Source organism: Mirounga leonina, unplaced genomic scaffold (genome assembly GCF_011800145.1).
Source record: "Mirounga leonina isolate KUSES-001 unplaced genomic scaffold, KU_Mleo_1.0 Mir_173, whole genome shotgun sequence".
Lineage (NCBI taxonomy): Eukaryota > Metazoa > Chordata > Mammalia > Carnivora > Phocidae > Mirounga > Mirounga leonina.
Genome location: NW_023270447.1, coordinates 68162179 through 68306357, shown reverse-complemented (window position 1 = coordinate 68306357; position 144179 = coordinate 68162179).

Below are 144179 nucleotides of genomic sequence, written 5' to 3'. Positions count from 1 at the left end.
TGGGCACACTGTCCTTGAGATGCAAGTGGACATATTACTGTCAGGTGGGGGAACCTGATGGCCCAACTCAGGGGTCAGCAAACTACAGCCCAAAGGCCAAATCTAGCCTACTGCCTGTTTTTGTAAGTGAAGCTTTATTGGCACCCATTCATTTACAGATTGTCTGTGACTCATTTCGAACCACAACAGCAGAGTTGAGTCATTGTAACAGTCTATTTGGCCCCCAAAGCTGAAATATTTACTCAATGGCCCTTTCAGAAGTTTGCTGACTCCTGACCCAAAAAATTAGTCCCGGAAGCTTACCCGAAGAACTTGGTGGTCACTTCCCTCCATTGTTGCTTTGGCATCCCTGTCCTAGACCAGCTCCCTGAGCAGAGCTTCTTGTCCCTCCAACAGACCCCAGGTTATAGGAACATCTCTAGGAAAAATCTCCAAACAAGGTATCCTAGGACCAGCTGCACAGTCTCACAAATTTGGGATTGGAAGATAGTGTGGGTACTGGAAAATCCTCCAGGATCCAACACTAATTAATGACACCAGGTAATTTAGTATGGCTCATTTTCCCCAGAAGCAAGAGTGTGTCCAATGCTCTGCTGTGATGGTGACTAGAGCATGTTCTCATCTCAGCTTCTCCCTGTGTTTCTGCCCACTTCCATTGCTGTTATCTATTGCCCAGTCTCCTTCTGGTGTTAACTACCCCCATTAGAGAGAGTTGAGTTGGCCTTGTGGGAGGACATTGTCCTTTGAGTAGAGCTCTCTGGCTAGACCAAGTCAAGCCTGTATCTTGTCTTCCCCTTGGCTCAGGGGCTCCCCTGTGGTAGCGTCAGCTGGGGTGTTGGTGAAGATGATCACATAGCACCAGCATGACAGCTTTTGTGGAAGGCTCCATTATAAGGGAATGATGGGCATTGCCTGTTTGGAGGCTGCATCTGCACTTTTGATGAATACTGACCCGAGTATCATTTCCTTCGGAGGGAGGGGGTAAAACAGTCTTCAGAGCTTCCCATATTCAGTGGTTGGGGTCTGTAGGGCCTGTCCAGACAGCACTCACAAACTCTAACACTGTCACCAGCTAAAGGTTCACTTCCCAGTGACCACGTTTCTCATTAGGACCTGAGGTAGAGGTGGCTGAATAGAGAAACATCTTTCATCTGATTTGCTTGGGAGACTCTCTGCTTCCTCCTATACTTTTTCTCAGTGGGGTATTGCTGTCCGCAGCATTTCTACCTAAGTCAGTTTCTCCATGAAGCTCACCAGCTATTCAGAGAGATCTGTCCTCCCCCCCACCCACTCCCCAAAATCTTCAGTGAAGCATGAAAAATTCAGTCATTTGGCTCATTCAGACTTTCCAGATGTCTGATGTTGGGCAAGAGATGCATGATGCTGACGTATGGCACTTTTTACCTTCCACCCACGTGTTTGACATTGTGCAGATGTAGACATTTGAAAAAGATTGATTTGTTTTATTAATGAAACAATGATGAAATAACACTGGAGAAACTTTTGACAAGTCACACATAATCCCATTGTTCTAAAATAACAACCATTTCCACTTTTGCATATTTCCTTCCTGGTTTGGCTCACTTCAAATATATAAATCATGTAGTGGTTCCACCGTTTGGTAATCTGCTTATTCCATCTCTTATTTCATCATACATATCCTTTCTCTGTTTCCACATTATCTTTAAAATTATTGATCTTAATGATTTCATAATAGTCCTTTGGAGTGGATATAGCATTTCCTTAGTGTAGTGAGTAAGAACATGGTCTTAATCATGGAGGCTCAGCTTCTACATCTATAAAATGGAATCAATATTAACCACTCAGGGTTGTTGTTAAAATGACATAATATTTTATATTATAAATATAGCATATTATATATATCAGTCAACATAGGCTGTTATTTTGTGGTAATAAGCAACCCCCAAGTCTCAGTTGAATAAAGCAAATTTTATTCTTTCCTCATGTTACATATGCATCATGGATTAATTGGTGGTGGGAGGGGGTTGGTGGTACTGTGGTTCTGTTCACTGCAGTTACTTAGGGACTCAGGCTGTTGAAGAATGTGATACATATATCACGTGTTTACAACTATCTTAACAGAATAACCTGACCCCACCCACTAACAATGGGAACCAGAAGTAAATCTTACCTTGTGTCTTAGGGACAACTAGAAAACTGGTAATTTTCACAACATATAATTAAAATGGAATGACATATGTAAAGTTCTTACTTAGCACAGTGTCCCAGGAACATGAGAGCACTCAGTAAGGACAGATACTACCATTATTGTTATTAATTTTCTGTTATTGTGTTTTTTTCTTTTTTTGTTGTTGTTGCAATTATAGGTAGTGTTTCAATGAACATCCTTATGCAGAAGTTTGTTCCCTAATGATTAATCCTCAAGAACAGTATTGAGTGCCTGAGCTTTGGGATCAGGCGAAGGAGGAGTCAGTTTCTAGCTCTGAAACTTACTCGTTGAAGAACCAAGGCCAGAAGGTGTGTGAAATCAGCAAAGAGGAAATCACTGTTTTGGTTTTGTTTCCTAATCTGATTTCGATTTCTCACCTGTAACATCATATCTTCCATTTGTGGTGCTTAAAGATTTCTAATTTATATTCTTAGGTACTAGCCAGACATGATGAATTTTTCATGTTTCATATACTATACCACCCCCTCTATATCTACACTTTAATTTCCATCTTGTGTTGTCAGTGTAGACAAATGACTCCGACTGGTGCGTGGTCTGGACCTTGCTGAGTCTTCACTGATTGCGTGGATGGGAAGTCTGTCAGCCGGTCATGTCCTTCACAAGAGCTGAGGCACTTTAAGGAACTGCCGTGCTCGAGATAGAAGTGGTGCACTCCTTTGACTCTGCTTGTGGTCTGGTCTAGCCAGAGGCCCTGGGTTACGACGTAGATCGTTTGCCTTATGGAGGCTTTGCTTCTGACTTTGGACAAGCTACTTAACAAATACATGCCTTCCTTTATGCCTTGGTAAAATAGACACAGTACCATCTTGGCATCCAATAGATGCAGCACAAACTTGATTTCTTGGCATGAAGGCAAACTGTCTTTACAGGTTTTACTAAGCACAGTTATATTAAAAAGAGGATGATTGTGGATTGCCTATTAAATATTTAGATCAGTGGTTCACAGCCCTCAACATAGATCACCTGGAGGAACCTAAAAACACTGATGTCTGAATCCCACCCTGAGGGAGTCTGATTTAATTGGGCTGGAGTGCGGCCTGGCCGCTGGGATTTTTAAAAGCTCCCCAGGTGATTCTAATATTCAGCAAAGTTTGAGAACTATTGACGAGACCAGTGGTTCTCAAACTTGAACGTGCTGCAGAATTCCCTAGAGGGCTTGTTAAAACCCAGATTACAAGGATCCACCTCCAGAGTTTGTGATTCAGTGTTTCGAAGATGTGGGGTGGAGCCCCGGAATTTGGATTTCTAACAAGTTCCCAGGTGGTACTGATGCTGCTGGTCCACGCTCACACCCTGAGAGCCACTGATGGATGCTTCCACGTGCTCTCTGTGCATTTCCCTGCGGTGAGGGGCTCTGAAGGGGAAACCCGGGGGGGTAGGCATTTTAGAGGCAGGAGAATGGACAGAGTGTCTAGGCCTGAGAATTGCGGGACTCCTTCCTGAAATGCAGTTGCTATAGGCAGCCTGGTCCACAGCGTTTTCCTTAGCAGCTGGCTTGAGGGCTCTGGCCAGGCTTGGCTCAACGAGCTCAGGCCACCAGCCCTCCTGGGAAACGGAGACATCAGTCTCCCTCCTTCCATTACCTACATTAGCACAGTTAGTTGTGGCAATCCCTCTTTTTGGCTGCTCAGGATATAAAGTGCTGACTGTGGAGCCACACTTGATGTCTGAAACTTCCAGGGCAGAAAGGAGGGATATGATGGTCTGTGACCCAGGACACCAGAGCAGCACAAGGCAAGGGTGGGGGAACATGGCATATTAGCAGCCCAGGGTGGGGGCGGTGGTGGAGGCAGAAGAAGAATCTGGCCAGAGTCGGTCACTCTGGGCCACAGCATCCCCAAATGAACTGGCCTTGAGGTACCTGAGCAATTTGAGGACGGAACAGTGGGCTTATTTCTCCATTATTACCCAGAGAATTGTAGTGATGAAGAGGTGGTATAGATGGTGGTGGGTAGGGTGAGGTGGGGCGAAATGGGAGAGAATGATAGGGATAGAAATATAATCTTTTTGCATATTATCTGAGTGGTGTGGGAATAATTTAATCATCTTGAATTTATGGAGGGAAACGCTCAGTCCTGTAGACCTTCTGCTTTGGCAGACAAAAGCGTCTCAGGATGAATAGTAATAGCTAACACACAGCACTGACTCTGTGCCAGGCGCTGTGCTAAGCGCCTCACGTATATTCACTCATTCCATCCACACATCAGCCCTAGGAGGTGGGACTACTATTATTCCTGTTGTATGGGTAAGGAAACTGAGGCATGGCGAAGTCAAGTGACTTGCTCAAGGTTAGCCAGCTGAAGCCAGCCACTTTGGCCCCAGAGTTCATGTGTTTAGTCCTGGAGGAGCTTCTTGTGCGGGGTCCTGGCGCCGGCTCAGCACATGCATTCTGAGTTCTCTTGAAGTCTGTGGTCAGGTTCTGTGGGCTAAGAGCAGAGACGTGGCTCCCTCCTGGCCCAACCATTATATGATCACATGTGTTGTCTGAATCTTACTCCCTCCTAGGACTCTTTTCCTGAAGTTCCTCATATAAAGTGATGCCTGGTCTGTTTTAGGCAACAGAGCAGAAGAACTTTGGCACAAGTAGGCGGAGTTCACTTCATTGCCTGCCCTTTCTGTGTCCAGTCCCTCCACTCACTGGGTGTCCATGATGCCTGTAGCCCCCTGTCATCATGCTTCCCCCTACATGCCTCCCTCAGCCCTTCCCAAAGCAGCCTCTCCTCTCAGTTCCAGACACCTCACAGCACCCTCAAATAAATCCAGTGGATGCATCACTAGAGGGAGAAAACATTACAATCATTTTTTCCCCAAGCTTCCAACTCCCTCAAGCACAAATCCACTCTCCTTCCACCTATCATGTTCACTTTCTCCTTCTGTCCTGCAGTCATTTCTACTTGGAGGATAAAGAAAAAAAAAAAGGACCAGGAGTTGGTCAAGCCAAGAGCTGGTCCAGCTCTGACATTGACCCTGAAACTTTTGACAAATTACACAGTATTGTTAGCGTTACAAGCAATGACTGTGGCGTCAGGCAGACCCGGGTTCAAATCCTGGCTCTGCCATTTTTGGACATGGGGCAAGTGACCACATCTCTGGTCCCTGTTCTGTACAATGGGGACAATAATTCTGATTTTGCAGGGTTACTAGGAGGACCGAGTGGCCACATGCCTGTGAAGTGGTCAGTACCGTGCCTGGCACAGAGAACAAGATTTCAATTATGGTAATTATGATAGCTTTTATTGTGATTACTTTCCTCCCTGGCCTTGGTTTCCTCGGGGTTGGACTGCTTTCTTTCCCGTGGCCCTCCCAGCTCTGAATCCTCTGACTCATTGGCATCCTTCTTGTTTCATGTTTTTTATTAGATTTCTACGATTGGCTCATCTTTCTCCATCTCTCTCCCTTATCATCACCCTCCATGAAAAATGAAACTTCCTTTCCTTTGTACTCAGACCACTGCCCCATCATCTCTGCCCGGGATGTGGCGGGGGGGGGGGGAGGGTCGAATAACCCAAGCCAGCCAGCCCCCCTGAGTACCACCACCGCTTTGAGTCAGATTCTGTTGGATTTATAAGGCACCGGAGGAGTAGGTAGTTGATATGAATAACCATTACATTGGGGAGGGCTTTTTCTTCTCCCTCTGACTGATGACAGCTAAATTACTGCTAAATATAGGCCCTGAATTTGCATGAATCTGCAGCTTGCCACAGCCAGGCTGGGGGTTTTATTGACAGCCAAGGCACTGGAGGCAGGCAGGCACCTGCTCTAATACACCTTTTCCAGAGGAAGAACAGAGTCAGGCAGAGCATACCCCTCCCTCACCTCCTCTCCAAGGCATGCACTTTTCTCTCCAAGCCTCCAGGCCTATAGGTTCTAAGGGAGGAGCCTGGCCTTTGGGTTAGAATCCCAGATCCGCCATCTAGCTGATCCTGAACAAATTACTTAACCACTCCCCAGCCCTCCCTCTGCCTGTTTCCTCACTGGTACAGTGGGATAATAATAGCACAATTGTGATGAGCATAACATAACATAGACCTGTTGAATCAGCATGTTGTGCACCTGAAATTAGTGTAACATTGTGTGTCAACTATACTCAAAAAAATTTTAAAAATCGCGTAGTACGGCTAATCATTATCTCAAAGAAAGAAAAGTTTGGAAATAGGCTGTTCCAAGTTTCGATCTTGCTATACCAGCATGTTTGCTTTTTTGTCCTTAGGTTATGGATTCAATATCCCAAGATGGCAGCTCCAGGCATCAAATCATATCACAATCAAATTCAAGGCAGAAAGAAGGGGGCAGTCTTTTTTGTCACCTCCGTTTCTATCAAGGAGCATAATATTGCATAGAAGCACCCAGGAGACTTCCCCATTACAGCTCATGGGAACAGCAACAACAATAATAATAGTGACATTTATGGAGTATTTAGTTCATGACAGATACCTTCTAAATACCTACATGGGGGGCGCCAAGGTGGCTCAGTTTGTTAAGCATCTGCCTTCGGCTCAGGTCATGATCCTGGAGTCCTGGGATAGAGCCCCATGTCGGGCTCCCTGTTCAGCAGGGAGTCTGCTTCTCCCTTTCCCTCTGCCCCTCCCTGCTTGTGTTTCTCTCTCACTCACTCTCTCTCTCTCAAATAAATAAATAAAATCTTCTAAAAAAAATAATAATACCTACAGGGGCTAACTTAATACTCAAAACAATCCCGATAAATAGGTGCCATTTTTAAGGTGCAAAAGGCTTAAAAAAAAAAAAAAATGCCCAAAGCTACTCAACAGATAATTGTCAGAGGTGAGATGTGAACCCAGGGAATTTGTCTATAAAGTCCAGGCTCTGTGAAATGAAGGCCATGTTCACTTGTTTAGCCTTAGACTCTGGTGAAATTTGAGAAGCTGGAGCTGGGGAAGGGACTTACCTTCCCAAATGCATTAGACTTGCCTAATACACAAGCCAAATTGGGGTTTTATAAACTAAGGAAGAAGGGGGATTGGCTTGAGATAGAAACCAGAGATGCCTACCTTGATCCCTCATACAGTTGTTAGACAGGTAAAAGATGGAATGTCCCTGTCCTAATCTGCTTGGAATGCCATAATAAAATACCATACACCTGGAGGCTTCCACAACAGACATTTATTTCCCACAGTTCTGGAGGCTGGGAAATCCAAGGTCAAAGTGCCAGCAAGGTAGGTTTCATTCTGAGGCCTCTTCTCTTAAGTGCTGGGCAGCTGCCATCGTGCTGTGTGCTCACGTGACCTCTCCTTCATGTGTATGTGAGAGAAAGAGAGAGGGAAAGGGAAACAGAAGTGGTGGGATAGGAGAGGGGGAGCGCTCTGGTGTCTCTTCAAATATGGGCACTAATCCCATCATGGAGACCCCACCCTCATGACCTCACCTAACCCTAATAACTTCCCAAAGTCCTCATCTCCAAATACCATCACACTGGGCTTTAGGGCTTCAACATAGGGCTTTGGAAGGGGACACTGTTTAGTCCATAGAAGTCCCTTAGTGCCTTATCCAAAGTAGGCATCCAGTAAATGAGAGTTCCCTCTCCTCCTCATCCAATCATTGATTTAATTAGCTATTTTGAGCATGTTGTATGAGACTAACCTTAAGATAATATAATCTAGGTGGGGAAAGAAGACAGGAAACAGTTAAGTCATGACTCACAATGGCATTAGTTTAAGGTCCAAGTGCCTGGGCTCGTTCAGAAATGTGCCAGATGGAGCAGTGGGTCCATCTCCTCCTATGGATCCTGATGGCCAATATGCAGAACTTCCAGATCTACCCTGGGCTGAGATGCAACAGAGCAGACCTCACTTAACTTAGAGACAGATTTTTGGACATCCTAGACTAGACCATTTGAGGATAGAAAATCTCAGCTGGCAGGACGAGTTTTGGAAAAAAGATGATCCACTAAATGTGGATGAGGCTCAGGCTTAAAGCCTGTGACATCATCAGAGGATATTTAGGGAGGGATTACTGTGAGGGGGAGACAAAGTGGATGGCATCAGGTCCAGCCAGCCGGCCTCCAGTGTCTCAGCTGGCAGAGCTGTAGGTGGGCTGATACTCAAGTGAGAATTAGGCAGAGTGATAGCACTGTTGTAAAGTTTGGAGAAAATATTACCAAAAGAAGAACACTGACATTAAGGATCTGTGGCATGGAGGTGTCAGTTGCCATGTGGAGGAAGCCAGGAGTGAGGGTGGAGATGGAGGTGGGCCAGCCGCCTGGAGCTCATGCTGCCATCTGAGGGAGAAAGCCAGAGAGGTGACCAACCAGAAACTGAGTCCAGATCCTCACCAAGAAGGAGGGTGGTTGTTGTGGTCATCAAATGCCAATGTAGGAAAAGCCATGAAGCAAGGTTCCCCTGTGGCATCGCTGGAGGAGCCGGGTCCCAACAAGTGACAAGGGGGCAGGGTTGCCCAGGCAGCTGCCAGACTGACTGGGTCTGAGTCCCAGCCCTACTCTTACTAACTTGTGATCTTAGACAATTTCTGAAGCTCTCCACATCTCAGGCTTTTTTTCCCCCACCTGGCTAATAAAGACAATAATGGTCATTGAGAATTGTAGGAGATGTGTAAGCAAAGTGGCCAGAAGTGTCTGGCATACAGTAGGAGGGAGGTTGCGGGCTCTGTGTTTTGAAAGTTGATGGTGAGGTGGATAGAGACAGGCTGCCGCTGTGCTATAGGCTTTCCTGCTGATGAGAGCAGCTACCCCCGGCTTTCATGATGAAAGACCAGTGCTGGGAACGACGTCACCCTGACAGAAGCTCTTTGAATCCCTTCTTGATGGAAGATGAATCAATGGTCAGCTTCGTCTCCGAGGCAGGTCCTCTAATCCCAACTTTTATCTAGTTTTCTGCTGTCTCTAAGGCCCGTTCAGGAGAGGTCCTGGGCCCTCCATTCTCCAGGGCGGCCCCTGAGAAGGCTGCTTGGAAGCCCTGGCTCGCTCCCCCTCCCCTCATGACCTGGACTGACCCTGGGCCTGGAATCTAGTGGCATTTCTGTGGGTTCTTGGCAGCCTTCACCCATTCAATTCTACCCCTCTGGGCACCCCTGGTCTGTGGCCAGCCCCATCCTCCACTGAACCCAATGGAAAGAGACTTTGTCCTGGAAACAGCAATGGAATAGAAATAGCTTTGACTGCTTTCTGCAGAGAAAAAGCAGAGAAATCCCTGTGGGAGATAGGGCTAGCTGCCTGCACTTCTTTGACCAGACCTCTCCATCTAATCCTTCAAGGGACTGAAGGGGCCCTGTTTTTTGTCTGGGACTTCAACTCCCACCACCCCAGAATGAGCCTAGTTTGGTTTTCCTCCTGAAATTCCAGGAAATACCTGCCCCTGAGTCTCTCTCCTCTAGTCCCTACCCTGCACTTTAGAAACATCCTTCCCTGTTCATCCTACCATAAACATTACTTTCTCTTGGACCCTAAACTAATGGAATAGGTCTGTCCATGCCATTTTAGAGTTTGGGTTCTGTTACCGTGGCCAACATCCTGTGACATTAGTTCAGTCCACAGTTGCCCTGCATCCCTTCCAACTCCTTACTCTTGTGCCTGGACTTGTCTGCCATCTTCCTCACATGGCCAGCCAAAAGCCAGTCCCTGCTCAGCTGTGCAGGCACAGGAGCTAATAGGTTGGAAGCATTGGCTCTATGGCACCATCTTTCATTCCTCTGTGGACTTCAAATTTGGATATAAAATATTGTGTGGGTCCAAAGCTTTCTTCAAGTGGGTGCATGATTCACCAAAAGGTTACAACTCAGTGACTGAGAGTCCTTTTTAATACCCCTGATACCACAGTATACATTTGTGGTCAGAGGTATGACTGAAGCTTGTTCATCTTTATATCAATTGCTCTTAACCCAGTGTCTGACACAAAATAGATGCTCATTAAGTATTCACTGGGTGAGTAAATGATTAGTAAATGAATGGACTAAGATATAGTACATCCTAAATCCACTGGGGAAGGAAAGAACTTCCTCTCCAAGGCCCCTGTAGATGTACGTGCATCTCTGCATGATAATTTCAGTGATGCGGAGCTCGCTTTTTCATAAGATAACTCATTACACTGATATTCCTGTTCAGAGATGAGTTCTGTCCTTCTTCAGCTTCTACATTCTGCTCACACCTTTACCTGGGAGCTGCCCAGGATCATTGGGCCCTTTGAGGGACCACTCACATCAGAGGTGCAGGCATTGCCTTCTTAGCCAATGCTAAATAGATTTGCTGTACCCAGCCGGGCCCCTCCCAAGACAAATAGAGGGATAATCCCCACCCTCTGGGAGATGTCAGCTTCAGGTGGATCAACCCATGACAAGTCTCTGTCCCCAGAATGGGCCATAATTCTCTTGCCATAAAAGAGTGGCAGAACAAAAGAGAACTGATCACCTTAATTCACAAACAAGAGAACTAATGCTTAGAGGGGAGAAATGAGGCTCTGTGGGTCAAACATGTCGAACCAGAACCCAGTTCCCCAGATCCCCAGCCCCTTGCTCTGCAGCCTCCTCTCTGCTGGTCTTACTGCAACACAAGGGGGTCACTGGAGTCCTGCACCTCCTGACAAGTTCCAAATATATGCTCCCGTTGGATTGTCGGATTTTCCTGGATCTCTCAGGCTCTGGTCTTCTTGCTTTGATGAAGTATAGGAGGTCCTGGGAGACCAACCCTTAACTCTCTGGGGATGTGCTCTATCTAGGCTGCCAACTTCAGATGCAGTTTGGGATAGTGTTTAAAACATGACCCCAGACTGTCTGGGGTTCCGTCCTGGTTCTGTCACTTCCTAGCTGTGTGATCTTATAGATTTCTTGTTTGTATCTCAGCTTCATCATCTATAAAATGCTATTAAAATATATCTAATTCATAGGGCTACTTGAAGTTTAAATGAGGAGGAAGTGTTTAACTCAGTGCTGGATAAATGCTACTGGTATGAGTCCAGACGCCTGTCCTGATTTCCCTGCACTCGCTGGAGCCAATTCACTGATACCAAGAACTACTCTTGCAGTGACCTCAGCCAGGTAACCTTCTGTGCCACGAGGAAGGAGTGGCATACCAGAAGGGGAACTCTGCAGGACTGCCTGTCTCTGAAGAAACCTGGTGTCCAGAGATGCTTCTAACAAACCCATCTGAGGAGGCTGCTTTGCTGGGCCATATAGTACAGTGGTTAGAGTCGAAATGGGCTCTAGGACCAACTCCCTTGGTTCCCATGTCAGCCCCACCGTTTTCTAGTCATCAGGACTTAGACAAGTTACTTTGCTTCTCTGAGACTCAATTTTCTAATCAACAAAGGGGGATGATAATACCTGCCTCTGAACACCGTGTGAGCATCTAGTAAGATGGTGTATGCGAAGGACAGTGTCTGACAGGTAGCATACCACTGAGTAGTGACATTAGCTAATATTCATTGAGCACTCAGTGTGTGATGGCATCATTTTAAATGCTTTTCAATATGTTAATCCATTTAATCTTCACAACAACCCTATGAATTAGATACAAGTTTCATCCTTTTTTGCCAGGAAAAAAACTAAGGCATGGAGAAGTTAAGCAACTTGCTGTGACTACAATTTGCAGCCAGTTGCTCCAGTTTCAGTGCTCACATGCTTAGTTACAACTGGACACCAGGAGGGGTGTCACATGTGGTAGTCATGGCTGCAGAACTTTCTGGTTGATATTACAACCCATGATGTATCTCAAGCAGGTGTGAGACTGCCTGGAAGGATCTTTCTCCAGAAAGCCTGGGTCAGCACAGGGGATACAGATCAGCATGGGGAAAGAGTAGGAGAGAAAGTGACCTCCAGCAGAGATTGACTACTAAATTTACCAGGTATTAACCACTGACCATGTGCCCAGGTTGGCATCCCAGAGGCAAGCCAGCTGCTGATGCCACCTACTAGGGAGCACCTGGCAAAATCTGCCATCATGACTTGGAGTGGTTTAATTATAACTCTAGTCTGAATTGTTGCTGGGGGAAGGAGTGGGCAGTGCAGAGGCCAAGACAAGAGAAAGACAGGGTCTTGGGTACTGTGGCATAACCTGGACACCCTATGGTCTAGCCTATGACCCATAGGACGTGCATGGGTTTCCCTAATCCACACTGAGACTAAACTGGCACATCTTGGGCTCCAATCTATCAGCATTCACAACTAATCTAAGATCTTCTGGCCTCTCCTGAAATGAAGTCAATCCATCTTTCTAGTCCTCAGCTTTCTGGGAGCTTGGCCAGCCAAGATCTATACCCTGGCTGCTAAACTCACTCTGAGCAACTCAGAAAACTGCCAGACCACCCTGCATGCATTTGAGCAAGACCTGGGTCAAGGAAGTGGGTCCCATCTTCTGTTATTACTACCAATCCTGTGAGATTTCCATGTGCTGTGTGCCCAGCACACAGTATGTGTTCAGTAAATACGTGACTGTGTTGTGGGGTAGAGCTATCCTAGGGAAGATGCTGAAGAGCAGGTCAGACGGCAGGAAGAAAGAAACCTGGTCTGAAACAGTGGTCATTCACGATGAAGTGGTGGTGCTAGGTGGAGGTCTTTTCCAGTCTTCCAGGTACAATGATCCTGTCTCCAAGAGACAGCACTCAAAACCCTCACCACACTCAACCCCGTGGCCCATGCATGTAGTGTTCAGTAGTACTTGGGGGCCCTGCTCAGGTCCCCAGCTGCAAGGGCTCAGGACTGAAATGTTCTGAACTCCAGGCAAGCAGGGCTCTGTGCTCCAGACAGCCAGCCCTCAGCAGTCAAAGCAGAGCACTCAGGACCCCAGGGAACAGCACTGACGACTGCAGGCGGTGTTTGTCAGGCTGTTGACTCTAGCAGGTAGTATCTGGTTTTCCTGAGGGCAGAGCTCAGCACTCTAGGAAGTGGTGCCTGATACTCCAGATGCCAGTTGTAAATACTCCAAGAGGCAACGTTCATGCAGGAGGTATGACTCAGGACTCCAGGACATGGTGCTGGGTATTCCCTGCAGACTATACTTCACACGTCAAGCGTAGCTGGTAATGGAGACATGTGTCCCAGGAATGGGTTTCTGCCTCCAGGTTGTATGTTAGAGGTCTGGCTAGAGCAGAGCAGCCCCACCCTCTCCTTGCGGGGAGCCCAGTTGCTGAAGCACATTTTGGATGATGAACCTAAATAAGAGCCCAATTTTATGCTCTAGACTGTTGGGTTGAGAGAACAGGCGTACCTGAAGGCATGCCTCACTTTTCAGGGAATAGATCTCCCTTCCCTTAGAGTTAAGGTGGGGTTGACCTGCAGTAAAACAGGATGGGCCTTTTTATTGTATACTTTTTGTATTGACAAAGGGGTACAAGATTCCTTTATGGAAGCAAGAGTGGAAATGTTCAAAGAAAACATGGTGGATATTTTGGTACAGCCTACAGAAAGTTAAAGGTGACCCAGCAATGCAAATGCACTGCACTGGGAAGCCACCCTCATGGCTATAAGGAAACCTGGAGCTTAGCTCCCACTGTCACTGTCTCTCAGGATGTGCTTGTCGAAAAGATACTGCACTATGCCAGACTCCTGGGCCACCTCTTATGGAAGTTAGTTCCATGGTGGAGAAGTTGGTTCAATGGTCACCCCATTCTTTGATGGATCACATCTATTCAGCAGGTGAGGGTCTCAGAGAATTCACAATGTGGGGATCATTTGGTCTACAGCCAAGTTGTGCAATTTCTGTTAATAACAAATTCACACTCTTGTTCAAATGTAAATGCACATTGTGCAGCATTCCCATTGGCTATAGGCTCCTTTCTTGGTGCTCTGAAGAAAGTTCAGCCACATTGCAGGTTCTTCAGTTCCTGTGATTTCTCAGTGTGTTCTCTCTTTTAATGGGATCTGAGAAGAAAAGATATGGCAGAGTTCTCCAAAGCCACTCCACTTCTGGTGGGGGTGGGGAGGGTGCTGAGACAAGGACAGTAGATGCAGGAGGCACAGAACCCCAGGTTGATCTGGGCTAGAGGGAGGTCTCCAGTGCTGGTGATAGTTCAGGGAGTATGTGGATCCTAGCAGGTGGCAGAGGAGAGGTGGCCTTGGGACACCAGAGAGGCTGGCCAGGGCTTAGCCAAGCACTGCTGAAGCAGGAATCTGTATCCACTGAGCATCTGGCTCACCCTTGTCATTTTGAAAAATGTCGCCAAATTCCCCAGTAAAGAGCCTGCACCAATTTATGTTCCACCAACAGGACTTACGGTACCTATTTCCCTACCCCTGTTGCCACGAGTCTTATCGCATTTCTGAAGTGTGCTCACCTGATAGATAAAAAAATAACTTCTCATTTTATTTTATTTATTTTTTTAAGATTATTTATTTATTTATTTGACACAGAGAGAGACAGCGAGAGAAAGAACACAAGCATGGGGAGTAGGAGAGGGAGAAGCAGGCTCCCCGCGGAGCAGGGAGCCTGATGCGGGGCTCGATCCCAGGACCCTGGGATCATGACCTGAGCCGAAGGCAGACGCTTAACAACTGAGCCACCCAGGCACCCCTAACTTCTCATTTTAAACGTGCATTCTTTAATTACAAAAGGTGCTTTGAATATCTTTATATTATTAGCCATCTGCAGGTCTTTCTCTCTGAGTTGTCTGTATTTTTTGTTTTGGTTTGGATTTTGTCCATTTCTTTTCCCCGTAAGGTTGTCATTTTCTTATTGATCTATAAGACCTTCTGATATATTGAGTAAACCAGGCCTTTGTCAGATATTTTTTTCCCTAGTTTATTGGTTGACTTCTGAGTTTACTTATAGTACTTTTCGAAGTTCTAAAATTTTAATTTTTCTACTCAAATGAACCAATTCTTTACTTTTTCAGTTAAGAGGTTGTGTCTTGCTTAGAAAGGCTGTCTCTACTCTATAGTCACAAAAATTTTTTTTTCCATATTCCTTTCTAGTATTTTTATGGGTTTATTTTTTATGTTGGAATTTTTGCTCCATCTGGAATTTGCTTTGACATGAGAAGTGAAGACAAGATCCAGCTTTACTTTTCTCCAGATGGCAAGTTGGTTGTCTTCGCACTCCTCAGTGAAGAATCCTTTTGCCTCATTTGAAACACCATATTCATTATATACTAAATTCCTGTGTGTTCTTGGATTTCTGTCTGGATTCTATTTTCCTTTACTCACCTTGCTTATCTTAGTGCCAAACAGTTTTAAGTATTGTAGATTTCTATTATGTCTTAATATCTGGCAAGACTTGTCATTTTTATTTATTCTTTCTTTTAAATTTCAGAATGTTCCTGGCTAGTATCATGTTTGTTTTTCACTATAGACTTTAAATTGCCTTGTCTGTTCCTTCTCACCCTGCAAATCCCTTACGTCTTATCACTGGATTTCATTGACTTATGAGTGTGTTTCTTTCCCAAGGAGAGAGCAGATTCTCCTTGGTCCAAGAGACCCTTTGGCTGGAGAGGTTTGCACTCATGCCTGCCTCAGGGGAAAACAGTGTCATCAACCCAACTTGCTGGCAGAAACCCCCACCTTTCCCCAAATCTGATGTTCTCAGGTGCTATAGGGAGACAGATTTAATGGTTAAGTAAGTTTGGAAAAACCTTAGGTCAAGTAAAGTTAAACAATTTTTTCTTGATCATCCCTTTAGCAGATATTAATGGGCACATGCCCTGTACCAAGTGTTGGGCCGAGAACTAGGAGCACCATGGGGAAGAAACTGGACACAGTCCTGTTTCTCACGGAGCTTGTGGAATGGTTGGGGAGGAAGACATTAGACAAAAACAAGTTCCAAATATGCATTTACTCAGGCTTGTGATTGTAAGTGCAAAGAAGGGAAGCCCAGGGAAGGTACTATGAGAAGGAATAGCCAAAGTGAGGTCTTAACCTTCTGTAGCGTGAGGGCAGGTCTTGCTGAGGAGGTGATGGGTCAGCAGGTTTCTGAGAGCTTTTACCACACACACTAGCAGAGAGAATTTTCAAAACAGAGTGGTCCCCAACTTTTTGACTATGGAAGTGTATTCAGGTGGTCTTTCTAGACTTATTTCTGCAGGTGTTGTTCCTCTACTCCAAAGTCTGTAACCCAGAACCATCCCGTTGGAGCCAGGTGTCTTTAGAGATGTTGCTCACCCTCTCTGAGCCTTGTTTTTCTCCTCTATGAAGTAATATAGTGATATAATATGGCTGCTATATAAATGACCACAAACCTACTTATTCTCTTATCGTTCTGGAGGCCAGAAACATGAAATCGAGGAGTGAGCAGGGCTGCAATCCCCCCTGAAGCCTCTAGGAGAGGATTCTCCCTTGCCTCTGCCAGCTTTTGGAGGCCCCAGTTCCTTGACTTATGGCTGCATGCTTCAACCTCTGCCTCCATCTTTGTACAGCCTTCCCCACTGTGTTGGTGTCTTCTACCCTGTCTCTTATACGGACACGTGACATTGGATTTAGGGCCCCCACCTGACAATCCGAGATGATCTCATCTCAAGACCCTTAACTTGATTCCATCTACAAGGACCCTTTTCCAAAAAACATCACAACGTCATATTCTGGGGGGGGACCACAGTTCAAGAAACCATAGATGGGAGTCACAGGACTTGTTTCAGAGGATTGTGGTAAGGGTTTGGCAAGACAAGGTCTGTGAAGCTGCTTGACTCAGAGTGGGGTGGATGTGGAATGCTGGTTTTCTCCCCACTTCTTCTCCTCCAGGTGTCTGTGTCCTCGAGAGGGGTTAGCTAATTCACAATGAAGTGGGAGGGGCTGAGGGATTTCTTCTTTCCCCCCACCTCCACTGGAGGGAATTTCCTTCTCAGTGAGGAGGAGTCAGGGGAGGGAGATCACTCCTCTTTTTCTCAGGGCTTCCACTTTCTGAGTTCTGGGCCCTCACAGAAGTCCTTTACTATCTCTCCTCTGGGAAGGTCCTAGTCAGCTGCTGCTCTGCAGTCCTGGTCATCTCCGCCCTGGACCTGTCCTTATCCAGACATCCATACTCACCAGGTCCTCTCTCCTTGTCCATCATCAGTGCAGGCGTTTCTGGGAGCTGAGGATGGGGGAGGGTGCAAACTCTGCCTGAGCCTTTTCCCGCCCCTCTGACAGCTCCCAGGGGACTCTCATCTCAGAGTGCCTCGATGCTTTTCCTCATCATCTCCTGGGTTTTCGCTGCAAAACAAAGACGGCTTCTCCGACCTCTTCCCTTTTCTGTCTTGCCTTGTTGAAATGTGCTTGTCAAGCATATGTTGAGGTAATGAGTTAGATACTGATCAGGGGGAAAGAAACAAGTATGCCAAGAAACAGCTTAAAGGCTCCCGTGCCTCTGGGGTGTGTTAATGGCCTTGTCCAGCATTTTGGCACTTCCAGGGACACTGACTTCTCCAAGTTCCCTGCCTCCACAAATGCAGTCCCTGTGTTTCTCAACCGCTGGGTCCTTCTGTCCCTGGCTCTCATCTCCATGCCCTTCTTCCCATGGCTCCCATACCTCCCTCATGATGACAAATCAATGGTAATTGCTTAAGTGCAGCTGTTCAATCCTTGGACTGTTGAGAGAGAACTTAATGTCCAAGAAGTCCCCAAGGAACCACATGCTGCTTGAATTATGTAAAGGTGAACAGAGAAGGGTGAATTTCATATGCAGAAATCCTTTTTGGCATTAAAGTTTCATGGGAAAAACTGAACCCTTGGGCTCATATTTCTGGTCAAAGCTTACTTTCTTTCATTCAGCACACACTTATTGGACTCTTATTATGTATAAGGCCACAGTCTAGGTGCCATAGGAGAAAAAGATTAATCAGTCTCAGATCTTTCCTGCAGGCTTCCTTACCCCACAGGCTTACACTTTGGAACCAACAAACTAGTCTGAGATAAAACTATACCCCAGTGGGCATCATCTTATCTGTCCATCCATCCATCCATCCACCCATCCATCCACCACTCAGCAAGTATTTACTGAGTGCTATGAGCTAGGTTCTGTGATAGGCACTGGAAGCTCTGGTACCAGGTGAGACACCTGTTGGAAGGCAGAAGTGATAAAGATTTCTAAGAATGGTCCTGTAAAGGAGATGATTTTTAAGCTCGATCTTGAAGGACAAGCACAACTTGGCAGAATGCTTGTGTACATGTATGCAAATACAAGCAACATCAAGCTTTCTGTCCCAGGTCCTTTTCTTTCCAGAATTTATGTGCATTCCCAAGGTTTATGTCCACACCCAAGGTCAATTCCAGGTCCCTCAGAAAGCTCAGCCCCACAGGCTTTTCATTATATTAACCCAAACATGGAATCAACCTCTTGTTCTTGATTTCCCCAAGAGTCACCAACACAAAACATTGGTGTGTAGGTAGTAGGTTGTCCCTCAGCACTTTCTGGCTTCACACCCAACCCAATTTGCAAATCTAAAGAGTGGGAGGCTCTGTTAAACAGTGTCATTTCACCCTCCTCCCCATGTGGATCTCATTAGGAAGAGAGCAGTATGGACACTCATGTTGCATTGATATAATCCAGGAATCTCACTACTGGATATTTACCCAAAGAAAACAAAAAAACTAATTTGAAAGAGAAATGCACACCTATGTTTATAGCAGCATTATTTACAATAGCTAAGATACAGAAGCAACTCAAGTGTCCATCAATAGATGAATGGATAAAGAAGATGTGGTACATATATACAATGGAATATTACTCAGCCATAAAATAGGAGGTCTTGCCATTTACAACAACATGGGTAGACCTAGAGGGTATTATGCTAAGTAAAATAAGTCAGACAAAGAAAAATAAATAGCATGTGATTTCACTTATATGTGGAATCTAAAAAACAAAACAAATGAACAAAGAAATAAACAAACCAAAAAAACAGACTCTTAAATACAGAGAACAAACTGGTGTTGCCAGGGAGAAGTGGGTGGGAGGATGGGTGAAATAGATAAAGGGGATTAAGAGGTACTAACTTCCAGTTATAAAATAAGTGAATCATGGAGATGGGAAGTACAACATAGGGGATATTATAATATAGTAATAACATTGGTGACAGACAATGACTACATTTATCAAGGTGAGCACTGAATAGTGGATAGAATTGTTGGATTAATATGTTGTATGCCTGAGAGTAACATCACAAACTAATATAGCATTGTATGTTAATTATACTTCAATTAAAAAAAATGTAAGTTTGCCTATCTAGCTCACTGCCAATATTCCCAGGACCTAGACAGGGGCCTGGAGAAGTACCTGGCACATGGTAGGGACTCAAGATACATACATTGAATTTGTTAAATGAATTATTCCACAGTCCAAACTCTTTAAAACATTTAAACTGGCAGGCAGTTTATGCAGGGGGCATAACAACAATGGTCATGGCACAAAACTCTTAAATATTATCCCATTGTGTTTAGAATAAAACCCAAAGTTCTCCACTTGACCCAAATGCCCCTGTTGACCCACGGTGCTCCAGACACACTGGCCTTCTTGCAGCTTTGCTGACCATGCCAAGCACACTGCTGCTCTAGGATCTGTTGCAGAGACTGTCCCTCTGGTCAAACTGCACTTCTCCACTACCACCCCACAAGGCTCACTCCCTCACCCCCTGGTTTATTTTCCTCACTATGCATATGATTGCCTGCCATTATCTTAAACATTATTTGATTGTCTCTTCCCTTTAGGAATGGTAACTCCAGAAGGGTGGGGGCTTTGTCTGTTTTTGTTCACTACTATATTCTCAGTGCCTGGAACCACGCTGGGCACACAGAGGATGCCACATAAATATTTGCTGTTGAACAAATGAAGGGTAATGAATGAACATGGATCCCACCACAAAGCTATTGATGGGGGTGGGACTTAATAGAGGCCTGGAAGAGGAGTCAAAGAGGTCATTATCTGAATGAGAAGGAGACAGTGTAAATGTAAACAAGCCTGGCAACTAGATTAAGCCTTATAACAGCAGATCAATTAGACCATGAGCCATTATCAGGGATGGTGGCAAACTGTATAAGGCCTCCACTGGTCTGCATGGTGCCCTTATGTAAATGAAAGAAATGATGCTCCTTTCTCTGTGTAGACGTAGCCTTGTGCAGGGGGCTCTGCATGGTGAGTGGAATGTGGGCTGGATTTCAGCGGACACCCACCTTCCCATGGGTGCAGAGCACACCTTGCATAACCCTACCTGACAGTCTCAGGCCTCTGGTCGATCAAGGTCTTCTTCAGGACTAATGTGAGGGCACACCATGGCACTTTTCTATTGCTGAGTCTGGGGAGAAAAAAGAACAACCACCCTGAGTTTCAGCTTGAAGAGACTGGCCTGAAGTCACAGGCAGCTAAAGGGCAGAACTGGGATTTGAGCTCTTTCCAATCAGATGATTCAGTATGTGGACTTACCTCCTCCTCCTGCTACTCAAAGTGTAGCCTGAGGACCAGCTATATTGGCATCACCTGAGAGTTTTAAAGAAATGCTGAACTTCCGGCTCTTCCCAGATCTATGGACCCAGAATCTGCATTTTGACAGGATCCCCAGCAGATTTTTGTGCACAATGAAGTTTGGGAAATACTATACTCTACTGCTCCTGGATTTCATGCTGTCCTCTCTATTACTTTTTCATTCAACTTGAGGCTGGGCCACCTCTAGTTTGTCCATCTGGCATGTCACCAAATGTTGTTCACAGGGCCAGCCAGTTTGGGGTTTTAGAAACAGCACTGGACATCCAGTTGTGTTTCAATGGCTGTGTGATGTTGGAAAACTCTTTCGTTCCTAAGAGTGTAGGCTTACTAATCTGGGGAAAAGAGAAGGAATAATGACCCAGCACTTTTGTGGGGCTCGAATAACATGATGGATATGGAAGTGCCTCGTTAATTGTAAAATTCTGTCCAAACACAAAAGATGATTGCTCTCACATAGTGTAACATGAAGGCCTCTGACAGAGACCACTTATCTCTGGAATGCTACTTAAACAAATTAGAAGGAGGGAAAAAGTGAATGGTCTGGGGTCAGTAGACTCCAATTAGCAGACTGGAAAAGACACAGGAATCTACAAGTTCATTTAGCCTACAGGCGTAATTAGCTGTCACCCTGGGGTTTCAAACAGGGTTTTGATCCAGTCTAGGGAAATTTTGAAGGAGAAAGGCAGATAAATGTTAGGTGGGGCGTTTTCCAGAGAGACCTGTAGGGGTGCAAGGTGTGGTGCATTAGGGAGGAGAGGAAGTCTCCTGCAGACAAACTACTTGCTTCCCACCACAGCTGGGAATACCTTGTCCCTTCTAGGCCCAACCACAGCTTGGCTATCAAACTTTTGCATGTTGTGACCAGATGTTCTGTGCCATGTACAAGGAGTTAGCAGCACTGAAGCCATTTTACTGGTCATAAGCTTGTGGAATGCCATTTGTTAGCAAAAAGTGCCTCAGACCACAGTGGTGTTCCTGGGAATTCAACAGAGATCTTTGAGAGAGATGATTGGCTGGGTTCTACTGACATCACTGCCCACCCCTTTCAAAAGACTGGACACAAGTAACTGTTCAGTAAATTCTGAACGAATGAATAAGTGAATGAATGAATGAATGAGTGGGAAACTTTTCCTTTAGGAAGCTTTCTCTGTAAGCTTTCTCAATAAGACCCACCCTAACCATCCTGTTTTAAATGTAAGCTCACCCATCTTTTGTTCTCAGTCCCCTTTATCCTGCTGCACCTTTTTATTTTGACCATAGCACTCAGTCTTTCTTCACATCTTTATAATTTACTTATCTATTGTTTACTCTTGGTTCCCCATCCCCCAGAATGGATTATCTCTTTTAATTCACTGGCATATCCCTAAAACAGTGCTCTGCACAATGCTCAACAAATATTTGTTGAATCAAACGGAATCAAATGAATTAGAGAGAATGACAGTGTCAGGCTTAAGTTTTTATCTGGTTCTGCCCCCAAATCATTGTGTGACCAGGGTGCATGCCTTTGCCTTTCTGTACCTCAGTTTCCCCATCTGTAAAATGAAGAGTTTGGATCTATCTCTAAGAGCACTTTCAGCTCTAATTCTGTGGCTCTGCCTCTGCAATAGTTGCCTTTTAAGTTGGCTTTGGAAGACTGTTTGCATGAAGTGGTGAAGAGAGTCCTACAAAGGAAATGAACAGACCCTGGGTGGTAACTCTCACCCTAACAATCCTTAAGTCCTGAGACTCAGGGTGAGACATTTGACTTCTATTCCATATATGACACTCCTATCACAGTTCCTGGCATGTCTTAGGAACTGACTAAATGTTAGCTTCTTCATTCTTCTCCCCATCTGGACCTGGATGCCTTGCTGCCAAATGAGCCTCAGCCCACACAATCACATAGCAAAGGGCTGAAAGAACTCTGCAAACTGTAAAGTGTTCCTCTAATGTAAAGGGTTATTATGGTTATGCATATACCCAATCCCTGGCTTCCCTCCACATAGATGAGATTGAAACCATAGCTGCTATTTATACCAAAACCATCTCATGATTCACTGTCCTCACCGCTTGTCAAAAATGTTGCACCTGACGAGACCAAATTCACATTGGGTTTATCAAAGTCTAATTAAAACTTGATCATCGTGTCTAACATGTTGCCTTATTATTTTGGCTTAATGAGGGTGATGAAAGGAGGCTGAAAGCAGCAATTCCAGCAGCGCCGTGATACAACATCTGGAGAGGAATGGGGTTTAGCCAGATGAGCAATTAAGTTGAACTATACACATAGGGAAGATCCTTGCATCTGGCAGCTGTCTGGCCAACCCTTCCTTGATCCAGAGTTTAGGAAAGTCAAACCAATGTGCTCTTCTCCACCTTCCAAAGTATCAGGAATTGGCCCCACCCTTTAGACAGCTTGGTGGCAAAGCCACCAATGTGGGGGAAAATCCTGCCGTCATGGTTTTTAGTCACTGGATGTAGGGAAAAGGGAGCCTCTGGCAGTGAGAAGAAACGAATTCTCCATTTGGTCTTAGATTTGGTCAGCTGTGGTATGATGCTGCTGTTAATCATGCCAGGAAAACTCAGTCCTCTTTGAAATGTCATCACTTATCTCTTCAGTTATGAATAATCTGAAATTGGGTATTTCTGCTTCTGCTCCCAGGAATAGGCAGGTTGCATGGGGTAAAATGTTCAAACAATCTTCAAAACTCTCACTAATACCAAAGCTGCAAATTCCTCCATTAGGCTTCTTGTAACAGTATAGGCTAGCTGCTGTAACAAATAGACCCTGTCGTAGGAAGCCTCTGAAATAGCATCCAAAGATCCCTGTCTCCTGGCTTTCATACTTTTGTGTAATTCCCTCCCTTTGAGTGTGTGCCAGACCTAGTGACCTGCTTCTAATGAGTAGAATGCAGCAAAAAAGACGGGATGTCACTTCTGAGGTTAGTTTATAAAAGATGGTGATTTCTGTCTTGCTCACTCTCTCTGGCTCTTCTTGCTTGCTTGCTGTGATGAAGCAAGCTGCCATGTTGTGAGCTGCCCCATGGAGAGGTCCACATAGCCAGGAACTGAGAGCTGCCTCTGGCCAACAGCACACAAAGAAATAAATCCTGCCAACAATCACATGGGTGAGTTTAGAAGTGGGTACTTCCTTCCCCAGTCGAGGCTGAGATCACTATAGCCCCAGCTGACATCTTGATTTCAGCCTATGAGGGACTTTGAAGTAGAGGACACAGCTAAGCTGTATCTAGATTCTTGACCCACAGAGACTGTAAGATAATAAGTGGTGTTGTTTTGAGCCACTATAATTTGGGGCAATTTTTTACACAGCAATAGATAATTAATACAGACCCTGGTATGTTTAATAGTTCAAATACAATAGAATATTTCTAGTTCTTGTAACCATGCTTATAGAGACTGTCATTTTCAATATTTTCAGTGGCTTCCAAGATTGTCCTGAAGTTGTCTCCATTTCAGCCAGTTGGAAGGAAGAGATTGATTGAGCATGCATGGGAATTTTTTCAAAACTTATTAAATTTTTTTTAAATTGTAGTAAAATATACATAATATAAACTTGACCTCTCTAACCATTTTTAAGTATACAGAACAGTGGTATTAAATACATTCACATCACTGTGCAGACATCACTAGTCATTCTCCACTTATGTACAACACATCTACATGCCAAAATAATACCAAGCCATTATTACAATATAAAAACCACTAACTCCAGGACAAACTAACCCAAAGCCCCACATGATTATACTGACTCCATAGTTCCTCATGGGTGTGTGCTTAAGTTTAGAATCTAGGACTTTTAAGAGACAGCTCTAAAAAGCTACATGGTTTAAAAGGTAGATGCTTCTCTGAGAAACTTTGCAAAATGTATTCTAGACATGTTATATCACCATATCAGTTTTTGCACCCTTTATACTTTGAAATGGTTTTTTTAATTGATTGAGACATTTGCTAGAACCCAGGATTCTGTTCTCTAAAGATTCTCCTCTCTCGAAGGCAGCTTTTTTCATCACTGTCTCATCACATCAAAGATGCCTGAAGTGGAATTGATGGCCCTATACTATATGGCATCTTCTTTTCCCAGCTTGATGACAGCAGCTTCTGAGACAGGGTCTCTGGGGAAGTCCTGGTCAGCCTAGAGAGGGTTTGCTCTTATTGTCAAAAGCAAAGTGCCCTTCTGGAGCCATTTGAATCTTGCATTGCCTGAGATATGGCCAGCATGACTTATTCCATTCCTTAAATCACTCATTTCCAGCATCTTCTAGAGTGTGCTTTCATGGGAAAGTGTCTATCGACGGAAGAAAGAAGAGCAGGAACTTCATAATCTTCTTGCAGTTTGTCTTCAAGCCATGTATTTGAGTTTGGGGTGAGTGGCTTTGTAAATTCTCTGTCTGTGAAAAGTTCAGTCTAAGACCCACTGTCTTAGAAATTGTCAAATGGACTGAAATTTCCATTTCTATATGAATAGCTGGCATTTGGAGCTGTTTTTGGTATTCCAGTTCTACTTATGTGACTTTGGGCTGTGCCAAGGTGATATCTGAGCAACTATTCTTTTAGAATATATTGGATCATGGTGTCTGGCTGGGTGAAATGAATCTGATGCCCATTGGATCCCCTCCTGGGGTGAGAATCCCTGTCTTCAAGGGGATTCAATCTAGGGAGAGAGACACAACTTCAATATGATACCATAAGAGTAGGTAGAGGTATGCAGGGGGTGCTATGGTGGCTGAGAAAGGAGTCACCTAATCCATTCTGAGGGGAAGCCAGAGAAGTTAACCAATAAGAACAGAAGGGTAAAACAGGAAGAGCAGAAGGGTAAAATACCTAAGGAAGAAAGTCAACATGAGCAAAGTGAGAGATATGAGAATGTGGTATGTCCTTGCAATGCAAGTAGTGGGGGAAGGCAATATAGTGGTGGCAGTCATCAGCTTTGGAGTCTGACAGACCTGTGTGCAAATCCTAGACCTACCAATTTATGCTGTAAGATCATGCACATGCTATTAATTTCCCTTTGCTTCTATTTTTTTTCTTCTGTGAGATGGAGTAATGAAAAAAATCCACCACAAGGGGGGTTGAGAAGATGAAGAGAAATGTGTATAGCATTGCATTGTATCTGGACCTATATAAAATTATATATATATCATACATATTATATATAAAATATATTATTATATTATAATTATATTATATACATATATATAAAGCTGGATAAATGTTATTGTCTATTAGGTAAGTATAAGTGTGAATTTGGACTTAGGAAAGTAGATCTATGTCAGAGATGTAGTCTAGGAAATTACCAACATAAAGATGACCACTGAGGCATAAAAGGGAGTGAAACTGTATCAGTTAGCTTTTGCTACATAGCAAATCACCCCAAAGCTTAGTAGCTTAAAACAACCATGTGTATCTGTTCATGAGTTTATAAGTTCTGTGATCTGGGCCAGGCTCAGCTGATCTCAGATGGGCTTGCTCATGTGTCTATGGTCAGCTGGCAGATTGGCTGAGGTTGACTGGTGTCAGATGGCCTCACTCACCAGCTGCTTGGTTGGTTATTGGCTGAGGCGACTGCGTCATAGGACTTTTAACCATTTCTTAAACCCTACTTCCCCTTCTCTCTGAGCAGATGAAGTCACTCCTACTTCACAGAGGACATACAAGCCGCCAGAATGAAGAACTGCCTCAGCCTTCTCCTATCAGGAAGATGGGAGAAGTGGGGGAAGGCAATATAGTGGTGGCAGCCCAGGTCTGCTCACGTGGAAGTGAGACCCAGGCTTGGAACCAGCACAATATTGGTTTGCCACATTCTTTTGGTCAAATAAGTCAGGGCCTGTCTAGGTTCAAGAAGTAGAGAAATAGACTCTATCTCTTCACAGGAGTTGCAAAGTTACATAACAAAGAGTATAGATATAAGGAGGGATAGAAAATTGGTACCATTTCTTGCAAATAATCTACCACAGAGTACATCCAAGATTAAGGTACAGAAGAAAAAGAGAAGAAAGCCCAGCACATAATTCTGTCATTCAAGGTCAAAAAGAGGAAGACTGAACAGTAACCTAAGAGGTCATAAGAAAACCAGGAGAGTGTGGTTCACAGAAACCAAGGGGGAAGAGAGAGTTCTAGATGGGAGATGTGGTGAACAGCATTGAGGCTGCTGAGACTCCAAGGAACATAGTGACCAGAAGGTGACCATTGGAATTCCAAATGGAAATCGTTGGTGACAATGGTGAGGGCAGGTTCATGGTGAAAACAAGACTTCCATGGTTTCTGAAGAGAGTGGGCAATAAGAATTGGAGACAAAACCAGTGTTGACAATATTTTCAGAAAGTTTTAATGAGAAGAAAGAAGAGAAATCTGGTAGTAAGGAATAGAGAGAAGAATAGATTCTTTAAAAAAATTTTTTTAAGATAGGGGAGCCCTGAGCAAGTTTCAGTGCCATTGGAAAGGAGCTGGTAAGGGAATGGTTGAACAATATAGGGAAGAGTGGGGATAAATAAAGAAGATTCCTAAAAAGTAAAAGGGAATGAGAGCCAACTGAAGTATTACTTTTAGATACAGGAAGAGACATGTAACTGGAGAGGGATAAGAAAGGATAGTTTTAGACTCAAGTAAGAATATAGGTTGATGGGAGAAGGCTGAGGCAGTTCTTCATTCTGGCGGCTTGTATGTTCTCTGTGAAGTAGGAGTGACTTCATCTGCTCAGAGAGAAGGGGAAGTAGGGTTTAAGAAATGGTTAAAATCTGAAATAGCCACTGTGAAGAATGAGAGAAAGCTGACAGGGGAAATAGAGAAGGATTGCCAGGCAGCACTGAGGGTCCGTTTGGAGTTGGAGACCATAAATTCAGAGTGGCACCAGTGATTTACAGTGATACCAGTCTGTGTGGATTTCCAGCAGTGCTTAGCAACCAGAGACGGGGAATAATTGGATTCATCCAAGTTGGTGTTTTGCCAGAAGTTGAATTGGGGAAACAGTGGGGCAAGGGTATTTGGTAAAAGAGAGGCTGAAATGACAAGAAATGGGATCTAGGCTGGATAGGGAAGGAAGGAAAGACAGGGGGGAGTTGGTATACAGAGAGAAATGAATGCTGGTGTCATGGGCTAGCAAGGTAACATCTCAAGTTCATCTCTAAGAAGTGAACTTCACAATGCCTTTCAGTTTGCTAATCAAGCACTCCACATCCCAATTACCCTAACAACTCACAACCCAAAAAGAGCTGGAAAGAGCAGGTGCTCAGTAGAGGTGGGACAGGGAGCCTCCATATCTCCCTTCCACAGGCTCTCAGTAAATGAAACCAGCACCCACTCAATTGCTCAAGCCAAACTCTTAGGAATCATCTTTGAAAACCCCATTTCCCTCACCCTCTGTCACTGAATCCATCACCAAATTCTATTGGTTCCAGTTCCCAATATATTTCAATTCTGAATACTTTTCTCCGTTTGTACTGCCAGCACTTGGGTCCAAGCCACCATGATTTCTACTCAGAAATAACCTCTCCATTGGTCTCTTTGCTTCATCCTCTGCTCCCTCAAACTCACTCTTCACACAGTAGCCAGGCTGCTCTTTCAGGAATGTAAGCCAGATCATATGTAGTCATTTCTCTGCTCAAAAATCCTTTCAAGACTTCCCATCACTATTAAAATGAAATCAAATTCCTTACCATTGAGTTGAGGCTAAAGAATCATGTGAAAATTTCTTGGGATGGGAGCAAGTGGAGCAAGCACAGAGTACTGTGAGGCCAGTGTAGGTGAGGGAGGAAGGAGTGAGGAACTAAGATATGTTCAGTGAGGCAGGAGGGTCAGGCAGAGGCTGGGCCACTGGGGCTCTGGAGGTGCTGGTGGCAAGAAGTTGGGGAGAGTCACATTTTGAAAAGACCACTCTGGCTGTAGTATGGAGAACAGACAGGAGGCAAGAGTGACCACAGTTAGACCAGTTACGAGGACATTAAAATATCCAGGCAGGAGTTAGTGACTGTTTGCACTAGCTGGTTTTGGAGATGGAGAAAAGCAACTGGTTTGAGAGACACTTTAAAAGATAAAATGAAAGGTTTAGAATACCCATTCTACCCCTGCTCCTTTGCTTGCTGGCTAATGCCTACTCATTTTTCTGAGGTCAGCTTCTACCATCTCAGGGAGTCTTTCCCTGATATTCCAGATGAGGTTATACACAATCCCAATAAAAGTCTGTGGAACTAACATGATAGAAAATATTCTTGTAAAGATAAAGAGACTTGAGCATGAATATGGATAAGAGAAAGCTCTGGTAAGAGGAGAGTGAAGATACCAAATTGAAGAGGTAATCAGCAGAGTTAGAGTCCTACCCTAAGGAGAGGGGCATGGAATCTGGAACCCAGGTTGGGGATCAGTCTTGAATCAGAGGAAACATCTAGTCCTGCACTCCCACTGGGCTGGGATTACACTGGAAACAGAGGTTCCATGCTCTGGTGATGAGACCCCTGGTTCTCAGCTCTTCCTCACTTGAAGCCCCTCTTTGAAATTCAAAATTTTTCCTGTTCTGCCAGATGTAGCTCTACTTTCAATATCCATTGATTAAAAACTACATAATGGCAAGAACCTTCATGAATTCAGAAAAGCTTTTCTTTTTGTTAATCACAACTTTATCCACTCACCTTTAACGTAGCACATATATGTGTGAAATAATTTTTTTTTCTAGAAAATGCCTGGTGTGGTAAAATTTTGTAAATCAGGATGCTCTCTGCCCCAGGATTTGGTCTACAGGTTGGAAATCGGGGTCTAGTCTAGACCATTGACAATTGGCAATTCATACCATCTGTAACCATCTGTCTTCCCCCTAGACTGGGAGATCCTCAGGCAGAGAAATTGTTCTTTTCAATATCCCCAGCTTCTAGTATAGGACAGAAGACAAAATGGATTTTTTAAAATTTTGGTTGGATGAATGAAAATAGAATTATTTACATGATGGTTTTATTATTATTTAAAGAGAGGTGCCCAGATATTCTCACATATTCAATTTCAAAAAAAGAAAGAAAAAAAAGCCCTGATTTTTTTTTCCTCCTAGTGATTAAGATAATTCAAATTCAGCCCATTTCCTTAAGGTCCTCATTTTGGATTCCTGTCTGTTTAAGCCAAGCCTGTCCTGGCTCAGGTTCATTTTTCTGTTTCTAGACAGTTTTCAGCAATGCATCATCTTAGTAAAGTGCCTGGCTCATTCCACAGAGTAAAATGTACTAAACGTGCAGGCACATCCTGTCCTTCAGATGTTCCAGCTCAAAACTCAAATTTCTGCATTTGCACATGCTTATTTGGCTAAATGTATCTTGTAGGATTAGTTTAAGCCACTGCATGCAGCTGACTTCTTATTTTGAACATTAATGTACAAATCTGAAGGGAGGAATCACCTGGCCTTACATCAATGAAATAAAGAAGCATTTCAGCCTGTAGCATTTTAATTGGATCCTTTTGATGGGAGAAGCCAACAGAGACACCAAATCCCAGGATGTGATTCTCTAACTTCAAGCTGTCCTTGGAATAATGGAGAGAAAGCTGACTGTGTGAGCTCTTGGGGGCACTACTCACCAGGAACAAATTGACAAACGGATTTGAAAGTTCAGTTGGAGAGTCAGCCGCCATTTCACAGGTGGCCCAATGTTACCATTGAGTAAGTGTGGTTCTTTCAGCCATCGATTTACAGTGGTGAAAATGTCCCACACAGGCAGTAGACAATAATAATTATTGCTTTGGAGATGGGAAAGGCTGATTGGTGGTCTTGAAATAGATGGAATGTACAAACACACATACCCATACACATATGTGTGGACACTATAGGCTGGGACTCAGACACCACTAATGTAGCCTCCTACTCTGATTGGCTAACTCCCCTGTATCCTCAGCCCCTTCTCCCAACATCCTGCCCATCTCTTGCCTTTGTAAAAACATGGCTGTTGCCTGAGGATATCCCTGCTTATGTAGCCCTCTCAGGTGGAAACTGTATTTTCAGGTTTGTATTTCCAAATGCCTCAGGACCAGTGGGAAGCCTGATTGTTCTCCTTGACTCTTTGGCTACTTCCAGACCACTTCTGTCCCTCTTCTCGAAAGTCATCCCTCCTTTGAGACTCATGCATGAGAATATACCCCGCTCCTCTCAAACACTCGCGTGCATTGCTGCCAATGCTGGCCTGGTCACTCCCCCTCATTGACTGAAGACTTAGCTCCTGGTTCTTTATGTTCCTCTGTGTCCTAGTTGCTGTGTACCCTAAGGTCCACATAAATGACTCACCTAAAACCCAGTTGTTAGGGACTAAATGTGTTCCCCCCTCCAAGTCCTAAGTCCCAGTACCTCAGAATGTGACTGTATTTAGAGATATTTTTAAAAATATTTTATTTATTTATTTATTTATTTGAGAGAGAGAAAGAGAGCGTAAGCAGGGAGAGGAGCAGGGAGGAAGGGAGAAGGAGGGGGAAAAAATCTCAAGCAGACTCCTCACTGAGCACAGAGCCTGATAATAGGGCTCAATCGCAAAACCCTGAGATCATGACCTGAGCCAAAACCAAGAGTCACTCAACTTACTGAGCCACCCTGGCACCCTAATTTGGATATTTTCTTTTTTTAAGATTTTTTTAAAAATTTATTTATTTGAGAGAGAGAGACTGAGAGAGAGAGAGCATGAAAGGGGGGAGGGTTGGAGGGAGAAGCAGACTCCCTGCCGAGCAGGGAGCCCGATGCGGGACTCGATCCAGGGACTCCGGGATCATGACCTGAGCCGAAGGCAGTCGCTTAACCAACTGAGCCACCCAGGCGCCCTGGATATTTTCAAAGAAAAAAATATATATTCTTGACACTTGTTGAAGAACACTAAGGCAGACTGTTTACAGAAGGACTATCACTAGGTATAGGGATTGCCACACTGGGGTTTCGCAGTAGGGGTGAGAGATCAAGCTCAACTTCTAAAGTGGAGATTTTACAGCCAAGGAGCTGGAGGGGGGAGTGGTCTGTGGATGGAAAGTTACTAAGGTGAGGCCACAGAGGTAAAAGGGTTGGGAGGAGATTGGGCTAAAAGACCTAATGAGATTCTCACTGGAGGCAGGCCAGTGTAATCAGACATCACCTGAGGATGATGGAGGATGAGGAATGAGATTAGATGGTGGGGTATTCTGGTTAAAGTGACCTAGCAGGATTCTTGCTAAAATTGGACAATGCAGAGATGAGCATGGAAGCCCCAAAGTAAGGACCTTTTTGATAAGAAAGTTCAGAAGAGTAGAGTTTGGTTAAAGGAGAGAATCTTTGTCAAAATAGGGTCTTTAACAAGGCAAATAAGGTAAAATAAGGTCATATGGGTGGGCCCTGGTTTAATACGCCTTGTGTCCTTACAAGAAGAGGAGATTAGGGCACACATAAATCTAGAGACTGGGGGATGATCATATGAGCACACAGTAGGAAAATAGCCATCTGCAAGCCAAGGAGAGGCTTTAGAAGATACCAAACCTGCCAACACCTTGATCTTGGACTTCTAGCCTCCAGAATCTCCAGAATGCTAAGAAAATAAATTTCTGCCAAGAAAATAAATTCCAGCCTCCCAGTCTGTAGTGTTGTGTGATGGCAGCCCTAGCAAACTAATACACTCATCTTTTGGGTTTTGGTACCTCCTCATCCTCCATGATACTTGCTTCTACTCCAAAACTGATGCCCCAGGCTTGCCCCTAGACTCTAAAATATCCAGCCCAAATAATACTGCTGCTTCCAAAATTATAATTCCAGCACCCTGCCCTCTGACTGCACCCTACCCCTATATTTATTTCTCAAATGCTCCCACTGATCATTCTGAAACCCAATGATTGATTCTCACCTCCCCCTACACATGTATCTTTTCCTTTGTCCACTAGTTCCCCTTGGTCATCACTTCCCTTCTTTTATCACTGAGACTTTGTGGTCCATTGCTATAATCACCCCCTTGTAAAGAGCCTCACCTTCTTGCTCATCTCTTCATTTAACATACTCTTCTGAAAAACTCCAGCTGCAGGTGAACTCAGCCATTTTGTTCTCCATGTCTGTGTCCAAGCACACAGCCATGCTGACCAGGTTGTCTTTGTTTCATTTTTTAATTTACCCCTTTCTTCACTGAGACTTATACTAAGAAATATCCTACTGATCCCATAGGAAGATCAGCCTGTCTTTAGGAGGACCCTCAGCAGTGGCCAGCAAGCCTATGGGTTTTCCTGGTACCTCAGTTTCCACTCTCTAAGAAGCCTACTTCATGCTCTTCCTCTTGCAAACCTCCTGTGCCCATTCTCTTGGCTTCTTCATTGCAACGGTTCTAGAAAGAGATGACTGCATTTACTTTATATTTGCTCGACTCCCTATTAGTTATTCTTTTACTCAGTGCAGTCAATACAGCTACCACCACTTCAAGTGTAATTGATTTGGGCAGGGTTACCAGCAACCTCATTGTTACTAAATCCTGCACTTTAATGCTTCTTTTTACTCTCGACCTCTTGGCTTCATTTTTTTTTTTTTAATTTTATTATGTTATGTTAGTCACCATACAATACATCATTAGTTTTTGATGTGGTGATCCACAATCCATTGTTTTCATATAACACCCATTGCTCCATGCAGTACCTGCCCTCCTTAATACCCATCATCAGGCTAACCCATCCCCCCTCCCCCCTCCCCTCTAAAACCCTGTTTGTTTGTCAGAGTCCATAGTCTCTCATGGTTCATCTCTTCCTCCGATTACCCCCCCTTCATTTTTCCCTTCATCTCTAAATGTCCTCCATGCTATTCCATATGTTCCACAAATAAGTGAAACCATATGATAATTGACTTTCTCTGCCTGACTTATTTCACTTAGCATAATCTCCTCCAGTCCCATCCATGTTGATGTAAAAGTTGGGTATTCATCCTTTCTGATGGCTGAGTAATATTCCATTGTATATATGGACCACATCTTCTTTATCCATTCATCTGTTGAAGGGCATCTCAGCTCTTTCCACAGTTTGGCTATTGCGGACATTGCTGCTATGAACGTTGGGGTGCATATGGCCCTTCTTTTCACTACATCTGTGTCTTTGGGGTAAATATCCAGGAGTGCAATTGCTGGGTCATAGGGCAGCTCTATTTTTAATTTTTTGAGGAACCCCCACACTGTTTTCCAAAGTGGCTGTACCAACTTGCATTCCCACCAACAGTGTAAGAGGGTTCCCCTTTCTCCACAACCTCTCCAACATTTGTTGTTTCTTTCCCTGTCCATTGTTTGCCATTCTAACTGGTGTAAGGTGGTATCTCAATGTGGTTTTGATTTGAATTTCCCTGATGGCTAATGATGATGAACATTTTTTCATGTGTCCATTAGCCATTTGTATGTCTTCTTCAGAGAAGTGTCTTTTCATGTCTTCTGCCCATTTTTTGACTTGATTATTTGTTTTTTGGGTGTTGAGTTTGAGAAGCTCTTTATAGATCTCGGATACCAGCTGTTTATCTGTAGTGTCATTTGCAAATATATTCTCCCATTCTATGGGTTGCCTCTTTGTTTTGTTGACTGTTTCCTTTGCTGTGCAGAAGATTTTATCTTGACGAAGTCCCAAAAGTTCATTTTTGCTTTTGTTTCACTAGCTTTTGGAGATGTATCTTGAAAGAAGTTGCTATGGCCGATGTCAAAGAGGTTATTGCCTATGTTCTCCTCTAGGATTTTGATGGATTCCTGTCTCACATTGAGGTCTTTTATCCATTTTGAGTTTATCTTTGTGTACAGTGTTAGAGAATGGTCAAGTTTCATTCTTCTGCTTGTGGCTGTCCAATTTTCCCAGCACCATTTATTGAAGAGACTGTCTTTTTTCCATTGCGTATTTTTTCCTGCTTGGTCGAAGATTATTTGACCATGGAGTTGAGGGTCCATATCTTGGCTCTCTATTCTATTCCATTGGTCTATATGTCTTTTTTTGTGCCAGTACCATGCTGTCTTGGTGATCACAGTTTTGTAATATAGCTTGAAATCGGGCAACGTGATGCCCCCAGCTTTGTTTTTCTTTTTCAAGATTTTCTTGGTGATTCGGGGTCTTTTCTGATTCCGTACAAATTTTAGGATTGTTTGTTCCAGCACTTGGAAAAATGTCATTGGAATTTTGATCGGGATGGCATTGAAGGTATAGATTGCTCTGGGTAGCATAGACATTTTTTTTTTTTTGGTAAAAATAAAATGATATGTACTTATTATAGCAAAAGGTATACTATGCATAAAATAAAGCATTAAATATGTCATTATATAAGTAAAATAATTTGTCCCAGTATTGCTGGGTATTACTATTGGTATTGCTAAATTTGTTCACTGATTAAGGTAGTGACTACTAGACCTTTCCATTATAAACATAATTTTTAACTTTTTTTATTATGTTGTATTAATCACCATACATTACATCATTAGTTTTTGATGTAGTGTTCCATGATTCATTGTTTGCATATAACACACAGTGCTCCATGCAGTACATGCCCTCTTTAATACCCATCACCAGGCTAACCCATCACCCTACTCCCCTCCCCTCTAGAACCCTCAGTTTGTTTGTCAGAGTCCATAGTCTCTCATGGTTCATCTCCCCCTCTGATTTCCCCCCATTCATTCTTCCCTTCCTGCTATCTTCTTTTTTTTCTTTTAACATATAATGTATTATTTGTTTCAGAGGTACAGGTCTGTGATTCAACAGTCTTACACAGTTCACATTGCTTACCATAGCACATACCCTCTCCAATGTCTATCACCCAGCCACCCCATACTGCCCACCCCCCACCACTCCAGCAACCCTCAGTTTGTTTCCTGAGATTAAGAATGCCTCATATTAGTGAGGTCATATGATACATGTCTTTCTCTGATTGACTTATTTTGCTCAGCATAATACCCTCCAGTTCCATCCACATCATTGCAAATGGCAAGATTTCGTGGGTTTTTTTATGGCTGTATAATATTCCATTGTATATATATATACCACATCTTCTTTATCCATTCATCTGTGGATGGACATCTTGGCTCTTTCCACAGTTTGGCTATTGTGGACATTGCTGCTATAAACATCAGGGTGCACGTACCCCTTTGGATCCCTACATTTGTGTCTTTGGGGTAAATACCCAGTAGTGCAATTGCTGGGTCATGCAGTACCTCTATTTTCAACTTTTTGAGGAACCTCCATACTCTTTTCCAGAGTGGCTGCACCCCATGGTGCATTCCCCATGGCTTGCATTCCCACCAACAGTGTAGGAGGGTTCCCCTTTCTCCACATCCCCGCCAACATCTGTCGTTTCCTGACTTGTTAATTTTAGCCATTCTGACTGGTGTGAGGTGGTATCTCATTGAGGTTTTGATTTGGAGTTTCCTGATGCCGAGCGATATTGAACACTTTTTCATGTCTCTGTTGGCCATTTGGATGTCTTCTTTGGAAAAATGTCTGTTCATGTCTTCTGCCCATTTCTTGATTGGATCATTTGTTCTTTGGGTGTTGAGTTTAAGAAGTTCTTTATAGATTTTGGATACTAGCCCTTTATCTGATATGTCATTCGCAAATATCTTCTCCCAGTCTCTCTGTTGTCTTTTGGTTTTGTTGACTGTTTCTTTTGCTGTGCAAAAGCTTTTTATCTTGATGAAGTCCCAATAGTTCATTTTTGCCCTTGCTTCCCTTGCCTATGGCAATGTTTCTAGGAAGAAGTTGATGAAGCTGAAGTTGAAGAAGTTGCTGCCTGTGTTCTCCTTTAGGATTTTGATGGACTCCTGTCTCACATTTAGGTCTTTCAACCATTTTGAGTCTATTTTTGTGTGTGATGTTAAGGAAATGGTCCAGTTTCCTTCTTCTGCATGTGGCTGTCCAATTTTCCCAACACCATTTGTTGAAGAGACTGTCTTTTTTCCATTGGACATTCTTTCCCTGCTTTGTCAAAGATGAGTTGACCATAGAGTTGAGGGTCCATTTCTGGGCCCTCTATTCTGTTCCATTGATCTATGTGTCTGTTTTTGTACCAGTACCATACTGTCTTGATGATGACAGCTTTGTAATAGAGCTGGAAGTCCGGAACTGTGATGCTGCCAGCTTTGCTTTTCTTTTTCAACATTCCTCTGGCTATTCGGGGTCTTTTCTGGTTCCATACAAATTTTAGGATTATTTGTTCCATTTCTTTGAAAAAAGTGGATGGTATTTTGATAGGGATTGCATTAAATGTGTAGATTGCTCTAGGCAGCATTGACATCTTCACAATATTTGTTCTTCCAATCCATGAGCATGGATCATTTTTCCATTTCTTTGTGTCTTCCTCAATTTCTTTCATGATACTATTTTATAGTTTTCTGAGTACAGATCCTTTGCCTCTTTGGTTAGATTTATTCCTAGGTATCTTATGGTTTTGGGTGCAATTGTAAATGGGGTCAACTCCATAATTTCTCTTTCTTCTGTCTTGTTGGTGTATAGGAATGCCACTGATTTCTGTGCATTGATTTTATATCCTGCCACTTTACTGAATTCCTGTATGAGTTCTAGCATTTTGGGGGTGGAGTCTTTTGGGTTTTCCACATAAAGTATCATACCATCTGCAAAGAGTGGGAGTTTGACTTCTTCTTTGCCGATTTGGATGCCTTTTATTTCTTTTTATTGTCTGATTGCTGTGGCTAGGACTTCTAATACTATGTTGAATAGCAGTGGTGATAGTGGACATTCCTGCCGCATTCCTGACCTTAGGGGGAAAGCTCTCAGATTTTCCCCATTGAGAATGATATTCGCTGTGGGTTTTTCATAGATGGCTTTTATGATATTGAGGTATGTACCCTCTATCCCTATACTCAAGAGTTTTGATCAAGAAAGGTTGCTGTGCTTTGTCAAATGCTTTTTTTCTGCATCTGTTGAGAGGATCATATGGCTCTTGTTCTTTCTTTTATTAATGTATTGTATCACATTGATTGATTTGAGGACGTTGAACCAGCCTTGTAGCCCAGGGATAAATCCCACTTGGTCGTGGTGAATAATCCTTTTAATGTACTGTTGGATCCTATTGGCTAGTATTTTGCTGAGAATTTTTGCATCAATATTCATCAAGGATATTGGTCTGTAATTCTCCTTTTTGATGGGGTCTTTGGTTTGGGGATCAAGATAATGGTGGCCTCATAAAATGAGTTTGGAAGTTTTCCTCCATTTCTATTTTTTGGAACAGTTTCAGAAGAATAGGTATTAATTCTTCTTGAAATGTTTGGTAGAATTCCCCTGGGAAGCCATCTGGCCCTGGGCTTGTTTGTTGGGAGATTTTTGATGACTGCTTCAATTTCCTTAGTGGTTATAGGTCTGCTCAGGTTTTCTATTTCTTCCTGGTTCAGTTTTGGTAGTTGATACATCTCTAGGAATGCATCCATTTCTTCCAGATTATCTAATTTGCTGGCATAGAGTTGCTCATAATATGTTCTTATAATTGTTTGTATTTCTTTGGTGTTGATTGTGATCTCTCCTCTTTCATTCATGATTTTGTTGATTTGGGTCATTTCTCTTTTCTTTTTGATAAGTCTGGCCACGGGTTTGTCAATCTTGTTAATTCTTTCAAAGAACCAGCTCCTAGTTTCATTGATCTGTTCTATTGTTCTTTTGGTTTCTATTTCATTGATTTCTGCTCTGATCTTTATTATTTCTCTTCTCCTGCTGGGTTTAGGCTTTATTTGCTGTTCTTTCTCCAGCTCCTTTAGGTGTAGGGTTAGGTTGTGTATTTGAGACCTTTCTTGTTTCTTGAAAAAGGCTTGTATTGCTATATACTTGCCTCTTAGGACTGCTTTTGCTGCATCCCAAAGATTTTGAATAGTTGTGTTTTCATTTTCATTGGTTTCCATGAATTTTTTTAACTCTTCTTTAATTTCCTGGTTGACCCATTCATTCTTTAGTAGGATGCTCTTTAGCCTCCATGTTTTTGAGTTCTTCCCGACTTTCCTCTTGTGACTGAGTTCTAGTTTCAAAGTATTGTGGTCTGAAAATATGCAGGGACTGATCCCAATCTTTTGGTACCAGTTGAGACCTGATTTGTAACCTAGGATGTGATCTATTCTGGAGAATGTTCCATGGGCACTAGAGAAGAATGTGTATTTCGTTGCTTTGGGATGGAATGTTCTGAATATATCTGTGAAGTTCATTTAGTCCAGTGTGTCATTTAAAGTCTTTACTTCCTTGTTGATCTTTTGCTTAGACGATCTGTCCATTTCAGTGAGGGGGTGTTAAAGTCCCCCACTATTATTGTATTGTTGTCAATGTGTTTCTTTGCTTTTGTTATTAATTGGCTTATATAATTGGTTGCTCCCATGTTAGGGGCATAGATATTTATAATTGTTAGATCTTCTTGTTGGACAGACCCTTTAAGTATGATATAGTCGCCTTCCTCATCTCTTATTATAGTCTTTGGTTTAAAATCTAATTTGTTGGGGTACCTGGGTGGCTCATTCATTAAGTGTCTGCCTTCGGCTCAGGTCATGATCCCAGGGTCCTGTGATCAAGCCCTGCATCGGGCTCCCTGCTCGGTAGGAGGCCTGCGTCTCCCTCTCCCACTCCTCCTGCTTGTGTTCCCTCTCTCACTGTCTTTCTCTGTCAAATAAATAAATCAAATCTTAAAAAAAAATCTAATTTGTCTGATATAAGGATTGCCACCCCAGCTTTCTTTTGGTGTCCATTAGCATGGTAAATGGTTTTCCACCCCCTCACTTTAAATCTGGAGGTGTCTTTGGGTCTAAAATGAGTCTCTTACAGACAGCATATCAATGGGTCTTGTTTTTTTATCCAATCTGATAGCCTATGTCTTTTGATTGGGGCATTTAGCCCATTTACATTCAGGGTAACTATTGAAAGATATGAATTTAGTGCCATTGTATTGCCTGTAAGGTGACTGTTACTGTATATTGTCTGTGTTCCTTTCTGGTCTGTGTGGCTTTTAGGCTCTTTCTTTGCTTAGAGGACTCCTTTCAATATTTCTTGTAGGGCTGGTTTCGTGTTTGCAAATTCCTTTAGTTTTTGTTTGTCCTGGAAGCTTTTTATCTCTCCTTCTATTTTCAATGACAGCCTAGCTGGATATAGTGTTCTTGGCTGCATATCTTTCTCATTTAGTGCTCTGAAGATATCATGCCTGTCCTTTCTGGCCTGCCAGGTCTCTGTGGGTAGGTCTGTTGCCAACCTAATGTTTCTGCCATTGTAGGTTACAGATCTCTTGTCCTGAGCTGCTTCCAGGATTTTCTCTTTGTCTCTGAGACTCATAAGTTTTACTAGTAGATGTCGGGGTGTTGACCTATTTTTATTGATTTTGACGGGGGTTTTCTCTGCCTCCTGGATTTTGATGCCTGTTTCCTTCCCCAAATTAGGGAAGTTCTCTGCTGTAATTTGCTCCAATATACCTTCTGCCCCTCTCTCTCTTTCTTCTTCTTCTGGGATCCCAATTATTCTAATATTGTTTCGTCTTATGGTATCACTTATCCCTCGAATTCTGCCCTCATGATCCAGTAGTTGTTTATCTCTCTTTTTCTCAGCTTCTTTATTTTCCACCATTTGGTCTTCTATATCACTAATTCTCTCTTCTGCCTCATTTATCCTAGCAGTTAGAGCCTCAATTTTTGATTGCAGCTCATTAATAGCCTTTTTGATTTCTACTTGGTTAGATTTTAGTTCTTTAATTTTCCAGAAAAGGTTTCTCTAATATCTTCCATGCTTTTTTCAAGCCCAGCTAGTATCTTTATAATCGTCATTCTGACCTCTAGTTCCGACATCTTACTAATGTCTGTACTGATTAGGCCCTTGGCAGTCGGTACTGCCTCTTGTTCTTTTTTTTGAGGTGATTTTTTCCATCTTGTCATTTTGTCCAGAGGAGAATAGATGAATGAGAGAACAAAATGCTAACAGGGTAACAATGGCCCCAGAAAAATATACACTAAACAAATCAGAAAAGACCTGAAACTGAGAGAAAAGAAAAGGAAAGAAAGAAAAAAGAAAAAAAAAAAGAAAAAGATTAAAAAAAAGAATATGATCAAATATGCTCAGGCTGGTGCATAGATCAGTGCCACACACTAGATTTTGGTCATATTTTGGTCTGTTAGCAGAAAGTGCCTCCCAAAATTTTAAAGAAAGAAAAACTTATATATGTACAAAAATAAGGGTAAATACCATGAGGGGATGGAATATGACATAAAGATGACTATTATAAAAGATTTTATAAAAGGAATTGATAAGGCATTGGTTGAAAAAAGAAAGAAGAGGAATTAAAAAAGAAAGGGAGAGAATGTGATTAGGCAGGAGACTAGAACAAAGCCATACACTAGAGATTTAGGGTATATTTTGGTCTGTTAGAAGAAACTGTATCCCAAAATTTTAAGGAGAGAACAACTTATATATATATATATATATACCAAAAATAAGGTTAACTATTATGAAGGGATAGAATATGACTCAAAGATGAAAAATAAAAAAGATTTTTTAAAAAGGGATTGATAAGATGTCGGTTGAAAAAGGGAGAAAGAAAATTTCAAAAAAAAAAGTTAAAAGAAAATTAACTTTGGAAGACTAAGAATCATGGGGGAAAAGCCATGAATTCTATGTGCTGTATTCCCCTAGCTCTGGAGTTCTGCCATTTTCATTGATCGGTAAACTTGGTCTTGGCTGGCTGTTCTTGTTGATCTTCTGGGGGAGGGACCTGTTGCCATGGTTCCCAAATGTCTTTGCTGGAGGCGGAATTGCCACGCCCTTGCCAGTCCAGGCTAAGTAATCTGCTAGGGTTTGCTCTCCAGAGCTTTTGTTCCCTCCAAGCTTTCTGTACAGCTTTGGAGGCCGAGAGTGAAAATGGTGGCCTCCCAATCTCCGCCCTGGAGGAGCCAAGAACTCGGGGCCCCGCTCCTCAGTGTGTCCCCAGAGAAAAGCAGTCAATCACTCCCATCTCCCCAGTCTCCAGCCATACTCCCTGCTCACCCGGGCTGTGACCGAGTGTTTCTATCTCTGGCACCCAACTCGGTGTGGAGTCTCACACCCAGCAGATTCCTGTGGTGTGCTCCCATGCCGCTCCTCCCAGGGGAGGAAGGGGAGTCTCCCTGGATCTGCCACTTGTTGGGTCCCTGTTGGAAGAACAGTGGCCTGACTGTGCTGCGGATCACAGTTCATGGCAACCCTGAGCTGAGAGCCCACTCCTCGGCTCTGTGTCTGCAGCCGGCTTCCCCACTCCAATACCTGGGAGCTCTGCCGCACTCAGGCACCCCCGGTCTTTCTGTGACCCTGAGGGTCCTGAGACCACACTGTCCCAGCGAGTGTTCCACCCCCCGCTTAGCCACTGGAGCAACGTCCCTCAGCAGAGGAGACTTCTAAAAGTTCCGATTTTGTGCTCCGCTGCTCTATCACTTGCTGCTAGCGGCTGACAGAGGCTCCCTCCCCTGTTGTCTACCCTCCCAAATATCACCTCGGATTCACTTCTCCACACGTCCTACCTTCCAGAAAGTGGTCACTTTTCTGTTCAGAGAGTTGCTGCTATTCTTTTCTTCGATCTCCTGTTGAGTTCATAGGTGTTCAGAATGGTTTGATCCTTATCTGGCTGAATTCCTGGGGCCAGACGACATTTAGGTCTCCTACTCCTCCACCATCTTGCCTAACTCCTCTCCCCTTAATTTTATCAATCTTTGTTTCCTGTATTTTCAAGCTCTATTATCAGGTGTATGTATTTTATTTTTCTTATGTTTTCCTAAAATAGTGATGCTTTAATCTTATGAAATGTATCTCTGGTAATACTCATCTTAAAGTCTATTATGTCTGATATTTATAATGTCATTTCACCTTTTAAATATATGTTTATGCATGGGAAATTTTTTCCCTTTAAAAAAAAACTCAAACTATTCACGCCTTTTATTTATTTTTTAAAAAAGATTTCTTTATTTATTTGAGAGAGAGAGAGAGCATGAGCAGGAGGGGCAAAGGGAGAGAGGGAGAGAGAATCTCAAGCAAACTCTGCACTGAGTGTGGAGCCCAGTGTGGAGCTTGATCTCATGACCCTGAGATCAGGGCCAGGCCTGAAACCAAGAGTTGGATGCTTAATTGACTGTACCACCCAGACACCCCTCATATCCTTATATTTAAAGTGTCTATTTTATAGACAGCATATAGCTAGGCCATGATTCTTGTGATCCATTTTGAAAATATCTGCCTTTTAACTGAAATGTTTAATCCATGTATATTTAACATAATTATTAATAAATTTGAATTTAGGTCTACTGTTTGCTAATTGATTTTCTAATATAAATTTTTATTGAGGTAATTATAGGTTCATGTGCAGTTATAAGAAATAATACAGGGAGATCCCTTGCACTTTTTGCCCAGTTTTCCCCAGTAGTAGTAATATTTTGCAAAACAGTACATTATCACAACCAGGATAGGGACATTTACAATCCATCAATCTTATTCAGATTTCCCTAGTTTTACTTGTGTGTGTGTGTGTGTATAGTATGTATTAAGTTCCATATATATTTATCATTTGTATAAGTTCCTGTATCCAGCATCATGGTCAAAATACTGAACAATTTCAACACCACAGAGTCTCTCGTGTTGCCCTTTTATACCCACTTCCCCATCCCACCCCATCTCCTCACCTCTCCTTCCTAACCTCTGGCCACCACAAATTTGTCTTCTATTTCTAAAATTTGGTCATTTCAAAATGTTATATGAATGGAATCATATAGTATGCAACATTTTATGATTGGCTTTCTTCATTCAGCATAATTATCTGCAGATTCACCCATGTATGTATTACTAGTTTGTTCCTTTTTATTGCTGAGTGGTATTGCATGGTATGCATGTAGCACAGTTGTTTAACCATTCATGTGTTGAAGAAGTTCTGGGCTGATTCCAGTTTCTGGCTATTACAAGTAAAGGTGCTATGAACATTCATGTGTATGTTTTTGTGTGAACATAAAATTTAATTTCTCTGGGATAAATGCCCAAGATTAACAATTGCTGGATTTTATGTTAATTGCATGTTTGGTTTTTAAAGAAACTGCCAGACTTTTCCAGAATGGCTGTACCATTTTACATTCCCCTAGCAATGCATCATGATTGTTTTTCTGCTTCCTTGCCAGCATTTGGTGTTGTCAATAGTATTTATTTATTTATATATTTATTTATTTATTGTGCCAATTTTAAATATAGTTTAAGACATTGCATTTTTCACTTAATACAGTGCTTATAAAATGCAATGTTTATTTCCTTTCCCTGTGCACATATTCCATATTCAAGTATCAAGAATGCCCAGTTTATTTACTATAGAAGCTTCAACGTTAAAACTGCCATGGAATTTGCTACAAATTTGGGTCCTTCAAATATTTTTCATTGAAGAGTTTGATTAAGCCAACCTGAGAATAGGTCTATCATTGTTCCACACAAAATATTTTTTTATTCTTTTTAAGATTTTATTTTTAAGTAATCTCTACACCCAACGTGGGGCTCAAACTTACAACCTTGAGATCAAGAGTCACATGCTCTACCAACTGAGTTAGCCAGGCACCCCACCATTATTTTTAATTTTAGCCATTCTGATAGATGCATAGTAATATTTCATGTGGTTTTAATTTGCATTTGCCTGATGGCTGGTGACATTCAACATCTTTGCATGTTTATTTTCCATCTGCATTTCCTTGATGGTGAAAGATTTGTTCTGTCTTTTGCTTATTTTTTAGTTTTTTTAAAAATGTTGAGTTTTGAGGGTTCTTTATATATTCCAGATACTGGTCCTTTGCTGGATATATGTTTTGCAAATATTTTCTTCCAGTCTTACATTTTTATCTTTTTCACATGGCCTCTCACAGAGCAAAAGCTTTAATTTTGGGGGGAGGGGGGATTGGTTAGCCTGGTGATGGGTATTAAGGAGGGCATGTACTGCATGGAGCACTGGGTGTTATACGAAAACAATGGATCGTGGATCACCACATGAAAAACTAATGATTGTATGGTGACTAACATAACATAATAAAGTTAAAAAAAAGATTTTATATATTTATTTGAGAGAGAGCAGCAGAGGGAGAGAGAGGGAAGTAGGCTCCCCACTGAACAGGGAGTCCGACGTGGGGCTCGATCCCATGACCCTGGGATCATGACATGAGCTGAAGGCAGATGCTTAACTGACTGAGCCACCCAGGTGCCCTGCAAATGTTTTAACTTTTGATGAGATTCAATTCATCAAGTTTTTCCTTTTAGGAATCATACTTTTGATGTCAAGTGTAGAAACTCTTTGCCTAGCCCTAGATCCTGAAAATATCCTCACATTTTTTTTCTATGCATGGATGCAATAAATTTTATTTGGCAACTTACCTACTGTGTATTTAGATTGTTTTAAAATAATCTGCTAATATTAATAGTTAAATATGAATGCAGGCAGTTTTTTCTTTATTTCCTTTGAACAAATTACTAGATATAAAATTGATAGATTAAAGATGAAAGACTTTTCCCCTAGATTTATTGAGAAGTAATTGACATACATCACTGTATAAGTTTATGGTTTGATTTACATCCTCATATATTTTTTTGCTAAAAGTTTTAGAGCTTTACATTTTCCCTTTAAATTATGATACATCTTGAGTTAATTTGTGTTTAAATATTGAAAAGACTATTTTCCTCCATTCAATTGCTTTTGCACTTTTGTCAAAAATCAGTTGGGCTTATTTGTGTGGCTTTATTTCTGGATCCTTTATTATTTTCCACAGATTCATCTGCCTGTTCATCAATTCTACCCTGTTTTGATTATTGCAGCTATATAGTAAGCCTTAATATTGGGTAATTTCTTGCAATGTATTCTTTTTTGTCAAGATTGTTTAGCTATTCTAAGACTGGTATCTTTCCATGTAAATTTTAAAATAATCTTGTTTATGTTTATGAAAATATTTGCAGGAAATTTTTATAAGAATTGCATTAAATCTATAGATCAATTTGGGGACAATTCACATCTTTATTATGTTGAAACCGAATCCATGAACATGGTAAATCTCTTTATTTATTTAGGATTTTTATTTCTTTCATTAGCATTTTGTAATTTTGAGTATGCAGATTCTGTATATGCTTTATTAGTTTTATATCTAGTTAGTTTATTTTCTTTGGAGCAAAAGTATTGTGTTTTTTCCTTTTTAAAAGGTATTGTGTTTTTAATTTTGGTGTCTTCATGTTCATAGGTGTGTATGTTGGTATGTAAAAATACAATTGCTTTTCGTGTATTGATCTTATATCCGGCAACCTATTGAACTCACTAGTTAGTTTTAGGAGGGTTTTTTTATATGAAGATTTTTTGGGAGTTTCTTTGTATTTGATCATGTTATCTGCAAACAGAGATTATTTTATGTCTTCCTTTCCATGCCTGTATTCCTTTTATTTCCTTTTTCTTGCTTTACTGCAATAGCCAGAACTTCCAGCTCTGTTTGATAAGAGTATTGAGAATGAAAATCCATGTCTTGCTCCCAATCCTAGGAAGAAAAGATTTAAACTTTCACCAATAAGTATCAATATTAACTGTAGGTTTTCTGAAGATGCTTTGTATCAAGTTGAAATAATTTCCTTCTATTCCTATTTTTCTGAGAGTACATGTCATAAATGAGTGTTGAATCTTGTCAAAAGTTTTTTTTTGCATCTGTTCATTTAATCATATGATTTTTCTTTTTTTAGCTTGTATGATGGGTTACACTGAGGTTTGAATATTGAGCCAACCTGGCATACCTAGAATAAGTCTCATTTGATCATGGCATGGCATATATTGGTAATATACAATACATATATTGGCATGTAATTATTTTTATACATTGTGGGATTCAGTTTACTAATATTTTCAGATTTTGGTGTCTAAATTCATAAGAGATATTGGCCTATTTTCTTTATTTGTACTGTGTTTGGTTTTGGTGTCTATATTGGCCTCATAAAATAAGCTAAGAAATGTTTCTTCTGTGTTAATTTTCTATTCATATTAGTCTCCTATTGCTGCTGTAACACATTAACACAAGTAATACAAGAAATTTATTATTATCTTATAGTTTAGGAGGTCAGAAGTCTGAAGGGAGATTCACTGGGCTAAACTGAAGATGTTGGCTCATGTCCTCTTCCTTTGTCTTCAAAGCCAAAGCATAGCATCCTCAAATCTCTCTCTGAATCTGACCCTACTGCCTCCCTCTTTCACTTGTAAGGTCCCCTGTGGTTACATCGGGCCTATCCGGATAATCCAAGATAATCTACCCCCTCCCAGCCTTCTTAATAAAGTCATTTTCGCCCTATAAAGTAACATTAACAGGTTCCAGCATCATTATCCTGCTTACCAATCTCCTATTTTTTGAAGAGATTGTAAAACTGGTGTTAGTTCTTCTTTAAATGTTTGCTAGAATTCTCCAGTGAAACACTTTGGGCCTGGATATTTCTTTTTCAGGAACTTTGTAATTCTGAATTCAACTTCTTTGCTAGTTTCAGGACTTACTCAGATTGCCTATTCTTTTTGGCTGAGTCTTGGTGGTTTATTGCCTTGGGGGAATTGGTTAATTTCTTCTGTGTTGTCAAATTTATGAGTACCAAATTATAATATTCTTCTATTATCTTTTTAGTGTCTGTAGGATCTGCAATGATAGTTTCTATTTTATTTCTACTATTGGTAATTCATGTATCTTTTCTGTTTTTATTTTTCTAGGTCTTGCTAGAAGTTTATCAATTTTGTTGATTTTTTTGAAGAATGAGTTTTTGCTTCATTGGTTTTTTTCTATATTTAGAGAAATATATATAATACACATGTAGAAATAAATATTATATAATACATATTTTTGTATTATATATGTATAATGGGATATTATTCAGCTATGAGAAAGGAGATCTGTGTCTAGATTCATTTTTTTGTGTGGATGTCCAATTGTTCCAGCACCATTTGTTGAAGAGACTATTCCTTTCTCCATTTTATTGCCTTTGCTCCTTTATGAAAGATCAATTGACTATATTTGTGTGTGCAGGGTCTATTTCTGGTCTCTGTTCTGTTCCATTGATCTATTTGCCTGTTCTTCAATCAACACTGTCTTGTTTTTTATAACTTTATAGCAAGTCTTAAAGTTGGTTAGTATCAGTTCTCTTTGTTCTTCTCAATACTGTGTTAGCTATTCTAGGTCATTTGCTTCTCCATATAAACTTTAGAACCAATTTGTCTATATGCACAAAATAACTAGCTGGGATTTTGATTGGCATTGCATTGAATCTATGTATCAGGTTGTGGGAAACTGACATCTTGACAATATGGAATTTTCTTACCCATGTGCATGTAATATCTCTCCATTTGTTTAGATCTTCTTTTGTTTCTTTTATCAAGTTTTTTTTTTTCATTTTCCTCATACAGATTTTGTATATATCCTGCTAGATTTGTATTTAATTTTTGTGCTAATGTAAATGATATTGTGTTTTAAATGTCAAATTCCAATTGTTCATTCCTTGTCTATATAAAAGCAATTGATTTTTTATGTTAACCTTGTATCCTGAAACCTTGACATAATCACTTATTAGTTCCAGTTTTTAGTTGTTAATGAGTCTCTGAGATAGTCTACAGAGACAATCATGTCATCTACGAACAAAGACAGTTTTATCTCTTCCTTCCCACTCTGTATACATTTTATCTTTTGTCTTATTGCATTAGATAGGACTTCCACTATGAAGTTGAAAATGAGTGGTGAGAAGGGACATCCTTGCCTTGTTCCTGGTCTTAGAAAAAAAGCATCTAGTTTCTTATCATTAAGTGTGATGTTAGCTGAAGGGATTTTTGTAGGTGTTCTATAATGAGTTGAGGAGATTCCCCTCTGTTCCTATTTTGTTAAGAGTATTTATTATGAAGCAGTGTTGGATTTTGTCAAATGCTTTTTCTGCATCTGTCGATCTGATCATATGATTTTTCTTCTTTAGGTAGCTGATGTAATGGATTGCATTAATTATTTCCCAGTTTTTAATAGCACTTATCACTAGTTATGCACACACATACACACATCTTTACTTTTTCATTCTCTGTCATTCCTACTAAACTGTAAACTCAAGTACCTACTATATTATGTACTCAATAAATATTAGTTAAATGAATAAACCATCACCCACTTATATTTATTTGTATCTACTGAGAAGCTATGGGAGGAGGACAGCAGTTTATTGTAGTCCCCACGCAAGATAGAGATGAAAGAAACAGAGGGGAGAGATGCCACGATATTTGTTCCTCCCTAGGTTTTTCCACATGCCAGGTTTAAGCATCACTGGCTAGAGGGCTAAAGCCAACAGCTGATTGAGTTGTTTTGTTGAGAGATACTGAGGATGCAGGGATAAGCAGAACTGCTTTGGGTTTAAGTAACAGAGTGTGAGGGAGTTGTAGTGAAAACTATGATCCTGTTTTATAAGTGTTGTAATCCAGCAGGTAGGAGCTTGGAGCTATGAATTTGAGCTTTAAAAGTGACCTTTGCATCTGCAGGCTGTATTTGGGGTATACACAATGAACAAAAGAATCAGAGCTCTGTTTGATATGCCTTAAAATATGTCTAGATTTTTTTTTTTTAAGTCAAACATGTTTCCTTTCATGGCAGCTTATCTTTACTCTGAGTTTTAGTCCCTGGAAACATCAGTTCCATTTGACTGGTTTTATAGTTTCAGATATATTGTCTTACAGTATCCAACCTAGGCTGGGAGATCCCTCTTCTGGATACACATCCAGAAGATCTGAAGTCCTATGACCTCAGAGCCTTCCAATCCAGAAGGAGCTCCCCAGGAAGCCTGTTTCCTTCATCTCTAGCCATAATATGTCTTATTTTACTAATATTCTTCATCTAGATTCTTGCCTGCCTGCAACAACTGTTATTCTTTGTTTTCAGAAAATCTTCAACTTTCAGGCTGTTATTTATTTATTTGAGAGAGAGAATGAGAGAGAGAGAGCATGAGAGGGGGGAGGGTCAGAGGGAGAAGCAGACTCCCCGCTGAGCAGGGAGCCCAATTCAGGACTCCATCCTGGGACTCCAAGATCATGACCTGAGCCAAAGGCAGTTGCTTAACCAACGGAGCCACCCAGGTGCCCTCTGTTCCATATTTCTATCCATAGCTGCCTGTCATGGATGCCTGTGGGTCTGAATTTCCTTTGGGGAGCTACTCTTTCTCTTGTCTAGGTTCCTGTGGTTTGGATAGGGTTGGTCCCTGCCAGGTCCCAGGGTAGGCCCTGATCAGCCTAAGCCAATCAGAGTATGACATAATTTAGGCACTGGGATTGATACAAGTATGATCATGTGGCCTAATTAGACCAACAAAGGTCAGACCCAGGACTTGGTGCACTCTGTTGAGAGAGAGAGAGAGAGACTCTCCCTTCCTGCCCAGTACAGATCATAGAGGATGAAAGATCTAGTGCAATTGTAGCCTCATTGTGCTCATGAAGTAGGAGCCTATCAATGACAACACATTGGGGAGAGCAGAGCCAAACAGAAAGACAGAGAAAACTGGGTCCTGGTAATGTTGTTTCAATGCCCGCATGAAGCCATGACTGAAAACAGTCTTTTTCCCTGACCTTTTCAGTTTTGTGATCCACTAAATTCTTTCAGATTAAGTCATTTGGGGTTGGATTTTCTGTGGTACGCAGCCAAAAAAAATGTGAAAAATCCACTATTCATCTTGTCTTTAAACACTGCCAGCACAAGGTTCCCTACTTGCTTTATCCTCTATTGTGTGCTGACATTGGCTGGCCATATTTGCATGGTCCTTGACTGGCTGGTTGCTCTCTGCTGGCCTTGATTTTGGTGTTCTCTCCAGGAATGCCTGATACTGTCCTACAACCTCACCATCCGTCTGCCATGCTATCTCCTTAGTCACTGACACTGTCTTGAGCCAGACTCCAGCTTTTGGAGTCTATGGCACTCCCTGAATACCATTTCTGGAACCAATTTTCAGTCAGATTATTAGAGCTCATTTGGAACTATCCACAGGAATAATTTTACCCCACTCAACATTTGTACTGATCTAAGTGTGGTTAGAAGCAAGCAAAGAGCTCCAAGCAACCTTCTCTTCCAATCATGGTATGCATATGTTTTTGCCTGTCCAGGATCTCTTTGGGCCTGGGAAACCAATCTCACCTCACAAATAAAGTTTTATTAACCTACAGTGGGAACCCAGGAGAAAAGAAGAGGGAGCAGGATGCATATTTCAATAGGATGCTTGCACTTCTTTCTGGAGATGTGGTGGAGACTGCCTGGGGATCACATTCATCAGTTCCATTTCAGCTTCTAATATTAGCTGAAAATCTGTGTGTTCACATATGTTGATAAAACCTAGTGAATTATGACAAAGCCAGCATCTCAGGGTGTCTGTTCCTGCTGCATAGACACTCAAATTCTTGAAAGTGTCTGGAAGCAGAGGTGCCACCAAGGAAATAACACTTCATCCTTTTGGATTATCCTGCAAGACAGAAAGAATTGTGAATTATCTTTTCTTGCTTTGCAGATGAAAGTAGCAGAGACTGAGAATCATGGGACCACAGAAAGTGTGTCAGAGTCTGGAGGCCTAAAATAAGCTAAACTTGCTCTTTCAATTTATAAAGGATTCAAGATGATGTCAAGTGACTTGCCCAAGGTCACACAGTCAGTTGGTTGCAAAGTCAGGATGAAGATTTAAATCTCCTTGTTTCCAAAGCAGTGCTCTTTGACCACATCCTATTGGGGCTTTATATTAGTAGTAGAATTTTTCAGGGTCCTACATAGACATCTGACTACTTTCAGGAATAGTTCAGATTCTACGCTTCATGTAAGGAAGTATATCTAGTTCTGTTTTAAAGTAACAAACTACCCCAAACTTTGTGACTTTAAACCCCAAACTTTGTGACTTTTAGACTTTGTGACTTTAAACCATTTATTATTACTCATAAGTCCACTGATTGGCTAGACAACTCTTCTGGTCTGAACTGGGCCAGGCCATTTACAGCAGCACTTACTCACGTGTCTGCTGTCTGATGGGGATTGACTCATCCAGAAGGGGCTCAGCTAGGATGGCTCATCTCTGCCCTTCGTGGTTTTTCATCCTCTAGCAGGAATGCCTCAATTTGTTCACATGGCAGCTGGTCAGGTTTCCAAGCAGGGGAAATGGGAGTGCCTCTTGGGATGCAGGCTTGAAAGTGGTGCAATCTCACTCCTTTCACTTTCTGTTGGCTAAAGCAATTCATGAGGTAAGCCCAGACTCAGAGGCTGAGGAAATAGACTCTCCTTCTAGATGGGAAAAGGTGCAAATTCACATTGCAGCCAGCAGGGATGGAGGGAAATAACTGCAGATTTGCAAACAATCTATCTCAGGAGATACAATGGTCCTTTGTTTTTAAAAAGGGCCTAGACCATCTGAGTTCTTGGCGTAAATACAGCAGAAGCTTAATGCACACATATCAAATGAGTCTTGCTGTCTCACTATTCATGAGAGTGCATGTGGATAAGTTTATGATGTATTTGTGTCTATAGGGTTGTGCTTGTGTGTGCACACATACACATGTAAATCTGTGTTCTTTTACATATTTTGAAATGCATGTTTTTGTGAAGACACAATGTAAAGACAAGACATTTCAGGACCAAGGAGAGCAGCCTAACCTGCCTGTGCTGTGATGTCAGGCCCCCACCAGAGCCCATTTCAAGGGGCAGACTATAAATTACACTCTGTTCTTGGTAGCAGTCGCACATTGAGTAACAATGGTTTTCATTGTCTGACATCAGTAAATGCTCTAATTCATCCGCACAGAAAAATTCCACAGATTTTGTGGAAAATCATCTCAAAAGAAACACACTAAAAGAAGGAGACCAGTTTCATGCACAGCTGCCTTCAAAAGGTCTTCACCCTTAGGAACAAAAACACTTCAGCCCCTCAATCCCATAGGTTCTTACATGAAGGTTCCTGGCCGCCACAACTTCCAACACTCTAGTAAATTTTAACCTATCCTAGCTTTTTGGCTGCAGAGTGAACAAAGTCCATACCCCTTAGCTCAGCCACCGTGAGGTTACAGATTTTCTCACAACTAATAGTCGCTAAATACCTGCTGAGTACCAGGCTCTTGACTGGGTGCTAGGGGTATAAAGTGAAAGTCATCGCCCTGCCCACATATAGCTCATAGTCTGGCAGAAAGGAGGCACTAAACAAGAAAATAGTCCAGTACATAAATACACAAAATTGTGATACATGATATGAAGGGAAACAAGGTTCCAGCTGAGGTCTAGAGGATGAAAAGGGGCCAGTCATGTAAAGGGGAGGAAGAAGGACCATTCTAAGTAGAGGAAACAGCAGGTATAAAGGACCTGAGATGAGAAGGAGTTTAGAGCTGAAGCACCCCAAAGAAGTTCAATGGAACTGAAGTCTAGTAAGTAGAAGAGAGAAGTTCAAGATGAGAGTGTAGAACTAGCAGAGGCCAAATGATTCTTGAAAGCTATGCTATGGAGTTTGGATTTTATTGTAAAAGCAATAATAAAACAGTGAAGTGTTTTCTCAGATCTTCTCAGGAAATTCAGATATGGCCACTTTCACTCTCTGTTAGAGTTCCTAGGTTAGCAAATGTTTTAGGAAACCAGGAGGCAGACACCTCCAGTCCATCCCTCTATTCCCTGAAGTGAACACATTTACAGGCCAACTTCTTTGTCATTGAGGACCAGCCTAGACATAAGCCCAACCTCTGTGGAACAAGCTAGGCAGCTCTAAACTGCATGTTGGACTCCCTTCCAGGCCTGGTCAACTCTTTTTCCCTCTTAGATTTGTCTTCTCTTTTCACACACCATGAGTCTGGGATATGCTACTCCCACTCACCCCAGGCTGTCAGTCCTTCTCTTGTTCTCAACTCTTCCTGCCTGGCTCCCAGATTACACTTCCCTTCACCAAGACTTCAAGCCCTTCAGCCAACATAAACCTGATACCCACTCCTTTACTCTCCCTTTTATCTTTCCTTGGGCCATTGATTAGCTAAATGGTTAACACTCTGCCTCTTCGGGAAATCTTTCCTTGCCATTGCTTTGAACCAATTTTAGTCTTTCTTCAACCCCTTCCACCATCCTGATATGTTGAAAAACATCTCACAAACATATGACACCCACTAACATTAGCTAACCTTTACGAGCACTTTCTATTTGCCAAGCATTGTCTTAAGTATCTTCCACGCAGTGTCTTATTTAATCTGTGTACAATTCCATAATACAAGGCTGGCAGATGATATTTTCCAAAGGTGGCCCCAATACCTCCTGTTTCACCTGCTTTTCAAGATCCTTACCACTCCCCCAATAAGAGGAAGAGTTTAATTCTCTGCCCTTGAACTTGGGTGCCCTGTGACTCATTTTAATCAGTAGAGTGCAGTGGAAATGACTGTGTGATTTCTGAGGCTCAGGCATACAAAAGAGTGTGGCTTCCCCTTGTTAGAGGAGACTCCCGTTTGGAGCTCTGAGTTGCCATGTAAGGAGTTCAACCCTGAGACTGTCAAGCTAGAGAGGCCATGTGTAAGCACTCCAAAGAGCAGCCCACCTGTGCTTGCAGCCCACAGCCAGCACTAATTGCCAGCTGTGGGTGTCCAGCTCAGTTGAGCCTTCACATGGCAGCAGCCCCAGATGACATGTGACTGCAATCATATGAGAGTCCCCAAGCAGATCTGCCCATCCTCGCCCTTCCCCAATTCCTGACCCACAAAGTTATGAGTGGCTATTCTAAACTAATAAGTTTTGGGATAGTTTGTTACAAAGCAATAGTAACCAGAACAATGGGTGTTGTTATTGGCTGTGTTTTACAGTTGAGAAATCTGAGAACCAAACCAAATAAATCCCTCGTCCAAGGTCAAAGAGCTAATAAGTGGTAGGACCAGAATCTTAGGTCTTTCATATCACAGGCCTATGCCATTAGCCTGTAAGTGGTCACTGTCCACCTGTTAAGCAAGGGTCTGTGAAGCCCAGTGAGGGATGATACAGGGTTCTTAGCTTGTGGATCCCTATTTAGGGATGAAAACCAAAGTTGAGAATTATCAGAGATTAATTAACCTCAGGGATTGCCCTCTAGACTCCAAGGTGGATCCACATGTTCCGGGAAGTCTATGCACCATGCCCACCTTCTTGTGTAACTAGCAGGGGTATTACCTTCTCTTTCATAAGGCAGCATAAATTGCCAGTTAAGAACATGGACTGAGCTCTACCATTGAGTGGCTGACTATATGACTTTGGAGCAAGAGGTTACTCCACCTCTCTGAGCTTCAGGTGTCTCAGCTAGAAAATGGGATGATCATAATAGACCTTAGTTCATAAGGTTGTTTGGGGGCATTAAATGAAATAATGTATGTAAAGCACTTACCACATTTCTTGGCAGTTAATATGTTCCAGTTAAATGTCCCTTCAAACTAGAGACAGATACACATTGAGCCTATGAAAAAAACAAAACATTTTCCCCACTCTTGCTACTCCTTAAAGCCCCTTTAATAGTACTTAATTAACCTGGTTGTCCTCAGAAAAACAGTGATTTGAGGTAGAATACCTTCCAGAATTGGTCAGAAAATGTGCTCAAAGTGAGAGGAGGCTGTCCTAACACAGCATTTATGTCCTCATTTGTCCATCTGAAGTCAGGATTGCCATAGCAGAATGATTAAGAATTTGGGTACCTAACTTTGCTGGCTCTCAGTCTCCTTGTATGAAAAATGGAAATGATATTGATTACCTCACAGTGGATGTGAGCAGTCGATGAGATGATGAATGTCTGGCACCTAGAACACAGAGCTCAAAGAATAATGGTTCTTACCTCCTTCTCTGCTCTTCTTTGGGCCACTCTCTAAAGGGTGGCTAAGTATTCCATCTCGCCCTCTTCTCAAGACAGTCAGGCTTGTGACAAGGGCTTTCAAGGGGTTGAATTCCTTCTACAGAAATTCAAGCAAAACTGGGGCACCTTCTCGTTCCACCCTTTCTTTGGTACTTATAAGTCCACCTTCCACCCCTGGAAGACAGTAAGATCACAGTTTGGAGCTTCAGTGGGGCTCTGTGCTGTCACATGGACTTTGGACTTTGGCAAGCCCATAAGGAAGCAAAAGGATGGTAGCAAATAGGGGTCATGGAAAGAATACTGGATTTGGGAGTCAGAAGACCTGAGTATCAGACTCATGGATGTTTCCCCTTTTAGCCACGTCTCCTGGGCAGTGGCATTGAGCATCAGTTTATTTATCTGTAAAAAGGGGACAATAGTATGCCTGTCTCACTAGTATTGCAAGCTTATTGTGAGGCTTGAAGAGGGTAAGTAGGCATGATGATTTCTGCTGATGTTCATTACTGCTGCTAGTCTCGGGCAGGGGTCCAGTCTACTTGCACAAAACCAGGACACCATTAGGAGTGCTCAGCATAAAGCGGAGGGCAGAAGCTTAGTTCTGTACACTGGGTACCACTTCCATTCTCCTGGAAGGGAGTAAATATTTTGCAATATTCTCCTATTTCTCACTTTCGGGAATGGCAGCACCCTAACTAGCTCTGTGGAAGCAAGTCTAGACTTCTAGACTCACCCTTTACTCATTGTCCACATGTAATCATCATCAGGTCTAATGGATTAAATGAGAATAATCAGTCCTTATAGAGTATTTGCAGTGTACCAGGAGTGGTTCAAGTGCTATACATGGACCATTTCATTTCATTCATGGAACAACTACTATGAGGTAGTTGCTTTTATTATCCCTAGTTTATAGATGAAGAAAGCCCGGTACAGAGAGGTTAAGTAACTTGTCCAATATCACACAGCTGGTAAGGGATCCTGGCAGGTTTCGAGTCCCTGAGGTTGCCTCCAGACCTTTTCATAAAACCAGTGCAGTAATGCTCTTCCACTGCATCTGCCACCATCATCTCTTGCCGAGATTCCCGCAGCATCTCCTAGATGGTATAACAGCCCTTGGTCTTACCCTTCTCTAGACCATCCCCCACACAGCTACCAGAGAACTCCTTCTAAAAGACAGCTCTGATCACATCACTCTCTGCTCAAAACCTTTCAGGAGCTCCCCATTTTCCCACAGTTTGAAGTCCAGGCTCCTTCAACTGGCCCATAAATCTCTATGGTCTGGCTCTTGCTTGCCATGCTTCAGCCTGCTTCCCACTGAACTCTTCATCTTACACTCAGGGACACTGCTGTGTTCTATGCTTTTTCATTCTGCTACATCTTAGTGTGTTCAATTCCTTATTCCTCCTGAAATGTCTCTTAATCACCCAAAAACTCCTACTGACCCAACTCAAATATGAAGCCTGCACTGACCTGCCCTGGTCCCTCATCCCTCATCTCTGTTCCCTGAGCATCTTGGGCTTCTTTCCATTACACTGGAATGCGATAACTTGTTGCAGACCTATGTGTCCCACAGGCCATGAGGTCCTGGAGGCAGGATCCTCCCCAGCTCCCCACCAGTTCCCACCAGGCCAATACGATACGCCATTAACAAATGAGTGCTACGTATTGAATGGAGCACTGGTGTTATACGCAAACAATGAATCATGGAACACTACATCAAAAACTAATGATGTAATGTATGGTGACTGACATAACATAATAAAATAAAATTAAAAAAAAAAAACGAGTGCTAAAAAATACTTCCAGGTGTGAAACATTATTGCTGTTATTACGAGGGCACAATACCCTTACAGTGCCCTTAGGACTCCAACCTCTCACTTTGGCTTCCTACAAGAACGCAGCCCAGCAACTCCGCCCTTGTACCTGCTGTCTTCCTAGGCAACACCAAAACCTCAAAGTGCTTCAATTTCAGCATCTGGACGCACACCTCTTCATTCGTCTTTCCTTTCTCACTCTCCCAGGCTTCCAGGCTCCTTCAGATGCTAGAGAACAGAACTCACTGACTCCATCACCAACCCAGAGTACGCAGGATCCATTCTTGGTCCACCTTTTGGACCACCTGCTTTTCCACCTAGGTTTAGTTAAGACAAGGCACAGAATTTTCAAGATATGCATTTACCACCAGGCTGTGAGCTTCTCCAGGGCATCTTAGGTCCCTTGGGTGTGTTTGTGGAATGAGTGAATGAATGAACGAACAAATGATTTGTTGAGTCCCTCGCTCTGGCAGATTATTTGACTCAGTTCTTTCATCAAGACACAGCTAAGAGCAGCCCTGAGAGGTCACTTGTGTAAGGGTTACTGGAAAACACTTTGCACTACATACCTTGTCAGAGGGTGCAGGAAAGTTCTCCCTTCAGGACTTCCCAGGGCACAGGGTGCCTCAGGGCCAAGAAGATGGCAGGAGAAGGAGCAACATTTTACTTTGGCCCGAGACTGGAATTCCAATTCTCCACTTGAAAGGGGGACCATCATCCAACTTATCTCTGCTCCAGCCCTCAGGGCACACTTGAGAGGCTGCCAGGGAATCTGCCAGGTGTTTTATTTTTTGCATTGGTGTGTAAATGATGTCTAGCTGCCTTTCTGGCCAGAGGGAGGTTTCTGCTTAATTCAGGCTCTGGAGACACGTCTCTGGCAACCTGCAGCCTCAGCGGTGAGGTTTATCTGATTGTGCATGCAAGCCCATCTCTCTGTTCCGCTTCAGGAGGCTTTGCTATTTATTGCACACCCTACAACGCACGAGCTGTCACCTCTTCTCTGAAGCCGACCCAGCCACGTGGCTCCCAACCCCCACCTAAGCCCCCCTCTCGCAGACTGCATCACCCACACTAACAGAACCAGGTACCCATCAGCTTTTGCTTCCTGACAACCACCCCACAACTTGTGAGCTTACAGCAATAAGCATTGGGAGCTCACAATTAGGTGGGTGGCTGTTCTGTGCTTGGTTGGGGTTCTTCCTGCATCTTCAGTCACCTGTCAGTCAACTAGTCTGTCGGCAAGGACACAGAGCCACTGAGCGACATAGCTCTCATCATCCAGCAGTCTAGCCTGAGCGCATTCACATGACAGAGGCAGGTTCCCAGGCAAGGGCAGGAGCTGTGGGGCTTCCTGAGGTCTAAGCCTGGAACTGGTACAACATCCCATCTGCCACATTCTACTGGTTAAAGCAAACCACAAAGACTGGCGCTGATCCCAGAGTCAGAGAGACAGGTACCACTCTCAAAGGGAGAAGCTTCGAAATCACAGTGCAAAAAGGCATGCATATACGGAGGGAACAAACATCTACCACAAATAGTCTGTTACTGCTGGTCTATTATTCCAACTTGAACCTGATAGAAAGTGGGTCTGAGGCTAAAATCCAGGAATAAGGCTCCAGGTAACTGTCAAAAGAAAGTCTAGTGTTTGGCCTACAGTTTGTCCTTTGGAGCCTTCAGACCTAGGCTTGAATCCTGTCTCTATTACAAGCTCTCTGTGTAAACGTTGGGCAAGTCACTTGCTCCTTTGAGCTTTCATTTCCTCTCCTGCAAAATAGGGATGTTAATAATCCCAACCTCACAGAGTTGTAAGGATTAAATGACAGATGTATAGGTGTGAAGCCTTTAGCATGGTGTCCGGCATGAAGTTAATGCTCAATGAAAGTGACTGGTATTATCAGTGTTATCATTAAAAACAACACTCACTATTTCACCTGCCATAAAATCAAGCAATGGACCCCCCTCCCCAATTCTTCTACCATGAGTTCCTCAAGGGCACAGACCATATGTCCAACAATGTTCACTATAGCTTTGTTTATGGTAGGAAAAAAATTGAAAGCGGCATAAATATCCAACAATAGGGGGTTGGTTAAATGAATTTTAGTATACCTACCCAAAGGATTGCAGTGCAGTCATTAAAAATGATGTAAAACTATGTGTGCTGACATTGAAAGCTGAACATGATGTATTGTCAAGTGAAAAAGAAGGTTACAAAATAGTACATACAGTACAAAGCCATCTGTATACAATATATTTATGTGTAGATATGCACACAGATGCCTTGGTGGAAAGATATGAAAATGTGAACATGTCTGTCTTTATGTGTTGAGATTATAAGATCTTTTGCTTTTTATTTTAGTTTTTCTAATTTCTTTGCAATGAAATTTACTACCTCACTACATTAAAAAAAAATTGCAATAGGAGAGCCACTCTAGGTCACCATGAAGACAGGCGTCAGAACCATGGCTATGTGTCAGGTCTTGAACTTGGCACAAAGAGTTTTTGAGCCTGCTGCTGTCTGGTCCTGTACTGGGTGCCCACTTCTGGGAAGCTGGCTCCTCCATGAGGCTATGGGGTATGCTCCCTGGGGCTCCTCAGAGGCTCCAGAGTTCACTCCCAACCCCCATTGTGTGGCTTCTTTTCCCTGGGAGTACCTAGAGCTGCATCTGTCTCTCCTCTCTGTGCTTCCCACAACATTCCCACAGTTCCCATGAAGCCAATGTTGTGGGGAGAGATGGGGTGGCTATCCTCAGGGTCTGCCCCATTCCCAACCAAGCAGGACTCCAGCTTCCTGTCCTGCCTTCACTGACTGGGCCCAAGGGAGGGTGCCAACTGATGCCGTTTCCACTAGGAAGACAAAACCCTGAAAGGGAAGGAGGCAGCTCTCACCACCCTATTTTGACGGGCTGAACTACTTAAAAATCAAAAATGTGCAGTAGCCATAATTTCACCCAGCAGACCCCTGGGGCCTTTGTGGAAATAAATGGTCCACTCTGGGCAGCTCTGTCCATCCCCATCTCACCTAAATCTCCAGCTGACTTCGCTCCGGGGTTCTGTGCTCTTTCGTGGGCCCTGAAGCACCTCCATTATGTCCTTCCCTTCCTAACTGACCTACTTGTTCCTGTAGGAGTCTTGTGGGTCAGTTTATCCTCTTAAGAGTGCTGAAAGCAAAATTAACAATTCCAACCACTTACACAAGAGGAGATTTGATGCTTTTTACCAAAAAGATATTTGTCCCATCAGGAACAGACATGTAAGGGTAAAGGCAGGTTACCTTCATGAAGCAGCAATGACTGGATCCCAGCAGCTGGAAAAGATTTGGAAATAGCTGCTAAAATGGCAAGATGACTGGGGTCGCAAGGAAGAGGAATTGAGAACATCCAAGAAAATAAGATTTAGGGGAATAATATACTGATTTTTTAAATATTTAGCTGAGGCAGTTCCTTAATATCTCTGGGTGGATGGAGAAGGTCATTTCCCTGGGTACTCAAAGAGAATCATGGTGGATATGGCATCTGCCCTTGGAAAGCCAAAATGCAAACATTTGTGGGTGTGTGTGGATGTGATGTTGAGTCACAATATTGTTAATCATGAGGAAGTTTAGGAATCGAGGCAAACTTTCTCCCACCTCCATTTGCTGACAATTAAGGCAGGTTGGCTGTGAATTACCAGCCATCTTTCCTTTCTCTTCTAACTCTTGTAATTGGGGTAGAATTCCTCTGTTAAACAAGCATGCCTCCAGAACTTGAGCTAAGTTAGAGCCCTTTATAAATTAGGCAATAAATCAGAATATGTTTCCCCATCTGGTATCCAAATTTAGGAAATCTGTGATTTTGCATGAGCCACCAGGATACACGACAAAGCCCAGGGTTCTGTGGTATTTATGGGTGCTTGGGAGGTGTGCTGTGGTGGAGCCTCTGTGCTTTCTAGTAACTGCTGGGATGCCACTTCTAATGCTGTTGTTTATTACCTGTGTAGCCTTGGACAAGTATCTTAATCTCTCTGTGTGTCTCAGTATTTTCATCAGCAAAATGGGAGTAATAAGAGCACCTGCCTCATAAGGTTGTCAACAAGTTTAATAAGATAATCCGGGTAAAGTGCTTAGAATGCCATCTGGCAGAGAGGGACTCAGCAAACATTAACAACCCCAACTACTACGACTGAAGTTCATAAAATTCCAAGAGCACGAAGGCATCCTAGTACAAGAGACCTTTTGGAACAACACAAAGCAAATGTGGCATCAGTGAGTTCTCCTCAGACCAGGTGGCCTCCCCTACCACAAATGTCCACCGTTGCCCAGCTTGGGTTAAACCCACCCGCCTGCCTAGCATCACACCTGCACCTTTACAGCTGAACATGGCTGGAGGAAAACCCCAAACCATGCTGACTGCTCTCCCTCTGTTTATGTCCCCAACCTCAAATAGGTTCTTCGTGCAACCTGGTAATTATCCTACATGCTCCTGGCTCCTGTTCTCTCCCGTGTCCTAGAAAATCATTTCACACCTCCTTCCTTCTGTTCCGCCTCCTCTTCACCCTCAGCTATAACCTTGCTTCCTAGCTCCTTGAGAAAATGGAAACACTCAGAAGGTAGCTTTCACAGATTCCAAATGCCTCGGCTAACGTCCTGATTGATACTTGCATCTTTGCTGGTTAAGTGCTACCCTGCTCCTGCTTCTGGCTTAGGCCAGCCTCCCACCACTGGGGCACTGGTTCTCATCCCTTCTGGCCTCAGGAGGGTAGCTGTCAACCTGAAAATATCTTCTCTGTTTCCCTCACATCAATTTTCTTTCTCTTTTTGACCAATCTCAAAAGCATTCAGTGATTGATTAGAAAAAGAAAAACAAACAAAACAAAACAACAACCCTCTTGATTACACCTCCCTCACTCTAGACAGTGCTCCATTTCTCCACTTCCCTTTATAGTAAAGCTTTCCAGAAGCATGGCCTGTACTTTCTCTATCTATGTCCTCTCCTCGCATTCCCCTGGAACCCATCGGACCAGCTTCCATTCTTATGGTTCCACCAAATAGCTCTTGTCATGGTCACCAGCGACTTCATGCTGCCCAATCCAAGGTGGGCTCTCAGGCCCTCAGCAATGGTTCAAACAGCTGATCATTCCCTCCTTCTTCCCTTCCTTTTCTTCTCTTAGTTTCTGACCCTCCTCTAGCCTTATTGGGCAAGAAGTCTTCTCAGCCTGCTTTGCTGGCTCCTTCTTATCTCTCTTGCCTTTCAACACTGAAGGGCAGTCTCAAACTTCTCTTCTCCGTCTGAACTAGATTGTCTTATCTGGTCTCGTAGCTTGAAATACCACGTCTAGGCTAATGACTCCCAAGTGTTGTCTTCAACCCAGACATTACTTATTGAACATATAATGGATGTCTCTAACATAAAGTACCCAAAATTGAACCCTGATAGCTCTCCCCACACTAGCTCCTCTTGGAGCTTTCCTATTTCAGAAAATGGCAACTTGATACTTCCAGCTGTTCAAGCCCCACATTTGGAATGGTCTCAACTCCTCCTTCGATGCCCCATATCCAAATGGATATTTGTCAGCAAATCGTGATGGCTCTCCTTTCAGAATCAAGCCAGAATGAGACTATTTCTCACCACCACTGATGTTTTCACCCTGGGCCAAAGACATTATCGTCTCCTACCTGGATTATTTTAATCGTCTTTACTATAGGCTGAGTATTTGTGTCCCTGCAAAATGCATATGTTAAAAAATAATCTCCAGTGTGATGATAATAGGAAGTGAGCTGTTTGGGAGATGGTGAGGTCATGAGGATGGAGTCCTCATGAATGGGATTAGTGCCCTTGTAAGAGGAAACTCCCTTCCCCCTTCCACCAGGTAAAGACATAGCAAGAAGACAGTGGTCTACAAACCCGAAAGTGGGCCCTCACCAGTCACCCAATATGCTGATGCCTTGACTTTGGACTTCCCAGCTTTCAGAACAATAAGAAATGAATTTTTGTTGTTTGTAAGGCATCCAGCTTATGGTACTTTTGTTATAGCAGCCCAAACTGACTTAAGACAGCCTTTTAAAAATTAATTAATTAATTAATTATTGAAGTACAATATTATATTAATTTCAGGTGTACAACATATTGATTAAATAATTCTATACTTAATGCTCACCACAGTAAGTGTAGTCACCATCTGTTACCATACAATGTTATTGCAATCTTATTGATTATATTCCCTATGCTGTACTTTTCATCTCTGTGACTTATTTATTTAACTGGAAGTTTGTATTTCTTAATACTCTTTATCTATTCTATTTCCCCTCCCTTCCCTTTGGCAACCAGTTGTTCTTTGTATTTGAATCTGTTTGGTTTCTGTTTGTTTTTTTGTTTTTTTAGATTGCACATATAAGTGAAATCAGATAGTATTGATTTTTCTCTGACTGACTTCTTTCACTTACCCTCTAGGTCCAACCATGTTGTTGCAAATGACAAGATCTCATTCTTTTCTATGGCTGAGTAATATTCCATTGTGTGTGTGTGTGTGTGTGTGTATCACATCTTCTTAATCCATTTATGTATTGATGAATACTTGGATTGCTTCTATATCTTGGCCATTGTAAATCATGCTACAATAAACATAGGGGTGCATATCTTTTTGAATTAGTGTTTTCATTTTCTTTGGATAAATACCCTGTAATAGAATTACTGGATCATATGATACTTCTATTTTTTATTTTTTTAGGAACCTCCATTCTGTTTTCCACAATGGTTGCACCAATTTACATTTCCACCAACAGTGTATGAGGGTTCCCAAAAGGAAATGGTTTAGATGAATAGCAGTTTAGTAGCTGCCACACACACACAAAAAAAAACCCAAAACAAAAAAACAAACAAAAAAAAACTGAAGGTCAGTAAAAGCCTGCTCTAGGCCATATGACAAATTCTGGTTTTTTGGGTAACCTTGGATAAGTTAAAATTAGTGTACATTAGTTTTCACTCTCCAAAATATTCTCACCCCAATTCCCTTTTCTCCTAATCCTATTATACCCTTCAAAAGGGTGAAGAGTTTAAGATTTGTTTGCCCACACTTAGCCAGTTTTTCCCTTTTTCTAATGAATTCTACTGACTGGCCTATCTCACAACCCATGCTAATACCTGAGATCTGCACAGAGGCTTGGAGGAAAAATTTCCATCTTGTTACACTATTATTATCATCACTGAGAGTGTCTCAGGCAAAGGCAATGGCATATCCAAAGGTCTTGGGGCAGGAAAGAGCCCAGGGTGGCTAAGAGAATCTGTGGCCTTCAGACTCTGTGTGACGGCTTTGGTTTCAGGCTGCCTGGGTTAGCCTCTCAAGTCCACCACTGACCCATTGTGTAGGCTTAGACAAGTCATGTAATGTCCAGGGCTGTTTTTATTTTTGTATAATAGAGGCATTGATCTCATCAGTATATTGTGAGGATTTAATGTGATAACACATCAAGAGCACTCAGAACTGTGTCTGGCATGTTCGCTGTTATGATTGTTATTATATCACCACTATTTTATCATAATTATCAACCATCCTTTGCCTAGGTCCTTAGTTCAGAGAACTTATCCTTCCAGGCTGTTGCTACCTTCCTAATCCAGTGCCCAAATGGCACAATTACAGCACCCTGGGGCAGATTGCATTTTTCTTATAGATGCTGCAGCTCAGCTGAAGTCCAACTATTGGCCTTGTGGCCCAACTTTTCAGTTAGCATGTGTTCTGAGTGCTTGAACTTTGATCAGCATCAGATTCATCTCTCCACTCTTGCCCTGCTTTTTCATAACTGCACTTGCTTTGTGCAGCTTGGATCAGAGTTATATTCATTGGAGCAGTTGTTCTGGAATCCTTACTTTGCCAGGAGACTCATGTTCACCCATGATGCAATTGTCTTTAAATCTCAGCCCAGAGTCAGACCCAGGAGTCTCTTAGAAGCCTGTCAGAATCAAATCCTTGTGAACGAGAAGAGATTGGCTAGACTCTCTGATGCTCCCTATCAGCCCTCCTTCCCCAGGCAGAGAGGCATCCTTCCCTGTTCCTCTGGGACCTATTCCAGACCGCCAGGGGTCAATAAGATGGCCAGAAGGTCCGCCAGGTCAAGCCCTCCGGAAACAAGAAATCTCTGTACAACCAAGGGAATCTCTAGTCGCCTGTCTGATGGCCTTTCATTCCAAGCAACATGCAACAAACAGACACTCCAACAGGACAAAGGGATTCTGACAGCTTGTAGAGTTCATTGTGGTAGAGATGTGAGCTCAGTGGAACAGGTTTGCTGCTGACATCTCTCTGCAGCATTCACCTACACACAAAAAAGAAATAAGGTTTAACTCTTCATGGAGCCTGTCTCCAATTTGGCTCTAATTATTCATTCATTTAATCAGTTAATCAAGAAGAATTTAATAAACACTTATTATGTTGCAAGCACTAAGATCAGCATTAGGGACACCAGGGTAAATAAGGCCGCTTCTTTCCTTGAGGAACCCATGTGTCTAAATACACAACAGATTACATAATAGTGTACAAAATGCTGCAGCACAAGTGAGCATCAAGTATTATGGGAACACGGAAGAGGAAGGGGCTAAATTTTGCCTGCCAGGGGATGGTGAGCCAGAGCTGGCTTCATGGAAAGAGGTACAAAGCAGTGTTGAGGAAACAGAGAATGGGGAGTGTGTTAATAGGGTTATTTTGTTTGCAAGTAACAAAAATGGACTGGTGAGTTTAAATAAAAGAGGGTTATTATAAGGCTCCTGGTTGTTTCAAGGCATCCAAGGGAGAGATGACCAAGTAAATCTCAAAAATGGCAATACCCCAGAAGTTTGGGAGACCTTGGTGGCAGGAATCTATGATTTTCTTTTCTAGAGGGCATACATGGACAAAACTCTCCTCCACCAGCATCTCCTCCCTGGGTGTCTCAGTCCAAAATTCCAGATTCTTAGAAGAATCTGATCAGCCCACCTGGAGTCAGAGATCCATTCCTGGTTTATTTAGCTGGACCTAAATATGCAGCTTAGTTAGTTCAGACTCAGCCACTGACCCAGGGCACTTCCCAAAGAGGAGTCATCAGAGCTTGATGTCCACCCCAAGAGATGGCTATAGCAAGGAGACAGGATGTTTGGTTGGAGGACAATGTGTTGGCAAACGCAGTGAGACATGGAAGCAAAAAGGTGCATGGTGTGATTGTGGCAAATGAGTTTGGGGTGAGTTTCTTTTGTACAATCTGTGACATTATATGTACAATGAGTGTCCATTTATCATGTCATATTTGTATGCATGAAGGGAACCTGTTATTCACAATCTTTTAGTTAAAGTTTGGGTATCTTAAACAAAAAAGGCATTTGTTAGAAACCTATGAGGGGTAATGAGAATCACCAACTGAAAGAAACATGAAGAAGAAATCACACTTGGAACTGGCAGGACCTGGACACCTCCAGGAAATCTTGGTGGCAGACACCTCTCTGCCTTCCTCTGGTCATCATTACTGGAATGAATGGAGTTGAACAGTGTACAGTATATGTAATAAGGTTTCTAGCGAGTTGGTGAACTGATGTCTTGTCAACACTTAGAGGATGAACATTAAAGAGTGAGTCATATGTCTCCTGATGCATTTGACATGTCTGTCTGTCTCCCTCGCTTTACTGGCCAATGATCTGGGCATCTTCTTATTCTAATACCTTCTCAGTTTTCTTTTGGAGAATTATCTCCTTCTGGTGGATCCTTTTGCTCAGTGCCTTGGTACAGTCAAAAATAAACCCATGAAAAAAGTTCATCTTTTCAGACTCTGTCTCCCTAAACTTTGAATCCTGAGCAAGGGCATAGGGTGAAACACACTGTTCTCAGTGAGAAATTTAATCCAGATGTTGGCTTCCCAGCACAGAAGCTGAAGGAGTCCCCAAGGGATGCTCTTATGGCTGATCTTCCTCTCACTGCTCTGGTTCAGACAAGGGCATACCTAAGACTGAGGAGCAGTGATTCAGATCCCCCCCCCCCTCTATATTCACTGGAGACTTATATTAGGGAAAAAGGAAGGCAGAAAGTCACCCTCACTCAGGAAAGCAGTTCTCTGTCTTTATTGACTATGATAAAGAAATTAGAGCATTTTGGAATTTCTATAGCAAAAAGCAAAACAAAATTGTGTAAGGGTTCATGCTAGCTGGTCACCATTTATAAAATTACCGTTTAAGAGTTATAGAGAGAACCCACAGATGTTGCTTTGTAGGTCAGTTCAAGCAGGCATCCATTCTTATTGAACAGTGGATCTGCCCTGATTGGTCAGTGCAACATGCTGATTGGTTGGCACTAGTGCCATATTAGCTGTTAAATATTTTGGTTCTTACCTATATATTCTATGTATAAGGCACTCTGCCAAGTGCTTTACAGAAATCATCTCATCTGATCTTCACAGATGACATTAAATCAATTTTTGATAGGTATGGGTCTTATTTTATGGATTTTATTTATCCCCTCTTCATAGATGGGGCATAGAGGGTCAGAGAGGCTCCCGTTCCCTATCACTTAGTAGTATGACTAATAAATGCTGGACTCAGGATTTGAACCCAGAGCCCACACTCTTCAGTGCTTGGTTACCCTACCTCAATTGCCCAAGATAATTCATTTGTGCAGAACAGTCCTCACTCTGAATTTATGGTTCTTTGAGCCATGGCTTGCAGTGTTATTTGTATCTTAACTCTCACTTATCAGGTTGGTAAATTCCGGGGACACAGGTGTAGGTGGAATTTGAGAGTACTGGAGAAACTATCTTTGTCTAGAGATTCAACCACGGGGTTGAACCTCAGTGATGATTTTCAACCTTCATTCTTAAGGCTGAAAGGCAGATCCTTTTGTTCAAACGCAATCATATATGGAAGCTCTGTGCTGAGAGCTGGGGGTCACAGTATAAAAACTGCTCCTGGCTGTGATACTCTCCTAAATAAAGTGAGTTGGGGTGGGGTTAGTGTCAGCACTCTCCTTGCATTCAGTGCTCAGCAAGAGCTCTGGGCTAGTATCTAGTACCATGGACTTAGCATGCCCCAGCCCTACATAGCCTGACCCAGGCTACAAGGTCACTGGCCCTCAGTGCCTGGGAGGTGTGGTCTGGGATTCGTTCCTGTGATGCTGTTCCTATTCCTCTACTCAAGCTTCTGTTTCCATTCCCTCTTTTCCCCCACAGCTACCACTGAGCCGGGATCCTTGTCCTAAATCCCAGCTTCCTCAGCTAGACCCCAATGCACTGCTCAGAACTTTCCAGGATCCTGTCCCCCTCTTTCTTCTCCCTGTCCCCCTGCTCCTCTGAACAGACTACTTGAATCATACCACTGTCACAGGATGTGAGGTTGGGTCCCCCAAAAGCAGACCCTGAAGATCCATGTGAAAACAATTTATTATAAAGGGTTTCCAGGAAAATCTATCAGGGGAATGAGGAAGTGAGACAAATAAAGGAAGAAGCTAGGCAAGGTATGACCTCAAGCAAAATCTGATGTAGGGTAACTTGGGCTTAATTCTGTAAGGGAGCTCTGAAGACAACCCATGTCACATGTCAGAGCTGCCCCAATCAGGGGCAAGGGAGTTGGTGTTTATACCCTTCTGGTGTCTGCGTGCACAGACAAAATGAGCTCCTGTGTCCTATGACAACCCTTTAACAAAGAGATACAGGAGCTGGAGGGGAGCAAAAGCACCCTGGGAACTGGGTACACAAAAATGTCTCAGGGATCTGGGGATTTGGGGCAGAGCTTTGAAGGCATGTGCCCCCCACACTCTGGGTGTGGTACCTCATTAGCTGTAGCTACTCTGCAGCAATCTACACTCTTAATGATTGACTTTCTTGGGTGTGAAGGTGGGAAGACTCTGTTTACTGCCTACTCAATATCCTTTCCTTCCTTCTTTCTTGCCCACTGAATCCTGATTTTGATCAGAACAGCAATGTACCCCGTCTTTGGAGATGAGCCATAATTAGTCTCTAATCCAAATGTGACATTTCTAGTCCTGGCTTTCCTGGCAATTAACGCTGGCCTTTGAACTTATTTGGGTTGTGAAATAATAAAGAACAAATATATACTGGTCTCTGTCCCTGGTTCCTGGCACAGAGCTCCTAAATCTGTTGGAATTTCTTGGGTAATAGGAGTCTCTTTTGTTCTAATGAGGTAACTCTTGGTGGGCTCCTGCATGGGGGCTGGTCACCAGAAAGACCAAGTCATGATTAGAAGTTTGAGACTTTCAGCCCCACCCCCATCTTCTGGGAAAGAGAGAGGGGCTGGAGATTACATTGATGATTGATCATGTTTAAATGATGAAGCCTCCATAAACCCCCCAAAGTACAGGGTTTGGAGATTTTCCAGGTTGGGAACATACTCATGTACTGGGATAGTGGTGTCCTTTACAGAGACAGAAGCTCCTGCACTCAGGAGCCTTCTGGACCTTGCCCTGTGTATTTCTTCATCTGGCTGTTCACTTGTATCTTTATCATATCCTTTATTTTATAATAATCTGGTAAATGTGAGTAAGTGTGTCCCTGAGTTCTGTGAGCCATTCTAGCAAATTGTCAGACTAAAGGAGGGAGTCATGGGGACCCTGATTTACAACTGGTTGGTCAGAAGTACAGATGACAACCTGGGACTTGCAATTGTCATCTGAAGTGGTAGGGAGGGGTCTTGTGGGACTGAGCCCTTAACCTGTGGGATCTGACACTAACTCCACATAGATCGTGTCAGAATTGAGTTAAATTGTAGACACTTAGCTAGTGTTAGGGAATTGTTTGATGTGTAGAGAGAGCCCCTGGGCATTTGGTAAGCAGGAGTGAAGTGTGGTAGTAATGTGACCGTATAGGAGAAACAAAGGAGTGAGTTTCTCTTGTACATAGGCCAATTGGACCTGCATGGAAGTCTTTTGAGTGGTTCTGGGAAGATTTCTACTTTCTGATAAAAAGGAAAAGGCAAGGTTAGTGCAGTCTCTCCCATTTCCCCCCTTCCTCCTTCTTCCTGCATGGGTGCCATGTCCAGAGCTGTAACCATCTTATAACCATGAAGCAAAATGCAAATATAAAGACCAAGAGCACTTCAAAGGCCAAGAGCACTTCTGACATAATCCAACTGCTGAGCCATTTCCAGAAGTTTCCCACCTGTATGCTCCTTGTGGTGTGAGAAAAACGAACGAACTCCTATTTGTTTAAACCACTTTTAACCAATTTTTCTGTTGCTTGCAGCTGAATGCATTCCCAGGCAACACAGGAGCCTGTGGGAGTCCAGCTTGACTTTTCCATACTCCCATAAAGGATGGATGGAGACCTTTCTGGGATGCCAGCCCAGAGCACAGCCACCTGCTCAGTCCTGGTCCCATCTGGTCCTATCTTCTTCCTGTTCTGGGTGAACCATAAAAACACAAGTCTTTTGTGATCAGTCATGAATGAGGCATGGACAAAGTGGCAGCAGAGCTTGGCAAGATTCTCTGAGTAATGGACAGGGAGAAATCCTTTTATGCACTGTTTATTTTTAGACCTATAGGCAAAGAGAGAACCAGCATAGACACTCCAGAACTATGAAAATAATAATGATTTAAAGATAACTATAAATACAACTGCCGTTTATTGAGCATCCACTATATATTTGGTGCTTTATACTCATTATCTCCTTTGCACAACCACTCAGTGATGTGATTACCATTTCACCCGTATTTCAGATGAGAATACTGAAGCTCAGAGAGGTGAGGTAACTCACCTAAGCTCACTCAATTAGAAAGGGGCCAAATCTGAAGACATGCCCAGTCCGTCTAATTCCAGTACCCATGATGGGAGCAGGGCATCAGTAAGTGTGAGATGCTCTAGTGAGGTAAAATGTGGGCAGAAGATAGGAAAGAGGGTGTCTTACCCTGCCCTTGTCTGCAGTTCACTGCACAACTTCCAGGTTCCACTGGACATCCTTCTATAGCCCTGGAAAGATGGCCAGTGCTGATGACTAGTCCAGATGTCCCATGTCAGCACCAGCCTTTAGTCTTGGTTGGGTCAGAACTGGCACTGTTCACAAAACAAGTGTTCCTCTAAAGTGTGCCCAAGCTAGACCTTGACAAGCCATTCACCTGAGGAAGTCTGAGTCCTCCCACCCACTAGCATTCTTGCTGTTCTGCTGTGGGGCAAGTTTCCTGGGAATGAGTGAGCTCTTCCCCCCTTCTGTGTCAAGCTTGTATGTCTCTGGAGGCATTCTCAATAGATTACTCCAACTGTCTCTTGAGGGCAAAGTCATTTTGGACTTCATAAGATCAGGACCCTGAAGAGTCCCTTCCTGGCTGGTAGCACTTTCAGATTTCCCAGATCCCTTTACCTGTTCATGCATCTCTCCCTGAGCTGCTACAAATGCTATAGCTAATGGCTTATAACTGTGACCTCTATATATCATTATGTGGCTAATAGGAATCTCCTGGCCTAGAGAAGCTTGGGATGTTACACTCCCTCTTCCAGGGGTGTCCAATGACTTAATTGGCTGACATGAGGGCACAAACACCTGGCCCCTCCGTCTCACTGAATGACCACTCTATGATGTGACACTCCAGAACACCCTTTGGGTCAGGCAAGGTTAAACTTTACTGGAGGCCACAGATTTTCTTGGCTCTTTCCCCTTCCCTATCCTGCTTCCCTCCTTCCTTTACAAAATTTCCTAAGGAGCTCTCCCTCAACAAATCATGTGCACCCAAATCTCTCAGCTCTATTTCTAGAGAATCAGACCTAGGACAGACACTGTGCTAAGACCACATTTTGCAAATGTCACTAAGCTCTGGATACCATTCAGGGACTAGGACTTGAGATCCATTTGAATCTTGTAGCCAGACAATCCCCCAGCCTCACAGCCTTGTCATCTGTGACTATTCACCTCATAGATGGAAGACCCTTTCTCCCCTCCAGTCTCTTATCTTCTCCAGCCCTCACATCCCCACATGGTTCTCTGCTCCTTCACCCTTGATTCAGCCTTACAGCTTCCATCCTCCCAGTCCTGCCCAGTCTGTTTCCCAAACAGACTTCCCTGCATACTTGGACTTTTTCCAGAACACTCCTTGCACCCCCCACCTTAACAGAGAATGAAATGTCCTGGGAGGACACTGCTGCCTTTGTGGTCTTCTCAAGTCGAGGCTGCTCATTCTGCTAAGGTACAAAAACTCAGGTCAGCATTCTCCTCTCTCTTCATGACCACTTCCAAGCCATTACGTCTGCATTCTCATATTAGAATGTGTTTCCTTTGTTTCTCATGCCATCTGGCTATATCATTAAAACTGGCCAATTGCCTATCCTTTGACACAGCAATTCTCCTCCATACAAAAATATTAGTGCAAGATGAAATGATATATGTAAGAACATTTGTAATGGTATTGCTTGCAACAGTAAAAAAGGGGAAATTGGAAATAATCTAAATACCCATCAACAGGAAGCTGACAAAAAAAAATTGTAGTGTCGTTGCACAGAGGGTCACCACACCTCTATTAGAAAGAAGCATAGGATTTTTATACTGACATGGGGAGACATGCATGACATGTAACAGTATGTTAAGCAGAAAAACTGTGGACAAATATAGTACGACCTCATTTTGATAAAAGAAAAATATGCAGATGTTTTTAAGACCAGAAGTATTAATAGGCTGAATGACCCTTAGTTATCAATGTCCCTGCAGTTGCTGCTATGGTTATGGCCAAGGGAGTGTTCAGAAGAGCCACACAATCTTCAAAGTCATAAAATGAGAGCAGAAACCATCTAGCTCTTGGTATGATATACTGATGCTCACTTTGTTCTCCTAGCTGGGGTCTAATAGGTGGTGGTGAGATTCAATGGCTCTGAAAGCCCCCTTCAAAAGCTTTCTAAAATATACCCCTCAACGTTGCATATATGGGAGAGATCCAGGTGGGACATCTTGGGGGAAACACAAGAAGTCAAAGTTGTAGGCAGTCCTTAGATCTCAGGCTAGGAGCTGGGTGTGACCTTTGGATTATCCTGACCCTGGATGGGGGGTGGGATGGAGGGTTGGGACATGGAAAAAGCAGTCCCATACTCATACCAGGTCACAACCCTGCAAAACCTTCAACTGGCCAGCCCCGAGGATCTGAGATTTGTCTCCATGGGGATGAGCTGACATGCTTTATATCACCTCCTTCATTTCTCCATCCTTCTCCTGTGAGTTCACTCAACACACCTCTCTTTTCCCATACTCTAGCTGTCAGACTCCTGGGTCACCAACCACCACTCCCATATACCTTCCTAGTATAGACATCAACTACACAGACACATTCTGGTGACTGGAGACTCCATCATCTTCTGTACCATCACTCTGCCTGGAATTATTCCATGCCTTATATAGGTGCTGTGCCTAATCTTCATAGCAAGTCAGTGAAGTTTCTTGTTTTAAGACTAAAGGAATTGAGGCTTAATTCTCTTCATCTGTAAAATGGGAAATATAAGACCTGTTTTGTTTGACTGCTGTGACATCTGGAGATAATGTTAGTGATGTGCACAATATAAGACAAAGTGCTCCACACACTTTGTCTTTGCACAATATCCAACTCTCGTTCTAGACCATAAGCTCCTCAAGGTCTGGAACAGTACATTTCTTAGTTTTAAACTCATTTTATTTAAGGGAAGTTTTGCTTTAGAATAGGGTCCCTTAATAAGCTGTGGGTGGATCAACAATTCATAGAATAAGTCTCTTTAGAGATAACTTCTTTGTTATGGTCTCCCAGATTAATGTGTCAACTTATTGGGGTAGAATGAGAATCATAATTATCATCATGATAATAATTATTATTTATTGAACATCAACTATAAGCCTGGGACTGTGCTGTGCATTTTACAAGCATGGTGATATTTAATTCAAGCACTGTTGGAGCCAGCCCAAGTTCAAGGTTGCAGAATGGAGAAAGCAAGTTACATAGGCATACCCCTAACCTCTTCGTTATATTCAGGAATTTATAGACCCCTATCTCCAGGCCCCATTACTCTTGAGGTACACGGCTGAAATATCTTCACCATCTTGGCTTTCTTGGCAGCTTAACTGCCCAACAACTTATTTGGAGCCTGCAGAAAACTCAGATCTCCAAGTGCTTCTGCTTCCTTTCCCCTCTTTTCCCAGAATCTCTAGCATTGGGTCTGAAACACACTATCAAACTCTTAATTAGATATTGACTTCTAGAAATCTATAATAATACTAATAGCAGTTACTGCTTATTGAGCCTTTACTAACTACATTATCTCATTTGGCAGTATAACCACTCTGAGTTAGTACTATTACAACTCCCATTTTACAGATGTGCAAGTTGGAAATTAAGTCATTTCATTGTGGGTCACCCAAATAATAAATGGCAGAGTTGACAGTTGAACTTATGTGTGCCTCACTTCATAAACTAAACTCTTCACCTGACACTTGAGCCATCCTGCCTTTCATGTATGTCTCAATACTACTGTCACAACAAGAACAGAATTGCTTCAAGCACATGAGCTTTCCCCATGGAGGTAGTCTAAGGTAAAGGGAAATGTGTGTGCTTTTCTTTTGAAGATAGTCATGAGCTTGAAACATAGCTTACCAGTTACTGGCTAAGAAATATGTCTAGAGAAGACAGATATAGACTGTGAATTAAGGTTGCTTTAAAGAAATAAGGATGAGATATAAGCTGGGCTATGATGGGTTAAAAGTGTGGGGCTCCAGATAAGAATGTCTGTAAGTAAGTCCTCTGTTCAGAGGCTGGACCAATTGTGGTAAACATTACTAGAACTTATACATATCTGATTATTTTCTTCTTCCTAGGAAGCTTTGAAGTTAGGTGGTGCCATGTGACTAATTCTGGTTGAGATCGTGAGCAGAAATAATATGTGTCACTTTGGAAAATGCAGTAAAACCTCCTAAATGACTCTGGCCCTCTCCCCTGCCATGGCAAACATGTATTAAGATGCCAGAGTCACAAGGTGGAAGACCATCAGATCCTGAATCACTGCTTGGAAGGAAAGGCCCTGGAGAGCCCCAGAACCTGCTGCAGACTTTGAGTAAAAAACAAACCTTTGTTGTATTAAGCCACTGATATTTTGGGGTTATTTGTTTTTGCAGCATAGCCTAGTTTATCCTGACTAATGCCACTATATAACTCATACACTCACCTGGCCTGATGATTAAAGGGTTGAGGGAAGAAGGCCTGGTGAAGGCCAGTAACTGGTAATGGATGGAGTGGAAAGAAAAGGTGTGGTCAGATTTCAAGAATAGGGACTGAATCTCAAATCCTCTTGAACAAAGAATGAACAGTCAGAAATGACCACCAAGAGAAAGTGACACATTTACCCAAAGGGCCAAAGCTACACACAGATCACAAAGGAAGAGGGTTGATTTCTGCATGCACTCCACCCTCCAACCAAGGTCCTATGCAAGCTGGTGCAATTGTCCCAGCATCTGGCTTCTCTGTAATATAGTGAGCTCCTGGGAGAAAAGCACCAATTCTTGTTCAAATTGAAGATCCCCCTCAGTTCTTTGCTGTCTTCATGGTGTATCTTGAGTTGAGTAGAATTCAAAAGCTTCCTGAGTTATCAAGGGAAAAGATGGATCTTGCTTGAATTAATTCTGATTTCCTCCCTGAGTTTCTCTCCGTATGGTTCTTGAGGTTGACCTGGACATTTTCTATAGCATAAATTATTTATTCATGACGTTATTTGACTGATATCTGTCCATCCATCTCACATTTAACCACATGAGGGCAGGTTCTGTGTCAGGAAGATTTCTGGATCCTACCATGGGGTCTGGTCCATGGTAGGTGCTCCATAACAGTGTTGAATGAATGAGTAAACAGCTGATGTGTGAATTCAAGGTGGGATATTTCTACTTCTTGCCAACTGGGTGTGTCTCCTAGGCCTCTCTTTTCCAGCCTTGCTCTTTGCCAAGTCATCAAAAGAGGCCACCCCATTTTGACCCTCTTTGTCTCTAAGTCTACCGACCTCTCTTACTTCTGAAGAAAGCTCTTCATTTGAAACTTCTTTGACGTTTCAGGACAGGAGCAGAGAGAAATGGGCCCTTCATTTAGCTGATTGAACCAACAAAGGAGAAGTTTGAGACAGAAAATGAATATAGATCCAGCTGCAGCAATTAGAGGGGAAATCGATAGAACATTATCAAGAACATCAGACGTGTGTAAGTCAGCATCTCCAGGGATGGGTTGGCGGAGCAGTGTTCATTTCATTTTTGGTTTCCTAACTTAATCCCCAGCAAGTGAAGAGGGATAGGTGTGGTGGATGGGGCAGGATGGGGGGAGGTGTGGAGGAGGAGAGAAGACAGGCAGGACCGATGAAAGAGGAGCAGGGATCCCTTCTCTTCCTGCCACCACCCCTGTCTATGGCACACAAGTTCACAATAACAAACCGAACCTCTCACACTGCCCCGCATTGAGATTCAAGCAGGTTTGGGTTTGAATCTCTGACCACCATGTACTAGTAGCAAGTTGTACATGGGCCATCCATGGGGAACTTTAGCTTGGATTTGTTCTATCAAAGGGTGCAGTGGAGAAGCAGGCAATGCCGACATTGTCTGGGAGGTCCTACCCTACAGGGGACAGCCAGTGATACAGTTCCTGCATAAGTCAGTGTCGTGTATCTCATTAACCACAGAGTCCAACGTCTTTTCTTGGACATAGTGGAATGAAAAAGGAAAAGACTTGAGTGGCCACTAGGTTTGAATCCCAACTCTGCCACTTGTTAGCTGTGTGACTTTGGACAAGGGCCTTTACTTCTCTGGTCCTCAAGGTTTTTTTTTTAACTGTGAAATGGAGGAGAATCATACCAATTTTAACAAGATCCCATTTGAGTCTGAATGAAATTCAGATATATGTGGAGTGAGCTTACCAGAAACTAGTTGTCATAAGAATTAATGTAACCTGGGCGCCTGGGTGGCTCAGTTGGTTAAGCGACTGCCTTCGGCTCAGGTCATGATCCTGGAGTCCCGGGATCGAGTTCCGCATCAGGCTCCCTGCTCGGCAGGGAGTCTGCTTCTCCCTCTGACCCTCCTCCCTCTCATGCTCTCTGTCTCTCATTCTCTGTCTCAAATAAATAAATAGATAGATAGATAGATAGATAGATAGATAGATAGATAGATAGATCCATCCACATTGTTAAAAAAAAAAAGAATTAATGTAACCTTAATGTAACATCCATCCATCCATCCATCCACCCACCCACCCAAGCTTAACTACAGTTTCACCCTCTGCTCCAGTAGTAAAGCTGAATCAATACAGTCTGTATTTGAGGCCTCAGGAGTTTCATGTGGCTGTGGCTGTGGTCCAAAATTAATACAAAATGTCTTTGTGTAGAGCAGCCAACTCTCTCTATCATGCGACTAACCGAAAGTCCCTAGAGAAAGACTCAGGCAAGAGTGGGAGAGAAGGACAGGCACAGGGAAGAGAACCAAGGTGGAAAGTGGCCTCCATAGGGCTACAACCTCTGCTCACAAGCAGGTTGCCCTGGTGACAAGGGCATCCTGCTGGTTCCTGCAGGAGCAAGGATGAGGCTCACCTTTTATATTCAGTCAACTTCACATGAGAGGGAATGGGTAGAAGACAGGGCTGATAACTATGCTACTCATTCACACTTCATTCAACTCACTGTCAGTCTTATTCAGGTCACAGAGATACGTGGGACTCATCCCTGCCCTCAAACCACCGATGGTCTTATACTATCAATTGTTTCACACTGGGCATCTTCTGTGGAACTCAGGTGAGCTTCTCTCTGGCTGTCGGTCCTCAACTTCAAACATGAGACAGGTACACTATGACTCACCTTTGAATTCGGGGTCCGTTGCCAATACTCAATACTAACAATTGCATTATTTTTGCTAATTCTACCAAATCTAATTATTTTGTTCATTACATTTTATTGTCTAAATACAAAAGGAGTTCTTGGTTAATTCAGAAAATTTGGACAACACAGAGAAAAACAGAAGGGAAATAAAACCAGTAATTGGTCATCAAGTGAAAAATAAATATTTGGAAAATACATGTTTCTAGGTACACACACACACATCATTTATGGTGTTATCTATATTGTTTTATAGCCTGCTTTTTTAACTCAGCAATATGTTGCAAACAGGTCAGTAAGTATTCTTCTGTAACTTCAGTTTAATGGCTCCACAGCATCCCATAGTATGGATATTCCATAATTTGTTTAATAAACTGCCTGTGGTTGGATATGCAGATTATTTCCAGGTTTCATTAGCAAAAATAATTCTTTATTGAATGTACTTATACAGAAATTGTTGCACATATATTTGCTTTGATCATTTAGACGAATTCACAAAAGAAAATTGCTGAGTTGAAGATCCGTATGCACATTTTTAAGGCTTTTGATGGATATTGTCAAATTACCCTCTGAAAAGTTTGCACCAAATCACACTCCCTCCAGCAGGCTCCAAGAATGCCCAATTTCCCACACTCATTGTTGATTTAATTTGCATATCCTTTGTTTCCAGTGAGGCTGAATGTTTTCTCATATGTTTATTGTCGATTTGTAATTTTTCTTTAGTGAATTGCCTACTTATGTCAATTACCCATTTTTATGGGGGTGCTTATCTTTTCCTTTTTGACTTCTGAGAGTGCAACCTATAGTTCAACCTTTTGTCTATAATATATGTTTATTAGATTTTTCCCCAGTGTGTCATTTCCTTTTAATTTTGCTTGTGGTGTTTTTTGACTCAGTGAAGATTTTATATTTAAGTAATCAAATTCATCAGTCTTTTCCTTTATTGTTTTTGCTTAGAAATGCTTGAATGCTTGGTAATGCTTAGAAAGACCCAACCACCCCAAGTTTATAAAAACATTCCTCTAGAATTTTTCTCTAGTTCTTTCATGGTTTCAATTATTTTATATTTAACTCTTTAACCACTGAAATTTATTTTGTTGTATGTTATGCTAATGCTGTAGCTTTAACTTGTTTCCCAAATAGTTAACAGACCCTCCCAGAACCAGATCATTCTTCCTTCCCTAATTTGAAGCCCATCTAAGCAATTTAAACAATACCTAATGGCTCTGCAGGTCACAGTGATTCCTCTGAAGGGAGTAACAGATGGAAGAGAGGACGGGAACATGATGCTTTCGTCTTTGCCCCAATTGGGTCCTGCATGTCCATCATTACTTATTCAAGAATATTTGCAAAGTACCTACAATGTGCATTCTGAAAGATGTTGGGAATAGAGGGAGAGTAAGGGCATTCTGCTCAGTGCTTTCCAATGTCTACATCAAATGTGTAGTTGATGTTGTGGTGTACCACCTAAAGCCCCCTGTAGGATTAAGTCACTTACTCCCCAAGTGGTCAGGAATGTAGGCAGCTGATGGCTCTCAAATCCCTCCCTGGGTGGTGTCCTCCTTCCCTCAAAGGGTGCTGCCTCACTCAAGGTGATATGCCTTCTCCAGGGACAGCTCATATCCCATAACTGATCTATGAGTAAAGTCAAAGGCACAGCCTCCTTGCCTTCATTCAGGCCAACTTTGAAGGGCCACTCTAGTTCCAGAGTGCCCTGTAGGATCTGCTGAGATCTCAGTCACAACTACTATGCCCTAACTCAACCTTCCCCTCTGCCCAATCCTGTCTCCCTCATTGATGCCCTTCAGGAGTTCCTAAGAGCACAGCCTCCCATGCCTCCACTCTTGCATGATAGACTTTCTGTGTGCAAGTCTCTATCTCCTGAGATGGGTCTAAGGTCCTGCTTTTGCTTGGCTGAAAATGATGGATGGATGCAAGGTGATTCTTAGGGCCACAGCATGCTGGCATGAGTGAGGTTCATGCAGCAGGCTTGGTGCCATCTTCTTTACCTTTCTTACAAGAACTTTATATCAGACAGTGTATATCTCTTGAATTACACGATGAGCTCTGAGCAAGAGAAGGACTTTTTGCATCAAAAGGATGAGTTTTAGCTTTAGCAATAGAATTATGGCTTCCAAGTCCTCTCCAAACAAATTTTCACCAATTAGGCCCAAGTTCAAGTAAAAGAGACTAATAAATGCCACAGTTTAATTAGCTTGTTCTCACCCAATTCCACCTGGTGGTGCTTCATTTCCCTGATCTGAACAAAACTGGATCCTTGTACTTCAGACTTTAAGCATAACTAGCTTCTTCTCATAAGAATATTTACATAATTGCTTCAATTTCTTGGCCGATTTTGGACATGTGCATCTGTGCGAGTGTCTATGAAACGCTCGTGCGTGCGTGCGTGTGTGTGTGTGTGTGTGTTTATGGGAGGTATAAAACTTGACACTGAGGGCTGGATTTCTCTTCAGATCAATCACCACAAAGAAGACAGAAGCACAGAAACTCCTCCTGAGATGTCTATATCCAATCACACATTTTGCTTTTTCACTTTTGGCTGCAGCAAACTCAACAGCTCCAGACAGCAAGAAGTTTTATTATCTTATATTACAAGAAGTCCAGAGGTAGGGCAGCTCCCGGGTCGATTAATTCAGTGGTCCATAGATGTCATTAAGGACCCAGGCTCCTTTTATACTTTCTGTCTGCTATCTAAAATATCTTCGCTTTGTCCTAAGTCTGGTTCTCCCCAGAGCTGCAGCCATTTCCCACATCTTATCTAGGCCTGCTGACACTGGGAAAAAGACAATACCTTCTTTTCCATGGGTCCAGTTTCAAGAGCAAGTGAATCTCTCCCAGAAGCTCCCTTGCAGACTCCCTTTTCATTTTACTGTCCAGAACTGATTCCCAGTCCCTGGCAGTAAGAGTGGGATTAACCAAGACTGGTTTAGACTCTTTAGGATCTGATGCCAAGGCTGTGTTCACTTCTCCCAAGGGACAGGGCAACACAGGGAAGGTAGATTTAGAACAAACTAGGGGTTCCATTGGGAGGGAGTAAGGCAGGGATGAGAATGGATCCTGGGGATAGGCAATCACCATGTCCTCTACACTTAACCAACTCATGTCACAAAGGGGGAGCAGGAATGATTTGCTTCGAGGCAGAGCATGGGAGAGGTGTAGGGCAGGGGCAGAACGTAAGAGGAGAGGTTAAGCCTCACACTTACAAGTGTGTGGAGACCTGGATTCCCTTGTGCCCAGTGAGTAGCACTCCCTGCTGGTCTGCTCCAAGCCCTGGTCTATTTGACATCAAACCTTGAGCACATTCCCCTCTCCCTCCATTCTTAAAGATTCTCCTCTAGTTGAGTAATCACAGGAGAAGGGGCTGGCAGGGAACAAGATAAAGAGAGCCCTAAACAGCAGGGCTCTCTCTGAGCTGCTCACAGATCTTCAAAAGCCTTGGGGCTATCACACACGGCCCCAATCCTTTGGACAGATCTTTAGCATAATCTTTAGACTGTAAAGGTTAGAGCAAATATTAGTAGGATAAAAGACATCCAAAAGATGAGGAAGAGGTCATTACAACCAAACACTGAGCTACTATGTTTGTCCCTTGCCTCTTGGCCCAGACAAATGATGGGCTAAGGCATTTAAAAACACCTGCAAATGCGATTGCCCATCCGTGATTTCTTGATCTTTGAGGAACCATGCCAGTCTGGTAGCGGCTGCAAGCCTGGAAACAGGCAAATGTCATTCATATTTTCAAAGCCTTGGAAAGGATGAGTTCTCTAAGGAAAGCATATCTAGTGTGTGTAGGGGCTGGATGCTGAGTGCCCAGATGAGGACTCAAGGCTCACTGTCAGGCTGTACAGGCACATTTAGAATAAGTCATGTCACACTGACCTGATTTCTTCATTCTTTGTCAGGGATACTTGAGGATGAGAACAGGGACATGTGGTAGACACGAGGTCAGGCCCTGGTTGCCTCAGCTCTGCCCAGCTACACAAAACAGAAAGTCTCGAGGCCCTCAAGCCAATCTCGCTCAATCTCAGTGGTAAATTAGGTGCTACAGAAGCATGTATCTGCTCCACCATTTGCCTCCTGCTGAGATATCCCAGCACTATTCACTGAGGGCCCCCAAACAAGCCAACAGAGCTCCTGAACCCAGCAGTCACGCATTCACTCATTCCCTTCTTCAGTTACTCACTCATCCATCCCTCTGCCAGACATTTATGTGTGCTCACTAAGTGAGAGGAATGATGCCAAATGCCAGGGATACAGTGGGAATAAGACAGACACAGTCCCTGCCTGCATGGCACCTACAGTCCAGTGGGACCACATAGGAGGGCCACCAAATCTACTCCCTTGCATTTGGACAAGAAGAGTCCTTTTCAAACTTTGAAATACATCTTATGAAAATACAGATTCTGGTTGAGTAGATCTGGGATGGACCCGAGATTCTGCATAGCTGGTAGACTTCCAGGGGAAGCTCGTGCTGTTCATTATCAGACACATTTTGAGTAGTGAAAAACTAGAACACCTCATGTGGCAGCATGCTCCTTCTCTGTCCGAAGAAAATAAAATCTCAGCCATCTGGGCAACAGTCTTGGATGAGATGAGCTCCACTCCCTTCCAAGTCCAGAACTTCTTCCTACCCCCGACCTCACACCAGCCAATGGAAGGCTGTCTCCTGGAGGTTCCTTTGCATTCCTGTAGAATCTCTGAGCTCCAAAGAAAATGGAGGAAGAGGATCCAGATATAACCAATTCTACCAATCCCCACCTCTTTTCCGCTCCCGAAGCTGCTGATCACCATCATCATCGTTGTTATCACCATTTTTTTAAAGATTTTATTTATTTATTTGACAATGAGAGAGAGCACAAGAAGGGGAAGCAGCAGAGGGAGAGGGAGAAGCAGACTCCCCACTGAGGAAGGAGCCTGACGCGGGGCTCCATCCCAGGACGCTGAGCTCATGACCTGAGCCGAAGGCAGCCGCTTAACCGACTGAGCCACTGAGGCGCCCCAATCACCATTATTACAATAATCAATCGTGCTCATCACAGCAAACACTGACACAACACTTACTATAGATTAGGCATTGTTCTTAGCATGTTACACATTTAAATCTCACCAACAAGCCTATGAAGCAGGTCCTGCTAATAGGTAGGCACACATTAATACTCCTATTTTCCCAACTGGGGAGCCTAGGCACAGAGTGGTTAAGTGACTTGCTCAAGTTCAGAGAGCAAGTATAAAAACTGGGCTTCTTGGCTCCAGGGTCCATGTTCTCAGCCATTTTGCATTGCATTTTATCAGAAAGCCTGAAGACTCTGTATTCCTCCATTGTGAATTTCAGTGGAAAGTGCCAAAACCACATGGGGGAGAGGCTCTGATCCCTCTGGCAGGTGCAGTTTGGGAGGAGTGGGGGGGGAAGAGGAGGCTGAGGACAGGCAGAGAAAGGCAGAGTTAGAATGCACTGACAGGATGGCCTTGAAATCTTGGTGAGATTAGATCTGCCTGTTAAATTGCCTGTAACTTGTGGGTGAATTTGCGGAGCCGAGGAGAGGCAGAGGTCTTGGAGGCAGGATGTGGCTGTTCTTGCATAAAGAACAGGCACCAAAGAAGACCATTTTTCTGCCTCTCACCACAGAAGCTGGAAAGTGATACAGTCTGGGTGCGTAATCTGTGGGCACCCAGTGACCCCGAGTCCAAATGGGGAGTTCTGTTCCTCGCTCAGTGAAACAGACCACTCCCACAGGGTGCCCTGTGGCTGGTCTGCTTGGAAAGGCAGCCCAGGGAAGGCAGCCACACATCACTTTTTTCTCTACTCCATTCTCTCCCTCCCAGCCTTTCTTCAGAGTAAGAATGATGATGCCCTGAAGGTGGAGGGGACACAGGAGATGAAAACCCCATGAAAAATGAAATAAACTCCATTTAAAATGTATTAAAGAGGCAGCTTGTTTACATTACTGTTGTCCCCAAACAATTTCATAAGCTTAAACTGACTTCTAAATTTAGCCTTGGGTTTCCCAAACCCACTTTGATCCATTGGAGTAATTGACAATTACATGGAAACAAACTGCACTCTAAATGCACTACCCCTAGCTGAAGCCTCAGGAAGATCAGGCAGATAAAAGACCCATTCAATCATCCAGGCTTCAGCCTGGTGCTGGGTGACAGGTGAGCACAGTGGGGTGGGCCAGGGCCACCTGAGCCCTGGTTATTGCCGCTTTGCATGATTTGGAGTGAGCCCAGCATACCCCCCAGGCGTCTTTGACATGAGCATCTAGCTCTTGCTTATTCTATTCCAGGAAGGAAGATAATTCCAGGGTCAAAAGAGTCATGATTTTTCCCTCTTCTTACAATTTCCCATGTAACCCAAAGTTTGTGACTTCATTATTCTGGAACTCCCTTGTCCACTTCTGCAAAGTGGAGGACAAAATTGACCTTGGAGTAAAGTGAAAAAAGTCTTGAATCATCAAGAACACCTAGGCTCTCCTAGTTAAGCCATTCTGTGCTAGGTGAACTTGAGCCAGTAATGTCCCCTCTCTGGACCCTTGTGTCCTAATCTGTAAAATAAGGGAGTTGGGCTAACCAGTCTTCAAAAACACTCACCTTCAGTGAATTGGTGAGTACTTTGAGTGGCAAGTACTTAAGATGGGGTTAGGGTTAGGGCCTGGAGAGGGGGCCAGGGGTCAAATGGTCGCTGGGATACAGACTGTGCAGCTGTTCTGGAGGGCAATGTGGTGGGATGTCAACTAAGGAAGCATCTACTCTATGACCCCACTGTTCCCCCGAGAAATTCTCAGACCGGTCCACAGGGGATATGCATGGGAATGCACAGAGCAATACAGCTGTGGGAGAGGAGTCAGAGGTCAGCTAGGTGTTCTCAGAGGTCAGCTGGGTGTTCCAAAACACAGTGGAAGTGATGAAACCAGGTACAAGCATGACAGAGTGGACAGAAGTTGACACCGTGCTGAATGAAAAGGCAGGAAATATGACGAGATCTTTAGCACAGTATCACTTCTGTAGATTAAGACAATCCTTATTTTCCAAGGTAACCTAGGAATTCAAGAATATACATAAAATATATTCATGTGGTTGCCTTTAATGAGGAGAGGGTTAGTGAGAGAGGAGCATGCATAAATAAATTAAATCAGAGTGGTCTTCTATGGATCATGACCTTAATCCCACAGAGCAAGGAGTGTTGTGATAACTTGACCCTTTGTACCTGAGATCAAAATGGCACCCCAAACAAGACAAAACAAAAATCCCACTCTAACAATGAAAAGTATTCCTCACTTTATCCTGTAGGTGATAGGAAACAAAAAGTTTTTTGTTTTTTGTTCTATATTTTTGATTTTTTAAACAGGAGGGGGTGATCAAATTTTATTTACATTTTAGAACAATTTCTCAGGTGGCTCTGGGGAGAATGGATTGGGGGAGAGAATGTCTGGGGCAGGGGAGACCAGTGAGGAGGCTGCAGCCAAGTCTAGAATGAAGGTCATGGCTGGGTGGGGTCAAAGATGGGGAGGGGCAGGTGAGCCTTTGAGGATGGGATGAGCTTGTGAGCTGGTGGGTCACCCTGTGGGTCACAGAGGAGGCTAGCTCTGGTGTAAGGAACAGTATGGACCCATCCAGAATCAGGGGCAGAGCCCCAATAGCCCAGACTCTTTAGAAGAACTCACTGGGAGGCCCAGGGCCAAGAGGCAGTTTCCCAGAGGTGGTGTTAAGAAATGCCCTCGTATGTGCACCCCAATGTTTATAGCAGCAATGTCCACAATAGCCAAACTGTGGAAAGAGCGAAGATGTCCATCGACAGATGAATGGATAAAGAAGATGTGGTGTATATATATAATGGAATATTACGCAGCCATCAAAAGGAATGAGATCTTGCCATTTGCAACGACATGGATGGAACTGGAGGGTATTATGCTGAGCGAAATAAGTCAATCAAAGAAACACATGTATCATACGACCTCACTGATATGAGGAATTCTTAATCTCAGGAAACAAACTGAGGGTTGCTGGAGTGGTGGGGGGTGGGAGGGATGGGGTGGCTGGGTGATAGACACTGGGGAGGGTATGTGCTATGGTGAGCGCTGTGAATTGTGTAAGACTGATGAATCACAGACCTGTACCTCTGAAACGAATAATACATTATATGTTAAAAAAAAAAAAAAGAAGAAGAAGAAGAAGATAGCAGGAGAGGAAGAATGAATGGGGGAGGATATCGGAGGGGGAGACGAACCATGAGAGACTATGGACTCTGAGAAACAAACTGAGGGTTCTAGAGGGGAGGGAGGTGGGGGGATGGGTTAGCCTGGTGATGGGTATTAAAGAGGGCACGTTCTACATGGAGCACTGGGTGTTATATGCAAACAATGAATCATGGAACACTACATCAAAAACTAATGATGTACTGTATGGTGATTAACATAACATAATAAAAAAAAGAAAAGAAAAGAAATGCCCTCAAACAGGGTACCTGGGGCAGGGAAACAGGGCTAAGTCCAGCATGGAGGAAGAAGACACTGGTGTGGTGCAGCCGGCTTACATAGGCTCAATAATTCTGCAAGCCACTGACAGCTAGAAATTGGCCATGGTGGGAGTATTCACACCTTAGACACGAGCAAAACCTTACCAACCAGAGTTCTTTCTTTTTCCCCAGAGAGCTGGTTAACCTGTGTCCCACTTGGGGGCTGGTGAGAGAGAGGCTGACCTCAGACCCGTTCCCCCAGCATCCTTCACCCACATGTGGGGGCCAAAGCCTGTGTGTGGGGAGATGGGACAGGCCTGGGAAGAGTTATCCACAGCAAGAGACTCTGGCACTGGCAGGCAGGCAGGACAGAGCCTTGCCTTCCTGCTGGAGCTGCAGTGGGCGCTGGAGGAGAAGCTGAAGCAGCTCGCCTGGTGCTCATCAGGAAGTCCCAGACTCGAGAACTTAGCTGAGTAACTTTCACTGGCCAATTTAAAAAACTGGGGTACAGGCAGTGGCACCAATCAAGTGGGCATAGATGTAACTTTTATTTTGTCATGTGATAGATAGTTATTAGTATTTCATTGTTGCAGAATATATAGAACCATGATTTCTGCTTTGCAATTTCCATAGCAGGTTTCCTGTACTCTGGGCAATTTGTATCATATTTCTAACACTTAAAAATGGCTCCCTTTTGGGAACTTGGGAGTGAAGGGAACATAGGCCCCTTTCTTCATCTCAAGTGTTATGATGATATTGATAATAATGGCATCTTGTAAATGCTTCCCATGTACCAGGTACCATGCTAAATACTTCACATGCATTTTGCCCTGTGAGAATTACTATTATTTTTTTAAAACTATGTTTATTTTTATTTTTATTTTTAATTTTATTATGTTATGTTAGTCACCATAGAATACATCATTGGTTTTTGATGTGGTGATCCACGATCCATTGTTTTCATATAACACCCAGTGCTCCATGCAGTATGTGCCCTCCTTAATGCCCGGTGATGGGTATTAAAACTATTTTTAATTTTAATATACCATAACATGATCATTAGAAACAAGTACATCATTCAAACAAGATACAAATACCTCAAAATATTAACAGTAGTTTTTCTGGATAGTGAAAGTAGGGTCAGTTTTGTTTTTTCTCCCCCCACCCCCGTCACCCCATCTCGGCTTTATTAAGAAATAATTGATACTTATCACCGTATGGCTTTAAATCCTATGTCATGATGGTTTGATTTACATATATGGTAAAAGGATGACCACAATAAGCTCAGCTAACATGCATCTTCTCATATAGATACAATAAAAAGAAAAAAAGAAAAAAACTTTTTTTCCTTGTGATGAGAACAATACTAGATCTCCCAATCCATAAAGATCAAATACCTTTCTATTTATTTGTGTCTTCTTAGTTCCTTCCTTCATCAATGTCTTGTAATTTTCAGGAGTAGAGATCTTTCACCTCCTCCGTTAAATTTATCCCTAAGTATTTTATTGGTTTTGATGCTATTGTAAATGGAATTGATTTCTTTCTTTCTCAGAAAATTCATTGTTAGTGTAGAGAAATGTTACTTATTTTTTTATGGTAATTTTGTGCCCTGCAATTTTACTGAATTCATTGACTAAAAGTTTTTTTGGCTGGGTCTTGAAGATTTTTCTCTATATAAAATCATGTCACCTGCAAATAGAGACAATCTTACTTCTTCCTTTCCAGTTCTGATAGCTTTTATTTCTTTTTCTTGTCTCATTGTTCTAGCTAGGACTTCCAGTACTAAGTTAAATAGGAGTGGTAGAAGTGAGCACCCTTGTTCTGGATCTGAGAGGGAAAGTTTTCAACTTTCCACCATTGGGTTTGTCATATATGGCCTTTATTATGTTGAAATATGTTCCTTTTATACCTGATTTATTGAGTTCTTATCATGAATGGATGTTAAATTTTGTCAAATTTTTTTCTGCATCTATTGAGATGATCATGGTTCTTTTCTTTCATTTTGTTAATGCAATGTATCTCATTGATTGATCTGCGTATGTTGAAACATCCTTGCATCCAAGGGATAAACCCCACTTGATCATGATGAATAATACTTTTCATGAGCTGCTGAATTCAATTTGCTAGTATTTCATTGAGAACTTTTGTAGCTATGTTCATCAGTGATATTGGCCTATAGTTTTTTTTTCCTAATAGCACCCCTTTCTGGTTTGGGTATCAGGATAATACTGGACTCATAAAATGAGTTTGGGAGCATTCCCTTTTCTTCGTTTTTTTTGGAAAAATTTAGGAAGGATGGGTGTTAATTTTTCTTTAAATGTTTGCTTTGGTAAAATTCACCAGCGAAGCCATCTGGTCCTGGGCTTTTCTTCACTGGGAGATATTTGATTACTGATGCAATATTCTTCCTAATAATTGTTCTATTCAGATTTTCTATTTTTTCCTAATTCAGTCTTGTTAAGTTGCATGTTTCTAAGATTTTTCCCATTTCTTCGAGGTTGTTCAGTTTGTTGGCATATAGTTGTTCATAGTAGCCTCTTATGATTTAATTTCTGTGATATCTGTTGTAATTTTTTTGTAATTTATAATTTTGTTGATTTGGGTCCTTTCTCTTTTTTCCTTGGTTAGTCTAGCTAGGGGCTTTTCAATTCTGTTTATCTTTTCAAAGGATCAATTCTTTATTTGGTTAATTTTTTCTATTGTTTTTCTGTCTCTATTTCATTTATTTCTGCTCTAATCTTTATTATTTCCTTTCTTCTGCTAACTTTGGGCTCAGTTTGTTCTTTTTCTAGTCCTTTCAGGTGTAGAGTTAGGTTTTTTTTTTGAGATCTTTCTTGACTCTTAATGTAAGCATTTATTGCTATGAACTTCCCTCTTAGAGCTGCTTTTGCTGCATCCCACAAGTTCTGGGATGTTGTGCTTCCATTTTTGTTTGTCTCAAGAAACCACCTTATTTCCTCTTTAATTGCTTCTTTGATCCCCTGGTTGTTCAGGAGTGTGTTGTTTACTTTATATGTGTTGGTAAATTTTCCAGTTTTCATCTTGCTATTGATGTCTAGTTTCATGCCATTGTGGTCAGAGAAGATACTTGGTATGATTTCAAGCTTTTTGAATTTACTAAGACTTTTTTTGTCACCTAACATTGGTCTATCCTAGAAAATGTTTAATGTTTACTTGAGAAGAATATGTATTCTGCTATTGTTGGATAGAGTATTCCGTATATGTCTGTTAGATCTATTTGGCATATAATGTTCACATCTGCTGTTTTCTTATTGATTCTCTGTCTGGGTGATCTATCCATTGTTGAGAGTTAAGTATTAAAGTCCCCGGTTATTATTGTATTACTGTTTATTTCTCCTTTTAGCTCTGCTAGTTTTTGCTTTATATATTTAGGTATTCCACTATTGGGCACATAAATATTTATAATTGTTACATCTTCTTGATATATTGCTCCCTTCATCATTACATAATGACCTTCTTGGTCTCTTTTCACCATCTTTAAAGCTGAAGCTCTGAGGACAGGGATGGGGATGTGTGCCACTGCCTGAGAAGAGTTGAATAGGACTGCTGGCTTGGTTCCCTGACCAACTGAGGCTGTAGGATAGGCTCCAAGGTTGCCTAGATTCTCTAGTCAGGTTAGTTACTAGATAGTCGGGGCTGGGTACTATATTCAGTACTAAATGGGGCTATGAGTTAACTTTCCTGCCCTGGCAGGGCAACAGGATGGAACTCAGGGCCATCATTTGGGGATATGAATGAGGCCAGAGTGTGCACTGAATTTCCTGGTCAGGTGAAGCCACTGATTTTGCTCTGCAGATGAAGCAAGACATGGGCTATGCTCTTTGTTCAAAATACACCTTACAAGGGGTTGTCAAATGGGCTGTGGAGTTTCCTGTGTGCTGTGGGTCGGTTCCCTGGTAGAACAAGCTAAAGTCTATGTTCAGCAATGAGTGGGGCTATGAATCTCACTCCCTGCCTGGGCTAGTGGGAGAAGCAGCTTTAAAGCTGGTAAAACTCTTAGTTGGTCATCTTAGCTCAAGTTGACCCACACCCCAAGTTCTCTTACTGAACAGGGCCACTGGCTTTGCTCTGAAAACTATCATATCTGCCTGCCCAACTCTAGGCTCAAGTCCTCACTGGACCACATGGCTTCCAGGAGTTGTCACCAGCTCTTCTGGTCAGAAGGGGCCAGAAGATAGCCTTCACAGTGGATGGGGCTATATCACAGCTCCCCTGGATGGGTGGGAGGGGTAGGGGCTGCTCCAGGCTACTCTCAATTTCCCAAATAGGCTCTCCGGTTGGTAAGGGCCAGACGCTACCTTCAGCCTTGGCTATGAATTAATTCCCCTGCCTGTGCATAGTCCAGGAATACTCCCCTTTGTACTGGGGGCAATTAGCTCTGCCCGCCTGCCTCTCCACTTGAGAGCTGTCAGGCCACACGTCTTCCAGGAGTTGTCACCAGCCCCTCTGATCAAATGGGGCCAGAAGGTACTCTTCACAATGGCTGGGGCTGTGACTTAGCACCTGACATGGGCACACCAGGCTCTACGGCCTGCAAAACTCCTCATTTGAGGATCTGAATCAGACAGATCTGCTCTCTGCTATGTTCCCCAGTCAGAGTCCACTTCTGACTTGGTTGTGCAGATGAGCAAAGCCTATGGTTTGGATTACTGCTTGGCCACTGCAGGTATGAACTTGGTCTGCCAAGATCTATGGCTGGTTGTTCCAAGCCCCTTCCTCCTTCTCCATCACAGCCAGATTTCCAGTGGTTGAGCCCCACAGATTCCCTTGCAATGCCAGTGGTGTGAGATCAGAGTAGGGGCTCCTACAAAGAGAACCCCAATGTTGGGGGGATGCTGGTTGTCCCCCTGGGTCTCCCACTGGAGGCTCAGGGGAGACCTCTTGACATGGTGCTGTGCTGGCCTGGGGGAAGTACAATGTAGTCATTGTGTAGCCACCTCTCTTATTCTTTTAATGTAGGGTCTCTGTGGTGCAGGGAGTGCTTCAGCCTCATCCCCATGTTCTAGGATTCCCTCAGGGGTGTCTTGTTCTTGAATAGTTGTTTAGTTGTTCTTCTTGTGAGGGGAAGTAAAGTCAGAAACAATCTATATAGCCACATTGGTGATGTCACTCTCCACTCTGTGAGAATTATTATTCTCACTCTATTATTCTTATTTTATAGGAAATGAAATTGAGGCTCAGAGAGGTTAAGTAACAGCCTAGGGTCACACAGCAACGAGAGGGCAGAACTGAACTGACCTTGAGTCAGCTTGCTCTTAACTTTCTTAATCTTATTTGCCTCTTTTCACAGATGCTCCTCACTTTGGGAGCAATATAGAAAGTTTTTGTCAGACCAGCATACATCCTTTTATCTCTTCTACCATTCCTTCTTTCCAGCCCTGAAATTCTCCTTCTTTCCTATTCCTCTGATATGAACAACAAAATCCAAGCTGCAGTCTTCCAAAGCCTTTTGGCAAAAGACAGTGTTGCCTGAGCAGGACAGGAAGTCTTGAGTCTGGCCTCACCCACAAACATTTATGTATCTAATCTGAGGACTGGCAAACATTTTCTATAAAGGGCCAGATCATAAATACTTAGGCTTTGCAGGCCATATGGTCTTTGTTGTAATGACTCAGCTCTGCTGTTGTAGCATGAAAACAGCCAAAGACAGTATGTTAATGAAAGGGCATAGCTGTGTTTCAATAAAACTTTATTTGCAAAAATAGACAGTGGGTCAGAGTTGGTCCATGGGTCCTAGTTGCCTTGGGAAATCAGAGAAAGAGCCCAACGCTGTTGAAGGAGCTGATGGTGGGGAAGGGTTTAGCTTGGGTTGCTGCCTGGGGCAGGTCAGCTCTGGCCACACTTGTCAAGGGAGCTCAAGGTGGCCAGGAGTCCAGCAGAGAACCCTGGTATCTGAGGCAGGGAAGATAAATTTCAATTTGATTCTTTGGTCCTTTGCCTGCATGACTTATATTTTTCTTCCGACTCAGCACATTTATCAAGCCCTATGTGACAGAACTTCCCATTCATTACTTCATGTACTCCTCATGCCATCCTTGTAGGGTCAAAGTCACATTGGTCAACCTTGACCATGGGCTTTTAAGCCAGATTTGCCCATTTCAACCAGGGAGAGGTAAACTTGGGCCTTGGGCCTTCCAGACCCTTCACCATGTGCCTTCCCCATCTCCCAGCAAGCATGGACTTTTTTACCTTTTCCACTCCCTTCTCACTCTGTACCTACCTCAACCCCCCTTTACCTTGCTTGCTACTCAAACTCTGCCTTGGGAAACATTGGCTCTCTTGTGCTGATTTTGAGTGTCCCAAGGACACATGTCCCTATCATCTGGCTCATCCTTATCCTGTCTGCTTACCCCTACTCTTCAAGACCCCACACTGGTGCCCCCTGGAGTTTATCCAACACTAGCCAGTCAGGCAGGTGAATCTGCTCACCCAAGACCACACAGCCAGGCAGCTGGGTTGAATCCAGGTACTCCATGCTCAGTGCTCTGAACACCATCAGACTACAGGGGAAGAGTGAGGGATGGCCCCAAGGTCAGGCTACTGATCTGCAGGGACTGGTGTTTCCTCCCTGCCCAGAGCCCAGGAGCCACTGGAAACAGAGCTCAGAGGAAATGACTTTGTACAGCAGATGAGCCTCAAAGTTGATTTCCCAGGAGGAATCCAACAAGGCCCTTGAAACGTGGACATCAAGGAGGAAAATCAATCATCTTTTACGTCTTCACCTTGATGATTGAACTGCTGCTGCCAGACTCTTTTTTCTCTCTCTCAAGTCCCTAGACATGGCCTTTCTCTCTCACGTCCACATTTTCCCTCTCTCATCTTTAAAGTGTGGGGTTTCTTGGTTCTGATGTGAAACCAAAATACACGGCTTTAAATACATTACCAGGTGTCAGTCACCTGCTTCCAAACTTTATATTTCCTCTGAAGGAAAGAGGCCCTTGCTAGCCCACTGGGAGAGAGAGAGAAACAAAACTAGCATTTGCTGAGTACCTGTTTATGCGCTGGGCCCTTTCATCAGCATCACTAGAGTTGATCACCATGTCCCCCACCCCCTGCTTGGAACAACCAGCCATGGATCTTGGCAGATCAAGTTCATACCTGCAGTGGCCAAGCAGTAATCCAAACCATAGGCTTTGCTCATCTGCACAACCAAGTCAGAAGTGGACTCTGACTGGGGAACATAGCAGAGAGCAGATCTGTCTGATTCAGATCCTCAAATGAGGAGTTTTGCAGGCCGTAGAGCCTGGTGTGCCCATGTCAGGTGCTAAGTCACAGCCCCAGCCATTGTGAAGAGTACCTTCTGGCCCCATTTGATCCACTTGGACGGACTTGGTTGAGGGATTTATTGGCCTCACATTTCAGATGAGGACACTGGATTCAGGGCACAGAAGTAACTTTCCTGATGTCAAACATGGCTTGCAGGTGGTGACATAGAACCAAATTGAAAGCTCTGCTATTCTGCCTCCTTTCTACAAGGACTGGGAATGAGTACCCCAAAGGGAATCGGCACTCCAAATGGGCAGCATGAGGCTCTCTCTTGACCTTGACCACAAAGGGATTGAGTTACCTAGGAAATTAGCTCCTGAATAATCTAAGGACCACACAGTGCCATTTCTTCATTCAGGATGTACTGAGTGCCGCCTCCCATGCTAAGTGCTGTGCTTGGCACCAAGTGCCGAGATGTGAACAAGACAGACACAATCCCTTCCCCTCTGGAAGTTGCAGTCTGATACAGAAACTACTTATACTACTTATAACTACTAAGAAATTATAACACAGGGTGATAAGAGCTGTAATAGGGTAAATGCAAGGTGCTTGGAGGCATATACCCCCAATCTTGCCAAAAGTGTGGTTGGAGAAAGCTTCTTTTTTTTAAGATTTTATTTATTTATTTGAGAGAGAGAGCAAGAGAGTATGAGCAGGGGGAGAGGCAGACAGAGAGGGAGAAGCAGACTCCCTGCTGAGCAGGGAGCCAGAATTTGGGTTAGATCCCAGGACCCTGGGATCATGACCTGAGCTGAAAGCAGACGCTTAACCGACTGAGCCACCCAGGCGCCCCTGGAGAAACCTTCTTTAGGAGAAGATTGATGATCTGAGATCACCAGCATACTCTAAGATGGGTAAGAGCTAGCCTGGCAACATAGGGCAATGAGGTGGGGTGGGAGTGCCCAACGAGGTGGGTACTATCAGCAAAACTTCAGTATCTCCTACCATGGACTGAACACAACAGGGACTGTTCTAGGTACTTTGTAGGTCTTAATTCATTTGATCTTCACAGGAGCAAATAAGGAAGAAGAAAGGGAAGGACTGAAGTGGTTTCGTAGGATTGGGACAGAGGCTTTTTGAGAGTGGAGAATGCAGAAGAAGGCAGGGCCACAGAATGTGCAAACAGGATTGCCAGGTACAATTCAAGACACTCAGTTTGAATTTCAGATAAACAAGTTTGTTTTTAGTATATGTTGCAAATATTGCATGGGACATAATAACACCAAAATTACTTACGGTTTATCTGAAATTCAAGTTTAACTGGGGGTCCTATTTGATTTGCTAAATATGGCAACCCTCCTTTGGAGGCCACATGGGAGGGTTCACACTCTAACCTCAGAGTAATGGGGACTCTTGGAAGGTTTTAAGAAGGGGAGCTACATGGCTGGTTCTGTGCTATGAAAAATTGTTTGGCCGCATTTTGGAGATGAGCCAAGAGGCAGGGAGGCAGCTATAAGGGCACACCTCCAAGTCCATGGCAGGCCCCTGTCATCCAGGTGGCACATATCAACTAGTTGGGCTGCTTCCTTTCCCACCCCCAACTCAACAGCCCAGTTGCTCATCAAATAGGCATTGAGCACCTGCAAGATGCCAGATGATGTCTGGGGAATGAAAAAGCACATGACAGATCACTGCCCTCCCCAGGCTCCCAGACTGGCTCTTTGACCTGTATAGACCAGTGGTACAATAGTGTGGCAGATCCCTTAGGGACCCAGAGCTTGGGCAGTGGGCGGCAAAGAAGACCAAGGAAGGTCTGAGGAGGCAAGGCTTGAGCTGGGTTTGAAGGACACATTGGGAATCTGGGTCTCTCTGTGACAGCAGTTAAACTAGATCTTAACTACTGCCCCTTTGGACTGGGCCTGCTGCTGTTCTGTGTAATTAGCTGTATCCCCTACTTTATATTAAAGAAAGTCATTTCCTTTTCCTGTGGCTGTTGGCATCTTTCCATCGGTCATATCACTGTCACCTTAAGACAGTCACACCCCAGGGAATGAGGGGAGGACATGCAAGCTGTGGAAAGCATGTGCATTGGTATGGGGCAGCAGGATGCCTTTAGGAACTACTGGTCCTCTCTAAAGTTGGAGGGGTAGGGGTGGCATAGACTGGCAGACCAGGAAGGAAGGAGCAAGAATGTGAAGGGCCTTGTCCCTTCAGCTAAGAAATGGGAGCTTTCATTACTTATTGAGAGTTGTTGCAGGATTGTAAGCACGGAGCTGACGGGATCAGTTAAGCTGTTCTGAAGAGCCGCTGAGATGGCAGATCTGGCTACGTTTTGGAGGGTGGTTTGAAAAGAATCTACTGTTTATGAAAGCACATGCGGGTGTGGGTCTTGGAAGGAGCCAGCAACAAATCAGATGGAGGAGGCCCTCCTCCAGGCAGGTGTTGGGGTCCATAACTTTTATCTTTTGGGTTAGAGAGAAATCAAAAGAGCACCCCAGAGGGCATGGGTCCAGTCTGTCCGTATTCACAGGTCTGAATTCACACCCAGCAGATTCGAAGGGTCTTTTTCCACCCAGGGACTTGAAAGATGTTGTAAGGCATAAGAGGGATTCTTATCATATTGTATTGGCTAGGCTTTTACTGAAATAATGCTACCTTAAAAAGAAATCACCCCCAAATCTAGGAACCTAAAACAGTACTCATTTATTTTCAAGCCTGCAAGTCCATTGGTCAGTTGGGGTGCCTCTGCTTCAGGCCATAGGTTAGTTGGAGAAGCCCTACTCCATGGGCATCTTTCTGGAGCCCAGGATGTTCTTCTTATAGTGTAAGTGGGACGTTCCGAGAGGGACAAGCTGAAGCATGGGATTCCTTCGAAGGCACGTTATCTTAAAACTTAGACTTCAAATGTCATCAATTCTACACACATTCTGTTGATCAAAGCAAGTCACATAGCAAAGCTGAGCATCAGTGGGTAAAAGACTCTACTCCTCTCATGAAGATGGAGGTGGCAGGGAGAAATTACCTGTGGAGCAAATATCTAACTAGCACAGTTACTACCAAGGAGCACTCACTGACCCAAGGGCAAGTTTGTGCCATCGTAGCAAGGGAAAGTACCCCACACACAGTTGTGCTCCTTGCTGGGCTATGATTCCAGCTGGGGAAGCCCAGTGGACAAGGGACAAGAAGCCACTGTCTCTCATCTTTTCAAAGAGACCACCTTGAAGGAAGGTCAGGTATGAGGGGAGCACATGCATTTTACAGGAGAAAGACTATAGTAGGACTCAATGGTTTTTGTCATGAGTTTTATCCACCCTGGGATTGAAGTAGAACCAAACAACTATTGGGGCTGGTCCACCAGCAGTCTATTTTGATGGGGGACAGAGGAGTCTGCAGGGAGGTGAGTTACCCCAGGGAAGATGGGGTGGAGGTGTATGATGATGTGGTAAGTGGTCAGGGGTGGGATAGCAGAGTGCCTCATCTATTAGTGTCACTCAGCCTCCATGAACTCCCGTCTAGGTACAGGGTAAAAAGACTTCAATGGACCGTGAGAAAAGTCTCAGGGAACTGTTGCTGTATGGTTTCCAGAAGCTTTAGGACCAGGGCTTTCTACAGCATCTGCTGTGTTTAAGTTAGCATACAGTATGACTACATAAAACACAAAGACCCAGTGAAATAACTCAGATAGAGAAAGGTAGAGAGTGTCTGATCTCACTTATATTTGGAAACTAAAGAGAGAGAGAGAGAGAGAAGGAAAAAAAAGGAAATGAAATGAAAGAAAAAAAAAGAAAAGAAAAGAAAAGAAAAACCTGAATCCATAGATACAGAGAACAGACTGGTGGTTGCCAGAGGCAGGGTGGGGGGTGGTGAGAGGGGGTGTGTGAATGGATGAAGGTTGTCAAAAGGTACAAAATTCCAGTTATAAGATAAATAAGTCCCAGAAATATAATGTACAGCATGGTAACTCTAGTTAATAATGTCATATTGTAGATTTTAAAGTTGCTAAGAGAATAGATCTTAAACATTCTCATCACAAGAAAAATAATTGTAACTGTGACGGTGACTGGTGTTAACTAGACTTATTGCAGTGATCATTTAATTGTGTATACAAATACCAAATCATTATGTTGTACACCTGAAACTAATACAGTGTTATTTGTCAATTATATCTTGATTTAAAAAAACAAGGAAGACAATGTTGCAAATTATGGTGGATAAGACCCATTTGTGTTTTCTAAGAACTGATTTAATAACTGTGAAGGAAATGGCTTTGGCTTCTAAATGAATGAATGAACGAATACCCAGAATGAAAATGGCTTGCACAAGCTGGTGTGGTGGCTCCATGGTGTCATTAGGGAGCAAGACTCTATCATCCTTAGTATGTGGCTTCCATCCTTAAGGTCATCCTGGAGTCTGAGATAGCTGCTAGAGCTCCACCCATCACATCTGCTGCATTCTGCGCAAAATGAGGAGGAAAGGAAAGGGAAGTGGGAGGATTACCTTCATACCCTCATCATCTCGAGAGATTCTGAAGTCTCTCACAACATTTCTGCTTAAATCTTACTGGTCAGAACTTACTTTCACAGTTACATGTAACCACAGGAAAGCAGGGAGATATGGTCTTCTTGCTGGATGACAATATGTCTAGCTAAAAGTTGGAGTTCTTTTACTAAGACAAAAGATATACATAGGTATTGGGGGACCACAGGCATTCTCTTGCACCAGGGTAGACACCTTCGATACTGGGCGACATCAATCTTGATTTAGAATAGGCGGCTACTCTGGTAGCCTTGGCAATATCGGTGTCTTAAGCATGGCTATAAAAGAGGACATATTTGCTATTGTTGGTGGCAGAAGTCACTACTGCAGTGACCTAAAGTGGACAGGAGGAAGATGATGGCCAAGAAAAATAATATCTAGTGCACACATGGACCCAGGCAAAAGGCTTCCAGAGAGTCCCAGAGAGTCTATAAAGACCAAACTAGGGAAATACTGTATGTGCCTGACATTGTGAGCTCTTCCCTATCCCAGGTGGGATAACCCAAGAGACAGGATTACACATCTTTGCCTTGTCTCGTTGATTCTTTTCTTGGTCACATAGCATCCCATGCCCTTGGCCTCCCTCCCTTTCCTATGGCTCTGCCCAGCTTCTTGGCTGCCTGTGTTACTGAGCTATGAAAATTGTGTTCTGATCTACGGGGACTTCTTTAACCTAAGAGCTGCTTGTGGGACCTGAAATTGTCCTCACAGTGATTTCATTCAAAGTAATAACAACATCTGATGCTATAGAAATCTCATCTTCATGATCATAAGCATTTATAATAGCCCATCATCGGACAAGTACTTACACTGGAGAGGAATTTCCATGGAGAAAGTCAATCTTTTCAAAAATGTTAATTTTTTGTGTGTGAGGAAATCAAATGAGATGCCAAATTGTCTCTGTCATTATGTTGCCCTTCCCTCCTGAGCACTTACTGCTCTGATCAGTATGACATTTTCACATGTAGCAATGCAGATGGGGACATTTACCTCCTGATGGAGACCCCTCATTTGCCCATCCATCGCCTACTCTGGCTTTATAGTAGGCAGAGCATAAAATCAGAGACCCCCAGGCCTTGAAACTTTGGCCAGCCCTTGGAAGGGAAATGAGGGAGACACTCCCCATAACAATGAATAAAATAAGCCTCTCAGAGATAGTATTGGAATATGGGAATGAGGAATTTGGGGGCACACAAGTTCTGACCTGTCTCGCTCCCTTCCTAAAAGGCCAGCCTCGGGTTATCTCCCTTGACTCTTTAGCTGTGATTCTGGTTCTTCTTTATGACCCATTCCAGTTCATAGACTGCTCTGTTGCCTCAGACCTTGGGAAACACCCGTTTGGGGCCCCCGTGAGGTTCCTGCCCAGGCATACCTCAACCCTCCTGCCCTCTCACCTTGTGAGCAAGCCCAGCCAGTGACCTAGGGGTACTGGGAACAGGGCTGTTTTCCCCTCAGGTACTCTACTCATTGTCTCTAGGAAAAGCAATCATCTCAAAAAAACCCTCAACAAAACAGGAGGTCTGACAAAGACAACAATTGGCTTCCAAATACAAAAAGAAAGCAGCAAAACAAAAATTAACAAGTGTTTATTTAAATGTCTGTGAAGAGCAGCATTAGGTCACATTCATTGATTATTAAATTTTATATCCATAAAAATGTCATCACACTTAACAAACTATTTGCAGGTTAGATTGTCTCACTTTGCGAGAATTCCTGAGTCTGCATGGTGATTGCTGAGAAATTGTAGTCAGCCATAAATTAAATAAGTTACTCAGAGCCAAATTATTTCAAAAGCAAAATCGTAAAAATCCTTTCAGTTTTTACAACAAAAATTTATATTTGATGTGGAATGTGGGTGTAAATGAGTACTCAGGGTCTACACAAGGCACAAAATGCCCGTGAATGTCTGGTCCTGGGAGAACATGATCAAAAATTGAAGAATCAGTTCTATTGTACACCAGTCTATCTTAATGCCATTGTGGCAGAGGTTGAATAAGTTATAGTACAGTGGACTAGGATGCAACCATTCAAAAGAACGAAGTGTATTTCTGTGTACTAATGGGAGAAGGTCTCCAGGATATAACACGAACAAAGCAAGATGCAGAACAATATTGACAGCGTGATTCATTGTGTGTCAAATTCCCTGGTGTGTGTGTGCGAGCGTGTTTGTGTACACATACATGGGGGGGCTTCTATTTTCATGTTATCATACTTCCCTGAATTGCAAGGAAAACATCCAGTAGGTGCATACATCAACTTATAATTTTGAAAAACAGCAACAGCAGTGCAGAAAAGAGAGGTGTGCAGGCAGACTGGAAAGGGAGAAGTTTGCTAACCAGCGATTGGCACTGGGAATCCAGCCCTGTCCAGGACGGAGCACCTCTGAGCACGGGGACCTGTCACTACAGAGGTGGGCAGGAGGAGCTTCCAGGGACAGCTCCACAGACTCCCTGTGACCTGGAAGAGACAGGCCTCCAGATGTTTGTCCTTCCTTCCCCATTTGTCAGACGATTTTCCGATTCAATGTAATATCATGATTCAACCAATATTTATTAGGCACCAATTATATTAGTTTTCTATGGCTGACGTAACAAACTACCACAAACTTAGTGGCTTAAAACAACACAAGTATATTACCTAACAGAAGTTCAGAAGAGATCAGAAGTCCCAACTGGCTTCCACTGGGCTAAAATCAAGGCATCAGCAGGGCTGTGTTTCTTTCTGGAGGCTTGAGGGGAGAATCCACTTTCTTGCCTTTTCCAGCTCCTATAAGCTGCCCTCATTTCTTGGTTTTGGGCTCTTTCAATCTCCAAAACCAGCAGGGTTGCATCTTCAAATCCCTCTCAGTCTTTGATCTTCTGCCTCCCTCTTCTACCTACAGGGACCCCTGTGATTATGTTGTACCCATGCACAAAATCCAGTCATCTCCCCCTTCTTGAGGTCGGATTAACAACCTTAATCCCCTTTGCCATGTATGTTACCATATTCACGTGCTCTGTGGATTTGGGATGTGTACATTTTGGGGGAGCCATTATTCTGCCTACTGTATCAATTAAGTGTCAAATGCAGTTTGGAGAGCTGAGAAGACAATTGTGCATAGACACAAATCTTGTCCTCAAGAGCTCTCTCTCGAAAGGAGGCTGATGACTGCCCACACAGGATATACACATGGGAAGGAGTGGGAAAAACCAGTTTTGAGAACTTTAGCTCATCATCCAGGGCAAGGGCATGAAGGGTCCAGTTGGAAATGTTGCAGGATGAGAGCCGGAGTGATTTATTGGAGAGAGCTGTCCGAGCGCTGTGCATCTACCCACCACCACCACATGGGGATGGGAGGAACATCCTCCTCACCTTAAGCCAAGTGGGGAAGGGGACTTTGAGGAGACCTCTTGGAAAGCTTGATATGTGTTCCTTGGAAATAAGGGGAGACAATGACCTCGTGTCTGACACTTATCTGAGAAATCTAAAGCAAGAGGTCAAGTCTTGGCTGATGGGGTGAAGGAGAAAGAGGCCAGGTTGTGCTGGAGACTAGCTATTCTTCCACCCGCAGAGCAGAGTGAAGTGGGGGCCAGCTTCCTCACGGGTCACAGAGACAGGGAGAGCACCGGCCTGAAGCCACCTTCAAAAGGAATTTACCCAAGAAGGGTCTTTGTGCGGGCACTGACATCGGTCAATGCCAGAGAGAATCCATTCTGATCGCAGCAGGACTGGGAAGACCTTGCTCCCCTAACTTTCTCTCCCGTTTTTCTGCTTTGTCCCTGGAGGAGTGAGAGGCACCCCGCTGGGCTTGGATGAGGCGGAGGGGATGTGTGAGCAGAGTAAGAGAGGAGACAGCCCCGCACCTCCTGCTCTTGCCCCAACTGCACTGAAGCAGACCCCGCGCACAGGGGAAAGGAAGGAAAGGCCGTTTTAAGGAAAGCTTTGTGTTTCACTAGAATACCGCACTGGGCACTACAGTGGCGACAAACAGGATACTTTGGGTGCCGGAAAGTGCCCAGAGGCTTTGATGGTGAAGGACCGTGTGGCCCAGATCAGGAAATCAGCCCAGAGGTAGGAAAGTGGAGATTAAAAGGACAGGTGTGAGAGAAAAGAAGCTGTTTTCTGCTTTCCCCCTGGCATCCTGCTCATTCGGGGCATCATCCCACTGCTTGACCCACCCACTAAGACGGTGGCCCTCGCAGAACTCTGCCTGGCTGGGGCCATTTCTCACCGGGGCCTCCCTCTGGGCTTGAGACACACACCTGGCATCCCCTCCTGGGGTAGGTACCACTGCTCCGGTCCTCACCCTCCATTTGGCCTCGGTCAGGTCCCCCATCCATCCTGCCCTTACGTTCCCAGCTCTCCTTCTGGGGCCAGCGCGACACCCGAGGCAGGCGGGTCCTAACCCCAGCCACTATCTCCCTTTCCACCGCCCCCAGGCCTCCAGGGGGCCCTGCAGACCCACGGGGGTGTGTGGGTTTGTCTGGTTTGGACCAAGCCGTTGGCGCTTTCTCCTTCAGGCCCTCGGGACGGACGGCGGCATTTGTTGTTGATTTGGTCATCTTTGGAGCTCAGCCTGAGCCTGCCAGATGGTCAGAGCTGGGGTCGAACCCGGGGCTCCGGCTCTGAGGGGGCTTCCATTCCCTGGGTCCAGCGCATGGGCACGGACAAGCCTCCCCTTCACTGCACCTCTGGCCTTCTGCTCCAGAGGAGGCTCGGCGGAAGAGCAGGGCTGGAATCCTTCCTGGTCTGCCACTCCCGCTCCGGCTCTGGGTTCTGAGCACTCGTCCCCCTGCAGCCTCTCTGAATCCACCGCCGGCAGCCCTTCAAAGAGAACCGCAACAACAACGACAGCAGTAATAGTAACAGCAACTACTTCTAGTGCCGACTACGTCCTTCGTGGCAGTCATTCTTCGAAGAACTTTATGTATATTAACTTTCAAATTTTCCACTCCAATCCTATGAAGTCAGTATAATTATTACTGCCTTTTTTTTTTAATAATGAAGAAACGGAGGCACAGAGAGGTTAAGTAACAGGCCCAGAGTCACACAGCTAGTAATGGCAGTCAGGTTCCAACCTTAGCAGTCTGGCTCTAGAGTTTTCCCCAATTAATCACTCTGCTCCTCTGTTTCTGAAACATCACGAGGGCGTTTATGCCTCCTTGCCTTTGCTTATACTTTCCCCACCCAGACCTCGGATGCCCTTCCTCTCCCCGTTCACTCAAAGCTCTATTCCGTCTTCCAGGTCCAGCTCCAGTGTTTCCTTCTGACTCTAATCCCTCTGACCACCTGCCTCCACCCCCAGCAGGAGGACTTCTGTCCACCTGGGCTGTCAACGCACTTGCTAACACTTCTGTTAGGGGATTATTTCTCCGAGGTCTGTCTTCTCAGACAGACTGTAGATCCTAGCGGCAGAGACGGTGTGTCTGCAGCTGCAGGACTTACAGCAGAACTGGAAATGAGCTGAACTGCATTCTCCCTGGGTCTCACACCTACAACTGCGCCCCAGCTCCCTGACTCAGGCAAGGGGATTGCAAAGATGTGGGCTGTGGGACCCCTTGACGCGTCTGGTGCTCGGGAAGGATTCCTGTCTGGGTCAAGAGCTGAGGCCAGGGCAGTGCTTCAGGCTGAAGGGCTTGGATGGGCTCCACTACTTCTGTCTCTTCCCTGGGCAACTGTGCACTTCAATCTGCTTTGTCCTCATGACCCCAGCCAAAGCCTGGCTGGCCCTGCAGGCTCAGGGACTGTTCGGCGCTGATACCTCTGTGCCTGGCCTCCCCACCTCTGTCAGCACTGCCCCCAGGACTCAGACTCCTAGAGGATGAGGCCATCGCCTGAAAGGCCAGCTCTTTGCTGAGATTTCAGCTGGAGAAAATCCCGAGTCCAGGCCCACTAGGTGGGTGGGACAGGAGGGAGGCCTGAGCCAGCATGTGAGTTAGCTGTAGGGAATTCTAGCATGCTCTTTTCGAAGACCTCCTCCAGGCACTCCAGGGCACCCTCTCGGCTCCCCACGTGTGTGCCAGAGACAGAATCCCCACACCCATCCATTTCTTTCACGAGCCTCTGAACTCCAAGCAGCCTTCAGGGATAAATGGCCGCCTCCTTGACGGGACACATTTCAAAATCCTCTGTAGAGGCCTGCACGAGCTGGTCCCTGCCTACTTCTCCAACCTTTCTGGTCACTCACTCCACCTCATCGTGCTCCAGCCGCTGACCTCTCTTCATTCCTTGTGTTTCTGTGCTTCCTCCACCGTCACATGGAATGTACCCCCCTCACCCTCTCCTGGCTAACCCCATCTGTCAGAGAGGTCTCCTTCTAACGGCCTGTTTAAAGAACCTCCTCCATTGACTGATTGGTCTCCCACTTCACTGATTGATTGGTTGATTGATTGATGATTGATTGATTCATTCATTCATTCATTCACTTTTAGATAGTCGACACTTGGGTCTAAGTTGGGATTGGCCCAACAGCTGGGGAGAGAGAAGATAATACTTGAGTCAGGAATTTTATGGATCCTGCTAGGGCCAAGATACAGATGAACTTCTCCCAAAGACCACTCCAGGGTTGGAGGCCCAAGGAGCAGTGTAGCCCAGTGGTCAAGGGCATGGCCTCTAGAGTCAGAATGCCTGCATGTCAGTGCCTCCTCCATCATTACGGGTATGAACCTGGGCAAATTGCTTTGCTCAGCTCTACCTCAGTTTTCCTATTGATAAGAAGGGAAGAATTATAGTACCTCTTTCTTAGGATTGTTAAATCAGATACAGCCATGCACACCAGTGCCTGGCACATAGTACTCATCGCATAATGGTTTGCTATGACAATACGGGAGAAATTGTGTATTTCACAATTATTGTTTTTATTTAAAGGTTGTAAAAAGTATATGAGGAAAACTTTTCTCAACTACCCTAACCTACAAGTTCTTCTCCCTAGAGGCAATCTCCGTTACTACGGTCTTATGTATCCTCCCAGAGATATTCTATGCACCTAGAAACCTGTGTATATACATCTCTACCTGTCTATCTATCTATCACCTAATTACTTGTACCAAATTATAAACATTCCACATACTCATCCGATGTTGGACTTTGCTTTTATTCAATCAAAGATACAATTCAAAAAGGGCTCCAGTCAGCACTCAGAGGTCTCTGTTCTTTCTTCGGAGGGTTGGAAATGTGTAAGGAAGATGCAAGGAGCAGTGACCCACCACCCGGTGACCCATAGCGTCTCTGCTAGCCTGGTCCTTCACTTCATGGTGCTCTTTTCTCTGCAGATTTAATGGGACTAAGACAGTGGTTCTCGCCCTTCCATGGCTGGAAAGAACTCAGACCCCTCAGCTGTAGACTGACCAGCAGGAGGCACCCCTAGCTTACCCCCCTCCCCGATCATGTAGCTTAGTGGAAGGGCAGGACATGTGTGTGCATTGTGGTACCCACGTGTGTAGAGCCACCAGACGCACATCCTGGGAAAATGGGCTGATGGTTTGTGTGGCACAGTCTGGGCGCTCTAGGAGGAAGACAGCAACATGGCCAAGACCTCCAGTGTCTCCTGGAGGAGATGGGCATGACATGAAATGGACAGGCATTGCCAAGCTAGAAGAAATAAGGAGTCTCTGTGCTGTTTGGGGTGGCTGGATTCTCCTGCTCATTCATCCTGGCTCCGCGGTTACCTGGCATGTCCTTCCATGGCCATCTAGAATGTAATCCCCCAGCCCCTTTCATCTCAGTAACCTATTTTATTTTCTTCTGAACACTTACCCCTATTTGAAATTATCACATTATTCCCTTGTTGACTTGTTTGTCTATATGTGTACATGTTTATGGCATACCTAATTCTATCAAGCTATAAACTTCCAGTAATGCAGGAATTTTATCTGTTTGTGTTCATCTCTATCTCTCCAGTGCTTGGCACATTTCAAGGGTTCAATTGATGTTTTTTGAATGAATGAAGGAATGAATTAATAAATGAGTAGGTGAATGAAAAGATCAAATAGAACCACACACTGCCAGCACTCTGCCTTATTTGACAGAGAGGCAGCCTTTTACTTCTCTGACCTGATGACCAACCCCTATAAGATTTCTGATGCTCTCTCCTTCTGGAAGGAGCCTCCAGGCTATGGGCTTTGGCCTTAAGCATACTGTGACCCACCTGCCGGTGGTCATCCTTGTGGCTGCTTTCCCCAAGCCAGCCAGACTTGACCTAACACCCCCTTCCACGTTGAAGCCCCTCTTTCTGCAGCCCACTCACCTTGCCACAATGACCAGATCAGGACATCTTGGGATTTTTTTTCCCTATTAGTGAAAACCTTAGCTTGTGGAAATTCGGGAGACTATCAGTGGATTTGTCACTCCATCCGGGCCAGCATGAATCTGGAAGCATTCAGACATATCAATATACAACATCAGGACATATATATTTAGCTGGAAAACACACAGGGTTTCAGTCTCAGAACAAAACCCTTAGCCAGAGGGAGGACTTAGTGATCTAAGGAATGTCTTCTAAGCCAGAGTCTCTCTGGACTGAAGGGTAGAATTATTCCAAGGTAAATAAATCAGCCCTGTTCTTCTTCTAGGATCAGGTAGCTCTGAGAACTTTAGTGACCCAGCAACCCTGGATAAACCATTAGGGCGCAGCTGTAAATCTGGAAACAATCCTTTTTCTCTATAAAAAAGACCTTTGAAATGACATCAATTATCTGCCCCCCCTTAAATACAATTCTATTTTATTTGAAAAGTGCATGTTCATTGAAGAAAATTTGAAGACAGCAGATAATAAAAAGAAGAAAATTAACATGATCATCCTTCTATAACCTAGAGAGAGAAAACCAGCGTTAACAGCTTTCTCTCCTCCCCACATCCCCTCTTCCCTCCCTCTCTGCTTCCCCCTTCCTCTCTGCTTCCTTTCACTGAATCTATCCTTGTTCCTAGGGAGATACATATGTTCTATATATATTTTTCCCCAAAGTCATGGCCACATGTTTGATACCTGTTCACACACACACACATACACGCACTTACAAATGTACTGTGAGTCTTTAGTGATGCCCCTTTATATTCTCTGAAAAATACGGTTTTGCATGGCTATACTACATTCATATTCATTTTGTTCTGTGATATGTGTACCCAACCTCTTCCTCTTCCGCTGGGCATTTGAGTTGTTTTAATCCTCTATCTTCTTATCTGTAAAATAGAGGTAACGATAGAAGGGACCTCACATGGCTGTTTGTGGATAAAAGGGGATAATGCGTATGGAGGGCTTGGCAGAGCGCCTGGCCATTTCATGAGCTCAATAAATAGATATTACATATCTTATATCAATTTTGACCTGCCTTTAAAAGGCTGTAATGATCATCCTTGCAGGTAAATCTTAGTGTAAATCCTTGAATGTTTACCTAGGATAAATTCCTAGGAATAGGATACCTATACCCAAGGGGATGAACATTTTTAAGGATTTTGATGTATATTGCTAAAACCTCCACCTGTGGGTGTAAGAGCACCTGTTTCTTGGAGCCTCTCCAGCTCTCAGTAATTGTATACATTTTAATCTTTTTCGATTTGATAGGCATGTTGTTTGAATTTGAATATCTTTCTTTACTAATGAGGTTGATATTGGTTGATTTTCATATTGATTGGCCACTTGTGTTTCATTATCTGTAATTCATCAGGCTGTGTATTTTGCCCACTTTTTCCTGTTTGGTGCTTATATTTTTTCTAATTAATATTAATTTCTATATAGTCAGAATATTAATTGTGTGTGTGTGTGTGTGTAAACATCAGTTTTTAATTTTGCTTATTCTCTTTTAACTTCATTTATAGGCTTTTTCAAAAAGAGAAGTAGTTATGATTATGAGTATATTTATATAATATAGTGAGGTCCTACATTTTCTTCTATTGTGTTTTCTCCTTCCTTTGTTTTTTGGATCTACCAATCCTTGTTTTGTCCAGAGATGAAGCAAACATTTATCCTTGTTTTACATTTATTTTATTTTAGTTGTTTTACGGTTATATATTTTTTTTTTCTAAAGATTTTATTTATTTATTTGAGAGAGAGAATGAGATAGAGAGAGCATGAGAGTGGGGAGGGTCAGGGGGAGAAGCAGACTCCCTGCCGAGCAGGGAGCCCGATGCGGGACTCGATCCAGGGACTCCAGGATCATGACCTGAGCCGAAGGCAGTCGCTTAACCAACTGAGCCACCCAGGCGCCCTATATATTATTTTTAATCCATCTGGTCTTCAGTTAGGTATGTGCTATGATGTAGTGATCCAATTTTATTAATTATTAATATTAATAATTAATATTAATTTAATAATTGTTAATTATTACATCAGAGATACTACTTTGATGTAGTGATCCAATTTTATTAATTATTAATATTAATAATTAATATTAATAATTATTAATGGTATTCTTTACCCAATTGCATAAATGCTGCCTTATTTATGTGGGTCTGTTCTGGGGGTTTCGAGGATATTGCAGCGATATCTTCATTTTTATATCCTTACTACATTCTCTGAATTAATGCAACTTTAAAATAGGTTTTAATATAAAAAAATGTTTCCTTCATTCCACTGCTTTCATTTTTATTTTTTTAATTTTGATTTTGATTTCTTCCACGTGTATTCTTCCAGAATAACTTAAAAACTACTTTGCCAAGTTCCAAAAAATTCTATTTGAATGTTTATTAGAATTATATTTTATTTATGAATTAATTAGAAATAAATTGAATCTTTAAAATGTTGAGATTGCTTATCCAGGAACATGGTATATTTTATCACTAATTCACTTTTACATCCTAGAGCAGGGTTTGAATCTCTCCTGTGATGTAAATGGGATGGACTTCAATTCATCACTTAACTGACGACTTTTTCATTTTAACAAAGGAACTTAGCTCATAGCTGTTATCACAATTTTAAAAAACGGTCATTTTATTTCTGTTACTTCAAGCTTTTGTTTTTATGCTTATGTATTATTTCCTTTGTTCTGCTTTTGTTGTTTCTCTCTGGCAAAGGAAGTTTTGTTGTTGTTCTTCTTCTTGTCTGATGAAATTTATACAGTTTTTGTTTTGAAAAGTTGTTTTCAAATGTAAAAATGACCAACTTCTCCCTACTTCATGTCAAAAGAGAAATCTTTATCAAGACTTCTTTGTTGAAAAGAGGAAAAACCTAATAAATTTTGGCTTCTTATCACCCCCATTGCTCCGCTACAAAAAAGAACCTGTTAGATTGGTTATTGTCAAAAAGTCAGGAAATAACAAGTATTAGTGAAGACGTGGAGAAAAAGGAACCTTGTGCACTGTTGGTGAGAATGCAAGCTGGTGCAGCCACTGTGGGAAACAGTATGGGGGTTCCTCAAAAAATTAAAAATAGAACTCCCATATTCAAAGAAAACCAAAACACCAAAGAGAAGAGACATATGCACCCCAGTGTCCCCCACAGCATTATTTACCATAGCCAGGATATGGAAGCAACCTAAGTATCTACTGATGGATGAATGGACAAAGAAGATATGGCATATATATATCAATGGAATATTATTCAGCCATAAAAAAGAAGGAAATCTTGCCATTTACAACAACATGGATGGACCTTGAGGGCATTATCCTAAGTGAAATAAGTACAAATACCATATGTACTCACTTACATATGGAATCTAAAACCAAACCAAACTTACAGATACAAAGAACAGATTGGTGTTTGCCAGAGGCAGGGGTGTAGAAGCTTGTGCAAAATGGGTGAAGAGGGTCAAAATGTACAAACTTCCAATTATAAAATAAATAAGTCACAGGGATGTATTGTATCACATAGTGACTATAGTTAATAATATTGTATTGCATATTTGAAAATTGCTAAGAGAGTAGACCTTAAAAATTCTCAACACAAGAAAAAAATTGCTGTAACTATGTGTGGTGATGGAGGGTAACTAGACTTATTGTGGTGATCATTTCACAATGTACACAGATATTGGATCATTATGTTGTACCCCTGAAACTAATGTAATGTTATACAACAATTATACCTCAATAAAAATTTTTTAAAAAGAAATGCAGGGGTTTTTTCTTTTCTTAATTGAAATAACCTTTTATTATTATTTTTAATTCCAGGAGAATTAACATACAGTGTTATATTAGTTTCAGGTGTACAATATAGTGATTCAACAATTCTTTTTTATTGTTATGTTAATCACCATACATTACATCATTAGTTTTTGATGTGTTCCAAGAAAGGGGAACCCTCCTACACTGTTGGTGGGAATGCAAGCTGGTGCAACCACTCCGGAAAACAGTATGGAGGTTCCTCAAAAAGTTGAAAATAGAGCTACCATACGATCCAGCAATTGCACTACTTGGTATTTACCCCAAAGATACAAATGTAGGGATCCGAAGGGGTACATGCACCCCGATGTTTATAGCAGCAATGTCCACAATAGCCAAACTGTGGAAAGAGCCAAGATGTCCATTGACAGATGAATGGATAAAGAAGATGTGGTATATATATATATATACAATGGAATATTATGCAGCCATCAAAAGGAATGAGATCTTGCCATTTGCAACAACGTGGATGGAACTGGGGGATGTTATGGTGATTCAACAATTCTATACATTACTCGGTGCTCATCATGGTTAAGTGTACTCTTAATCCCCTCCATCTATTTCACCCATCCCCCACCCTCCTCCATCTGGCCACCACCAGTTTGTTCCCTATATTTGAGAGTCTGTCTTTTTGAGTCTCTTTTTTCTTTGTTTTGTTTCTGAAATTCCATGTATGAGTGAGATCCTATGGTATTTGTCTTTCTCTGACTGACTTATTTCACTTGCCATAATACACTCTAGCTCCAACCATGTCATTGCAAATGGCAAGATCTCATTCTTTTTTATGGCTGAGTAATATTCCATTGTAGATATTTACCACATCTTTATCCATTCATCTATTAATGGACACTTAGGTTGCTTCCATATCGTGGCTATTTTAAGTATGTCTCCTAAGGTGAGGGAAACAAAAACAAAAAATAAACTATTGGGACTGCATCAAAATAAAAGCTTTTGCATAGCAAAGGAAACAATCAACAAAACAAAAAGACAACCTACTGAATGGGAGAAGATATTTGCAAATGTGATAAGGGCTTAATATCCAAATATATAAAGAACTTATACAACTCAACACCAAAACAAAAAACAAAATAATCCAATTAAAAAATGGGCAGAAGAAATGCACAGACATTGCTCCAAAGAAGACACACAGATGGCCAACAGACACATGAAAAGACGCTCAACATCTTCAGTCAAGGCTCAATCATCAGAGACATGCAAAAGAAATGCAGGGTTTCAAATCTGAGTTAGTATTAACTTATTTTCAGATTTTTTTTTATATTTGCATATTGTGAAACTCCATTAAAGATAATTATTTAGCTTTAATCCATCTCATAGATTATTTTCCTCTTCTTCAAACAATGTCTTCCACAGTCTAAAATTCTGTATTTAATTCATTTCTTAAGCATTAAGCCATATCTTCAAGTGATTTTTTTCATCCCAGTCCCACAGGAGGTATACTTCTGAGCCTTTTCATGTATGAGCAACCCTTTCTGTTGCCCTCACAGGAATGATAATCTGGGATGACAATCAGAATATTCTATCATGCATTTCCTCTTATGTTGCCTCTCATCTGCTGTTTGGTTTTATGGAGAGATCTAAAGCAAGCCCGATTTTCTACCTTTGTAATAAACCTCTTTTATTTTCTCTGACACTCAGCAAACCTTTTTCCTCTGCTCTGTGATTCCAGATTTCCACGAGGATGTTTCTAGTGGGTCTGTTTTCCTTGCCTGTTGCTCAGTTGGTTCTTTCAATTTGCAGAAATAGCAGAAAATGGTTTTATAAAAATAATTAATCCAGCTTCATTTGCTCATTTTTCTCCTACCCAACTTCCTCTCTTTGTCTCAAATGTACTGCTCCTGTGATTTAAGCCTCTTTAGAAAAAAAAAAAAAAAACTTTATTATTTTCATTTCTTATTACTTCTCTTTTGAAATCAGGGAAGAGTCCCTAAACATGATTTCTACTTTGCTCTTGGTTTTCTGAAGAATCTAACCTGCTGTCTTTTGTCTTCAGTGTTGGGTGCTTCTCGATGGCCTGGCATTTTGCTAAGAACTGATTGTACGGTGGTATCTGGTTTAAGCTGTGCGACTCTCTAGGAAGAAGCACTATTTTAAGTTCCCTTTTTACAGGAAATTGATGAGATCTAGAACTCGTCCGGGACCATGGAACCAGAGAGTGTGGAGCTCTTACTCAGGTGAGGCTCCCACCCTCACCCTGCATGGTTGTCTAGCCCCGTTTGTCCTAATTTGTCCTCTCTTCATACTTTCATGGCTCAGCTTCTGCTTTAGATTCATAGATGCGATGACATTTTGAATCTCGTTGAGACGAATATTAAAAATTGTCTAAAATTATCTCCCGCTTCTTCCCGTAATGTTGTCTGATGTTCCAGATGGACCCCTTCTTTTGAACTTTAGTTTCTTTCTCTGTGTCTGATTATTTTCTGCCCCTTTGTCCTTCCGGGGGCAAGTTTGGTTCGCTCAGTACTGAGAGATGAGATCAGTTCTTGCTGAGATGGTCAAGGTGGGCCTCTGTTCTAATCTGTCTGGTCTGGATGGAGAGAAGAGGAAAAAACAGGTATACTGAAAATGTACTAGGTGATCAGAGACCCCAAAGTTTAAGTGAGGAGAGAAGGAAGGAGAGAGGCAGGTGTTTCGGGACTCTTTACCTAAACTCCCAAAGGTGGTCTGGCTGTTTCTGGTGAGGTGTCCCAAAGCAATGGGGCAGTGGCCCTTGCCTCCTCAGGCCCAGTCAGAGGAACTGATGAGACTTGTGACTCCCAGCACAGTGAGACTCCTGTGATCCTGGCATGCTTCCCGAGCCCCTGACATACCCACAGACTGCCCTCACCTTCAGGCCTTCCCTTTGAGATGGGGCAGGGGCTGCTAATAGAGGACTTCTCCCAGGGTCTCTCGCTATAACTTAGGAGGGGACCAAATCCATTGTCCGTAGACTGGGTGCTTTGTAAAAAATATAAACCAACTTATCTATTCTGCTTGAACCCTTTAATGTCTCCCCATCGCTCTTAAAATCAAACCGAGATTTCTCACCGTGGCCCAGCTGCCTTCCTAGCCCTCTTCTGAGCTGCCCCCCCACTCCCTGCCCATACCCCAGCCACTCTGCCCTCTGCCTCTCCCTCCAGCATGCAGGCTGCTTCCATCTCCAAAACCACTGGGAATATCCCCCTTGTCGTCTGAGTGACTGGCTCCTTCTTGTCTATCTTCGCCCAAAGCTCACGTCCCCTGAAAGGCTTTACTCACCACCTGTAGAGCTAACTTGCGGCCCCTGCTGGCCCTCACACTCCCCGTTAGGTCTCACGGAGCTTCTTCCTCTGAAATACCTTGTTTACATCTCCGTTATTAGTTTTCTGTCCATCTCCCCAAAATGGAATGTAATCCTCATGAGAAGAGAGAATATGTCTTTCCTGTTCTCGCCTGTGTCCCCAATCCCTAGAGCAGCACCTGGTACATAATAAGTGCTTGTTGAATGCGTGAAGAGATATAGCCCATTCTTTTGCAGGCACTGGCAGCCCTCCTTCCATCAGGTCAGCCTGACCTCTTTTTTCAAAAGTCCCCTACATTTCCATCAGCGCTGCCTACTCTATAGCACCAGTGTATGTTCTCCTCTGTTTTTATATTCCGCTGGTAATTTCAACCTGACCAGCGGGGGGAGGGAGGGAGGGAGGTGGGGCAGGTAGAATCTCTAATGAGAACCCTGGCTTTCCCGCAAGTTCAAACTGAATCTAAATCAAACCCTTTCTCTCTTTACCTGACCTCGAAGGTCATGTTCAAGAAGTTGTCAAGATCTTTGCAGAACTGGATGAGGCACAGTTCTGCCTGGAGTGACACCTGGTGGGTCAGGTGACTTCTAGGAGGGCCCTCCACACCGGGGCTCCCTGTCACTGTTGCCAATCAGGAGGGTCCTATTGGCTGCTGCAGTCTCCTTGAGAAAACCAACTGTTGACACAGCGGGTTATTCTGTCAGATGCACCCGGTGTTTAAGCCACCGCTGAGAAGTTGATGTGTCCCTCTACTTGGTACCCTCCCCAAATGAGAGCCCCCCCTTCCATTCCCTGAAGTCACCTGAGACACTGTCTTTTGAGCAAGAACCCCAAGTAGGCTCGAGTGCAGATGCAAAGTCGTTGCTCTGCTCAGCGGGGAAAGCATGGAGCTGTGCACGCATCTGTATAGCCTGAATTCCAAATTCACAGATTAATAAACTCTGAGCTGAAGGGAATGTGCCCATCTTGCTCAGGCTCCTCACTTTATAGAAGAGGCAGCTCGAGCCAAGGGAAGGGAACACTCCCCACCAATGTCATACGGTAAGCAAATGGCAGAACCTCCACTTCATCCCTAATCTCTTGATTCTAGTCCAGAACATTCTTACTCAATAGTGCCTCAATTTCCCCAGGGCTGCAGGATTCTATGCTAGGAAGAAAGGTGGAAAGAAGCAAGTGCCTGCTACTAGGCCCCTCCAGTCTTGCCAGCCAGGGGATTCATTCTCCAGGAAACAGGTGGGCTGCACTAACCTCATCCTGCTCTGCTCAGGGCTGCCAGGAGCCCTCGCAAGGGGAGGCAGAAACCTGCCCAGCCGCCTTCAGGATGCAGTGAAGAGGGGCATTGGTCAATGACCCCAAAGGTACAGCCTCGAGCCTGATGTTCCTGAGTGGCCTTGCCTGGCCTGCTAATGGGAGGGCTGACTCACAGAGGCGGGGAGTTCTGGACTCGACTCTGGGCAGAGCACGATTAGCTCAGTGTTCTGACTCATGCAACGATGTCAGGACAATTCCAGGGCACATAATCAGGCACTCCAGAGAAGAAAAATGACCGTCATTACCAATTGGAGAGGAATATTTCAAACACCTTAAATCGATAAGGCTTAAATTGGGGGGCTGTTTCTCCTCCTTTCTCAAAGCAGAAACTGTCATGGAAAACCCCAGTGCTATAAAGTGTATCCTTCTCTTAGCGGGGCAAGTCCAATAGGATTGTGGGAGATGAGCCCTGGGAGGAGCTCCTCATTAAAAGCTCTGAATTTTAAGTGGGGTTTGACTTCTCAACCCATTAGCAGGGCCCATCCAAGGAGAACAAGCTCCCCATTAGTCTCCATCACAACATTGCATTTGAGGGGGTGTTAAAGAAAACCACCTGATTGGCAAAGAGTAAACTCACTTAATAAGGCTCTCTCCCTGCCAGACATAGATTAAAAGTGATTTTTTTTTTTTTTTGCCTAAATTACATTTTATTTTCTCACCAGCTGCTAACTCTCTGAGACAGATTGGGAGATAAATTATCACAGCAGTGAATGAATCTAATTTTTCAATATAATTCACGGTAATTCTATATTTTCCACACAAGATGGAAATAGCGCTGGCTCTTTGCCAAGAGTCAAACTTTAAAAAAAAAAAAACAATATCTTGGACTCCCAGAAGTCTATGAGTTTGGAGGATACAGACCAAGGGGCTGATGGAGAGGAATCCTATAGGCCTGGGCAAGGGAGGGGGATGGGGACAAGTGGGGGATTGGAGGGAGGAGGCAGAAGAAGGCAGAGAGGAAGACAACAGAGTGCTGCATGGTTCCAGCCCTTCCCCAGCCCAGAGCAGCCCAGCCCCCAGGCCTCTCTCTTCATCCCCCACATTCCTGGCTTGTCTCTTCTTTCCGGAATGTTCTTCCCCAGGTTCACCTTTGACCACTCGATAAGACATGGTCTCCCCTGCCCAGTCACCCCACTCTGTCACACCAGCTCATTCTGTCTCTTTCACAGCCTCCTGTGCAAGTTTGTTTTTCTTCGTCTAGGTCTGTGTCCCTCTGTAGAATGTAAATATCACAGGGGAGGGTCCTTCCCAGCCTTGGTCGCTATGTGCCTCGCCCAAGGTGAGCACTCCATAAATATTTGTGGACTCTGATATATGAACAAGAAAAGCAAGGAGAGGAGTCAGGTTTCCTGCAAACACCTCATTAGGTGCTTAGCCCCAACTGCACGGTGTGGATGTCATGAGGCAATTTGTCATTGTTAGTGGGTTATTGATGGGAATTGGGGAGAGAGAATGGACAGAGCAGCCTTTGATAAGGCAACCTGGCATGGCTGTGAGCATGGCTGCACCTTGAGTCCGTGAATAATTTCTCGAGGTCCATTTTTCTCCTGCCGCCTTCTCCTGCCGATATTTCAGGAGAAATTTAAAATGGTAACTATTAGGAAGGTTGTTGACTAACAAGTCTTTCCCAATCAGAAAGAAAGCGAACACAGCTGGGGCCAAGCTGGTGCTGTCTCACGTGCCTTCCCAGTGCCCCTGGTGACCCGAGGCAGCAGCCGAGTGCCTGTCTGGGTGGTTGGGCCCTGGCATTAGGTCCAAATGAGCTTAAATTATTGAAAGAAGCAGCATCTGCCATAGGGGAGGAAAGTGGCCGAGCCGTTTGCTTTAAAGAGGCTGAGACCAGATCTGGCTTGGATCTGTAGGGAATATAAATGATGCAATTAATTCTCTGTAATTTACAAGTCATCATTTGCACAGAGCTCTGTGAGAAAGGGTTCAGAAACCATATATTGAATGCTGTGGGCTCTGGGGTGTCATCATCATTCCCTCTACCTATGGAAAACCGGCTCAGCTCAAGCACTGCCCCTGCAGAACATTCCTAGATCGTTGCCCCCTCCCCGACTTTATCTAGTCTCCCTGGGTCATTTCACCTGCATTTAGATCTCACTTCAGTCTCACTTTGAATTATGGCTGTTTGTATCTGCCTCTTTCAATGAAAACTCACTGAGGGGTGAGACCATGTCTAAGACATCTTGATGTCTCTTCCTCCTTCTTTTCCAGCACCATGGTTATTTCTTTGGCTGTTGTAGGTAATCAATAAATATGTACTACATAGCATTGCACTGAAGACAAGGCTGGTTAGCCACTCTGTTCATGCCCAGCCAAGCGCCATACATATTAGAAAGAGTCCTTGATGAATTCGGGGAACCTGAGGGGGTACAGAGAAACAAGGATTATTTACTTCCTTTGCAGTAGAAGTTTCCCATTTTTGCCCCAAAGTGATAACAGTACCTCAATGTCCAGTTGAGACTCCCCACTTTCCTCCTCTCTGTCCATTTCAGATGAGGCTGTCTCTACCCCGGGTCACAGAGGCAGAACACATGCCCCAGGTCCAAAGCAACAAGAGCCCCACACTCCCTGGGCTTGGCTCAGGATTGGCAGCTCGGCCCTCAGAACCAATGGGATGCCTGAAGCTTTGGGTACCATTTCGGGGCAGGGGCAGGTGTTTTTGTCAGCTGTGCTTGGTGCTGAGAGGAGTAAGTTCTGCAGTGGCTGCCACCACAGAGGTACCATAAGGAGGCTGAGACCAAAAAACAACACAGTAGAAACCAGAACTAAAACGACAGTGACAAATGAAGCCCAGGAAACATCCTTTGAGCCCTGAATCCAATTAGACCTGAATATGGCTTTTCTACCCTTGGACTTTTCGATTATGTTAGTTGGGTTGTTTGTCACTTGCAATAGAAATGCCCCGCCCCCTCACCTCGTCCATCCTTCATGCCAGCACAGGTGAACTATGACCGGAGTAATGACTAAGGAAGAGTCAATCGATGTCGTCAAGGAAACGTTCACCCTCGCTTAAAAACAAAGAATAGCCAATTAAAGCAATGAGATAACATTGTTTGCCTAGAAACTGGGCAAAGATTAAATGCAACGATAATACTCTGGTAAGTAGATGGATAATGCTTAATAAGGGTGCTACGGAAAGGGTATTTGTAAACTGCTGATCAGAGGATAATTTGGAGGGTAATTAATAAATTTATATTAACTTGCAAACCCTCTGTCTGCATCTAGGAAAGTACCCTAAAGAAATAAGTAGGAATGTGTGCATTTAGCTAATAGAATAAACATATGTGGTAGGTGTTTATAAGAGTGAAAAATTGAAAGTAACCTGAGTGCCCAACAATGGAAGATGAGCAGAGTAAATTTTGGTGCATCCCATAATCAAATCTTACGTATTTATTAAAATTGTGTTTTATTTTTTTTAATAAATTCCATTTTTTAAAGATTTTAATTATTTGAAAGAGAGAGAGAGTGCGTGAGCGGCGGGGAAGGGCAAGGGAGAGGGAGAAACAGACTCCCCGCTGAGCAGGAATCCCAATGTGGGACTTGATCCCAGGACTCTGGGATCATGACCTGAGCTGAAGGCAGACACTTAACTGACTGAGCCACCCAGGTGCCCCAAATTGCTCTGGAATGGATGACTGTGACATCTTCTAACTGGTATCCTGGCTTCCCCTGGTGCTCCTTCAGTATGCTGAAGAGTAAACAACACATTTCTTTAAGTTTATTTATTTAATCTCTACACCCAACATGGGGCTTGAACTCATAAGAATTCACTCAAGAGTAATACGCTCTTCTGACTGAGCCAAAAAGGCGCCCTGACAATACACTTTCAAATAACACATGGGTCAAAAAAAGAAATCTTAAGAGAAAAATTTTAATTATGAACTAAATGAAACTGAAAACATAACATCAAAATTTGTAGAATGGGGCAAAAGCCATGCTTAGCAGATAATTTCTGGCAATATATACATACATTAGACAAGAATAACTATCTAAAATCAATCGTCTAATCTTCCACCTTTGGGTACTAGAGAAGAAGAGCAAAATAAACCTAAAACAAGTATAAACAAAATAAATAATAGAAATTAGAACAGGTATTAGTGAAAGTAAAAAAGGAAAACAATGGGAAAAAACAAATCAACAAAACCAAAAGCTGTTTCTTTGAAAAGATTAATAAAAATGACAGACCTCTAGCTAGAGGTCTATCAGTTTTATTAACTAAGAAAAAAAGGGAGAAGGCACAAATTACTAATATTAGACATGAAAGAAGGGCCATCTGTACTGATCCCATGAACATTAAAAGAAGAATAAAGGAATACTATAAAAACTCTATGCCCACAAATTTGCTAACTTATATAAAATGGAATAATTCCTTGAAAGACACTATCTACTAAAACTCACACAAGAAGAAATAGATAATTTTAATGTGCCAACATCTATTAAAGACATTGGATGAACCATTAATAATCTTCAAAATAGAGAGTATCAGGCCTGGATGGTTCCACTGATGAATTCTACCAAACATTTAAGGAAGAAATGATACCAATCTTCTACAGTCTCTTCTAGAAAACGCAAGCAGAGGGTACACTTCCTGACTCATTCTATGAGGCCAGCATTATGCTAAAACCAAAATCAGATCAAGAAAACTGCAGACCAGGGGCACCTGGGTGGCTCAGTCATTAAGCGTCTGCCTTTGGCTCAGGTCATGATCCCAGAGTCCTGGGATCAAGCCCCGCATCGGGCTGCTTGTTCAGTGGGAAGCCTGCTTCTCCCTCTCCCACTCCCCCTGCTTGTGTTCCCTCTCTCGCTGTGTCTCTCTCTGTCAAATAAATAAATAAAATCTTAAAAAAAAAAAAGAAAGAAAAAGAAAACTACAGACCAATATAACTCATGAACATCGATGCAAAACTCCTCAACAAGACACTAGCAAATTGAATCCAAGAATATATATAAAGAATTACACACCATGACCAACCGAGATTTATTCCAGGTATACAAGGCTGGTTCAGCATTTGAAAATCAATTAATGTAATCTGTCACACCAACAATAGGCTAAAAAAAAAAATCATTTGATCACATAGACAGATGCGGAAAAAACATTTGACAAGATCCAATGTTCATTCATGATCAAAATCCTTAGAAAACTAGAATAAAGTGGAGTTTTCTAAACTTGATAAATAACATCCACAAAAAACCTATAGCTAACATCATACTTAATGATGAGATTCTAGATGATGTCCCCCAGATCAGAAGCAAGGCAAGAATTTCCCCTCTCTCACTCTCTTTTTTTTTTTAATATTTTATTTATTTATTTGAGAGAGAGAGAGGGCACAGGGGGTAAGGGTCAGAGGGAGAAGCAGACTCCCCACTGAGCAGGGAGCCCGATGCAGGGCTCCATCCAGGGCTCCATCCAGGGCTCCATCCTGGGACCCCGGGATCATGAGTTGAGCCAGAGGCAGACTTTTAATCAACTGAGCCACCCAGGCACCCCAAGAAATTCCCCTCTCACCAATCTATTCAACTCATACTAGAAGTCCTAGCTAATGAAATAAAAAAATAAAAGGAAATAAAATGTATGCAGATTGGGAAAGAAAAAACAAATTGTCACTGTTCACAGTGTCTACATAGAAGATCCCAAAGACCCAACAAAAACTGAAACTAGTAAGCATTTATGGAAATGTTGCAAGATACAAGGTTAACATACCTAAGTCAATTGCTTTCATACATGTAAGCAATGAACAATCGGAATTTGAATTTAAAATACAATACCATTTACATTAGCAGCCCCCCAAAATGAAATACTTAAGATTAAATTAACAAAATAGATACAAGAACTATATGAAGAAAACTACAAAACTCTGATAAATCAAGAAGATTTAAATAAGTGGAGAGATACTCCACCTTCATGGATAGGAAGACCTAGTACTGTTAAGATGTATCCTCAGACCCTAGAACAGAGATAGGCACATGGTAAGCCCCACACAAATAATTATTGAAAACAATGAAAGAATAAAGTTGCCTGCATCAATCATCTTTGTTCTACCAGTGCCTGGGAAACACAGGTCAGAGCCAGTTAAGAGAACAGATGCAGTCAACAGTAACAAGTGCTGTGACCCTATTTCCTCCAAGTCTGGTGGCCAGGTAAACAATACTCTATTAGTAATATAAGTTAGAACAGACAAAACATTTTTCAAGCTTGCAAGAGAATAAAATCCTTTGCAAAATTGCATTAAGGTCAGATAATTGCAAATGTGGAAATCAATGAAAATAAAAACACTATATATAAAAACCTCTGTAGCACAGCAAATTCAGACTCAGAGAAAATTAACTGTTCATTTTTTAGTACCATATAATTACATTTATCTGATTATAAAATAATGTATTCTTATGGTTTGCAGAAAATAGAAAATAACAAACAAGAAAATAAAAACCAGTGGATAAAAGTGATAAAAATCAGTGGATAACCACTGATAACATTTTTGTATATTTTCTTTTTTCTCTTCTATGTAGATTTAGATATATATTCACAGAGATACTGATAAGATTTTTGCTTAATTTGATTTGTAATCCAGAGAGAAAGAGAGAGAATGAGATGAGAATCTGGTACCCTACATATTTGGGAGAAGCTTAAGACAATCGTTTTATGAAGAAACTGTCCCGGTATTGGCCGCTAGGCATATGGGAAAATGGGCAAAGCAAAGATTATCAAAGAATCAGGGAGTATGAATACATGTGAATAATTAGTGTGAGAAATGATGAATTTGTATCAGTTTAGCCTTTTAATTTAAAAATTCTTCTATTATTAAAAAAATCAAGTAAGTCAAATAAGCATTAAGTATAAAAGCATAAGAAAATCTTAAGATGTATCTAGACGCATGAAACAAATTCTAGCTTAAGGACAAAATGGAATTATGTAAAAATGGAGATCCTCATGGAAATTCATGGTGAGGAATAAAGTGAGGCCCCAAGGGGCTGGAAGAACAAAAGCAGCTAGATTCTCTTCCTCCTCTCCCCGGGGCTACTTGGTCCCTAATCTCTGTTTTAGTCTATCCATCTTTGTCTTTTTCCCTACTAACTTCCACAGCTCAGACTGGTATCCTTTTGGCCCTCAATTTCAGTTTGCATGTGGCTTTGCCGGTGTCGGTATTGGTTCATACATACTGACGTTGTAGCTCGGCTCCCTACAGCCAGCAATCACAGTCTTTGGGTCTTAGTTGCATTTCTAGTGAGTAAGAATATAATGGTTAATCCTCCCTTTTGGAAGACCTGTGCTTGCATTAGCCAGACATTGGTGGCTAAGGAAAGGAGGTAGGGTCATAATAGCAACTGAACCCCAAAGGAAGAAAGAAAGGAAAAAATAAGTAAATAACAAAATAAAGAAACCTAAACTAGCAAAGCTAATCAAAAACAAATTCAAATTGACATTAATACCAGAAAGCTGATATAACAACCAATATAAAATATTTTTTTTAATTATAAAGGCATATTATGCCAAATTGTCAGATAATTTGAAACCTCAATAAAATGTCTTTAAAAACATGGCATTCCAGGCTTGATGCAAGAAAATAATGCAAAACATTGTTAGGCTTAAATAAAAGATTATTTACAAGGGTCATAGAGATGTGCGGCAAATTATTCCTAATGCAAGTGATTTCTGTGTGCTATAAACCGTTCGAAAACAAAGAATTGCAGAGTGCCCATATTAATGTATGAGGTCAGAACGATACAAGGCCTGAAATCTGATAAAGACATTATAACAAAATAAAATCTATGCCAACACAATATCTGAATGCAGATAAAAGTGTTGAAATAAAGTATCAATAAATCACCCCTACAAGAATAATATACCAGAAGCATGTATAATTTATTGCAGCAAAATAAAGGTGGTTTATAATGAGGAAATCTATTCTCATCAGCCATACTTGGCATAACATATGCTGTTCTAGAAGATCTTAATAGTTATTAATATTGCCTATTTTATTATTTATGCATATATTCAATTGTAAACACAATTAATAATCATATTCCTACCAGATACAATACTTAATGAATCCTGGGGAAAAAAATTAAGAGAGTCACACAGTGTTGCCTGTGAGTCCAAGAGTATAAGCAAATTCTGTCAAAAGTCCTTTCTTTTTTTTTTTTTTTAAAGATTTTATTTATTTATTTGACAGAGAAAGACACAGCGAGAGAGGGAACACAAACGGGGAGTGGGAGAGGGAGAAGCAGACTCCCCGCCGAGCAGGGAGCCCGATGCGGGACTCGATCCTGGGACTCCAGGATCATGACCTGAGCCGAAGGCAGTCGCTTAACCAACTGAGCCACCCAGGCGCCCAAAAGTCCATTCTTATAACAGTCACAGAACCACATAGAACAAATCCTTTTAAGTTAAAAATAGATGAAATATTTAACATTATATACTGAAGGAAGGCTAAGGCTTATTTTCAAATATTAAATGACCATTCAAAATGCATTAAATTCTTTTAACTAGTCACCTAGTTGCTAGTCATCTATGAATGTCAATGTTTAAAAGTTACTAGAAGTGGTTTTCATGTGACCTCACTTGGCTATTATGAACTTTTCATGTCACCTCACTTGGTCCTTGTAAACTTTCTCACCACTTAATATATGTATAGAGGCTATACACAAAGACAGGAAAAGGACAACAAGAACAAAAACCTAAAGGACCTCAAAAGGAAGGGAATAATAAATAGACTATATGATAAAGAAACCTAACCTAGTACATTTAACTAAGAACAAAAGCACATCCCTTCAATAGGTAAGCAAGAAACAACATGACTGTTTTAATGGGTGATACAAAGCCTTTGATACAACCTAACAGCTATTCCTTATGTTAAGAATTCTAACAAAAAGAATAAAAATATCCCCTTTTTATATAAAAAGTGATACTCATTGGGCACCTGGGTGGCTCAGTCGGTTGAGCGACTGCCTTCGGCTCAGGTCATGATCCCAGGGTCCTGGGATCAAGTCCCACATGGGGCTCCCTGCTCTGCGGGGAGCCTGCTTCTCCTTCTCCCCCTCCCCCTGCTGGTGTTCCCTCTCTCGCTGTGTCTCTCTCTGTCAAATAGATAAATAAAATCTTAAAAAAAAAAAAAAAAGTGATACTCATTGTACACAAAATCCCAACTGTATGCTTAATGATAACTGTAAAAACACATCAACTTTAAGCAACAGAACAATTATGCCAAATAATCCTATAATAGTTTACTATTATTGTGGGAGTTTTAGATAAAGCAATAAGACATGAAATTGAATTACTTGAAAGGATTGGTTCTCGGGCTTTGGCAAAGATGGAGTATGTTGTATCAAAATAAAACCGATGACAATAAAAATGACAACAATTAACACATGTAGTCCTTATTTATTGAATTCTCATGACAAACCTGTGATCTAGAATTACTATCATTCCCATTTCATAGATGAGGAAACTGGCACAGAAAGGTTAAGTAACTTCTGAAGGGCTATACAGCTGGATAGAGGTGAAGCTGGGATTCCAAGCCAGGAAGTCTGGGTCCCAAAACTATATTCTCCACAAATCCTGTGAGATACCAGGTACTGGGCTGAGCACAACATGTAATCCTCTCAACAACTCTGAGAAGTGGATTGTTCTCTCCATTATAGGCTGTAGCACCTGTGCAGTAAAATATAGTACATAAATTCCACAGACTTTTGTGAAACTCTTAAAACTATAATTACAAAGATGTAGCTACATAGAAAGGTTTAGGCAATAAATTTTGAAGTAAAAAGGTCAAATATCAAACAGTATGTCTGATATAATTACAAGTAAGGAAAAATATATCCATTTGGACAAAGACTGAAGCTATTGAATTAAAATGAAGGTAGTTGTTGGGGCAAGGTGATGGGAGTGTGGATGATATATTTTTCTTTACCAATTATCCATAGTGAACATCTAATAAACAAGCTGAGGCTGCAAAAATGATGTGTAAATGATGAAAATAGAAAATACTCTGATGATGTGTGTTGAAATACCTATTAATACATTGAGTCAGAGTAAAGAGATTTCTAATTGTGGAATTCCAAGTGTAAATCAGACTACTGTTAGGATAGATGTTGGAGAGGATGGAAAAAGAGAGAAATAATTACCCATGCAAGCAACTGCTTCCTCTGCCACTCTGGGAGCTGCCTGTCTTTGCTCAAAGCAATCTCATTAAGTCACTGTGTCCAGCTCCTTAACCCAAGGCAGGACTGCACCTGAAGAAAACCAGATGGATTGGGAGCTCTCTGGTCTCCAGCACTCAAAGTCCACTTCATTCCTGGCAGCCAAGTTGTTGGCCACCAGTGTTTATACTGAATTGCTTCATACACACATTAAACTTAGGTGCATTCGATTCTACCCACTAGAAAGAAAGAAAAAGTTGGAGAGAAAGAAAAAAAGTAAGCATATTAAAAAATGTATTTTTCATACAATAAGGTCCCTAAATGTCAGTTTTCATTGAGTTTAACCAAAAACAACCACATTTCAAAGCTGGAAGAAAATACTGCTGCATTGGACATATTAAGAGTACTAAAGTGTATTTTGAATAGTAATCATTTTTATCTTATGCCCTAACTTTAGAAATTAACCCCAATTTAGGATGCAATTGTACTATATAGTCAAGAATAAAGTAGAGATGGAGGAATGATCCAATTTGTAATCCATGCAGCCAAAAGTCAAGGCTTATTTCCTCAAATAATTTTAATCCTTTCTGCAAGTATGAAGCCTGGGTAATCTCTCTTTTGGTGCTGTGTATAATGTAGATGTTAAGGTAAAACTACTCAGCTTCTATAACAAAAACACTCCAAGACAAAGTGGTTTAAATAAAGTAGAAGTTTATTTCCCACTTATATAACAGTCCAGACAGTCCAGGCTGTTGGGCCCCTGTGCTCCATGAAGTCAGTCAGGATCCCAGACCCCTTCTATCCTGTTGCTCTTCCCATAGGACCTTCTGATTTACATTGTGGAAGCTGGATTCATTGGCACATTAGCATTCAGATCTCAAGAAGGGAAAAAATAGAGCCACATCCAGGAAAGACAACTTGTCTTCGTTGGAGATGACTCAGAAGTTATATGTATCACTTCTGCTCACATTCCATTGCCTTGTACCTAGTCATGTGATCACAACTACCTACAAGTAAAGTTGGGGAAATAGCCTCTGAGCACAAGAATAAATTTGGGGGAGGAAACAATGGAGTTTATGGGGAGAGGACAGTGGATCTGGAGGACATAACTAAAAATCTGCTTCTTTTTGGTAAACTGAGTTGCCATTTAAACCCATTTTCTGCCTGATCAGAGATGATCTATTTTCCTGGCCCACAGTACTGCCATGGCCAGGAAAATGTAATGGCCACTAGGGCTTCCTCATTCATTCACAGCCCCACTCCTGTCTCCAAGCTTCATCAACAGATCAAAGACTGCAGTGATCTCTCTGCTTGAAATCTTTGGCCAAACCCAGCCATCATACAGGAGTCATGCACTTACATATGTGCATGCACAAGCACACACACAAACACATGAACAGGTTGACAACAACACATCAGAACCCAAATCAGGAGGTTGCCCCTTGTTAGAACCTAAAGGTAAGCCTGAAGGGCCAGCAGCGGGGATGGATTGAAAATGGGGAGAAGGGAATGGGGAAGGTATTTGTTAAACATCTACTGTAAGTCAGGCACAATAGTAAGTGTGTGGAGTCACTAGAGACCAGCTTTTCCTTCTGGATTTTATTCTGAGTTGGACTTGCTTATTTCCTACAGCTGCTGTAACAAATCACCACTGACATGGCGGCTTGAAAAACACAAATGTATTATCTTACAGTTCCTGAGATTAGAGGTGTAAAATAGGTCAGCAGGGCCCTGTTCCTTTTGAAAGCTCCAGGGATTATCTGTTCTTTGCCTTTTCCAGCCCCTAGAGGCCATCCACCTCCTTTGGCTAACAGCCACTCCAACCCCCTTCTCTGACTCTAATCCCTCTGCCTCTTTCCTATAAGGATCCTTGTGATTACATTGGGTCCACCTGGACAATCCAACATAATGTTCCTATCTCAAGATCCTTAATTTAACATCTGCAAAGTTCCTCTTGCCATGTAAGGTAACATATTCACAAGTTCAGAAATTAGAATGTGGACATCTTTGAGAGGCCATTATTCTTTCTACCACACTTATTCATACAGTCTTTGTACACAAAGACCCCATGAATCTCAGGAGTGATCAAGATGGATGAAGACCAAGAAAAATCTGTGTCCTCCAACACAGCTATACAATGTAGACATCATAAGTAAAAATCAGAGACCAACAGTGAGTAGAGCTAAAGGGGCACATAGCTTATAACTCAACAATTCCACTCCCAAACAGATCCACTGGAAGCTCTTGTATATGTGCTCCAGAACATGGGCTCATGAATCTTCTGAACAGCATCCCTTCTACTTGTGATAAATTGGAAGTGTTTTCCATGCAAATGGATTTAGAAATTCCCACAATGGAGCACCAGGCAGATCTGGAAGACCCAAAGCTACCTAAAAGCCTAAGAGCCTAGAGGATTCTGAGAAACATAACAAAGAAAACAAGCCACAAGAGAACACATACAATATAATACCATTTTATATAAGTGCACATAAAAGAGTCAAAGAAATATTCAATATTGCTTAGGAATACATAAATGGATGATACAGAGCAAAAACTACGCATGAGAAGGTAAATCTCAAATTTAGGATATTAGTTTCTCTTGGGGAAGGAGAGGAAGGTGCTACTGGGGAAGAGGACACAGTAAGCTGGAAATGAGCACATTTTTTAGGGCTGAAATATTTCATAATAAAAAATTTTAAATATCAACCTTGAAATTTTTAAGCAAAATTGTAAATGCTTTCACCCAAGTATCTTTAACACTTGAGGAGATGGGCTTCTTGACAGGGGTGCAGGGATAGGCAGGACTTCATTTCTGAAAGGGCCCAACAAGGAGACAGAAGAAGTCGCTATGTCAATGTACCCAAGAGGAAATCCGCAAGGCTGAGGAGAGGCACAGAGGAGAGAGTTTGGGGAGGAAAGAAGAGGTGGCGTTGTTTTTGAAAACTATCAGTTAAGATTCTTTCTATTTAAAAAATCCTAAGAAAACCAACTCAAACTGATTCAAAAATAAAGGAAACACATTGGCTCATATAATGGAAAAGTCCAGATATAGTTCTGGCTTTAGACCAGGCTTTCTCAACGGATTACTGACAAGCACTGGTGACATTTTGGGCCAGATGATTCTTCATTGTGAGGGCCTGTCCTGTGCATTGCAGGAGAGTTAGCAGCATCACTGGCCTCTACTCCTAGATGCTAGTAGTAACCTCCAAGTTGTGGCAACCAAAAAGACCTCCAGACATTGCCAAATGTCCTCTGGGGACAAAATTGCCACCTGGATCCCTTTGTTGAGCACCTGGCGTTAGGGAAGGCTGACTAGTGACATCACCAGGCCCTGGTTTCTCACCATCAAGGCACATGCTTTCTATGGTCTTGGCTTCATCCTAGGGTCCACATGGTCATCCCCTGGCAGCCCCACCCTCTCACCCTATGGTAGCAAAATGGTTGTCATAAGTCCAGACCTCACTGCTTCCTACCTCGCTGTCTAGGAAGAGAGAGGTTGTTGATTTGGGTCATTTGTACAGAACAGAGACCACACGCAAAATCCCAGCTCATGTCTCCTCCCCCTACTCCGCTCTGACTGGCGAGGTTCCCAGAGCTTAGCCAGTCCCCATGGAGAGAGGGACAGAGAAAGCTGATTGGGTTAAGCCCACAGGACCCACGGCTGGGGTTGGGATGAAGTCAACTCCCACCAAGACACATGGGTAAGGAGGCAGGTAGGGTGCTCCCCCCAAATGTCTGTACATCATTCTGCAAGCAGAGCATACAAGCCTGGGGCTGTCCAAATTCTTCCAAGGGTCCATCTAGATCCAGGCAAAGGGGCTCCAGTGAGGTGATGCTGTGTGGCAGAGACACTGCAGAACCAGAGGCTGAGGGGTCTGCATGAGAAAGAACTGCCCCCACCTGAAAACCTGTGCCCTCTCCCCATCCTGCCTGCCCCGAGCTAGACTCAGAAAGGGTCAGAAACCTCAGCAACTCCCAATTCAGCTGGAAAAGAGGGAGAAACGCTGAGCTTGAAGCTAGACAAAGACCTGCCGCTGCTCTACGGCAAAGGACCTCTGTCATGGGCCAAGCTGGAAGGGGCGGGGAGAGGGGGCATCTGGCATTAAAGCAAGTTCAGAATTTTTATTATCTAGAACTAGACCATTTTAATTACTGAACCGAGACTGTATTTGTGGTTAAAAGTGACCAGAGATCCTTTTATTACCGAACAGCCAGGAGAAAATTATGGGCCCTGCCTGAGACAGAGATTTCATCCTCAAGCAAGAAATGGTCCTCGCTGCATACATTTTAAGGGGAGAATGGGAGCAAAAATAAAACCACGCTTCAGCTGTATCCGTGGGCTGCGCTGGCTCCACATGCAGCTGCCGTGTCCTTCAATGGAGCCCAGGGAAGAGGCTCCAGCAGGAGGGGGGAGGAAGAAGGGGGACACACACATAAGAGTCTGGGAGGCCGGCAGTCCCCATCCCCCAGCCCCGCCAGGGAATTTGGTCTAACCCAAGGATCTGCAGAACCTGCAGAGAGAGGCTACAGCAGCAAGGATTCAAGAAGCACTGGCTTGGACAGCAAGCCCCAGTGGCAACCTCAAGGTCAGGTAGGGGCAGACAAATGCTGTATAGCGAAGAGCAGTAGCCCCAGCAGAAACCGCCACCCTGGGACCTGCCAGGGAACGGTGATTTCCCAACCCCTGGGACCTCATCTAGATGACCAGATGTTGCTACTGACCATCTGCCCTGATTTTCTTGCCTTCCGCGCCAAAGCTGTGACCCAGAAAGCAAAGGTTACACAGAGTGCTTGGGCCAGGGGGCTGAAAGATCCCAGGCTGGGGCCTTGCTCCAAGCAGAAAGGCACAGGCAGGCACGTATTTCCTCTCTCCTCCATGAAGAAGCTCAAGGGTCATGCCATGCTGCTCATAAGTGCTCCCCACTGGCTTCCTGTTTATTGTACTGGTTTGGCCAGTAATGGAGCAAGATGCAAACGGAATCACAGGAATCAGCCCCCGTCTTATACCGGGCTCACAAAACCAGCTCCCATTCTGACAAGTGTATGCTAATTGCATTCTGTCTCCTTGCAAATTACAGCTATTCCTCTGGTTTTAAAAAATTTGACATTTCATTTTGATTGCAGCCGCTTCTTGTTTCCTCTAGCACAGAGAAAGGGAGGGGAGTGGGGGGATTGAGGGCAGACACTGACCTCACGGCCCGGGGACACAGGCTGTTGGAGGGGGCAAGCCCTCAGGAGGCAACAACAAGCCGGGACCTCAATGATACATGGGGTCTTTCTGCTTCTGGCAGATTTACATAAATGGGGTCCAAACCCCCAAATTCCACAGCTCACATGGACCTAGGGCCCTCCCTGTGCTTTCTGCCAATTCCTGCCCATTCTTCTTCCTGGGTCCCTCCAGTTTTGCTCCTCTGGCTGGGTGAGCCATCCTGACTTATCTGCACATCTACGAATACCCATAGCTCAAGAAATCCAATCATGGTCGTGATTCCATTGCTCAGCGTCTTAGTCTTTTGTCTGGGGGCTTGAGGAGTTACAGCAGGAATTCCATCAAGTACACCATCCTGTGTGTAAGTCAGAGGTTCTCTAAGTGGAGTCCAGGGACCCTTGGAGGGCCTAAAACCCTTCCAGGGTATCTGTGAGATCAAAACTCAAGAGTGCCTGGGTGGCTCAGTCAGTGAATCATCTGCCTTTGGCTCAGGTCATGATCCCAGGGTCCTGGGATCGAGCCCCGCATCAGGCTCACAGCTTAGCAGGGAGTCTGCTTCTCCTTCTGTCCATCCCCTGAGATCATGCTCTCTCTCTCTCTCTCTCTCTCTGTGTCTCTCTCACATAAATAAATAAGTCTTTAAAAAAAAAAACACACAAAACCTCTTCATAACCATGCTAAGATGCTGTTTGCCTTTCCCTCCAAACCATACAGAGTTCTCCAGCACCTACTGAATGTTTGATGATGTCACCGCTCTGAGAGCTGAGGGAGTACGTGCCTGTGTATTCTGGTGTCCTAAAATGCTCTCAACTTTCATTTCTGATATGGTACGTATAGTAAACTTAATGAACATAACAAAGCCCTTTGGGATCCTCAGTAATTTTTAAGACACCAAACTGCTCCAGTGCATCCCCTCAAGCATCGCTATCTTTCAGAGCTGCTCCTCCTGCTGAGAGACCCTTATCCTAACATGAAGCCCCCAGGACCTGCGTTCCAATGAGCCCTGTGCCCATCGCTCCTAAACCAGGAGCAGCGTGAGGCCGATTTACCTTCCACAGCCCCCCAGAAGTCGGGTGAGTAACTCTATCTCTGTGCAAAGCTCTCTCAAATCCAGCAAAAGACACAAGATTCATGGCCTTCTTGGGAGGGAGGGAGGTCTTGAGGAACCACCACATCCTTGAGATCATACCTAAGTCCTCCTTCACGGCAAATTTTAGAGTGGGGAAAGATTTGTTACTGCCCATTTTACAGGAGACAAAACTGAGACTCTGGAGACACGTGGTGGAGATGAGATTAGATCCCACTAACGTGTGATTGTTGGTTTCAACAGCCAAGCCATGGAGCCTCTTGAAGGCTGTTTTGAAATATGCTCTTCCTCGGGGCGCCTGGGTGGCTCAGTTGGTTAAGCGACTGCCTTCGGCTCAGGTCATGATCCTGGAGTCCCGGGATCGAGTCCCGCATCGGGCTCCCTTCTCGGCAGGGAGTCTGCTTCTCCCTCTGACCCTCCTCCCTCTCATGCTCTCTGTCTCTCATTCTCTCTCTCGCAAATAAATAAATAAAATCTTTAAAAAAAAAAAAAAAGAAATATGCTCTTCCTCACCTTCCCTGGTTTTGCTTTTTTCCCCCATCCTCTCCTCTCACCTCTCTCTCTCCTTCCCTCTTGTGCTCTCTCCTTTCTTCCTCTCATTCTCCTTCCCTCATTTCCTTCCTCCAAGCTATCTAAGGTGGGTCTGTTGGTATTTTTGTCATTCTTTCCTGAGAAATAGCAGTGAATTTCAATAAATGCGAATGGCAGAGCAATCAGTGATACTTGAGCAGAAGTGTGGGTGCTGTCAGCCACATTTCATCGTGCCCCTGACTGGCAGAGCTGGGGTCCTGGTGTGAGTTCTTCAGCCCCCCAAGTGCCTCCAGCTCTCAGTGGGGCGGCAGACTCCTCTCCAGCATCTCCAGCCCCCTCTAGTCCCCTTCACCTTTTCCGTCGGTGTTATTTCCACCCTGTGCCAAAGAAGGGGTTGCTGCAGATTGACTCACTCTGGCATTCCTTCCTCTGAGTCAGGATCTGAGGAGAGGGAGGTGGAGATGCAGTTTCTGCCCTAAAGGAGTTCACAGGTCAGTGAAGAGACAGACATAATCAAATAAAGACAGTACGGTGAAGTAAAAGGGGGAATAGGAGCCTGGGCCAATGTCACGGGCACGCGAGGAGTCACCGGGATTCTGTGGCTCCTGGAGGGCTGACGGGGGGCGGGAGGTGCAGCTAAGCCAGGAGACCACGAGGAGCCCAGATCACCAGGTCTGGGCTACTACGAACTCCAAACTAACAACAATATCTTAGGGCCTGAGTGGCGTGTGTGTGTGTATGTGTGTGTGTGCGCGCGTGTGCATGTGTGTGTGGGAGTGGCAGAGACTGAAATAGAATTTCTAAGCTGTTTTAATGAAGGCGATACAAGGTAGTGGTTAAGGACACCAGCTGTGGAGTTAGATGAACTCGACTGTCACTCACCAATCTGTATGACTTTGAGCAAGACCTTTAAGCTCAATTTTACCACCCATACGATGGAATGATAATAGTACCTATTTGTAGATTTATTACGAGGGTTACATAAATTAATATGTGGCAAGTTTTAAGAAAGTTACCTGAAATAGAAGTGTGTAGATCAAAATATAAAAGTCAGTGGCTGTTAGTATTGTGTAAAAGAATAACTGAAATAATCCAACTGAAGCATTCAGCCCAGTGCCTAAAACATGGGAGACCACAGGAGGCGGTCTTAACATTACCCTGGGTACCAGGGCTCCATTCCTCGGGGACAAAAAACATCAGGCATGGTGGGAACAGGTTTCCAGACGCCCCTCATCAAAAGGAGTGGGACTCCAAATACACCGGCAGGCGGGAACATGGGTGACGGATGAGTGTGAAGGCTGGAGGCGAGCTCGAGGTGGGGGCGGCTGAGGCAGGCAGCAAGGGGTCAAGTCTGTGTTTGGATGGTCATCATCAGTGGTCAACGTCAGATGAAGCCCAGAACCAGGCCTGGGGAGATGAGGACAACCCTCACCAAGGAGGTGACATTTCAGTTAGACGTGAGAAGATAAGTGGGCGTTTTCCAAGATTATGTACAAAACGAGTCACATAAATGTCATTTCTACCACACTTCTTGAAATAGCCTCACATAACTTTCTAGAATACCGGTCCGTGCTTTTTAAAGCTAAGCTTTGTTATTATGTTGTTGGAATCTAGCGTAGAATACAGCTACAGATGACATAATAGATGAGGAACACCAGTCTTATCGGGGAAGACATTTAGAACTGGAGCCTAGTACTTAGGAATTATTTTCTCATCTGTATGAACATGAAGCTGATACATTTGTGTGGCGCATTACCGCTTACAAGTCACTGCCGGCTTATTTAATCCTCAGAAACACCCTCTGAAGTACGTATCAGGATCCCCATGTTGCACCGGAGGCAATGTGGGAGCCCGGTTCTTTGGGGCTTCTGCCTGGAGGCGACGTAAATCCTTCTTTTGGACCTCGGGGTAGACTTCTAACAAGCCATTCATGATCCTGTAGCCAGGTTCCTCCTTACCTCAGGTGGCACTTTATGAAAAGCCAGTTCTGGAGCTTGTGGCCACCAACAAGCAGAGCCAAAGGCCTGTGCATACATCTCTCGTGAATTCTCTGAAATATCAGAGTCTCTGGTATAAGACAAATAGAAAGAGCCCTTTGGGATAGTCAGTTTTATGTGTCAGTTTGGCTAGGGCTGCAATCCCCAGTTATCCCACCAAACAGTAACGGAGGTGTTGCTGTGAAGGTATTTTGTGGGTGTGATTCAAGTCCATAATCAGTTGACAGGAGGTAAGAGGGATCAGCCCAGAGGACCTGGGTGGGCCTGACTTAATCAGTTGAAAGGCCTTAATTGCATCTGGGGCTTCCCTGAGGAAGGAGAAGTCTACCTGTGAGTGGCAGCTTCATGCACATCATGCCAGAAAGTACACAATTACAAGAGGGAGCACAATGGTGCAAGAAAGAGAGAAACCAAGACAGCTGTCTCCAACACTTACCTGTCTTGGGGACCAGGAATGAAGTCCTCTCCCCTCTGAGCAAGCAGGGCACAGGGAGGGTGATAAGGGCTCCCCCACAGGGGGCACCCCCTGTGAACGCGCCTTCCTCTCAGCACAATGCTCAAACATGGCTGTAGACACTCAACTCAACAAAGGTATTTTAGGCTCAGCCCTTCCCACATCCCGACTGCTTTCACAGTTCCCTCCCACCGAGCTCCTCCATTGATGGTGACAGGAGAATTATCTAGAGAGATGGGAGGTGGCAACTTGAAAATGCAGCTCTATATGCTCTCCAGAGACATTTGTCCTCAGAAGTCTGACCACAAAATCATACTGCCCGCTCTTGTCTTGTGGCGACTTGTGATGTACAGCCCTTGCTGGGAACAACCTCTGGCAACATCTGGGAGCTCCCCAGCTCTTGGCATCCATGCTATCACTCATATGTGTTGTCTCCAGAGTACAACAAAACCACAGTTCCATTCACCCTGAGGATCCCAGCTCAGACAGTCTAACTGCACCCCAGTCCAAACAGCAGGTTTTAAAAATCTTATAATAAAAGCGAGCTCTGGATATTACAGAGTTATAAAAAGCATTATCCAGGGAAACAAAGACAATGAAGGCTGAGGCCAGCTGACTGCAGGCCCCTGCCTGGGAAGCTCAGTGCCCAATATAGCTCTCCCCAGATCCTCCCGGGTATTTCCCTTTTAAGCATCCCCAGCACTGGGCTGCCGAACGATGCCTGTTGCCTGCACACTGCTGGAGGTTAAACTCCTAATTCCCAAGCAAGACTCACAGGAAGCTTCATACTGAGGCCCCCTCACCCTCATCTCCTTCCCCTACCCACCACCCCAGGTTCCAACTTCGCTGTGTCCCCAGGGTTCCTGGAGCACGTCTCACATTTTTACGTCTCCGTGAAGCCTAGGAGCCTGGAACGGCCTTCCCCAGTCTCTGCCTCATTGTCTACTTCTCTAAGCCCCATCTCAAGTGTCTCCTCCTCTGAGAAGTAGTTCCAACATTCTGTGGCAGTCATGAGTGCAGCTCATCAGATATTTCATTTTTCCTACATGCCGGGCACATGATAGGATCACATTTCCTGGCTTCAGGTCCCTTCTGGGCCCGAGCACCTGCTTGCCATGTGACACTATCTAGGAAATTTCTCTCCCTGTGGCATGGCAAGTATAGCAACATTCCAGACAGCGGCTACTCTGATACCTGGGTCCCAGAGCAGAAATGATCATGGGGAACAGAGAGCCCCACCAACCCACAGTGGAGAAAGAGACCTTTGCTTGAAACCACCAGATATGGGGGTTGTTTGTTACTGCAGCATAACCTAGCTTGTGCTGACAGATACACACTCCCTGACTGAGCCCGCTGCTCTTGCCTCACCTAGGCTCAGACAGCACTCTGCCTTTTCTCCCCTGGTGGCATGTTTTATTTGTGTGTTTGTGTGCACCCCTTCAATGTCAACTAGACCAAGACCAGTTCAGGGACCATCCCTCATGCACTTTCATATCCCATTATTCAGCACAAGACCTGCCACGTAGTGGGCATCAATACACAATCATTGTGTTGTTATTGGCTCGTTTTTTCTCCTCTTCCCTGTTGTGCGGGTGAGAAAATGACCTTGACAGTTTCCCGTTACTCTTGCCAGCTTTCTCCTGCTGCTCAGGTTACCAGAATTGATTTCATTTCTCCTGTTGCCAGTTCAATGGGGGGTCATGGAGTCAAACTTGTTCTGGGTCATACATCCTCATCACCCATAAACGTCCCAAGGATGGCTCCTGAGCAGTTGTTGTAAGTGAGGGATAGGGCCCCTGGGACCACCAATAACTCTGAAGCAGCTTTAGCAGGCAGCTGGGGCAGCCCAGACTGCTCCCATCCTCCTAGAAGGTGGAAGAAGGGAGAGAAAGCTCTCGCCTAAATTTCTAGGCTTCTGGTTCTTGTCTGTGGTACCTACCTGTGCTAAGCCCATTGAAGTACGATGATAAAACTACACACACACCCACACCCACCCCCCCCCCCCACACACACACATTTGAAGGCTTCATCCCATGGCCCTGGACCAGCAGGAGCTGGGTCTAGAAGGAACTTCCTTGGGTTTGGGAATCATCAACTGCCCCATTTCTTAAGCCTGGGCAGACAAAGCTTCAGGCACCTGTGGAAGCATGGAGCCAGAGCCTTTCTCACTGCTTTGCCCTTTGATGGGACTGCCCTCTATCATGGGCTTGGTGCCTGGCTCTTACCCTAGCTCTCTGTCAGACTTGGGCCTCAAGCTGACTTGCAACCTGATCAGCTGGATTCTGACCCCTGGGTCTACTTTCACACCAGTCCCTCTTCCTTCCTTGAGACAAACATCCTTTTGGAAGCTCTCACAACGGTCCAGAGAGACCTCCCTGTCTGACCCTCTACCTGATGCTGAGAACCACATTGCCCGGAAGCCCTGTCCCTGTGCCCACTATACCCCACCTCTGCAGACAATATCACTGAAAGCAGCCCTGCCAGGAGGGGTGGAGTCTACCAGGCTCCTCTGGATGTGGTGACTTGGGCAAGTTCCCAGAGACAACCCTGCTTTCTCGATCTTTTCTCTCTGTCTGGGCAAATCCATCAGTTTTCCTTATCAAGAGTCTAGAGTGTCTTCTGGCCCCATGCCCTCAGCCATAAGAAAGATGCAAAGAGAGTCAAACTGGTTACCTAAGCTATATCCTGACACTCCACCTTGACTGGGAATTGTTTGGCTGTAAGGGAGAAAAGCCCTGCTCATGAACTAAACTATAGGGAATACAAGTAGCTCTTGTAAGAACTGGAAGTTTGCATGGAAGGGTGCACTGATGACCCCAAATCTTCACCTCTCCCTTATTGCCATGCCCTTTGCCATGTGACTTGCTTTGGCCAATGAAATCAGGACAAGCATCATGTGCCCAAAGCTTCCCCAAGCATGTGCTTGATTAGACTTGCTGTCTTGTGCTTTGCCATGGCCATGAGATCAACATGCCTGGGCCAGCCCATTAGTCCCAGGGGGAAAATGAGGAACATGTATTAGTATCAACTGAGCCAGAGCCAGTATCAACTGAGCTCACCCTAGATCTGCCCATCCCAGCTGACCAAAAGAGGCATAGGCTACATGAATACTTGGCCCATGACACTGAGACTTTGTGGTTGTTTGTTATGCAGCATCTGGGAGCAGCTGTTAACCAATATAGGTGTCAAGCAGGATTCTTCCCGTTTCTATTTCTGCTCTCAGATTCCTCATGGTCTTTTGTCTCTGCTTCTCCTTGCTCTTCTGCTTCATCTACTCTTTTTCTAAAGGTCAGCTTCTTTGGTTTCTCTTCCTCTTACACATGATTCCCTCGATTCCCAAGCTGGCTCTCGGGAATCTACCATCAGCCCTTGAATGTTTTTCAGCCTCAGACCATGTCCTTTGTCAAATCTAGGACAGAGAGGACTTACCTACTTCTCCACTCCTCAGTGGAACTTGATGGCCAATCAGGAAGAAACACAACCTTAGAAACACAAAGGAGTGTTCTATGCTTCCCAGAGGGTGGAGTGTAGGTGAAGGAGCACTGTTCCTTTCTCTGAGTCTCCCCCAGGGAAATGTCTTGCCACAGCAGTAAAAAGCCAAAAACAATTCCTTAGCAGGTCACTCTGTTACTTAAGCAAATAATCATCTGTCATAGGGAAGAGAGCATGCTGGGATTTCTCCCTAGGTAGGTTGGTGGTGCGGGGGGGGGCGGGGGGGATAAGTAGCTGAGATCAAGAGGACTAGGGAAACTGAGGCAGCAGTAAGTCTGGCCCTGAAGGACTGGCAGTAGAAATGAGGAAGGAGTCCAGTTCCATTGGGAGCCAACTTAGTGAGGGCCAAGAGGAAGACAAATATGGTGGACATATCCCCAGACACAAGAACACCAGACTGCACAACGAATTCTGAGTTCTACCCATGTTGACAGGTGACTCTGGTTAAACAAGGCCAGGTAAGTCAGGACATTCACAGATGCCACAGGTCAGGCAGTGGCAGGCCAGTGCATGGACACTTCTAGAGGCCAGCAGCCAATCCTGAGGTAGGCAACTGGCTGAGTCCCTTGGTCTTGTAATCCCCTCCCCTGGGTGCCAACCAATCTCAAGGGAGTTATACATTTAGAAAGGTGGATGAAACCAAGGGTTAGAGAAAAAATAGAGAGCTGGAACTCTTGTTAGTGACCGCATAAATTGGTAGAGACATTCTGGAAAGTGTTATGGAAATATTTACCGAAACTAAAAGTTGTATAAAGTCTATAACCCAGCAATCCTCTCCTGGGTGTAGAGCTTGAGACATTCCTGACCAGATTCATGAGACATGTGTACCAGAATGAGCATCGTGGTGCTGCTTCTGGTCAGCTGAAGCCTGGCAGAATGGACAAGAGAAAGGGGGTGGATGCACCTGAAGCAGTGACCTAGCTATATAAAGAGCAACAGGAATGGATCTTTAGAACGTAATGCAGAGTGAAAAAAAAAGTAAGCAACAGAACAAGATTTATGGCACAATACCATTAGTGTAAATTAAAAACACATATACACCACAAAACACGTTATATTTTAACAAGGATCCTTGAGTTTGTTAGGCCATATATCAAAACACACTGGAATGAATACCAAGGGAAGGAGAAGGGATAGGCGTGAGGGCTGAAGATAAAGTGGGGAAAAGCCCATTAAAGAAGAGAAGGCCTCACACAGACTTTTTATGGTAATGAATGTAATAAACATAATTTCCATATCTGAGATCTGTTGTTTGCTTTTCATCTCGAGTGAGTCTACAGTGGGGCTGGTTTGGGGTGGGACCATCCTACCTGTGGCTGTGGGGATCATGGGGGACAGGTGCCACAAAGATCCCTGGGGGAGGGGCCACAGTCAGGTGCAGGGAGGCAGGGAATAGAGGGTCTGGAGGCACAGGCTTCAGAATCAGACCATCCAGGGTTTCAGTCTTGACTTTGCCACAAACTAATTGTGTGACCTTGGGCTAGTCATGTGGCTGTTGGAAGGTCACTTTACTCTCCAAACCTCCATCTCCTCATCTGTAAAATGGAAACAACAATACTTGGGTATGGAGGTTAAACGAGATGATGCCTGCAAAGGGCTCAGCACAGTGCTTGGCTTCATAAACAGCAGACCTTCTCCTGGGGTTTTTGCCCAGTGACCCCAAACCCCACTAATTCTCAGAATGGAAAATGTAACTTCATTTCCATGTTTCTTGGTCAGCTGCTTTCTGATGGGAGAGGCACTAGATCAGCAGCTGCTGGGGCCACTATTGGGACAAGAGTGAGTGCCTGGGACCAGGTTAGGAGGCCTGCTGGCAGCTTTCCAGGGGCTGAACAGACCTACACGCTGCAATCCAGGAGCAGCCAGGTCAGGCCAGCTGGGGGCGGGGGGCATAAAAATCATCATCAATCCAGAGCATGGGGTAGGGGGAAGGCAGAGGGGATGGGAGGTTGGTATGACCTCAAGAGACCAGAGAAAGGTCAGGCAGGATGGAGGCCCAGAGCCCCTTCTTTCTGCTCCCTACCTGCCCATTCAGAGTCCCTGTCCCAGGCCCCATCTTAAAGGTAGTATCCTGCACTAGACCATTCCCCTTTGAGGCTTTCTTCCTCCAAATAAGATCACAATATGTGCTTGCCCCATGTTGGTAGAAACCTGGCTACAGTTTTCTTTGAAGGCAGACAGGACCCTTGCCCTCTGGGCATTTCGCTCCACACTGTGTAAACGCTGTGTGCGTTTTACATCAAAACCTGAGACATCTATGTGCATTCCTTATGTGGAAGTCCCCCTCCTTCTTGGCATAAGCTCCCCTGGGAAGTATAATCTAGCCTCTCTGGAAATCTCCTGGGCTAGAGGCCTGCCTGAAATCCTCGTTTGGCTTTCTCTTTCATGCCCCCATATGCCTTCAATCATACCGTCTTGTTGTAAATACCTCCCCACTCTATCCGATTCTCTCCATTTCCTGTGTCCTGACCATAGTCCAAGTCAATGTCTTCTTTACCTCGGACTATGACAAAGGCTCCCCCTGCCCCCGGTCCCCACTCCCAGGCTTCCCCTCCCCCATCGTTCCCCATGCAGCTCCAAGAGTGATGTCTCTTTAATGTAAATATGACCACGTCAGTCTCTTGCATGAAAGTTTTCAGTGTCTTCCCATTCTGAAGTTCTTCCCATTCTGAAGATTCAGGGTTACCAGGATCCAAACCCCTTAACATGTGACACAGTTCCCTGCACCAGCCAGCCCCTGTCGAGGTCCATCCAGGTCACTCCAACTTCCTTTGACTGCCCTAGCCAGTTGGCGTGCCTTTTATAACCTTAGTTCTCCAGACCCTCTCCTGCCCCTGGACTTCACACATGTTGGCCCCTCCTCCTTCTTTACCTGGCTAACGCCTACTTGCTTTCAAAGATTAATTTCACTTCCTCCAGGAAGCCTGCCCTGATGATCCAAGTCCACACTAAGGGTCCTGTCGTGAGTTGAATTGTGTCCCCTACAGTATGTTCAAATCTTTAAATTCCCGGTACTTATGAATGTGACCTTATTTGGAAAGAGTCTTTGTAGAAGTAGTCAAGTTAAGATGAGGTCACACTAGAGTGGGATGAGCCCTAATCTGATGAGTGATGTCCTTATAAGAAGAGGGACATATAGACACAGACGCAGAAGGAGGAGGCCACGTGGTGACGGAAGCAGAAGTGCAGCTGGGAGCCAGGGAACACCAGGGGTGGCCAGCAACCACCAGATGCTAAGAAGACCCAAAAAGAGCCTCCCCTAGAGCCTTCCCAGGGAACGCAGCCCGGCCAACAGCCTGATTTCGAACCTCTGGCCCCAGAACGATGAGAGACTACACCGCTACTGTTCTAAAGCCCCTAACTGTGGTAATCTGTTACCGCAGTCCTAGGAAAGCGACACACGCCTCGGCCAGGTGCTCTCAGAGCCCCTGTGCTCTCTCACTGGAGTACTTGTCCTTTATGCTTTTATGGGATTACTTGTCTGCTCCAAACTAGTCAGTAAGCTCCCTAAGGACAGGGACTTTGTTTGACTTGTTCACTGCTTAGCCCCACCACATCTTTAGAATGTATGTACCACATTTGTTGAGCGAAGGAATAATGAAGCGAAGGAATGAAGCCGCAGGAGAGCAAAAAGCCTGGGGCGACAAAAGGTGGACATGGTGGGAGGCGGCGGGCAGGCCCGGAAGCCCTCACTGGTCTCTAGGGAGTTCTGGACCAGTCGTGGCCTGCAGGAGACATCAGAGTCTCTGTGCTCTGTGCAGACCTTCCAACAGCCACATGAGTAGCCCAAGGTCACACACATGCCCCACCCCTGGGGCATTTCAGGGCACTCCCACCAGACCCATGGTGTGGTCCTTGATGCAGGAGAGAAAGGCCATCCTACAGGCCTGCAGAGGTATCTCCCACTGGTACCTTTGAGAGGCAAAAGCTCAGGCCAAGGGAGTTGGCAGCAAGGCTGTGTTACGGTATTTTACAGGGCTTCTAAAGAGGAGGGGACGAGAGAGCCCCTCTTGGAATGAAGGAGCTGAGCTGTGACTGCTGGGCCCAACCTCACTCCTTGGGTCCTAGCACCGCTGCTTCCTTGAGCAAGCTCCCCGATACCCAGACAGCAGCGAGCCCTGCTCAGCCCCCCACCACACCTATGCTCCGTGTCTGCTGCCCTACCCACTCGCAGCTGCTCCAGTTCCGGGTGCAGCCCATCTGAGGCTGCTCAGCATCCACTTGACCTTCTTTCCCTCCTGGTGCATCTACCCGCAGGGTGGTTGCTCAACAGACCCACACTGAGAGTTCATTTGGCACATTCTCTCTCCCAGCCCCAAACCCTTCCCCCTGATCTGCAAGTCCCCAAACCTGGCCTGCCCTACCCACCACCCTGATGATGCAGAGGCTTCCAAATTCAAGTGCCAGGGGACAGTTTGGCATAGAGAAGGAGACTCCTGAGGTTTGACGCACCTTCCTGACTGGCATGTGTGACCGAGGCCTAGCGGTGAGCAGGTGGGGGTCAGTGGGGGCTTGTGCAGTGGGACGGTGGCACTGAGTGGGGGGCTGCACAGCCCAGGGCAACCCCAGGAGGAGGGGGTCTTCGAAGACAGTAGAGAGATGGCTGTGATCCTTCTAATCATATGTCTGGGGGCATGGGACAAGTTCAAGTTCAGCCTTGGTCTTTAAGGATTCTAGTCCAAAGAGGATGGGATGAAAAGGGGTGAGGGGTGGCCTCCAGAGTTCTGGGCACTGTTTGGGTGAATTGCATGTACTGGGAGATATAGGAAAGGCCTGAAAGCATGATCCAGCACCAGCAGAGGGGCCACTGGGATCTGGAAGAAGGCCAGCATCCCAGGAGGTCCAAAAGTTAGTTTCCCAGATTGCCCCAAAAGGACCCTTTCCTCGAGAGAGAAGGCTGGTCCCCACTCTTGTCACCCAAATGGGGAGAGTCCTCTCCTGGGGTCAGTTACCGCTGATGTCTTTTGTGAGCTACATTTTTAACATCTCTTGTCAAGTAAGAGTTGCTCCAGGTCTCGGAGCCCTGAAGGTTATTCTGAAGGGCAGTGAGAGAACCTGGAGTGAAGGAGACCATACCCGAACCCAGGCTATGAAATGGGGGAGGGGGAAGGCAGGCGAGTTAGGGCAAGAGCATCATTTCCTGCCCTGTCAGTGAGGCTCTAGGGCAGCTACTGCCTCTCTGGGATCTCAGGTCTGGCATGTGTCATTTTAAAAGCTGCCTCAATCTGGACAGGTTGAGCAAAGCCCAGGCAGTCAAGAACAACAGGAAAAGGTATGTTGCACACCTGATGGTGTGTGCTCATTTATATATTTCACGAGGCCCTCAAGTCCATTTCCATCAGGAAGCAAATTGAATTCTGCAGAATTTTTTGCCTCGGGCCAGAGGGCAGGCAGCCTAGGGACGAGATTTTGGATAATAAACCCCCGATAAAAGAAGCAGCATCGAAGCTTCACTGCTGGTCAAGACTGGCGCATTGTAGGTGCCCAGTAAATAGTATAGAAATGCACGACACTCCTCATGCACAGACATTTGACAGCTCCAGCATCTTGGCCTCGAGCTGACCCCTGTGGGTAATGGGTATTGGAATAAATGTTTGAGGGTAGCGAAGTTGTTTTTGTTTTGTTTGTTTGTTTTTTTTAAAAGATTTATTTATTTATTTGAGAGCGCAAGAATGAGAGAGAGAGAGAGAGTACATGAGAGGGGGGAGGGTTAGAGGGAGAAGCAGGCTCCTCGCTGAGCAGGGAGCCCGATGCGGGACTCGATCCAGGGACTCCGGGATCATGACCTGAGCCGAAGGCAGTCGCTCAACCAACTGAGCCACCCAGGCGCCCGCGAAGTTGTTTTTGTATTTGGCAAACAGTCCAATCCCCAAACTGCCCTAATCTGCTCTGCTATGCCGACTCCTTGTTAGACACCCATCTGGTTGACAATTGTCGGAGTGACTTGCAAACAATAGATGGGATGTGACTCCCGCAGGAGAGCTGAGAATGCAGGAGCAGGCGACCCTGGGAACTTGGGCAGAACCAGGTGGGGGTCTCACACTCTTATCGATTCCCTCTCCTCTTCCTCAATAATTGCAGTTTGTTAGGACCAGAAATGTAAAGAGATGCTCCTTTCCTAAAATGTGAGAGTTATCTATGGCCTGATTGTGCTGCACTCTGTCCATGAATTAGTGATTCTGAAGGGTGCCCCAGAGAAGGAGAATTTAAAGGGACCAAGAGATTCCCCCTTTTTTCACAATGGCTTTGTACTGTTGGCTCCCTTGTCCCAAAAGTCATGACGACTTTAATCAGGCCTTGTCTGGCTGGTCCGCATCCAACCTGGGGCAAAGCAGAGTAGTGGGCAGAATAAAAGTTTGGTTGTTTAAAAAGTTGGAAACAGGGACGCCTGGGTGGCTCAGTAGGTTAAGCCTCTGCCTTCGGCTCAGGTCATGATCCCAGGGTCCTGGGATCGAGTCCCACATCGGGCTCCTTGCTCAGCAAGAAGCCTGCT